Below are 144,179 nucleotides of genomic sequence, written 5' to 3'. Positions count from 1 at the left end.
GAGACTTCGATGCATGGACTGAGCACGAACGTTCTGGACAACTTTTCTCGTTTATTAAGAATCAAAACTTTCATTTACTTCATAAATACCAGTTGTAACTAATGTTAGTTACTTCCATTACAGACCTACATAAAAGAAAGTAAAATTGTATGCTCCAGACAATGATTTCTATCAAAATTTAAATTACGACGCATGCAAGTTATCGTTGTCAATCAATTATATAATAAAATTTCAACAGCAGTGAATATGAATACACTATCAGACACAAAATTATGCCATTTCTCTATAGCAACAAACACCCCATGCAAATAATAAATTGGGGATGAAAAGGAAATTTGGTGTATAAAATATTTTCATCATAACTTTTATTTATATAATTAGTATAATTAGAAAATGAGAGGGCAAAATGAAGAGATTGCGACATGGCATTGCGACATGGCATTGTGACAAGGCACAGATATGTCTTTGATACACGTTGTGAAATAACGTAAGCCAAGATTCAAAACAAGCTGCGAAACAATTTTGGTCATACACCTTTTTAAAACAGTCGCATCACGTTAAAGTGTTTGAACTGGATAACGTATCACCGTAAAATTATTTGACTGACGGTTTCGTCACTAAAAGAAATTCATATAAAGCAGGTGACAGCCCACAAGAAGTCTTGTTCTTGATTTCCAAGTCTATAGAAATGGTTGACCATTTCCAATCCGTCGCATTACTTGTCAAGTAGTCCAGCGTTCCTAAAGGGAGGAATCTACAAATTTTTGAACGATCTACACTGGCATAAAAATGACACTACAGCGAAATTAATTGCGTTATTGAACTAAACGTTCTTTCGCTGCCAGGCAGAGGAATTTTTATCTTTCTACCCAACGAGGCGACTGCTATTTTTTGGACACTTACTCAGAATGAGCAGCAACAGGTTAACCAAACATTTTTAAATATCTTTGGGACAAGAAGTCAACAATAGCCTGGATTCAAGAAGTTAGGAAAGATTTGGAAAGAAACAACATAAGTGAAAATGATGCAACAGAAAGAGAATTCCAAGAGGAAAGTGTTAAAAATGGAAGGATTCCAAGGCAGGAGGGAGAAGAAGACAGGGTCAAAATGGTCCGAGGAGAGAAAAAGTATACATAGTGAATAGATGAAAGAATACTAGAGGAAAAAGAACAAGAAAGAAGGAAGCATTGAAATTGGTGCGTGGTCCTTAGATGACCCAAACGAAGAAAGAAAGAAGAAGTAGTATTATGTTTCTACGTAATTACTTCTTCATAGGATGTTCAGCTCTAATGACAAGAGTTTCACACTGTAATGATCGTTTTGAAAATAAATGGAGTTATTGATCTCTGGAGCTGATAGTATATGTAGGAAATACATATACCTGTTTTAATTCGGTGTCTTTCGCATCATAGATCATCGTTATAGTAATTAAGGTTCTATATGTAATCATTGATACACGAACTGTCTATTCTCGAAACGGGAATTCTCTAATACACATTAATCTATTTCTGAACACATCTATTTTTAACTGTAAGTGTTGTGGGGGGGCGGGGGTGGGGGGGGGGGGAGGGAGGTCGAGGCAACCATCTTTTTGATATAATAGAATTTCCTGCCGCAGGTAATGAATTTTGTTTGACGTTGGTATTAGCAATAACACTAAATTTTCTTTTATAATACGAATGCAGTAAAATCTTTTTCTTTCCTTTTTTAAATTACCCTTCGGCTCCGGACCTACAGTTGCAACAAATGTCATGTTCCCAACGTTTTTTTAAGCGTTTATAAAACATTGATATCTTCGAACACTGTAAACCACTCCTACAAAATAGCGCGCGCGTGTGTGTGTGCTTGCGCGTGTGAATATGAATATCAGAAGGACTGATGCCGAATTCTTGTAACAGCTTTCGTTAAAATTAAGAGCATTACGCTAGTGATAACCTTCCTCACTCTTCGTCATGTACCTTTGAAACAACATACGCCAAATAGTTCATGCTTTACCACTTATGGCGTAGAGCAGGCAGTGATAAACTATAGCACACTTAAAAACAAAAAGGTCCAGCTGAGAATTCTCAATTTTTGAATTGTTGCCGGTTTTGAAGCCCGCGTCACAGTGCCTTAATTGAAAACAGCGCTCACTGAGTATAAACTTTCAGTTTCAGACACATCGGAAGCTTCGCTCTGAAAACTGTTCAGTTTCCAAAAAGCACTCCAGGTGATTGTTATAGTTCTGTTTACTTGTCTGCGTAGCAGTCAGCACTTACTACCAGCAACAACTTACATTAGAAACTATTGTATCTATCATGAAAAACTGACAAGTAAATGCTTGGGTTCCAAATCTCTTTTCAGTGACTGAAGGTATATTCTCAAATAGCGGAATTCGAGCCGTAGTACATATTTCTTAACTACGCAAAGACAAAATCCTAAAATTTGATTTTGATCAAACAAAATCAAAGAGACTTTGCGAACGGCTGGTAGTCCTGAAAAATGGTCGTTCCATATGTCACAGTTTGCTAGTGTGAAAGAGAATCATTCGCCTATGGAGGACTGGAAACTAAAACCATGAACTGAATGGTTCTGATGAATTGATGCTTAAAAATACTGTTTTCATACGTCACAATCGCCTATGGAGGACTGGAAACTAAAACCATGAACTGAATGGTTCTGATGAATTGATGCTTGAAAATACTGTTTCCATACGTCACAATTTGAGAGGAGCTTTTTCGACTATTGTAGCAATAAAAATAAATGCGAGAAACCGAATGACATTGGAGCATCAATCACAACACCAAACGTAATATTTTTTTTTCCTAAATCAGCTCGTCTAACCGTCCCACTGGCACAGTATTTCTTGATTTAATAAAAAATAGAGGAAACTGTCCAAATTTCGGCCACCGTTTTCTTTTTCACCTGTAGTTCATGTAAAATTAATTACAAATACAAAATTAATTATAAACCCAACACTAATATTTCATTTCTTTATGGTATTTAGAAACTAAACTTTTTTGGGAAGCATTTTTCAAAACATGCCGAAATTGGAAGTTTTTTTATATGTAGTCTAATTTTCTACTACCGGTAAAAAAGTTTAGAAAAATAAATAAGACTAACGTAATTGAAGAAATATCGATTTATTAATCCAACATAATTTCAAAACAATGCTACACAGTAAATTCTGAGCATTTTTAAAATTTAAAAATATAAAGCTACGTAAGTTCCTTTAATCTATTTACAAAAGTAGCCGACGTAAATGCGTGTCTGCTGTAGCACAATCGTTAGGTGTCCAATATTCTACATTTCTACATTATTCACATTAACCACAGCTCACACTTTTTTTTGTTACAACAACAAATTATTTTCAAATTCAGTCTCCTTCTGTTTTCTGAGAACCTCTCTCCGGTATTTCTGTTTCGTCTCTTCTTTGACTTCTTTAAGTTTTGGCTCAGTTGTGGTTAACGTACCTCGAGGTACACGGAAAGGTTTTTCTACCTGAAGCAGAGTCATTTTCTTTTCCCTTATGGCTCGTAGTGTTTTTACTAGGGGTAGCCTCGTGTTTTACTCTTCGGAACAAAATTTATTTTTACACATTTCGGAAAACTGACTAAGATTCGACAAGTAGTCGGAGTTTAGACAAATCCGTGTTTCCAACTTTGAGGTTATGTACGGGTTGCAAACATAATCAATGGGTTTGAATGTATTTTAGAAGCTTACTATACACTTAACATAAAGGGAAAATGTTCGTATGACGACTACTACTAACTTTTGATCTATAGTAAAATAGAGAACACAAACCTTCAAAATTTTGAAACTAGTGGAAACAACCATTTCCTTACTTAATTGAGATATAGTCATGCAATGAGTTTGGCCAGAGAGCAAGAAAATTGGAGTGCTGTTTCATGTTCCGTTCTCGAGAGTGTAGCACCTCTCACTGTCTCAAGCCACGCCAGTCAGATTTTAGAGCTTGTACTCTATACGGCGAGGAAAAACCTCTAAAACTTCCATCCCACCTGTTCGGCTAAGGGCTAAAGGAATCTCCTTTATACAATTTATGCAGTGAAGAAGGAGACGTGAGCCATCCACTATTTTCGTACACCAGATACAAGACATAACACAAATCTTTTATCCCAGAATTGGCATCCCAGAGGTGCCCTTTCCAAAATTGGCTTTAGTGTTGCTGTCAACCCAAAAGAGTGAACTAGTATTAAATGTGATGTTCAAGCACTTAAATGTGTGTAATCTATTTAGAAATACGTTGCACGTTATGTTTAGATATTTGTTTAATGCTGTAGTTTTCATTGTTTTCTTATTTATGGCATAGTTACCTTACGAGTAGTTTCTGCTGGTGTCATGTTGACTACTTATTCTTACTCTCACTTTATTGTAAAAATCGATTAAGGAAATGCATAGTAGGAGAGCCTTAAAGAATGATACTGCGCAAATGTGAAGAATGGTTGTACGGTGACGGCCAAACGGCAACGAATAAAAGAAAAATCCTCTGTGACGTCACCATGCAAACAAAATCATTTGCGTGGTTGTGACAGAGAAGCAGTGCAACTATGCCACGCTGACTTAAACTGTCTGGTGCTTTTTAGCCGTACTGAATTAATATTTGACGTTTTCCTCTACTACATAAACACGTGAGAATTTGTTTGAACGTTAACTGGATATTATTCCCCTTGCGAAATTTTAAATGTAGGAACGTCCACTTTAGACAGAAAAAAATGTATGGTACCAAACTTTGTTGGGGCTATTAGAGAATATCTGAACTCTTTGAAAGATCTCAGAAAAAAACTAAGCTTACTTCTTAAGCATGAAGCTGACAACAGCATAGTAGGGAACGACCAAACCTTAATTTGACATACTGTCTCATACGCTGATGTCCAAAATTAATGCAAAAAAGGAAATTTTGCAAGGTTGTGTTATTTTCCCACAAAACAGTAAAACAGATGATAGTGAAGTAGAAACAATGTACCGAGCGAGGTGGCGTAGTGGTTAGACATTGGACTCGCATTCGGGAGGACGATGGTTCAATCCCGCGTCCGGCCATCCTGATTTAGGTTTTCCGTGATTTCCCTAAATCGCTCCAGGCAAATGCCGGGATGGTTCCTTTCAAAGGGCACGGCCGACTTCCTTCCCCGTCCTTCCCTAATCCGATGAGATCGATGACCTCGCTGTCTGGTCTCCATCCCCGAAACAATCAACCTAGAAACAATGTAAAGAAAAGAGAATGTAAACAACTGCAACGTGCAGAACAGTAGATGAAAATGTCCCTCGTTTTCTCCAACAACAGATTTGCACACACATTCCGACAACTGGTTAATGTGATCGTCTGACCACCGCTGGCACCAATAGGCCTGACGACGACGGAGCATGCTGTGAATTACGTCATCAATGTCATGTTGAGGCAATAACGCCCATTCTTCCTGCGGAGTTGCTCGCAAGTCTTGGAGAGTGGTTGGTGGAGTTTGATGTGATGCAAGCAGTCTCCCTAGTGCATCCCACACATGCTCAGTTGGACTGAAATAGAGAGAGCGAGCGGCCACGCCATGCCTGCAGTATCTTCGGTTTCCAAGAAAACGCCAACCACTCGTTTTCTATGAGGTCGAGCACGATCGTCCATCAATAGGAAGTCTGGGCGCACAGCACTTCGCAACAACCGTACGTGAGGTCCCAAGGCCTCGTCACGGTACCCGACACCAGTTACCCCTTTCCGATTCACCCGTACAATTTCATGAAGAGGTGTTAGAGTGGTCAACATAATCCCTGCCCTCACCATTAGCGATCCTTCTCGATATCGGTCTCTTTCCACAATGTTCGGGTCTCAAAATAGTGTTCCACATACCTTCAGATGCGAATCCGTCGAGAATTACTCTACAGACCAAATCGGCTCTCATCTGTGAAAAGAACACTGGCCCACTTTTATACTATCCAGGTGGCATGTTACGACTCCACTCTAGACGCTCCCTTTTGTGATGACGCGTCAGAGATACACATACAACAGGTCTCCGAAAATAAAAGCCACTCTGTCGAAGACTTCTCTACACCGTCTGCCTCGATAAAACACATCCAGTGGATGATGCGAGATCGATGCAAATTGCTACGCAATGCTATAACGGTACCGTCCTGCTTTTACAGACGAATAACGGTCGTCCTTTCTAATGTCATACGTGGTCGTCCCTGTCCTGGTCTCCACGATACAGTTTCGGTTTGTACAAACTATCACCACATCCGAGAAACAACAGAACAATTGACGTTAAGCCATCAGGCCACATGAGTTCGTAACTGTCTTTGTTCCACTCTTCCCGTGGTCCTCCACCGCAGGGAGTGTGGTAGGCGTCTTCTCTGTGCCATACTACACCGTCTGTGACTGTGGACACGACGATTGTGGAATGCGACTACCGGACAAACTCTACTCCGTTGACAGACGGCGTTGGATTAGCCGAGCGGTCTCAGGCGCTGCAGTCATGCACTGTGCGGCTGGTCCCGGCGGAGGTTCGAGTCCTCCCTCGGGCATGGGTGTGTGTGTTTGTCCTTAGAATGATTTAGGTTAAGTAGTGTGTAAGCTTAGGGACTGATGACCTTAGCAGTTAAGTCCCATAAGATTTCACACACACACACATTGACAGACGCCCTGATGTCATCGTTGGTGTGGTTTTCCGTTGACCGAAATGCCGTATTCCATGCACGGCAAGATCGTAAGGGTATCTGTTGACAGTTTGAGTGATTATATTGTAAATTAAACACAGGAAGGGGAAAAAGCGGTTTGTTGCTTTAATTTTGGACACCAGTCTATGGGAGACGTCTGAAAAATGCTACGTCGTGTCTTTCCCCGACAACGGTAGGTTCTCCAGACAGAACGCAGTGACTGGATCTCCTGGTGCAGCGCACTTCTTCAGCCGCCAGCTTTTTAGACTCCGGAGACAGACCGCAGGTCATTTTCTGCACCATCTGTTCGAAACGAAACCTCCGAGAGCCTACCATACTGACGGGCACTTGCCGGGCTGTTAGGGCCGCCCGCGCGTATCAGGTATCTTACACGGCCTTGATATCACGTAATAGCTAAAGCTGAAACACTCCATGACCCGGTGCATTATACGCGTAATTAGCACGGGAAGATTTCAAATGGTTCAAATGGCTCTGAGCACTATGGGACTTAACATCTTAGGTCATCAGTCCCCTAGAACTTAGAACTACTTAAACCTAACTAACCTAAGGACATCACACACATCCATGCCCGAGGCAGGATTCGAACCTGCAACCGTAGCAGTCCCGCGGCTCCGGACTGCAGCGCCTAGAACCGCACGGCCACCTCGGCCGGCCGGGAAGATTTAATGAGTCCGAAAGTATGGTTACTGAGTCGTATAATTACTGCATTTCACTTTCTTACACTACGAAACACTAAATCCTCTGACGCTAATGATCTAGTTATCCTGAGTGAAGATGTTAAGCTAGCAGTTAGAGCTCACGTTATTTGGACAGTACTCTTTCAAATAAGTATAGGGGGAACTACGTATATAAACCTGAAATACTTCAATGGGCTATAATTTCCCTCCGAATGCTCGTGAAAACGAGAAAGCTGTTTTAGGGCCCCTTCACACCCGAGGCCGTTCATCTGGATGCAGTGATCCGCTTTTTGCCACCGGTCTTCGGCGCATAGAGCCGAAGTGCCACTCACTGCAGCCGAGAGTCGAACCGCCGTCTGCTGCAGCTGCCACGCGGTAACGAGATAGAATTGCTGCCTGTTGGCTTGTTGCTTCCAGAAGCTATAAGTAACAGAACGTTCGCTGTAGCGAAAGTTGTTGTTGTTGCTGCTGCAGTTGTTATAAAAAAACTTAACGTGCAGAAAATAAAGTATTGGTACCACCCAAAAATTAGAAGCTTTTCATTGCCTTCACAGGACACTTCGAGCAGATTCTGAGAAATTTTTTGGTTTTTAGCGTGTCATTAACTTCATTCGATGAACTACGTGCAGTCCTGAACCATTCTTTCGGTTGGTGGACACCAACATGAGGAAGCATATAACAGTGGAAGAGTGAGTGGCTGTTACTCTGAGGAGAGCGCAAAACAAGCTTCTTTGTTGCAAAAATATGGAACATTTTATTGGATCTGTATCAAGTTATTTGTTATAGATACAAATATGTCAGACAACGTAATAGAATTCAATACCATGTAACTTTTTTTCCGAATTGTACGACAGGTGAAGTATTTTACGCATTAAAGAAGCAAGAAATTTTGTCAGACGCTCAGTATTGACAAATTATCGGATTTATTTTCGATTTCTGGAGTGGGCTGAGAGGCACGTTGAGTGTAAGTGCTTTTCCATGACTCGGGTGGATGGAGGGTGAGGTAGGATTGTGGGGTGTGGTGTGGTACTTTTCAAACGCTTTTATGGAAAGCTGCTGGACAGGGTAAAAAGCAACAGGGCGAAAATCACATTGCTGTGCCCTGTGTGCTGCCTGATGCATAGTCATAGAAGTCTGTAGGTTATATTTAGCAACAACTTGCATTATTTCACAGTTTACCTGAAGCTTGCTGTGTTATGGAATAAATGTCAAGCCTTTTACCAAAGATAACAAAAAAGTTTACCCTCTTTCAGATGATGCTATCCTGTATTCTTCTTTACTTTGGTGTAAAATATTACACAATTTGTCTGTGTCTGATTTTGGACCTTGCTTCATAGTTCTTGTTTGTGGAGGGATCCATTCTCTCTCCCTAATACTAACTCACAATTCATTGCTATCCCCTTCAGCTTCGTCACATAAGTAAGAGTGTGTTCTGGAAAGAATCATGTCTGTGGCAGCATTAAAAAGAAAAGGAATTTGAATGCGTTCTGTTATGTAGAATAAGATAATCACGAATACCGTATATTTGTTTACTTACGTTTTGTATTGAATAACCGGTGATAAAAATGACAGGAGGTCAGAGTAAGTATATTTAATTTTGGCGGCAGCTGCAGAACCACTCTTTACTTATCTAGATCTTTTAGTATCCCTCACATATGATAATGCATAAAAATATAATTGTCATTAATATCTTTATGTAAAACTATTCTTCTTGCAGGTACTTAGAGTCTACGCGGAATACTGTGGCAGGTAGATCCGCAGACGGCTGGGCACACATGGGGAGACAGTAGTGGTGTGGGGTGTGGGTCGGCACTGTAGGGGAAATGCCGAGAGCTGGAGGGGAAGTGCCGTTCTGAACTGAAGCCTACATTCATATTTTTTTGTAAAAATTAAGCGGGCCTCTTTCACGTCCACACGAGCATGGCGGCCATTCAAAAAGATCTGTCACTTCTTGTTTGGTTAGTATACAAAAAGAATTGCGCCGAAAATGCAGCGAATATTTTCGCCTGGCTTGTTAACTAAAGGGTGGCCCACGAAATGTGTTACCAATTGCTTCTTTCACAATTTACGACGCACATTAGATATCCCGCTGGGATCTCTACAGCAGTACCAGCAGAGCTTGGAAAAACAAATGAGTTACGAAGTGACGTGTAATTCACGATACTGCCGCTAGTAGACTAGTAAGCACCAATGGCTGACAATGGAAGACCGACGACAGAGCAACGATCGGCAATTTTGTTACTTTTCCATGAAACGAAAAGCCTTGTTGTGACTCACAGGCGTTTTCGACAACAGTTTAACACACGATGGGTCCCTTGCAAGAAGACCATCCACAGGTTGTACGATAAATTTGTACAGGAAGCAACAGTATTGGAAGCGAAGCGACCTCGGCCTAAGCCTGTTTGTTCGCCGGAGCATATTGAACCGGTACGAGTTGCTGTACAGAGAAGTCCCGGGAAATCGTGTAGAAAGGTAGCAGTTCAACTGGGAATATCCAGACGCTCCGTTCAACGCATTCTTAAAAGTGACCTCCATATGTACCCATACAAGATGATCTGTGCACAGAAGCTCACTGAAGAACACAAGCAGCAGAGGCTACTGTTTGCTCAGTGGGCGGAGGATAGGGAAGAAACTCTCAACAACGTTTGGTTTTCAGACGAGGCGCATTTTCATTTAGACGGTGTGGTTAACAAACAAACTGTACGCTTTTGGGGCACTGAAAACCCACAAGTGCTTCATGAACTACAACATTATGCTCCCAGGATTACAGCGTGGGCAGCAATTTCCAGTCACGGACTTATTGGACCCTTTTTCTTTGAAGAAACTCTGGAAGCGAGCGTTATTTAGCATGCTTCGCAATAGCCTCATTCCACAGCTTCTTGCTACTGCCTTGCCCTTCAACACGCAGTGGTTCATGCAAGATGGAGCAAGGCCACATACTGCAAACACTGTGTTGGAGTTTTTACACGAGCATTTCGACATGTGGATCATTTCACTCAGGTTTTCAGGTCGCTTCAATGACGGAGAAAATTGGCCCTCCCAATAGTCCAGACCTCAATCCATGTGACTTTTTTCTTTGATTTAATGGAGCTCAGAAGACTTATTCTTCAAGCTTGCAATGAAATTACGGAAGACATGCGCCGTAGGGTAATCACGAACTTCAGTGTTCGTTTGAAGGAAGTTAGGAAATGAAATGGTGGAAATATAGAGCAAGTGCTGAATTAGAACAAATCTCCATGGACGGCTCTTCATCGTAGTATATGTTCCTTTCAGATTGTATTGACAATAAAGTTTATATTCAAAAACAAAATGGTAACGCATTTCGTGCGCCACCCTGTATTTGTAACATTCAGAGAAGTGTCGCAAATGGCACCTACATATTGCACTTGTTGCCATGTTAAAATTTGAATATTTTGCAAAAAAACACAGCGGAGTTTACACAGGCTGGCCTCATTAACATGTTGTGCAGACATAATTGAAAGAGAATTTTGAAACAGTTGTTTATTAAGTTTGTTAAGTGAGGAACTGAGGAAAAGTTAGCGCAATAGCTTATTAAAAAAACGCATTCTCAGTACAGAAACATATAGCATTCCTGTTTCACCAAATATCGATGACCCTTAAAAGTCACATTCTTTCATCGAAAAAATTCGGTAGCTGATGGAATAACATGGTCGATTATGAAGTTCTGGATAATAACCACACAGCAAAATACTCTCCTCTTTGTGTGCTATAGTTTTCCAAAATCTCTTCTATATCTAATCCGTTTATGAAATATAAGGAATGTTCTGGATATTTCACTCGCTTTTTCGCTGGCGCCTTGCGATCGAAAGTGAGTGTGCTACATCACACCAATTTTCTCGAGATTTATGACAGATAGAGACCTCCATCCAAGTCTAAAGAAAAATTCAATACGTTAGTTAAATTTCATACACAGCAAATTATTATGTAATATGCACCAAACGCAAAATCATAGCGACCCCTATTTTTCTTTGCGAACTTTTCCGAATTTTGCGCAGTGCATTACTTCCATGTAAATATCACAATAACTACGACCATTAACGAAATGATGGCCACATCATGATGAACCTGACTAATGTATTGTATAAATCTACAAGAAAAGCAAAAATGAAACTTTCCACCGCATAGTTTCTCTTAATTGTCTGAGAAAGACGGCAGGGCGTGCCCCTCGGTTCCGTCATCGCCGACCGGCTTGCCCAGCGCTTTCGACGAAAATCGGTCACTGTGCATCGCTCACCGTATCCTGCGTAGACTCTAGCATCTGGCTGAGTCAAGGATGTGTACTGCAACAGCACGCAGAGGGCGACAAGCGGCTAGCTGTATGCCGTGTCAAAGCTCATAAATCTCTGCGTAAGGCGAGTAGCAGGCGACTCACATGACGAGATACACTGCGGCTTACGAACCGAAGTCGTAGCTCTGAGTCTCATGTGTGAAAAGTGCAATGTAATGCGAATCGCTTCAGCTCTCTGCAGCTCGCTGCCCGGCCTCTCTTGTGAAAGGACCCTTTCTCAGTAGATCTGGGATAATCTGAAGCGTCGCCCTTTGTTGGCAAGTAGATTGTTGTTTCTGCTCGTGAGATTTTTTGTCCAGTATGATGTGACGCTTGCTCGGTTCATGTTAGTTCCTTCGTTGTCCGCAGCTCGTGGTCGTGCGGTAGCGTTCTCGGTTCCCACGCCCGAGTTCCCGGGTTCGATTCCCGGCGGGGTCAGGGATTTTCTCTGCCTCGTGATGATTGGGTGTTGTGTGCTGTCCTTAGGTTAGTTAGGTTTAAGTAGTTCTAAGTTCTAGGGGACTGATGACCATAGATGTTAAGTCCCATAGTGCTCACAAGGGAACCTCCCCATTGCACCCCCCTCAGATTTAGTTATAACTTGGCACAGTGGATAGGCCTTGAAGAACTGAACACAGATCAATCGAGAAAACAGGAAGAAGTTGTGTGGAACTATGAAAAAAATTAGTAAAATATAAAAACGTAGTAGTCCATGTTCAAGATAGGCAACATCAAGGAGACTGTGACCTTAGGATCGCCGTGGTCCCGTGGTTAGCGTGAGTAACTGCGGAACGAGAAGTCCCTGGTTCAAGTCTTCCCTTGACTGAAAATTTTACTTTCTTTATTTTCGCAAAGTTATGATCTGTCAGTTCGTTCATTGACGTCTCTGTTCACTGTAATAAGTTTAGTGTCTGTGTTTCTCGACCGCACCGCAAAACCGTGCGATTAGTACACGAAAGGACGTGCCTCTCCAATGGGAACCGAAAACATTTGATCGCAAGGTCATAGGTCAACCGATTCCTCCGCAGGAAAACACATCTGATATATTCTATACGACACTGATGACGGCATGTGCGTCACATGACAGGAATATGTTGTCGACCCACCTACCTTGTACACTTAGCTAATGGGTAAAAAGATTCTTCTACATTGCCCGATTTAGGTTTTCTTGTGGATGTGATAATCACTCCCAAAAAAGTGATGAAAACAAGAGTTTGTCACATAAACTGAAAATAAAAAATCAAACTTTTCACTCAAGGAAATACTTGAACCAAGGACCTCTCGTTCCGCAGTTACTCACGCTAACCACGGGACCACGGCGCTGCCTAAGCTTGCATTCTCCTTGACGTTGCCTATCTTGCACATGGACTACTCAGTTTGTATATTTTACTAATTTTTTCATAGTTCCACACAACTTCTTCCTGTTTTCTCGATTGATCTGTGTTCAGTTTTTCAAGGCCTATCCACTGTGCCAACTTATAACTAAATCTGAGGGGGGTGCGATGGGGAGGTTCCCTTGTCAGAGCCATTTGAACCATTTGAAGTTCCTTCGTTGCCTCGTTTGCAAGTGAAGACTGTCGGTGTGTAGTTCGGGCCGCGTGACAATAAAGAGCAAATTAGTGATTCGTTCGCAGTCTTTTTAGCTGGCAGAAACATGCAGTACACACTTCGGGAGCTGGTGTTTATAGTGAAAACGTACTGGAAGCCAGACCCATTCTCGAGAGAATTCAATGTGCGCGATATCCCACCAAAGGTAACAATTTTGTTGTGTGTAAGGAAGCTGTAGACAAGACAACTGCCCTACTAAACAGTGTCAGTGGTAAAATAAACCGAGTGCAGAGGTTATTATCAGTGTTCAAAGACATTTGGAGAAGTCTCTATGGAAATCGTTGTCGTGTGAGTCAGGAGACAGGCATCTTATATGGCACACGTCAGAGGGCTGCGAAGAAATCCGCATTGCGACCATACAGAGTGCATATGGTGCAAGCATTGCAAGAAACAGATCATGATAAAAGAATGAATTACTGTCGACGGTATCAGGGGTTTCTGATTCAACTTCTCCATGACTCTATGACTCATTTTACAGCTGTGGCCTGATTGCGTCTGGGTTCTCTGGTCCAAATGAAGCGACCATTGACAGGAAATCGTTATGTTCGGCTACGTGGAGACCATTTGAAGCCATTCATGGACCTTATGTTCCCAAACAACGATGGAATTTTTATGGGTGACAATGGAACATGTCACCAGGCTACAACTATTCGCGATTTGTCTGAAGAAGATTCTGGACACTTCGAGCGAAGGATTTGGCCATCCAGATTGCCCGACATGAATCCCATCGAACATTTATGGGACATAATCGAGTGGCCAGTTCGTGCACAAAATCCTGCACTGGCAACTCTTTCGCTATAATGGACGGCTATTGAAGCAGCTTGGTTCAGCATTTCTGCAGGAGACTTCTGACGAACTGTTGAGTCCATGACAAAAAGAGTTGCTGCGGTAAGCCGGCAAAAGGAGGTCCGACGCAGTATTAGGAGGTGTCCTATGACTTTTGTCACCTGCGTGTAGGTTACAGTAGTTACGCACAGGTGAAGAGGTTGGCGCAGGATAAGCTAGAGTGGAGAGCTGCACGACACCAGTCTTTGGACTGAACACCCGAACAGCAGCAACAACAGAAAACGGTGGCCAGACTATTACGCTACTGGCACCTTCCTGTGTACCAGGAAACTGCGACTCCATTTGAGTACAAATGCGGCACGCAAGACAAAGGTGTCATACTGCATCTTCGAACGACCAGCATGTAGGCTGATTACAAGTAAATAAAAGGCATAGGCGGTGGATAGCGATCTCCTGCGGTGTGTTCAGTGAGAGCAGCGGCAGGCTGGTCGTGCCTCGGTCCGCCCCCGCAGATGCGCGCCGATAGCGTCCCTAGCGGAACCGACCCGGGCCTTCCGGGCTGGGCGGCCAGCCGTCAAGGACGTTGCTCTCCTGTTGCTTCCCTTCCGGCCGCCTGCCAGCACGTGCTGCGCCTGCGCGCTCGTCTCCGGTGACGTCACAGGCAGGCACTCGCCCGGCGGAGTTCGCGCCGCTGGCAGCTAACGGCCGCGTGAAAAAAAAAAAAAAAAAAAAAAAATATTTTCATTTTTACTTCTATGTATTGCCATCTTGTGAATGTCACCTGCGGCCAACACCTTATTACGTAAATGGTTTATCAGACGAGTTTACCAAATTGAAGTATTCTTTGATATCCAACAAAGTGTTTTATTAACTTATCCGTCCTTTCAATCGCAACCCCCAATGCAACGCAATACCTGCGCATTACATACCCGTTCTACCATCTCATTTTCAGCATTTTTCTGTTGCACCACATTTCAAAAACTTCTCTCTTGTCTTTACTGTCCATGTTCCACCTAAGTACGACGCTACGCACCAAACATTTCTGTAAAAAAATGTCATCACAATATTTAAACTTATATTCGATGTCAATTAATCCTCCCTTTTGAGGTAAGATTTATCCATTAATGAAATTCTGCATTTTATATATCCTCTGGGCTTCTGCGGTCGTCAGATACTTTGCTACATAATAAGTAGCGAATCTGATCATTGATACCCTTTCACATTGAATTTTAATTCAACTCTTGAACCTCACTTTTATTTCCATCATCGCTTCGTTCCATGTGTAGACTGAACAGTAGGGGCGAAACACTACATTCCTGTCTTATACCCTTTTTAACATTAGCACTTCGTTGTTGGTCTTCCACTCTTATTGCTTCGTCTAGGCTCCTGTACATATTGTACATCACCCGTCTTTCCCTATAGCTTACTCCTATTTTTCTCGGGATTTCTAACATCTTTCACCAGTTTACTCTGTCGAACGCTTTTTCCAAGTCGACAAATGCTATGAAAGTGTACTGATTTTTCTTTAGCCTTGCTTCCTTCAAAAAACCACTACGACAGAACTGCATTGGGGGTGCCTTTACCTTTCCTAAAGCCAAACTGATCTCTATCTAAAAGACCCTCAGTTTTCTTTTCCATTCTTCTATATGTTTTTCTTGTCAGCAATTTGGATGCATTTGCTGTTAAGCCAAATGTGCGATAATTCTCGCACTTGTCAGCTCTTGCAGTCTCTGGAATTGTGTGGATGACGTTTTCCCGAAAGTCAGAGGGTATGTCGCCAGACTCATAAATTCTACACACCAGGGTGAATAGTTGTTTCGCTTCCACTTCCCCCAGTGATTTTAGAAATTCTAATGGAATTTTATCTAGTCCTTTTACCTTATTTGATCTTAAATCTCCAAATCTGTTTTCAATTCTGATTCTAATACTGGATTCCCTATCTCTTTATATCGACTACTGATTCTTCTTCTATCATGTCATCAGACAAGTCTTTCCCCTCATGGAAGCGTTCCATGTACTCTTACCATCTACAGTGCAATTCCCATAGTACTCTTCATGTTACCAACCTTGCTTTTAATTTCACCGAAGGTTGTTTCGGCTTTTCTGTATGTTGAGTCTGTCCCGACAAACACTTCTTTTTCGACTTCTTCACTTTTTTAATGCAGCCATTTCGCCTTAGCTTGCGTGCTCTTCCTATTTCTTTCACCCCTAAGTGACTTGTACTACTGTATTCCTGAATTTCCCTGGTCATGTTTGTGCTTCTTTCTTTTATCGATAAAGTGATTTCCCCTATTGGCTATGGCTTCTAAACAGTTACCTTCTTTGTACATGTGTTTTTCTTTCCGATTTCTGTGATTGCCCTTTTTAGACACGTCCATTTCTCTTCAACTGAATTGCCTATCGAGCTATAGATTATCGCCTTAGAGAACTTTAAGCGTATCTCTTCATTCTATCATACTTCCGTATCCCACGTGATTCTTCCTGACTACTCTCTTAAAGTTCAGTCTACTCTTCAGCACTACTAAATTGTGATATGAGTCTTTATCTGCTCCTGGGAACGCCTTAGTCTATCTGAAACCTTTTCGTAGGTTTCGGCCTTTTTCAACTATACCTGCTCCTCTTGTGAATCTTGAACAGAATATTCGCTATTACTAACTGATATTTATTGCAGAACTGAATTAGTCCTTCTTCTGTCCCACTGCTAGTACCAAGCCCATATAATCCTGTAACCCTTTCTTCTACAGCTTCTCCTACAACCGCATTCTATTCCCCCATGACGATGCTTAGGAACGCTTAAAAAGATGAATTGCAGCTACAAAAGCAAGTAATTAGAAATGGTGCAAGAATTAAAATGACTGCCCATAACGACTCTTGTGGGGAAATGTTACATCATTTTGACAAAGGTGAAGCTCTGATAGGAAACAATACACGTTACAGATGAGTCGACTTACATTTAAGCCGTAATGTTAATAAACAGAACTGTAGAAACCAGGGTCGTGAAAATTCACGGCAAGTCCTGAAACACGTTCGTGATATGCATTGGACGACAGCAGAGTTAGCAGTACTTTATTTTTCCAGGAGAAAACAGTCACTGGAATAGTGCAATTAGACATGCAGGAGAACTTTTTAATCCCACTAATTGACGAGCTTGACCAACGTTGCACACACTTCATGCAAGATGGCACATCGCTGCACTGTCTCACCGGCATCCTTGAATTCCTCAGTTTTCGTTAACCAGGTAAATGGACTGGTCGAGGTGCACCGATTGCATGGCCTCCACGTTCGCCGAACCTGACACCTCTTAATTATTTCCTGTGGTTATTCATCAAGGATATCGTATTTATATTACCCTCACTGGCTTCCCTAGCAGTTCTCAGGACAAGAATATATGCTGCAGCGAGTTTTGCAAGAAATCTTCAGAACGGATGGCAGCCACATCAGACCTGTTTAACTATACGGGGTAACATCCCGTACATTGCTACAAAATGACACCACGTAAATTTTCAAATTTGACAAAACCTTCTACGAATTCTGGATATTTCTATGCGTCAGAACGAAAAAACCATGAAAGCAAATGCCTAAGACGATATCTTATACAACTTTTTATCCCCCACAAATATGTTTAATCTTCCAATCCACAGAACAAGTACTTTATACAAACATTTCACTATCTGTATCTCCATTTTTTGTTTCTCTGTCCTCCTGTGACCCCTTCTTTGCACTCACGTTGACCTATACCGCTGGTTTCACATTGTACAGAGTTTAGAAGAAAAGAGTAGCTAAACTGTAAGAACTCATTCTCCACATACAGATCTAAGTCTGTAAACGCTCTGTTTTCATGCTAGAACAATTTTCTACAACTCTTCATATTACACTGAAGAGCCAAAAAAACTGGTACACCTGCCTAAAACCGTGTAGGGCCCCCGCGACCACGCAGAAGTCCCACAACACGACGTGGCCTGGACTCGACTAATGTCTAAATGAGTGCTGGAGGGAACTGAGATCATGAATCCTGCAGGGCCGTCCATAAATCCGTAAGAGTACGACGGGGTGGAGATCTCTTCTGAACAGCACGTCGCGAGGCATCCCAGATATGTTCAGTAATGTTCATGTCAGGGGAATTTTGTGGACAGCGGAAGTCTGGAGTGTTCATGGAGCCACTCTGTAGCAATTCTAGTCTTGTGGGGTGTTACATTGTCCTGCTGGAATTGCCCAAGTCCGTCGAAATGCACTATGGACTTGAATGGATGCAGGTGATCAGATAGGATGCTTACGCACGTGTCACCTGTCAGAGTTGTATCTAGAGGTATAAGTGTCCCATATCACTCCAATTGCATACACCGCACGCCATTACAGAGCTTCCGCGAGCTTGAACAGTCCCCTGTTGATATGCAGGGTTCATGGATTCATGAGGTTGTCTTCATACCCGTACACGTACATCCGCTCGATACAACTTGAAACGAGACTCGTCCGACCACGCAACATGTTTTCAGTCATCAACAATCCAATGTCAGTGTTGACAGGCCCAGGTAAGGCGTAAAGCTTTGTGTTGTACAGTCATCAAGGATAGGACTCCGAAAGCCCGTATCGATGATGTTTCGTTGAATGGTTCGCACACTGACACTTGTTGATGGCCCAGCATTGAAATCAGCAGCAATTTGCAGAACGATTGTACCCCTGTGACATTGAACGATTCTCTTCAGTCGTAGTTGGTCCCGTTATTCCAGGATCTTTTTCCGACCACCTTGATGTCAGACAATTGATATTTTACAGGATTCTTGATATTCACAGTGCACTCGTGAAATGGTCGTGCGGGAAAATCCCCACTTCATCGCTACCTCGGAAATACTGTGTCCCATCGCTCGCGCGCCGTCTATAACACCACGTTCAGACTCACTTAAATCTTGATCACATGCCATTGTAGCAGCTGTAACCGATCTAACAACTGTGCCAGACACTTGTCTTACATAGGCGTTGCCGACCGCAGCGCCGTATTCTGCCTGTATACATGCCTCTGTATTTTTATAAGCATGCTTATACCAGTCTCTTTGACGCTTCAGTCTACATTAATCATGGGAAACAACTAGGTACAGAAAGTACTGATGTAGCAGAAGAAACATTCTCACATGAGACATTCAGAACACGCTTTTGATCCTTAGGTTCACCGGCAGCGCTACTTGTCTAACTCTAATACTAGGATCGTCGTCAACAGTATAAATAATTGCCCTCTGCAGTTATTAAAAACCTGTTTTTTAACCCAGCCTCGGTTGTATAAATGTATGTAATGTAGTGTTGCTAAAAACGAGAGCCAGAAATACAACTAAAATGTATGTTATTTATTGGGTGACCGTTTCGGGCTACGGCCATTCTCAAACCAACCTATGTGCAACCTTTTTTTTCTTTATTGTTATTTCATCCCCCCGCGCCGCATATGAGTGGCTAGTGGGCTATCAGCAGTGCAGGCAGCCCACTCTTTGGCCAAAGTACAATAAAAAGGTAAATTAGATGTAAAAAACGGGAAAAGATTGCAGAGGTATACACATTGAATTTAATACTTTTTACATGTGAGAATGTTGATAATAAAAGGTAAAATGGAACGCAAGAAGTGCACATTTAAAACATGTTGCCAAAACGCTTCTATTGGAAAGAAACACTTTCCTGTCACTAGAAACTGGAAGGACCTGCCTTGGGCAAGGAAATTATTGAAGGGGAAAAGGTTGGGGTCAGTAAAGAGGTTAGAAATATGGTGATTTAAGGATGGAGGACTGGTTCATTGCAGTGATAGGATGTGATTGGCTGTTGTGACAGAAGAGGGGGTGGAGCAGAGAGGGAACTGGTAAATAGTGACACTAACAGTTGTTGGGGAAATGGGTGGAGGAGGCAGAAGGAGAAAAAAGGGTGTAAGGAAATGTGAGGAGAGGAGAGAGGATAGCCCTGATAAGGTGGATTGACTGTGCTGGACATACAGCTGGTAGGATAGGCAAATGTTGGGGCAGAGTTCATGATCTTGGAGGAGGAGATGGTTGAAGTTTTGGTGGGAAAGAACGTGGAGGGCGTGCAAGTGGAATGCTGGTGGGATGTATTGGTAAAGATGCAGCATAAGGTGAGGATTGGAAACTAGAGGGGAAATGATAAGACTATTACAGTCCAGTTTGCGGATGGTGTAGATTGTTTGAGAGTTTTTCAGTGTGGGTTAGGAGAAGCGGGAACTTGAAGAGCTGGTAAAGGATCCTTATGGGAGAAGATAAACGGATGCGGAAACCGAGTTGGATTACACAGTGTTTGAGGCTCGATGGGCATACAGAACTTGGTAGCGGCAGGAAAATAAAAGCAGTACACGACGGAAGTGGATGAGATATATGTGATGAACTGTTTAAAAGGGGCGGAAAGCACCTAGGAGGGGAGGGGGGAAGAGGGGAGCTCTACTCTGAGAGTCGCGCAGGAGGTTGAAGATAATTGTGTATCCGCACTGAAGAAGGTGGTTACATTGCCCATCTATACGAATTAGGATGGGCAATGGATCGACATTCTTCATTGCGAATGCACAAGTACGTTCGACCTCCTGCTTGACTCCCGAGTAGCGAGCATGCAGGAAATGTACATGGACTGTGGATAGGTGGCACTCAGTGGGAATGTGGTTTGCTGTGAGGCGTGCCAGTTGCGATAACGTTGTATCCTGGATGGTGCAATGGTTGTCACGTCTGCCTCGTAATCAGGAGATCCCAGTTTCGAATCCCAGTCTAGTACACATTTTCACTCGTCGCTGCTGGTTCTGCGTAATGACCCGCTACAGCTGACATCAGTAACCCTTCCTTTTTCTTTCCTTTCTTGTTCCCTCCACCTTTAATTTACATAAAAGTGATTAGAGTTCCAATTGTCTGTGTCAGGTGCAACGGCCACCAGTGTGCTTGTATGTTGTGTTGTTACTATGTGTCGTAGGATAAATAAGGAGCGTTGACAGCGTCAGATGCTGAGTGACCACTACACATGACGCTCATTGTAACCCCTTTACGTCCGCGCCTGCCAATTGAGAACATCTGGACTCACTGAAACATACTGTGTCATCCCGCTCCATAGGTCGGAGACTAAAGGGCGCCGGCCGCTGTGGCAGAGGCGCTTCAGTCCGGAACCGCGCTGCTGCTACGGTCGCAGGTTCGAATCCTGCCTCGGACATGGATGTGCGTGATGTCCTTAGGTTAGTTAGGTTTAAGTAGTTGTAAGTCTAGGGGACTGATAACCTCAGATGTTAGTGCTTAGAGCCATTTGAACCATTTTTAGACTAAGGGCAACCGGACGGGGGAATTACCACCCCCATGCCTAGGTTACCGTCAACACCACCAGTTGCGTTCGGACTGTTGATGAATGGCGTTGCACAGTCTTCAGCGATGAATCGGTGCTCTTCACTACCACAGGTGACCATTGTCAGCGAGTACAGCGGCAACCTGGCAGCGGTCCCATTCTTCCAATTATTTCAGTGGGGCACAGCAGCGTTATTCCTAGCGTCACCGGGTGTGACTTAAGATCACAGGTGGTTGTGTTTAAGGGAGCTCTGACGGCACAACGGACTTCCTGCGTCCTCATGTGTTACAAAAAATGGTTCAAATGGCTCTGAGCACTATGGGACTTAACATCTATGGTCATCAGTCCCCTAGAACTTAGAACTACTTAAACCTAACTAACCTAAGGACGTCACACAACACCCAGTCATAACGAGGTAGAGAAAATCCCTGACCCCGCCGAGAATCGAACCCGGGAACCCGGGCGCGGGAAGCGAGAACGCTACCGCACGACCACGAGCTGCCCTCATGTGATACCTGCCCTGCGAAAGTATCATGGTGACATTTTCCAACAGCACATTTTTCAACGGGCCACTGCTCGTCTGCACGTGTCACTTGACTCTATGAACCATCTGCTTGATGTTGAGGTAATCCCGTGGCCAGCGCGATCGTCAGATCTGTCTTGTGTGGGACAAGCTCGGATGTCAATCTGTAGTGTATAGTTCCGATGGGACACACACACACACACACACACACACACACACACACACACACACACACCAATGTCTGAGGGAGGACTCAAACCTCCACGGGGCTAAGCCGCGCGAACAATGGCAAGGTGCCCCAGACCACGCAGCTACCCAGGCCGGCTGTCAACTCTGTCCTAATGTGAATATTCGAGAGATCGAGTGCCAGTTGTGGGTCAGTTTGCCTCAGGAGATGAAATATCGGCTTTAAGACACACTTTCTAACTGGATAAGCGTGTCCAAGTCAAAGAGGGTGCAACGTCAAACAAATAAGTGAGCTCGTATTCAGAGTTCTTTGTAAATATGACTGAGCCGTGAGTGGCTCGTGTTCGTGCCATCTCTTATTTAACATCATGTTTTTGCCGTACTGCCACCTCGTTATGTTAGTTTCAGTTATTGGTGTCACTGAGTTGCCACCTTCCCTGCCCGTGAGCGGCAGCAGCAGCGCATATCGATATAAGCCCTGGCTTATTATCTTTGCTGACTGCTATTACTTCCTGGTTGTTGTGTGTTCGGAGTTGCTTCAGATCTGCCAGTCAGTTGGAACATGCCAGCAATTAGTTCGGACCAGTGTTTGAGTTGGCACGCCGCGCAAGTTCAGTCGGGGCGCGGCAGCAGTGAGGTCCGGACCGCCATGACTCGCCCGACGGTTGCCAACGCACATGATTGGAGTGGCGACGACTTTGGTTGGTCGTCGGTTGGTCGTCTTGCCGGACGACGTGTATTTGGCCAGTGATCACTTATGAGTTGGCTGTGCGTGCCGACTCGTGATACGTCCCTGTTATTGAACAGGCACTGCCGTTAGCATTGTCTAGTTCTTCGTGCAAGTGTTCGTGAAACTGTGTGTAGTTTGTGTGATTTTGACTGACAAGTTATTTTAAATGTTGTCGCCGTACTGGCTCTGAGGTGTCGGTCGGTTGGTGTGGATCAGCCATGAAGTCTCAGCACGGCGCAGTGGGCCGAGCCTGCTGGCGGTCTTACGCAGTGTCGGAGTGTGTGGGAGCTGTTCCGATTGCTACGAGGTTCGTGGCTCACCGACCCAGGACGTCAAAGTTGAGTGGTGATTTAATTACCGAAGCCAGTCTCCTCCCATTGTGTCGTTGGTTTTCATGGTTGGCTGTTAGGGGTATTCCCGTGAGCAACAGCGAGTGTTCGAGTTGGCAAAAGTTTGGTTATTTCAAGTCCAAGTGCGGAATTTTCTGTCTTATGGCCGTTAGCATTCCAGTTACCTGCCCTGGCCGCTGAAGCAAAATTCAGGTAGTGTTGTCGCTGTCCAACATGTGTGTGTGTAGTTTTGACAGCTTATGCATACTTGGTTGTGGGCGGCTACGCCTTTTACGTTTTGGCATTGGAGTTCCTTGTGTATTGATCAGGTGGAAAGCAAGTCGTCTTGTCGGTGGGTCCGCTGACTGTCTCTTGGTTGGGTTGCCGGCGGATCGAATATAGTTGGGCCGACTACCTGTCTCCCCTAAGCGAAGATTAATATTTCAAGTGCAGACCAACACCTGGAAACTTCTGAGCGCCGCTCGCTGTACTGCCTTTTCTTATTGGTGTTTGATTGTGTATTTTAATGTCTCCTAGCCGATGGTTTTAATTGTATGCTTTTAGTTGGGTTTTAAACAATGTGCCTTCAGCCGTTTTAAAAATTGAAAGCTCCTTACGTGCCAAGCCTTGCATTGTTTGGGCCTTAAGCCTCATTTAAAATATTTTTTTTTTTTGACAAAGCTTTCGGCTTTCTGCCTTTTGAAAATTCAATGTAGTTGTGTTTTTCAATCAAGCGCTTTCACCCGTCTTAAAAATATAATTCCTTACTTGCTAAGTCTTAGATTGTTTGGGCCTTCAGCCTCAATTAAAATTTGTTTCTGGATAAAGCTTTGGGCCTTCTGCCTTTTGAAAATTTATTGTAGTTGTGTTTTAAATCATGGGCCTTCAGCCGTTTTAAAAATTAAAGAGGTTGTAAGCCAGAAGATTGTGTCACATATTGAAATTTGCGCTGTAATGTTTGGTCAACTAAATAAAGTTACATGTGTTCGAGTGTAACTGACAGCCCCTCATTTTTGGCCCCTTTCCACAATTCCAATTACCTGTTGCGTCCTGTGGATTTAACCAGGCTTTTCAATGACTCGATTGTGTAATCATTGAAAAAACTTCACACACCATCTCAGTCGATAAAGTTTCATTTTGTTTCCACATTCCTTCCGGTTTTTTTAATACGTGTACAGATATTTGTACTCATATTTCATCTGTATCTGTAGCGGAAATCGTCTGTATCTTCATTTAAGTTCTCATTAACACAAACAAGAGACAGAGTGCGCTTCAAACTTTAAAATACTCCAAGTCAACTAAATGCAGAAATGAAATGCCAGCAGGTTTTTTACGAACATTTTCACACGTCACTACCTTTCATCCAGTCGCCGACGCCAAACGGTAGCTGCTGTATCTTTCTCCAACACTCCCACAGATTTTTCATACAAATAATGAGTCATGTATGTAGCAAGTTATATTCAAATTGCTCCTGGCGTTCCTGAGTTGTGTTTATATACGACCTCTTTTCATCCCTAATCTCTGTCAGAAGGTGCAAGGGGTGGCCGGCCGCGGTGGTCTCGCGGTTCTAGGCGCGCAGTCCGGAACCGTGCGACTGCTACGGTCGCAGGTTCGAATCCTGCCTCGGGCATGGATGTGTGTGATGTCCTTAGGTTAGTTAGGTTTAAGTAGTTCTGAGTTCTAGGGGACTGATGACCACAGCAGTTGAGTCCCATGGTGCTCAGAGCCATTTGAACCATTTTTTTGCCAGGGGTGTCTTAAGCTCGCACTAGTATTTTTTTTCCGGTAAGGAAATGATACGTGTGCCATGTGTGGTACAAATCACATCAGGTGTTATAGAAATTTGAGACATGTCACTATCTTTGTTCCACTCCACCCGTCACCGCTAGCGCTGGATAGCCCAGTGACTCCGAAAGCTATGGACTCGATTCTGATATTTGCTGTTTCTGAATATTTTCACGTATCAAAGCTCCTCGACGCCACTTATTACCACTAGGTTTCCTAGGGTACATTAACCCCACCCCCCGTATTTTTACGTAAATAATGAGACATCCATAGGTAAAATGCGGTTGAAATTACTCGAGAAGTTTCTCGGTTACGCTTCTGTGACTCCCTCTTTTCACCTCCGCGCCTATCTTTATAAGAGGTATGTGGTTCTGACCCCCCACGCAGTTTCTTCCCAGATAGACATGCCAACTTTCCCAAAATACTTCCAGTGGTTTTAGAGAAGATATGTACCATGCATGCATACATATAATGATTTTTACAAACACGAGCTAATAGAAAATACAGATTAACAAGACATATCAAACAGGGCATTTTCTACCTGAAAATTTACTAATAGCTTCTTATTGCTCTCATCATTAACTTCATTCTTCTTAAGTCTTCATTTGGTGACTGATTGGAGAACATCAGTATTCGTGTTTGCCCCTCTACATTTTAATGTTGGTCTTTAAGTATTTCCTCCCCAGTTATTGCCTCACAGAGATCAGAAGTTATCTCGTATTTCAATTTCCTGCCATTCCATATTCTCATACGCTTCCTTATTTTCTTTATTTTTTGGGATGTAAGTCTACACTACATCATTTGGTGAGAGATCCTAATCTACATCCATAGGAAGGTATTTGGCTCGGTTATGCAGTACTACAAATGAAGTTTCTAGATCAACACACCTGTGAGGCTTTACTTATGAACGAATGTAAAGTGTACTGGCAACTTGAGTTTCTTAATTTGTGCAAATGTAGCTGGCCAGTAATCTGATTTTGAACATAACTAATGACCAAATACCACGACGTATCATTTTCCGATCTTCTCCAACAGAGCGAAGCGAGCCAACAACTGCAAATCTCCCAATCCCGTGACGTCAGTGTGTTAAAGGAGATAGAGAGAGCAAGCGGTAAATCGAGAAGGCGGTGATTCTAATCTCAGTCCAGCCATCTTGCATTACATGTTTTCTCTGTATCACTACAGTAGATTGCTGGGCTGATTTCGGCAATAAGAAAGACAGTACGGTATTTTCCTGTTGTTCATAACTCTAACGGCTCTGCTATTAGCTTACAATTAACTGCCATAGAAAAGAGAACAAGAAAAGGGGAAGGAAACGTTCCTTGTCAGCCTTAGTCATTTGCTCACTGTATACCATATCTGTATTACTAAGTGACTAACGCAGGGCGCGGCGAACCCTTTCCAGTTGCCGGTTGCCTTTATAATGCCTTTCACGAACAATAATAATTTTATTTTCAATATTTTATACAAATATACGCGGAATTGGAAAATCTAAAATACTGTCATAATGTACTCAACAAAAGGTATAATCTTACGTGGAAAATTTAACACAGTAAGACAAGTATTACAGTGAGAAACTGTACTGTGTATGTCTTGAGGCACCTCATGGCGTGCAAACACCCGGACTATATTCATCGAATATTTGACAAAGTGAGCATTTAGTGACTCGCAAAAAAACTTCACACGTAGTTTCAAACGTTTACTAAATTTTCCTTACTTATATTCTTAATGTTAAATATCTACCACATTAACTCATTTATAAAATAATCAGACGGTTGAAGATATTTTATACATGGGAGTACGGTTCGTTAAAGAATCAGGGTTTACTGGTACGAAGCTATTGCAAAGGTAGTACGTATAAACGAAACTATTAGTGATAAATAAATTATATTTCAAAAAAAAATGCGTACAGTTAAAATACAACCACTACCGTCAACCAGCAGCAGTGACGAATTCCATTAGATATTCTCCCACCAGATGTTTGTACAAACATAAGCTTTCTCCTTAGAAACTGACTGTTGTCATGTTATTCTTTTAATACTAAGCTCTAGATTTCAATAGTATTCACCTATTTTATAAAAGAAAACGATGAGTGTGTATTTTAATCCAAAGAAGTCTTTTCTAAGTTATTCAAAAATCTTCTCTCATTCCCTTCCTACCTGCCATGGTTATAAAGTTTTAATTATCAACCAGAACAGTAAAAGAAATTCAACGGTGACAATCCACAGTCATACAGTATGTTTTGAAAGAATACACCGCCATTTGACTGTATATTTCTGTTTTTACCTGCTTTCGACTGACTTTTCCAGATATGATGTGCTTCTAGGATAATGTGCTGCATTCCTACTTTATATCACGTTAATAAAATGTATTCATCTGTGTATTTGCCATCCCACACTTCACACAACAAAACAGTTTTAATGGTCTAATAACAATGAATAACTTTGTATTCTATAAGGGCGTGAAACAATGTTAACCTGCGCAGTACACTGCAAAATACACTGATCCGCCAGAACACAACCACCTACCTTAAACACGGTATGTGCACCTTTGGGACCAATAACAGCGGCGACGCGTCGTGGCATGAAGCAATAAGTCTTGGTAGGTTCAAAATGGGTCAAATGGCTCTGACCACTATGGGACTTAACATCTGAGGTCATCAGTCCCCTAGAACTTATAACTACTTAAACCTAACTAACCTAAGGACATCACACACATCCATGCCCGAGGCAGGATTCGAATCTGCGAACGTAGCGGTCGCGCGGTTCCAGACTGAAGCGCCTAGAACCGCACGGCCACCACGGACGGCTCTTGGTAGGTCACTGGAGGGAGTTGGCACCACAAAAGCACTCACGAGACGCCTAATTCCAGTAAATTCCAGGGGGGGAGGGGGGTAATGAGCTTCGACCCCACGTTCAAACACATCCTAAATGTGTTCAATCGGGTTCAGATCTGGCGAGTTAGCGTGCCAGGACATCAATTGGAACTCGCCACTGTGTTCCTCGAACCACTCCACCACATTTCTGGCACTGCGACACGGGGCATTACCTTTATGGAAATGTCGCTGCCGCCGGGAAACATGATCGTCATGAAGGGGCGTACGTGGTCTGCAACCAGTGTAGGATACTTTTTGGCCGTCATGATGCCTTGCACGAGCTCCACTGGACCCATGGATGCCCGCGTAAATGTTCCCCAGAGCATAATGGAGCCGCCGCCAGCTTGTCTTCGTCCCGCAGTACAGGTGTCAAGGAGCTGGTACTCTGGAAAATGAAGGATTAGCGCCCTCCCATCGTTATGGTGAAGAATTTATTCGGATTCAGCAGACTATGCAAAGCTCTGCCACTGCGCCAAGGTCCAGTGCCGATGGTCACGTGTCCATTTCAGTATTGTTGTTGTGGTCTTCAGTCCTGAGACTGGTTTGATGCAGCTCTCCATGCTACTCTATCCTGTGCAAGCTTCTTCATCTCCCAGTACCTACTGCAACCTACATCCTTCTGAATCTGCTTAGTGTATTCATCTCTTGGTCTCCCTCTACGATTTTTACCCTCCACGCTGCCCTCCAATGCTAAATTTGTGATCCCTTGATGCCTCAAAACATGTCCTACCAACCGATCCCTTCTTCTAGTCAAGTTGTGCCACAAACTTCTCTTCTCCCCAATCCTATTCAATACCTCCTCATTAGTTACGTGATCTACCCACCTAATCTTCAACATTCTTCTGTAGCACCACATTTCGAAAGCTTCTATTCTCTTCTTGTCCAAACTATTTATTGTCCGTGTTTCACTTCCATACATGGCTACACTCCATACAAATACTTTCAGAAACGGCTTCCTGACACTTAAATCTATCGTCGATGTTAACAAATTTCTCTTCTTCAGAAACGCTTTCCTTGCCATTGCCAGTCTACATTTTATATCCTCTCTACTTCGACCATCATCAGTTATTTTACTCCCTAAATAGCAAAACTCCTTTACTACTTTAAGTGTCTCATTTCCTAATCTAATCCCCTCAGCATCACCCGATTTAATTTGACTACATTCCATTATCCTCGTTTTGCTTTTGTTGATGTTCATCTTATATCCTCCTTTCAAGACACTGTCCATTCCGTTCAACTGCTCTTCCAAGTCCTTTGCTGTCTCTGACAGAATTACAATGTCATCGGCGAACCTCAAAGTTTTTACTTCATCTCCTTGAATTTTAATACCTACTCCGAATTTTTCTTTTGTTTCCTTTACTGATTGCTCAATATACAGATTGAATAACATAGGGGAGAGGCTACAACCCTGTCTCACTCCCTTCCCAACCACTGCTTCCCTTTCATGCCCCTCGACTCCTATAACTGCCATCTGGTTTCTGTACAAATTGTAAATAGCCTTTCGCTCCCTGTATTTCACCCCTGCCACCTTCAGAATTTGAAAGAGAGTATTCCAGTTAACGTTGTCAAAAGCTTTCTCTAAGTCTACAAATGCTAGAAACGTAGGTTTGCCTTTTCTTAATCTTTCTTCTAAGATAAGTCGTAAGGTTAGTATTGCCTCACGTGTTCCAACATTTCTACGGAATCCAAGCTGATCTTCCCCGAGGTCCGCTTCTACCAGTTTTTCCATTCGTCTGTAAAGAATTCGCGTTAGTATTTTGCAGCTGTGACTTATTAAACTGATAGTTCGGTAATTTTCACATCTGTCAACACCTGCTTTCTTTGGTATTGGAATTATTATATTCTTCTTGAAGTCTGTGGGTATTTCGCCTGTCTCATACATCTTGCTCACCAGATGGTAGAGTTTTGTCATGACTGGCTCTCCCAAGGCCATCAGTAGTTCTAATGGAATGTTGTCTACTCCCAGGGCCTTGTTTCGACTCAGGTCTTTCAGTGCTCTGTCAAACTCTTCACGCAGTATCTTATCTCCCATTTCATCTTCATCTACATCCTCTTCCATTTCCATAATATTGTCCTCAAGTACATCGCCCTTGTATAAACCCTCTATATACTCCTTCCACCTTTCTGCCTTCCCTTCTTTGCTTAGAACTGGGCTGCCATCTGAGCTCTTGATATTCATACAAGTGGTTTTCTTCTCTCCAAAGGTCTCTTTAATTTTCCTGTAGGCAGTATCTATCTTACCCCTAGTGAGACAAGCCTCTACATCCTTACATTTGTCCTCTAGCCATCCCTGCTTAGCCATTTTGCACTTTCTGTCGATCTCATTTTTGAGACGTTTGTATTCCGTTTTGCCTGCTTCATTTACTGCATTTTTATATTTTCTCCTTTCATCAATTAAATTCAATATTTCTTCTGTTACCCAAGGATTTCTACTAGCCCTCGTCTTTTTACCTACTTGATCCTCTGCTGCCTTCACTACTTCATCCCTCAGAGCTACCCATTCTTCTTCTACTGTATTTCTTTCCCCCATTCCTCTCAATTGTTCCCTTATGCTCTCCCTGAAACTCTCTACAACCTCTGGTTCTTTCAGTTTATCCAGGTCCCATCTCCTTAAATGCCCACCTTTTTGCAGTTTCTTCAGTTTCAATCTGCAGTTCATAACCAATAGATTGTGGTCAGAATCCACATCTGCCCCTGGAAATGTCTTACAATTAAAAACCTGGTTCCTAAATCTCTGTCTTACCATTATATAATCTATCTGATACCTATTAGTATCTCCAGGATTCTTCCAGGTATACAACCTTCTTTCATGATTCTTGAACCAAGTGTTAGCTATGGTTAAGTTATGCTCTGTGCAAAATTCTACAAGGCGGCTTCCTCTTTCATTTCTTCCCCCCAATCCATATTCACCTACTATGTTTCCTTCTCTCCCTTTTCCTACTGACGAATTCCAGTCACCCATGACTATTAAATTTTCGTCTCCCTTCACTACCTGAATAATTTCTTTTATCTCGTCATACATTTCATCAATTTCTTCATCATCTGCAGAGCTAGTTGGCATATAAACTTGTACTACTGTAGTAGGCATGGGCTTTGTGTCTATCTTGGCCACAATAATGCGTTCACTATGCTGTTTGTAGTAGCTAACCCGCACTCCTATTTTTTTATTCATTATTAAACCTACTCCTGCATTACCCCTATTTGATTTTGTATTTATAACCCTGTAATCACCTGACCAAAAGTCTTGTTCCTCCTGCCACCGAACTTCACTAATTCCCACTATATCTAACTTTAACCTATCCATTTCCCTTTTTAAATTTTCTAACCTACCTGCCTGATTAAGGGATCTGACATTCCACGCTCCGATCCGTAGAATGCCAGTTTTCTTTCTCCTGATAACGACGTCCTCTAGAGTAGTCCCCGCCCGGAGATCTGAATGGGGGACTATTTTACCTCCGGAATATTTTACCCAAGAGGACGCCATCATCATTTAATCATACAGTAAAGCTGCATGTCCTTGGGAAAAATTACGACTGTAGTTTCCCCTTGCTTTCAGCCGTTCGCAGTACCAGCACAGCAAGGCCGTTTTGGTTAATGTTACAAGGCCAGATCAGTCAATCATCCAGACTATTGCCCCTGCAACTACTGAAAAGGCTGCTGCCCCTCTTCAGGAAACACATGTTTGTCTAGCCTCTCAACAGATACCCCTCCGTTGTGGTTGCACCTACGGTACGGCCATCTGTATCGCTGAGGCACGCAAGCCTCCCCACCAACGGCAAGGTCCATGGTTCATGGGGGAAGCATTTCAGTGTAGTTGCCGATATTGTGTGTTAACATTGGCACATGCATGGATCGTCTGCTGCAAGGTCGTTCCCGCTCAAGTGTGTCAGCAACGGTCGAGCGAGTCTTGGCTGTCCGGAGCTCACTGCAGCTCCATCCTGACTCAACTCGATGTCCGTTCGGAAATCGGAGACATGGCGACCAGGGCACACTGGCTCGGACCCAACCATGGCGAGGGAACAGTTGCCCATTGGCCACCCGACATCTCTGCACAAGGAAGGAAGCGACCCACGTCCAGGAAGATGACCAACTGGCGAGGCCCAGAAACGGTCAAAAGACCAAATACACGTCGTCCGATGAGACGACCGACCGAACGACAAACCAACGGTCGTTCCCGCTCCAGTCTTCTTCCGTCGGACAGTCCATGTGTGTAGCCAGCGGTCGGCGAGTACTGGCTGTCCGCACCTCACTGGCGCTCCGTCCCAACTCAACTCCTGACACACGACGACCCGGAAATACTAGCGGTCGCCCCAGTGCGCTTATCGATAAGCGCTGCTGCTCCCACTCACGGACAAGCATACTAGCAACTTCGTGACGCCAGTAAATCGAATAGAAAACGAGACGGCAGCACCGCAAAGACAAGCTGTCAAGAAATAAACGGCACGAACGCGAGCCGAGCATGGCTCAAAGCTCATTGTACTCCACAATGGCGTGAAAGCCGAATAAGGTTGTTCAGAGTAAATATACAGAAACATACAGTCAAATGGTGGTGTGTGGTTTCAAAAGCTTAGGAATTAATGTTTTGCTTATTAGCAGGTATATGTCTTCATCACACACTGAAACCCCTGCGTCACATTACCATACCACGCCGCCAGAGGACCCAAAACACAATGATGTAGCCTGTTGATAATGAGAAGGGGAACAACAGCGCAATAATCGATGCTGAGTTAATGGAAGTGCTCGGTAATGATGCACCATCATATGACACGGTGGCTAGCTGGTGCAGACCCTTCCGGTGTGGTCAAAACAAGTCTAAACGACAAAGAATCAAGTGGTCATCGCTGTGTGAAGAACCGGACGTAACAAGTAAAGTGGAGGCTTTGGTTCTGGAACTCCGGCGCATCACACTGGAGGCGATACTGGAGAAAGTAAAAGTCAATCATGGATCAGTTGTCTACACCATGCATGCTGTTTTGAACCTGACGAAGGTTGCCACCGACGATGTTGGGCTTGCCGGCCGAAGTGGCAGGGCGGTTGTAGGCGCTACAGGCTGGAACCGTGCGACCGCTACGGTCGCAGGTTCAAATCCAGCCTCGGGCATGGTTGTGTGTGATGTCCTTAGATTAGTTAGGTTTAAGTAGTTCTAAGTTCTAGGGGACTGATGACCTCAGAAGTTAAGTCCCATAGTGCTCAGAGCCATTTGAACCATTTTTTTTTTATGTTGGGCTTTCTCTCTCTTTTTTGATGGATTCACCACCAAAAAGAGGGCGAAAATCCAACCATCGTCAAGGCGAACCGTCGCAGGAAGCTGTCCATGGAGCTGTTCTTGCTACAAGACAATGGCCTAGCTCGTTCAGCACCAGTCTCACAAGCTGCTGCTTAGGACTACCAAACTTTGTATCAGCCCTTTGTATCCTCCTGACATGCAACCCAGTGACTACTTCTTCTTTCATCGGAAGAAGAAACCGTAGTGGCGTAGAGACGTCCAGAATGATGACGACGTGATAATCTTACCATGGTTTGGAGCCACGGTCACGTAAAACTTTTAAAATGAAATTTCCACCATCTGACTGTATAGATCCTTTATTCTACTGCGCAATCATGATTTCGGCCATTGGCCATTTTCAATATCACAACGTTGTACCTGATCAGACATCTATAAACGAATTCACCGTCGAAATACACTAATGGAAAAAATGGCAACACCAAAAAGTATTTAATATAGAGTAATGAAATTTCGGGAATACATTTGTCTAGGTAACATACTTAAGTGATTAATATTGCAAGATCGCAGGGTATTGTAAATGCGAGATAAGCAAATGTGACAACCCGGTGTAACTGGCAGAATGTTGAGTGGAAGCATGGAAACGTACATGCATTGTATCGTACAGGTGCGGGATGTCATTTCGTAGGATGGAGTTCCATGTCTGCTGCACGTGGTCGGTCAATATAGGGACGGTTAATGCTGTTCATGGATGACACTGGAGTTGTCGTCCGATGATCCCCCTTACGTGCCCGATTATAGACAGTCCTGGCGATCGAGCACGCCAAGGCAACATGTCGACACTCTGTAGAGCATGTTGGGTTGCAACAGCAGTGTGTAAGCGGGCGTTATCCTGTTGGAAAACAACCCTGGAATGCTGTTCTTTAAGGGCAGCACAGCATGTTCAATCATCAGATTGACGTGCAGATTTGAAGTCAGGGTGCGTGGCATAGCTACGAGAGTCTTCCTGCTGTCATACGAAATCGCACCCGAGACTGCGGTTAGATCCAGTGTGGTCTCCTCCTAACCAACACACGGCCGTCACTAGCACCGAGGCAGAACCAACTTTCATCAGAAAATACCACACACCTTCACTCTGCCCTGCAGTAAGCTCTCGCTTGACACCACTGAAGCCACAAATGGCGGTGTTTTGGGGTCAGTGGAATGCGCGCTACAGGGCGTCTGGCTCGGAAGTGCCCTTGAAGCAACCGAATTGTAACAATTCGTTGTGTCACTATGCTACCAACTGCTGTTCAGATTGCTGCTGTAGATGCTGTGTGATGATCCAGAGCCATATGCCGAACACGATAGTCTTCCCTCTCGGTGGTGCCACGTGGTCGTCCGGAGCCCGGTCTTCTTGCGACCGTGCTTTCTCATGATCAGCGCTGCCAGCAGTTATGTAAAGTAGCTACATTCCTGCTAAGTCTCTCTGCAGTATCGCAAAAGGAATATCCAGCTTCTCGTAGCCCTATTACATGATCTCGTTCAAACTCATTGAGGTGTTCAGAACGGCGTCTTTGTCGCCTTAAACGCATTCTTCACTGACATCAGCTCACCACGTCGAATCTCAAAGGTAACTAACGCTCACGACGACAGTTATAGCATGTATTTAAAGCAAACCTGCGTCCTCATAGTGGCGCTACTTCATAATGTACGTGTTACAGCATGAAAACGAAAGCACATTCACAAAGTGTGTCACACACAGTGAATTACTGTGCTACAAAATAGTCACGAAAACAGTCGTTGCATGTTCAGGCACAGTTATCTCAATTATCTTATCATGTCCAGCACTGTGGTACTAGAAAAAGATTGTACAGTAGAATAAAAGATCTGTGCAATCAAATAGCGGGACTTTCATTTAAAAAGGCGACGAGGTGATTTTCGAGGTTTACCGTTTCCTGAACAGCCGAAATGCAAACTTGTTCCAACAAGTTCTCCAACAAGCCATCGCTTGTTGGCAAAAATGGTTGAAATGGCTCTGAGCACTATGGGACTTAATATCTGAGGTCATCAGTCCTCTAGAACTTAGAACTACGTAAACCTAACTAATCCAAGGACATCACACACATCCATGCCTGAGGCAGGATTCGAACCTGCGACTGTAGCGGTCGCGCGTTTCCGGACTGAAGCGCCTACAACCGCTCGGCCACACTGGCCGGCTATATGATAAGGGTCCCATACTAATGAACATTACTCAAGAATCTGTCAAAAGTTTTGTAAGTCGTTTCTTTCGTAGATGAACTACATTTCCTTAAGATTCGTCCAGTACATCTCAACCTGCCATTTGTTTCTCCTTCAATTCTATGTTAGGTCGCTCCCGACGGTTACTCCTAGGTATTTCACGACTGTTACATTTTATCAGTAGCACAGTCGAAGAGAAACGAATCTCTTTGCCTATTTACGTGCAATATGTAACATTTATTTACATTCAGTGCCAACTACCACTACCTGCACCGGTTATCAATCCTCTGCAAGTCGTTCTGTAGTTTGTTACAGTCTTCTGGCGTTGCGATCTTCACAAAGACAATGCTCTGCAAAACGCCTCATAGAGCTTCCAATGTTATCCACTATATCAGTTATATATTGCAAACAGCAACGGGCTCTTGCAGTACTCCAGAAACTGCCTCTACATTTGCTGATTTCACCCTGTTAAGAATAACGTATTGAGTTCCGTCTCTTAAAAAGTCCTGAATCCAGTAACCTACCTGGACCGATACTCGGTAAGCTCTGGTATATCGTTTACTTAACGACACAGCGGAACTGTTTCGAACGCATTCACGAAGACAAGGAACATGGTATTAACCTGGCTGCTATTGTCTGCGACATTCTGGATTTCATGAACGAACAGAGCGAGCCATGCTTCTGTTTTCGGAATTCATGTTGGATTTTATAAAGGAGACTTTCGCTCTTCACAAACGTCGAATTGCACGAGTACAGAAAATGTTGCACATGTCTACAACAGACTGAGGTCAGTGATATAGGCCTATAATTATAGGCATCACTTCGACAACCCTTCTTGGAAACGGGAATGACCTGTGCTTTCCTTCCATTCGCTTGGTACACCACTTTGTTCAAGCGGCCGACGATACTCTACTGCTGGAAGGGGAGCAATTTCTTTCGGCGCCTTCCGCTACTGAGAGGTTTCAGTTGATTTTCTGTTCCACTATAACATATCTATATAGCTGCCGTCTGGCCGTTTGTATGATGATTTAAAGGAGGAACCGTACCAGAGTTTTCCCCGGTGAACCAATATTGGCATGCCGAATTCAGTATTTCCGCCTATCTCTGAACATCTCTCAGCTTCTGTTTCCGCGTCACTATGGTCGCCGAGCAACTGATTAGATGATTTCGAATTGCGTACTGGCTTTATGTAGGACGAGCACTTAAGATTTTTAATCAGATCCGATAGTAAAATTTTACTTTTACTGTTTTAACGATCATTTTGGCTTCGTTCCGTTTTTGTTTGTGAACTAGACTTCGCTTACGTCTATAATGAAGCCCTCTTTGCTTTAGTTGCGTATTTCCAGCGCTGTATTTGTTCCATGTTGAGGTTTACCATGCCTCGCAGTCTTCCTCAGTAGATACTAGTCTAAGGCGTGTTGCACAATGCATCTGAATTTCGTCCACTTATGTACCACAGTGGAAGAGCAGTTGAACGGAATTGACAGTGTCTTGAAAGGAGGACATAAGATGAACATCAACAAAAGTAAAACGAGGATAATGGAATGTAGTCGAATTAAGTCGGGTGATGCTGAGGGAATTAGATTAGGAAATGAGTCACTTAAAGTAGTAAAGGAGTTTTGCTATTTGGGGAGCAAAATAACTGATGAAGGTCGAAGTAGAGAGGATATAAAATGTAGACTGGCAATGGAAAGGAAAGCGTTTCTGAAGAGGAGAAATTTGTTAACATCGACGATAGATTTAAGTGTCAGGAAGCCGTTTCTGAAAGTATTTGTATGGAGTGTAGCCATGTATGGAAGTGAAACATGGACTATAAATAGTTTGGACAAGAAGAGAATAGATGCTTTCGAAATGTGGTGCTGCAGAAGAATGTTGAAGGTTAGGTGGGTAGATCACGTAACTAATGAGGAGATATTGAATAGGATTGGGGAGAAGAGAAGTTTGTGGCACAACTTGACTAGAAGAAGGGATCGGTTGGTAGGACATGTCCTGAGGCATCAAGGGATCACAAATTTAGCATTGGAGGGCAGCGTGGAGGGTAAAAATCGTAGAGGGAGACCAAGAGATGAATACACTAAGCAGATTCAGAAGGATGTAGGTTGCAGTAGGTACTGGGAGATGAAGGAGCTTGCACAGGATAGATTATCATGGAGAACTGCATCAAACCAGTCTCAGGACTGAGGACCACAACAACAACAACAACATGTACCACAGCTTCGTCCTCGGAGCGGTATATTTGATTTCTGGAAAATCATGGTTTGCCCCCAGCTCTACTGCCACTTTATTATACGACCAGTTTCGGTCAGGAATGGAAAATCTTCACGTATAATGTGACAGCATTAATTATGTGCTTAGTTGTTTATTAAAGTGACAGCACGCCTGCGTGCAAACCATGATTTTTCCAAAACTTTCTATCGCCTCCTCAAAATAATGCGAATATTTGATGTTGACTATTTTCAATTTGTTTCCCATTACACATGTTGAGCAAAAATACACTGCTGTCCAAATTTAAAGCAACAAACTGCTATTTCCCCGTTCTACATCGAAGTCACGATATAATCATACAAACTGTCAACAGATGTCGTTAAGATCGTTTTCCGCACGGAAGATGGCATTCCTATCAAAGGACAACCGCGCCGGCAGTGACGTGGGGAGTGTGTGCAGGATAGTCCCATATCCACAATCGCTGTGTACACTGTCACAAACGGTGCAGCATGAGACAGAGAAGACTCTCTGCTGTAGAGAGCCATAGGAAGAATGGAAGCAATGGAGTCGCAAACTGATGTGGCCCGATGTCTTAATGTGAATCATTCTGTTGTTTCTCGAATGAGGCGACAGTCTATAGAGACCGAAATTGTACCCCGGAGACCAGGACAGTACCGACCATGTGTGACGTCAGAAAGAGTGGACAGTTATTTGGCTGTAAGGACACGACTGTACCGCCTTGGTACTGTACTGCAGCTGGCATCTGGTCTCGCAGCATCCCCTGGATGTTTTGTATCAAAGCACAGAAGGTGTACAGAAGGCTTAAGCAGAGCTCCCATTATTGTTGGACACCTACTGTCTGTTTACCTCTGGCTTATCTTCACAGAAGGGAATGTCTGAAGAGGAGCGGTCAACAAGCTACCTGGACGGTCGAACGGTGGGCCAATGTTGAGTTCTGACGCCACCGTCAATCATATCCCATACTGTCTGTTTACCTCTGGCTTATCTTCACAGAAGGCAATGTCTGAAGAGGAGCGGTCAACAAGCTACCTGGACGGTCGAACGGTGGGCCAATGTTGAATTCTGACGCCACCGTCAATCATATCCCAGACTGTCCGTTTACCTCTGGCTTATCTTCACAGAAGGGAATGTCTGAAGAGGAGCGGTCAACAAGCTACCTGGACGGTCGAACGGTGGGCCAATGTTGAATTCTGACGCCACCGTCAATCATATCCCAGACGTGTTCAATCGGCTTCAGATCTGGCGAGATGTTGTGCCAGGACATCAATTGGAACTCCGCCACTGTGTTCCGCGAACCACTTCATCACACTCCTGCTCTTGTGACATGGCGCATTGTTTTGTTGAAAAATGCCATTGACTTCGGGAAACATAATCGCCATGAAGGGGTGTAAGTGGCCCGCGACCAGTGTACGGTACTCATTGGCCATCGTGGTGCGTTGCACGAGCTCTACTTGAGCCAAGGATGCCCCCGTGAATGTTCTCCAGAGCAGAATGTAGCCCTCGCCAAGTTGTCTCTGGTTCGCATTACAGTTGTCAAGGAGCTGTTCCCCTGGAAGACGACGGATTCGCACCCTCTCATCGACATGACGAAAAAGGTAATGGGGTTCATCAGACCATGCAAGGCTTTGCCAGTGCTCCAGAGTCCACTGCCAGTGATCACGTGCCCGTTTCAATCGTAGTGGTGTTAACATACATGGGTCGTCGGCTGCAGAGGCTCACCGTTAAGAGTGTTTGGTGCAATGTGTGTTCAGACACACTTGTACTCTGCCCAACATTTAAGTCTGATGTTAGTTCCGCCACCGCTCGCCGCCTGTCCTGTTTTACCATTCCGCCCAGCAACGACGTCCGGCATCTGTGATGAACTGTGGCCGTGGTTTTACCTTGGTTTCGCCAAGTTTTAAACACACTCGCCACGGCACTCCTCGAACATGCGACAAGTCGTGCAGTTTGCGAAACGCTTGAGCCGAGTCTTCGGGCCATCACGATCTGCCCTCGGTCAAACTCGGATAGATCGAGCGCCTTCCCCCTTCAACGCAAGGACAGCACGCTGACTGATGCGTGCGTGTGTCTGACTAGCAGTCATTGCTCGCCAGGTGACGCTGCTATCGCCTGGACAGGTTCACATCGACAGTAGGTCGGTGGTCATAATGTTCGTCTGATCAGTGTATGTTTACACTCTACTGTGGTACGTGCCAACAGCAGGAGCCTTCAGTCTCGCAGTGGGCGGCGGTCATAATGTTGCAACTCATCAGCCTATTTCACTGGGATAAAGCAAAACTCCATGTGCCTATGAATGTGCAAGCCTAATCGGAATGATAACGGTACCACTGCCCTCTTGTCCGGCACATTCGCCTGGCTCGGTTATCAAATCGATTTTAGTTAAATTTTGTACTCGGATACGTTTTCGCTAGAGGCCGCTGTTGTCGAGATACTCAACAAAAATGTACAAAAGTCACCTTCAAACGCTTCCCCACCCTCACATTCAGCCCCCAACTGTCAGATTTCTAGTACGTTCATGGCACTGTCTCGTAGCACTGTACAAATATATGCGACTGCACAAATTATTTTGCACATTAGATCTTTTTTTTTATCTTTGTTGACAGGCTTTTCTCGCCACCGGCTTCGTCGAGAACTTAAAGAGTGTAAAACCGACGTTTACGTACATTTTGCCTAACAGTTCCGTGAATTTTAACAACATAAAATAAACAATTACGCCATTGTATTCGTCAGGCCTTCTGACTACGAAACTGCTGTGGTTTCAGTTTGGATCGAATTGTCAAAGTAATTACTTTTAGCATAACGTTTAGAAAAGTCGTTTTTCATTCGTTACCTTCACGAAAGAGGTAGGCGACTATGCTGGTGGGGTAACAGCCCATTCAGTAGAGATCAGGAAAGGTCGAATGTTGGGATTAGTTGGTATAGTCTGAAATTTTTGTGCAGTGATAGGAGGGAGTGTCACAAACAACATACTGTAAATCCTGACTGCTGAGGGATTTGTGGGGGTTGGGGTCCATTTGAAGGGTACTTTTTTACGTTTTTCTTGAATACCTCGAAAACCGTGGCCTCCATCGAAAACGTATGCCAGTTATAAATTGAACTACATTAAATTTCCTACAAAACGCCCCCTCTCATTTTTTCTGTGGGAGCTATAATTTGCGCATAGCGAGCGAGAGAAAATGAAAATATCACGCTGCATAAAGTGACACCGGTAGGAGCAACTAAATCACCCTGTATACATCGGATGTCGTCTTTCCTCCTAACAAGGGTAGACGAAGTGGAAAACCCAGAGATTACGAAGACAGTAAGATAGTACATGAATACTGACAGACAAATACTGCTATTGGTTGCCCATAGTCCTGATGGACTACCCAAATTATTCGTGCGTGTAGCGTAGAAAGGCCGTTTCAAAAACTACGGTTATCAAAAAAGATGTCTGCGATGCGATTGGCAAGCAGATTGTACGTCACGGTCTTCAGCAACATCAGTTGGTGCTTTGTGGACTCGCATAGAAACTGCATCGAGGGAAATTAGCCAGAATAATACCAAGACCTTCTTTGATTCCATACCATAAAGTCTATTATTGCAGGACAAGGGAAATTGCTACTGTACTGAATTCTCAGATATTATCTCAGAGACCATAATCCTTTAATCGTAGTCTTTGTGTATATTGTGTGCCCAGTTTGTGCTACGTAAAAACAAACAAGGCAGGTTGCTGAGAGATTCATTACCGAACCGTCAGTTCAATAAATCATAATTACAAAATACTAACAAATTATCTACTGAAGCCTAAATGGGGAATACTAGGGGCGATCAAAAAGTTTCCGTTTGAAGACGCTGCTGCAGCGTATTGCAATGTAGCCCGACTCTGATGTGGGTCTTTAAGCACCGACACGTAGGCAAGCGATTAGTGTGGCATTCGTGTCTTTTCGACGTGCGTGCAGCAAAAGTGAAAACATGATCAATGGCTGTATTATTACCAAATGCTTCCAAACAGGACCAACGTGCTGTTAGTCTTTTCTTGGCTGCCGAAGGCCATCCGCCGGCCGCAGGGCCGAGCGGTTCTAGGCACTTCAGTCTGGAACCACGCCACCGCTACGGTCGCAGTTTCGAATCCTGCCTCGCGCATGGATGTGTGTGATGTCCTTAGGTTAGTTAGGTTGAAGTAGTTCTAAGTTCTAGGGGACTAGTGACCTCAGATTTTAAGTCCCATAGTGCTCAGAGCCATTTGAACCATTTGAAGGCCATCCATCGGACATCCAGTGGAAAATGAAGTCTGTGTATTAAGAGGAAAGGTTCGGGAAAACAAGGACAAGGAGTACTGCTGCTTCGTGATCTAATCTACATTACATTTATACTCCGTAAGCCACCCAACGGTATGTGCGAAGGGCACTTTACGTGCCACTGTCATTACCTCCCTTTCCTGTTCCAATCGCGTATGGTTCCCGGGAAGAACGACTGCCGGAAAGCCTCCGTGCGCGCTGTATCTCTCTAATTTTACATTCGTGATCTCCCCGGGAGGTATAAGTAGGGGGAATCAATATATTCGATACCTCATCCAGAAACGCGCCCTCTCGAAACCTGGCGAGCAAGCTACACCGCGATGCAGAGCGCCTCTCTTGCAGATTCTGCCACTTGAGTTTGCTAAACATCTCCGTAACGCTATCACGCTTACCAAATAACCCTGTGACGAAACGCGCCGCTCTTCTTTGGATCTTCTCTACCTCCTCCGTCAACCCGATCTGGTACGGATCCCACAGTGATGAGCAATACTCAAGTATAGGTCGAACGAGTGTTTTGTTGATGGACTACATTTTCTGGACTACATTTTCTAAGGACTTTCCCAATGAATCTCAACTTGGCACCCGCCTTACCAACAATTTCCACTTCAAATCGTTCCGTACGCATACTCCCAGATATTTTACAGAAATAACTGCTACCAGTGTTTGTTCCGCTGTCACATAATCATACAATAAATGATCCTTGTATTCGCAATACATTACATTTGTCTATGTTAAGGGTCAGTTGCCACTCCCTGCACCAAGTGCCTATCCGCTGCAGATCTTCCTGCATTTCGCTGCAATTTTCTAATGCTGCAACTTTGTGATAACGCACGTGAAATAGAACTTATGCCAGCTCAAGCGGGAAACACTCGTACACCCGCCTTATAACCCTGATCTCTGTCCTTGAAAAGGTCACAACAACAACTGTGGTATGTATTCATTTGTATACATGTTTCTACGTGATGCAGTTTTTCTTTACCTTTAGTGCATCAGTGTGCAAGAAGGTTAGTTAGTGTCATTTAAAGAAATATAAGTGAAACTAAATAATGCGACAGTCTGTATCTTCCCTAAACAATGAAACGTATTTCTATTGATATTTATGCTGACTGACATAGAAACGACCTTAAGGTAACAATGGTTTTAAGGCAACAATATTAACGTAGAAAACTTGAGTAGAAAGAGACGCATATGAAGGTTTCTGTGGCACGGCAGTGCAAAACAATTTTCTTAGTTTCTTGTCGCGTTTGTTTCGGAAGGCATACATTGTCCTCCCATACATTGGGGACGTCCATCTTGCTGCAGTGGTAGAAGAGTTTGTGGTTTCAGATACGTCACGGATAGGACTACGAAATGAAGCGGCGAGCGGTCTCGAGAAAATTTCGTTAGCAAGAGTAATATCCATTTTGCGGGTCGAGACACGACACTTGGAAGCCGCAGTGTACTGCCGAGCAATTCCTGAGTTGCTCGGCTGCTGGAAACTGTACTGCGGGCGTCAGAAGCGTCCGGGCACGACGGGGTCAGCGACCGGGGAGGCACACATTTGTCTCCGCCAGCGCGTCGCTGCGTTACCTTATGCACACGTATCGCTCCACCGTGGCGGACCTCAGCCAGGTCCTATGTAGTCTTAGGAAATGGGAAACAAGCGTTTGTTTTTCTCACATTCTGTCGACCGTTGTAGGCGTATACTACAAGAAGTCGTTGTAAGAGATGTGTTCAAAATGTAACGAATACTCTCTAAGTTGCATTAGTCTGATACCCATTGTTATTCAGTTTATGCATTGCGCAAGCTACACAGGAATCTGAGGAAGAATTTGGAAAGGAAATACACAGAAACGCCAAAGAAACTGGTATAGCCATGCGTATTCAAATACAGAGATATGTAAGCAGGCTGAATACTGTGCTGCGGTCGGTAACGGCTGCACAAGACAAGTGTCTGGAGCACTTGTTAGATCGCTACAATGGCAGGTTATCAAAATTTAAGTGAGTTTGAATGTGGTGTTATTGTTGGCGAACGAGCGATGGGACACATCATCTAAGAAGTAGATGAAGTGGGGATTTTACCGTACGATCATTTCGCGAGTGTACCTTGAACATCAGGAAACCGGTAAAACAGCAAATCTCCGAAACCACTGCTGCCGGAAAAGATCCTGGAAGAATGGGACCAACGACGACTGAAGAGAATTGTTCAACGTGATAGAAGTGCAACCCTTCCGCAAATTGTTGCAGATTTCAATGTTGGGCCATCAAAAAGTGCCAGCGTGCAAACCTTCAAGGAAACTTCATCGATATGGGCTTTCGGAGCCGAAGGCCCATTCTTGTAACCTTGATGTCTGCTCGACACAAAGCTTTACGCCTCGCCCGGGCCCGTCAACACCAACATTGGACTGTTGGAGATTGGAAACGCGTTGCCTGATCGGACGAGTCTCATTTCAAATTGTATAGAGCGTATGGACGTGTACGGGTATGGGGACAACCTCATGACTCAATGGACCCTGCATGTCAGCATGGGACTGTCCAAGCTGGTGGAGGCTCTGTAATGGTGTGAAGCATGTGCAGTTGGAGTGATGTGGGACCCCTGATTCGTCTAGATATGATTCTGACATGTGACACGTACGTGAGCATTCTGTCTGATCACCTGCATCGATTTATGTCCATTGTGCATTCCGACAGACTTGGGCAATTCCAGCAGGACAGTGCGTCACCCCACAAGTCCAGAACTGCTGTAGAGTTGCTCCAGGAACACTCTTCTGAGTTTAAACACTTCCGCTGGACACCAAGCTCCCCAGACATTACTGAGCATATCTGGGATTCCTTGCAACGTGCTGTTCAGAAGAGATCTCCAACCCCCTCGTACTCTTACGGATTTATGTACAGCCCCGCAGGATTCATAACCTCGGTTCCCTCCAGCACTACTTCGGACATTAGTCGAGTCCATGCCACGTCGTGTTGCAGCATTCTGCGTGCTCGCGGGGGCCCTTCATGATGTTAGACAGGTATACCAGTTTCTTTGGTTCTTCAGTGTAAAAGGACTTTGAGACGGCAAATGACTTGGAAGAGCAGTTGTACGGATTGAATAGTGTTAGGCAGAAGATGTGGGCACTGTCAAATGATCGTGAACAATACCAGCACACACACTTACTGGTTGTTGAATATTCCTTCCCTTGTCGGTAAATATAACACACGTTTGCGAGTCAGGAAAGTTTACAACTTGGTGTGCAGACCACTGGCAGAATTCCACGCGCTGGGAAAAATCATAAGCTGATTGTTTTTGTACCTTCTGATAATTTAATGGATGCATACCCGTCTCGTGTTGGACGTCCTACACATAGGCGTTGGAAATATTTAGTTTCCTGGCTACGCATAGTGGACCCGTGCTGGGGCTGTCACCTGTAGCACAGCTTCCTCAAACTGAACAATTCGTACACTGCGAGGTCCACCAGTTCCTCTCTGGTATTGTCTAAGGGATTCTGTTTCGCGAAGATGGTTATCAGAGTTTTGAAATGTGACATGATTTGATAATCTGCTTCCTGGACAACGTTCTGTATAAAGGCTTCTTCCTGCTCGATTGTTGCGTCGTGCCTCCCCATAAATAAGACGCATTTCAGCTAAATCGGTTACAGTGTAACGAACGATAATCTGTAAGAATCATCAGAAACTTTCATTTAAAGACAACATAACATGGAGACTAGTAATATGTTTGTTTATCCTGGGATGTAGACACCGCTATCAGTGATGAAAACTTACCCTTCTTAGCAGTAAGATGTAATTGTGTTGCAAATCAGATTCCTCTGTGTTAGACACGAAGCATTCAAAACAAATGTGAACGTTGGGCTAAGGGAACTGCAGCGTCAAATCATTCAAGAACCCCTGGCGGGGAACCGATGCGACATTTGTGTCACATTACAAAAGCGTCTCTTTCTATTTCCTCGAATAACTCAATAAATTTGCATAGATTATTTTGTAACACTCAGTGTATAGGCTGTTAAAAGTATTCCGTATTTCGAGAGGGGGTAGTATGGACCAAAACAAGGAAAAAAACCGGTAAAAATGGGCTTAAAATGCATATCTTAAGAGCTATCAGCATTTTTACGTTTTCTTTACTTTGAAACACGTCTCTTCTACTGCAAGCTATTTGCTATTACGAATGGTCTACAGGATGTAGTACACAAATGAGGACACTTCCCTGTGTTATTGCCGGCCGGGGTGGCCGAGCAGTTCTAGGCGCTACAGTCTGGAACCGCGCGACCGCTACGGTCGCAGATTCGAATCCTGCCTCGGGCATGGATGTGTGTGATGTCCTTAGATTCGTTAGGTTTAAGTAGGTCTAAGTTGTAGGGGACTGATGACCTCAGCAGTTAAGTCCCATAATGCTCAGAGCCATTTGAACCGTTTTAATTCATTACGCAACCTAGTACTATTTATTATGTTTATTTCTGGATTCATTTTGTAATATCCCTTTATATTCTACTAATTATCCCTGCACAATTCTATGAGAGAATTACGTTTCCTACTTGACCATCTATATACTCGCAGAATCGATGCGCAAAGTAGTACAGTACTATTACTATTCCATGAGCGCATAATTGCTCTTTGTGATATTCTCTCTGGTGTGTTGAGAGGACTTCTAGGATCTTCTCCATGCCGAATAGCCGCATTAAATAATTGCAATTTTGCTATCGGGGTTACTGGAAGAAAGAGATTGAAAATGTAGTGTATGCTACTCAAGAAAATATATACTGAGCATTTACATCAAAGGTGTGTAAGAAATTTCATTATATATGGATTCTCTAATTGTAAATTTGCACGGAGGTGTCGTTTCGTTGGTAATCAGAAGGGAACTTCCGATGAATTGGAAACGAACCTGCAATTATTAGATGCAAGAGCACCATTATTTCATCGGATAATTAAACTCTATCAAAGCAAACTTTCCACTTGATCTGAGGTTTCCCGACTGACTACGCAAAGCAAGAAAACCAAGACATTTTATTTACAGAGGATTGCAGATCGCTTCGAATCATCGAGACTGCAGATAAGGAGAGTCATCGTCCAATTCTAATTAAACAAGCAAAGCTTAATTATAACTTTCTTGGGCGACTATGATGAATGTGATATGGCTGCTTATGAATGAGATCATTAATAAAATACTAATAACTAACTTCCCTCCTCACCAGCAACCAGTATAAACACAATATTAATTAAAATTATACTTTATGAAATAATAATCGAACTTAATAGAAATTCATTTGTCAAGAAAAACTGTAAACCCTTTGGAGTATTGTTATTACGTCAGAGTGAAGTAGGTTAGCATCCACTCTGATATGATCCGACGTATTTTTGTATTTCTGGCGAACAACGTAATTTTCGGCTTTGTTGATGTGAAAATTCAGAAGACTGTATGATATACTAAAATGTGACAAAATATATTAACGTAACAACAAAAATTCTGCAACAACAATCTTCAAATTTATTTAGATCAGTTCAACCATGTGGACCTAAAATGTGAGAATGTCAACTTCAGGAACCAGACCCCTAGGCAAGAAGAACTGAAGCCAACTCCACACGAAAAGATATCTAAACTAGAAAATTTATAGTAATCTTTGCTCCTCTCAAATTTTTCATAGAAGACGTATGTGGACAACAACTGTAATTAGGAAAGGGGGAGGGGGATTACAAGCTGTAGACGGTAAGGACTGTACAGGAAGACAGAGATTGGAATACATCCAGTAAATAATGGAGGACGTAAGTTGCAAGTGCTCTTCTGAAACGAAGAAATGGCACATGTGAGGAATTAGTGGCCGGCTGCAGCAAACCAGTCAGAAAACTGATGACTCAAGAAGAGGGGGGGGGGGGAAATGGACAGAGAGTCGGGGTTGGAGGAGATGGACGGAGAGACTAGAAAGGAAAAGATGGACTGATAAAAGACTGCAATAAATACACTACTGGCATTAAAATTGCTACACCAAGAAGAAATGCAGATGATAAACGGGTATTCATTTGACAAATATATTATACTAGAACTGACATGCGATTACATTTTCACGCAATTTGGGTACATAGATCCGCAGAAATCAGTGCCCAGAACAACCACCGCTGGCCGTAATAACGGCCTTGATACGCCTGGGCATAGTCAAACAGAGCTTGGATGTCGTGTACAGGTACAGCTGCCCATGCAGCTTCAACACGGTACCACAGGTCATCAAGAGCAGTGACTGGCGTATTGTGACGAGTCAGTTGTTCGGCCACCATTGACCAGACGTTTTCAATTGGTGAGAGGTCTGCAGAATGTGCTGGCCAGGGCAGCAGACGAATATTCTCTGTATCCAGAAAGGCCAGTACAGGTACTGCAACATGCGGTCGTGAATTTTCCTGCTGAAATGTAGGGTTCCGCAGGGATCGAATGAAGGGTAGAGGCTCGGGTCGTAACACATCTGAGATATAACGGCCACTGTTTAAAGTGCCGTCAATGCGAACAAGAGGTGACCGAGACGTGTAACCAATGGCACGCCATACCATCACGCCGGGTGATACGCCAGTATGGCGATGACGAATACACGTTTCCAATGTGCGTTCACCGCGATGTCGCCAAACAGGGATGCGACCATCATGATGCTGTAAACAGAACCTGGATTCGTCCGAAAAATGACGTTTTGCCATTCGTGTACCCACGTTCGTCGTTGAGTACTCCATCGCAGGCGCTCCTGTCTGTGATGCAGCGTCAAGGGTAACGGCAGCCTTGGTCCCCGATCTGATAATCCATGCTGCTGTAAACGTCGTCGAACTGTTCGTGCAGATGGTTGTTGTCTAGCAAACGTCCCCATCTGTTGACTCAGGGATCGAGACGTGGCTGCACGATCCTTTACAGCCATGCGGATAAGATGCCTGTCATCTCGACTGCTAGTGATACGAGGCCGTTGGGATCTATCACGGCGTTCCGTATTACCCTCCTGAACCCACCGATTCGATATTCTGCTAAGTCATTGAATCACGACCAACGCGAGCAGCAATGTCGCGATACGATAAACTGCAGTCGCGATAGGCTACAATCCGACCTTTATCAAAGTCGGAAACGTGATGGTACGCATTTCTCCTCCTTACACGAAGCATCACAACAACGTTTCACCAGGCAACGCCCGTCAACTGTATGAGAAATCGGTTGGAAACTTTCCTCATGTCAGCACGTTGTAGGTGTCACCACCGCCGCCAGCCTTGTGTGAATGCTCTGAAAAGCTAATCATTTGCATATCGAAGCATCTTCTTCCTGTCGGTTAAATGTCGCGTCTGTAGCACGTCATCTTCGAGGTGTAGCAATTTTAATGGCCAGTAGTGTACATACCCAGTCAACCCCGGATACTTAGCTATTATGATCATCAAAATGTTCCCGCGAAAGGGTTGAAGTGACGCGAGTACAGACGGGATAGCTGATTCTTCGGAACTGTTGATGTGACTTGCGATCTGGAGGCCAAATACCTGCCGAGGAAATAAAAAAAACAAAAGAAGACTCGGCGGGCAGTCGGTGTTTGTGGTGCGGGTTGCGCGCCGGGGTCCGCGGCCTCGGGCGGCCGCCGCGCTTCTGGCAAGGCCGACGGAGTCACTGCACGGGCTGAGTCCAGCTCCGGCGGAGTCCAGCTGCAGGGCGGCCGCGCCGCTGGAATGCCCGCCGGCTGGCGGCCCGCAAGGTCACGGCCGCGGCCCGCTGCGCCGCTCCAGCTGCAGCTGCCGCCAGGACCCCGCGGTCTGCACGCAGTAAATGGCACCACGGCACGCGCACACCGCTCCGTCGCATAATTGTACTGCAAACCAGCCACCGACTCACCTCACAGCTGCTACACTGGACTCCAGTTCCTTCTGATATCCCCTGTCGGTGCTATAATTCTTTTCCTGGCACTTATCGCTTCTTTCACTTTTGGTAATGACTTGTGTTGAGTTCCGTAATTCACTTGCCTCTCCAAGTGCCTGTGGTGGCTGTAAACTGGACAGGTGAGTCTTTCCAGTATAATCTGCTCCCTGTCGGGAAATACAGGGTGATTCAAAAAGAATACCACAACTTTAGGAATTTAAAACTCTGCAACGACAAAAGGCAGAGCTAAGCACTATCTGTCGGCGAATTAAGGGAGCTATAAAGTTTCATTTAGTTGTACATTTGTTCGCTTGAGGCGCTGTTGACTAGGCGTCAGCGTCAGTTGATGCTAAGATGGCGACCGCTCAACAGAAAGCTTTTTGTGTTATTGAGTACGGCAGAAGTGAATCGACGACAGTTGTTCAGCGTGCATTTCGAACGAAGTATGGTGTTAAACCTCCTGATAGGTGGTGTATTAAACGTTGGTATAAACAGTTTACAGAGAATGGGTGTTTGTGCAAAGGGAAAAGTTCTGGACGGCCGAGAACGAGTGATGAAAATGTAGCACGCATCCAGCAAGCATTTGTTCGCAGCCCAGGAAAATCGACTCGCAGAGCTAGCAGAGAGCTGCAAATTCCACAATCAACTGTATGGAGCGCCACCACATTGGCACTTATCTGTCCGTAACTACCTGAACGTCAACTACCCGAGGCGATGGATCGGCCGCCAGGCAGCCCGTGACAGAGCACTTCATCACTGGCCTCCAAGAAGCCCTGATCTTACCCCCTGCGATTTTTTCTTATGGGGGTATGTTAAGGATATGGTGTTTCGGCCACCTTTCCCAGCCACCATTGATGATTTGAAACGAGAAATAACAGCAGCTATCCAAACTGTTACGCCTGATATGCTACAGAGAGTGTGGAACGAGTTGGAGTATCGGGTTGATATTGCTCGAGTGTCTGGAGGGGGCCATATTGAACATCTCTGAACTTGTTTTTGAGTGAAAAACAAACATTTTTAAATACTCTTTTTAATGATGTATAACAGAAGGTTATATTATGTTTCTTTCATTAAATACACATTTTTAAAGTTGTGGTATTCTTTTTGAATCACCCTGTATTGTGCGGAACTATACTTTCCAGGTCCTTTGGGCACGCAGGTACTGCTAATAATAATAATGGCTTGTGACGAGGGCCCCCCGCCGGGTAGACCGCTCGCCTGGTGCAAGTCTTTCGATTTGACGCCACTTCGGCGACTTGCGCGTCGATGGGGATGAAATGATGATGATCAGGACAACACAACACCCAGTCCCTGAGAGGAGAAAATTACCGACCCAGCCGGGAATCAAACCTGGGCCCGTAGGACAGACAGTCTGTCGCGCTGACCACTCAGCTACCGCGGGCGGCCTGAGCGGCCGTTAGAGTGTGAATGTCTCAAGTAGCTTGGAGACACGGCAGCGAACGGAAGCACGTCTCAGATAGCCAAGCACTGAGGTCAGGTCTTTGTAATTTGTAGAGTACTACGGAGCAGCAGCTTGTATACTACGAAATAAATTATTTTCACGTGTCAATCTGTGTTCCGTCTCATCACTGTGGAGAGGGAAAAAGGGGAGGGCAGTGAGTCCTCTCGTACTACACAGTCCGAACTTAAATGTACAACTGCAGGACCAGACTCCTGCAAGTGAACTGCAGTACAACTTGTGCGTGTGAGAAAAAATATAAGACATAGTGGCTGTTATTCGACCGTGACTCTTTGTTGACATTTGGTGTTGCCCTTGACAACTGGTTTAAAGCTTTTCACTGGAGGGTCCTGAGAAGCAACGCGAGAGTCCATGTCTTACGACAAATCCATTTTAGTCAGGAGATCTTTGTTATTATGTGGCTGCCTTTACTTCTTGGCTTCAGATGCCTCGAAGTGACTGTTCTTTAGCACCAGCCAGAGGACTTATGGAATGCCACGGACGAGAACCAAACTCGAATAAAAGTAAGTTTGATGTTCTCGTTTGTCCAATAGATTGGCACACAGAGCCCTCGATGTCTATTTCGAGGGAGACAAATTTCATCATAACATGCATCCAAAATACTTTGGAACCACATTAGATGGTATACTTGCTTTTAAGGGGCACTTGATACGAAAATCTGCTAAGCTCAAAAGCAGAAACAACATTCTCCATAAACTCTATGGCACTCGTTGTGGACTGTCGGCATGCAGTCTTCGGGTGTCAGCATTCAGCACTCACAAGGGGAGGCCGCCAATTGTGAAATTCAGATTCGATTCATACTGCGCATAATAAAAGCTCATGGCCAGAGGTGTAATGTGGCAAAGCACCAAGATGCACTTCTCAGCCGTTGTCGAGAAAATCGACAGTTAAACAAACCGTTCCCGTGAAATACTCTCTACGATCATCAAATTTCTACAGCGTCGTGGAGCAGCGGTACGCGCTTGGGTTCGTAATTCGAAGGTCGCCGGATCGAATCTCTCGCCATGCAACATTTTTTTTTAGTATTAGTTTATTGTAATTTATATATATATATATATATATATATATATATATATATATATATATATATATATATATATAAATTACAATTCATTAATAGTTTTTATATATATATATATATATATATATATATATATATATATATATATATATATATATTAATGAATTGCTTATGCATGTTGGTGAAGGCGGATCGCTCTCCAATTGTACCGCCTCCATTTTTCCGTTTGTTTAACAGGGTGTACCAAAGCTCTCCCGTCCACACTGATTTTCGACGATGTTATAAGTTGCGCTAGGGACCGCATCTACCTTCTTTTGAAGTTAGCAGGCAGCTATGCTGTTATGCGGCGGCTCGTTTCGGCCCATTCAACGTCTGTCCTTCAAGTGTAACGAGTGAGTAACGGAGTTTATATTTCATACCTGCCACAGCAAATTTGTGTTCGTGGGGTTTCTATTCTAATTCGAACGTTTGACTTACGCTATACGTATTCGTTTCGGAATATCGTTTCTACGTCTTCCGTTAACTATACGTGGTTAACATTATGAAGACAATTAATAACATTTGTGAAATACAACTTTGTTTGCGGAAAACATAATGATGTTCGAAGTCGCCAGTTTTTCCACGACAAACGACTTTCAACAACTTATTATATGCATAATTATTGCAAGTGATTGCCGGGAATTGCATATATATATATATATATATATATATATATATATATATATATATATATATATTTGAATTACAAAAAAATACTTTAAAAAAAGTTACATTGCGCGAGATTCGATCCGGCAACCTTCAGATTACGAACCCGAGCGCTTACCGCTGCGCCACGACACTGTAGGAAATTGATGATCGTAGAGAGTATTTCACAGCAACGGTTTATTTTAACTGTCGATTTTCTCGACAACGGCTGAGAAGTGCAGTGCATCTTGGTGCTTTGCCACATTACACCTCTGGCCATGAGCTTTTTTTATGCGCAGTATGAATTGAATCTGAATTTCACAATTGGCGGCCTCCCCTTGTCAGATTGGAATACTCAGCAGGGGAGTATTGTGCAAGGCCATGCGCATTGTTAGTGGGTCAGTGCGATTTACTCCCACATACTGATCATCTATCTTGAGCCAGGCGTAAGAGCACTCTGTTGCGGGAATACCAGAAGATTGCTGGTAACACTGACCTTCCAATATTGAACGACGTATTCTCTGTGGAGTGAAAAAGGCTAAAATCAAGACATCCGACTCTCATCAGCCAGAGCTCCCATGGAAACTGAATTCAAAACCATAGATGTATGGAAATCCTCCTGGCAACAAAATTGTCATCCGCAGTGCCTGAAACCGCGTTGGGCCCTGCCGCGCGGGGTAATCGCACCGCTTAGGGCGCCTTGCCACGGTTCGCACGGGTCCCCCCGTCGGAGGTTCGAGTTCTCCCTCTGGCATGGGTGTGTGTGAGTTGTCCTTGGCATAAGTTAGTTTAAGTTAGATTAAGTAGTGTGTAAACCTAGGGACCCTTGAGCTCAGAAGTATGGTCCCATAGGAACTTACCACGACTTTACAGCTTTGCGTTGGATCCAGAAGAAACCTCCTAGATTCGAAGAGCCTCGGCAATTTGGACTACCCTGAACTGCATGCGAACGAACCATGAAAGATTTCCAAAAACTATCTACAAGTGGGGCAAATCCTCATCAGTATCGCGTTACCGTGGTGCAGAACGGCAGACAGTTGCTCACATTGTATCAGAATGTCCCACAGATTCCTACGAGGGTCCTTTCGAAGATTTCCGGAGCTATGTGACAAGATACAAAAAGACCTTGATATCCGTATGTAACTGTTGTGATTTGTGTTATTTTCTGCTGGAGAGCTGTCTCTGTATTTTGACATGTAGTAGTTTTCCAATCTCTCTGTATTTTGAGTACTTATACTAGAATCATTTTGAACAGGTGCGCAGTGATAATCAGGGAACCACCAGGTTATGTTACTGTACCTTTGCCAGGTGATGTAAGCGCGTCTAAGTAATGCAGACCCTTGGCATATTTTGATGCATTTGATCTGCTGTTGTAATTACTGCTCTGATTCCTTTTGCAATGAATGAGCTATGAACCTTGCATATTGTTAATGTTGTTGCCCATAATGGCGATTTCGAGTACAAGGCCTTAAATTATTTTGGGGAATTATTGGGAAAGATTTTCTCATCTTGTGATTTTGAACTCTAACGAATTTCCTTGCTGTTGTATTTCTGATTTCTGATCACTGCGTTACTGGGCAGAGACTGTCGTGGCGATTATTCAGAGCAAAGTTTCGTATATATTGAGGAGACGAAAGTCATAGAATAGCGATATGGACACATACACGTGGCGGTAGGATCGCGAACACAGGGTATAAAGAGCAGTGCGTTGGCGAAGTTGTCATTTGTACTTAGGTGATTAATGTTAAAAGGTTTCCGACGTGATTATGGCCGCACGACGGGATCAACAGATTCTAATCGAAGAATTGTAGTTGAAGCTAAACGCATGGAACGTTCCATTGACGCACTGGGAAATTCCATTTTGGAAATCGTTAGGAAATTCAATATTCCAAGATCCATAGTGTCAAGTGTGTGCCGCGAACACCAGTTTTCAGGCATTACCTCTCATCATGGATAACGCAGAGGCCGACGGCCTTCACTTAACATGTTTGCGTTTAATAGTCAGATCTAACACACAAGCAACACTGCGCGAAATAACCACAGAAATCACTGTGGGACATGGGGGACGTACGACGAACGTATCCGTTAGGACAGTAGGCGCGAAATTTGGCGTTAATGGGCTATGGCAGCAGTAGACAGACATGAGTGCCTTTATCAACAGCAGGACATCGCCTGCAGCGCCTCTCCTGGGCTCGTGACTATTTCAATTGGACCCTAGAAGACCGGAAAGCAGTGGCCTGGTCACATGAGTCCCGATTTCAGTTGGTAAGAGCTGATAGCAGGATTTGAGTATGGCGCAGACCCCACGAAGCCACAGACCCAAGCTGTCAACAAGACACTGTGCAAGTTGGTGACGGCCGCTGGACCGAGCGGTTCTAGACACTTCAGTTCGGAACCGCGCTGCTGCTTCTGTCGCAGGTTCAAATCCTACCTCGGGTATGGATGTGTGTTATGTCCTTAGGTAAGTTAGGTTTAATCAGTTCTAAGTTCTAGGGGACTGATGACCTCAGATGTTAAGTCCCATAGTGCTTAGAGCCATTTGAACCATTTGAACGAAGTTGGTAATGGCTTCATAATGGTGTGAGCTGAGTTTACATAGAATGGACTCGGTCCTCTGGTCCAACTGAATCAATCATTGACTGGAAATGTTTATGTTCGACTTGTTGGAGGCCATTTTAACCCTTCATGGACTTCATGTTCCCATATTACGACGAAATTTTTATGGATGACAATGCGCCGTGTCATCTGGCCACAGTCGTTCGCGAATTATTTGAAAAATATTCAGGGCAGTTCCAGCGAGCGATTTGGCCAACCAGATAGCCTAACACGAATCGCAACGAACTTTTATGGGACATAATCGAGAAGTCAGTTCGTGCACAAAGTCCTGCAGCGGCAACACTTTCGCAATTGTGGGCGTTTATGAGGCATCATGGCATTTTATTTCTGCAGGGGAGTTCCAACGACTTGTTGAGTACATGCCACATCGAGTTACTGCACTACGTCGGGTAAAAGGACGCCCTACACGACATTAGACAGCATTCCACAACTTTTGTCAACTCAGTGACTACACTCTAAAACAAAAAAGGACGCACCACGCAGGAATTACCCGAACAGGAAAAAAATTGGAAGATTTGTTGTACATGTGCGATCAAACAATTGATAACATTTTCAGAAAAACTGGACTATTCATTTGAAAGACAAGAGCTTAACAAATTGAGCAAGTCAGAATCGCTTTGGTCCACGATTGTACCTTATGCAAGCAGTTATTCTGCTTGAAATTGATTGACAGAATTGATGGCTGTTCTTCTGAGGGATATCGTGCCAATTTTCATCCTTTTGGTGCGTCAGCTCGTCAAAATACGGAGCTGGTTGGAGAGCCCTGCCGGTAATGCTCTAAACATCCACAGTTGGAGGGAGATCGAGTAATCTTGTTGGCCATGGGAGCATTTGGCAAGCCCGTAGTCAATCAGTAGAAACTGTTGTCGTGTGTGGGCGGGCATCACCTTGTTTAAATGTAAGGCCAGGATAGTTTACCAAGAAGGGCAACAAAAAGGCGTAGAGTAGAATATCATCATCGTGCCACTGCGGTGTAAGGATCCTACCGATTACAACCAAAGAGGTCCAACTATGAAATGAAATGGCACCTCACACCAACACTCCTGGGTGTCTGGCTGTATGGCGGGTGACAGTCAGGCTGGTATCCCACCACTGTCCGGGGCATCTCCAGACTTGTCTTTGGTGGTCATCGGGGCTCATTTCGAAGTGGGACTCCTCATTGAAGACAATTCTATCCCAGTCAATGAGATTCCATACCGGTGACGTTTCTAGAGACGCTCCAGACTGTGGTGGTGTACCAACTTGGCTGCGACACACGGCGATTGTTTCTATTGCTTGCACTACCCTATCTTGTCGAGCAAGGTCGCCGGATCTATCCCCAATTGAGAATGTTTGGAGGATTATGGGCAAGGCCCTCCAACCAGCTAGGGATTTGGGCGATCTAAGGCGTTAATTGGACTGAATCTGGCATGATGTCCTACAGGAGTTCACCCAACAACTCCAAAAATCAGTGCTAGCAGAAGTGCCGGAGAGGGACCAAACCATTTGTGACGATCTCGATTTGTGAAGCTCTTTCTCTCGAACAAATCATTCAGTTGTTCTGAAACTGTAGTCATTTGTTTCTCTGAACATGTAGATCACAGTCACTGATTTCCGTTCGATTCGGATAACTGCTTCGAGGATTTCAACGTCTAGCGTTATTTGGTTATAATATAAAATTTCTGCTATGTTCTTAAACGAAAATTTTAATTTATCATCGATCCCTCATATCTCATTACCTCCTATTACGTCACAGAAGTGGACTGGCCTGTCCAGAGTCCCGACCTGAAACCAACAGAACACTTTTGGGATGAGTGAGAACCTCAATTTCGCTCGAGAGCCACAGTGCAACATCAATATCTTTTCTGGTCTCAGCTCTCGATATAGAATAAGCTGCCAATCCTACTCATATCTTCAGACATATCACTGAAATTGTCACCAGAAAAGTTCTAGCTGTTACAAAGAAGAAGAGTCCACTAATAAGCGACCAGTTACTTTTCATTAGGTAATGTACCGTCAGAAAAGACCTACTTACACTTAAGTGTATATTGCATGTTAACAACTTTTCTCTTTTCCAGAAATGCTCTTCTTTCAGTTGATCCCCCAATAGCGAAACTAATCTGCCACTTTTAGCCTCTTGCTTCCTAATCGAATTCCGTCACCATCTCCTGATTTAATTCGCCTTCATTCCGTTACCAATATTTAACTATTATCTAGACTCGCTATTTAGATTGACATTAGTAACTTCGTGGGTTAGTTTTTCGAACACAAAACGAAAACCATCTCATACTTATGTACTTCTTTGTTTCTCTAAACTGTTGTTAAATAACCAATAAAAGGAAGGTTTCTATTTATGAAAAATCATTCTTTATTAGAAAACATGATCTTACCAAAAACTAAGGCTCTTACATTAACATTGGCGTCTAAAACAGAATTTTTGGAATTAACGTGAAAAATAAAGAAACTCTAAAATAAAGAAACTCTTCTTCAACAACGTTCGGTAACGTTTTGAGGTAAAATAATGATCAATTAAGTAAACTATAAAGAAAGAAAGCCGGCCGCGGTGGTCTAGCGGTTCAGGCGCTCAGTCCGGAACCGCGCGACTGCTACGGTCGCAGGTTCGAATCCTGCCTCGCGCACGAATGTGTGTGATGTCCTTAGGTTAGTTAGGTTTAAGTAGTTCTAAGTTCTAGGGGACTGATGACCACAGATGTTAAGTCCCATAGTGCTCAGAGCCATTTGAACCATTTTGAAAGAAAGAAATAAACAGTGACCTTCAAATATTTTATTTTGTTCATCACCGCCAAGACATAAACTGTTAGCGATGAAATGCTTTTTTGCACATATGTTTTTGACTTTTAGGGCATGTTCTGGTAGTTTTTGTCCTTAAGGCGTGGTCACACCTGTATGTGTCATCGTGATGCTTGTAACGTTTTTGGCTGACTTGGAGTGTTAATTCTAATTTGTCTGCTCTGCTATTATTTTCAAAATTTTGCAAAGTATTTTTGCCCGTTGCAGTCTACAAGCCCCTATAAAAATATCTGGAATTCGTTTTGCTCTCTTTGATATTTGCTTTGATCAGTGACATGTCGAGTTGTTTTATAAAATCTCGTTGTACCATCTTACTGCTCTTATTATAAGGATTTTTTGCATAACAATAACCGGACTGTCTTACTGTTTCTTGGTTTTCTTCCCAAAAATTTCCTTCTTCTGCCTCTTTATCGTCCTCTGTTTCACTGTCAGCTTCATGATCAAACATTCGTGTTTCATTGCGATTAAAGTTGGCTGCATTTTGAATGGAATCTGGTGTATCCAATGGGTGCTTTCCTCGCTGCACGTATACTACAATGTGATGGTACCTTCACCCTGCTTCCTACCAGCCAGGCAGGCCCAGTACTCAACCGGCATTCCATATTTAGGTTTTTTCCAAAAACGTGTATGCCAAACATGGAGTTGGTAAATTTTTGCTAAAGTAGCTATCCCCCGAAATGCGATGCCACTTCACTGTCACAGCTACTAGACTGCCTGGAACCAATTTGCTTTTCGCTCATCGTTGATCGTCGAAGTTGTGTCCAGCTGAACAAATAACTCTTCCCCAGTAACCGGTTGCAATTCTCCATATCTAACGCGGATCACAATTTTACTTGGTTCCAAACCTGCTACAAATACATTCACTAGATCTCCGCAACTTCTGGTAGCCCAGATAGACTTTCCAGAATATTTTAATATCCCGCGAACATTGCAACTGCGTGCGTGAAAAGGCTATATGCAATCTTCACGATTTTCAAAGAATAAAACGACATAAAATGTCATCTGTAAGAGCTTATTCCCAGTCTGGACTACTGAAAGGTTAGTTATCCGTCACACGTCTCTTCTTTCTTCCTAAAACAATTAAAATGACAAATCAGAAAAACGCTTTTATAACTTCATGGGGTACATTTAGAACTCAACTGCTACGTACCTACGGAAATAATGGTCGTTGTTCGCACGCTCCTGCAAAATCTAAAAGTTCAGCCGGTACTAAGACTATTTAGAAGCGGTGTGTCAACGCTGGAATAGGAAGGAAATATCAAACAAAAGAGAGACGGTTGGGGTAGCAAATTACCCTGAGAAAGTAGTTAAGAGTTAAATTTTGTTGTTTTTTATCTTATAACCTCTTTGCAAGATACAATCCATTCTCGTCAACTGCTCTTCCAACTCCCTAACCGTCTATGAGAGAATTACAATTTCGTCAGCAAACCTCAAAGGTTTCATTTCTTCTTCCTGAACTTTAATTTCATTTCCAATTTCCTCCTTGATTTCCTTTACAGTTTATCCGCTGAGCAGATTCATTAACGTCTGGCATAGGCTACAGCCCTGTCACACTCCCTTCTCAACTACTGCTTCCCTTTCATGAACTTCGACTCTTAAAATTACAGTCTGGGTGCTACACATGTTGTGAATAACTTTTTCGCTCCCTGTATTTTATTCCTGCTACCTAATGAATTTCAAAGAGTGTAGTCCTGTCAACACTGTCAAAGCTAGATTGCTAGAAAAATATATTTGCTCCAACCCATCTTCTGAGATGAGTCATACGGACACTAGGGATAGCTATGTCATCAGAAAATCTTATTGTTGATTGTCTTCCCTCCTGAATTTTAATCCCATCGCTGAAGCTTTTACTTCTATTATTGCTTCTCCGATCTACGCACTGAACAATAATAGAAAAGCGTCCTTGTCTTACACCCTATTTAATGCAAGCACTTCGCTCTTGCTCTTCCATTCCAATTGTTGCTTCTTCGTTCTTAGGCATATTGTATATTACCTGTCTTTCCGTACAGCTTACTCATTTCCCTGAGAATTTCAAACATCTTGCACAACGTTTTTTCTGGATCGACAATAACCATGAACATGGCTTCATTTTGATTGTCTCTTGCTTCCATTATCAAGCGCAACTTCAGAACTACGTCAATGGTGCCTTTCTTAACGCAAAAGTAGTCACATCTGACAATATAAGTGAATTAATCACAGCTGTCGACGGTACAATTTCGTAAACATAGTGAACTGTTTAGCACTTCCCCTCAGCCGTTCTTAAAGTAACAATTGCTCCCGATTTTTTTCTTTTTTTTCACTTTGTCTTACATTTCAGCTACTAGAGTGTCACCACAAAACGCACGTATGATTTGCAGAGTAGGGCTACAGAGCGATTCATTGACGTAGATTATTATTCACCGATCGTGTTAATATACTTCAGAGCTGTTTTCAAAGAGATGACTTGGTAAAGCATATTAGCTACGGGCTTGATCGTGAGGCAGGTGTAGCGCCTGTTTTCAGTAAGATAAATGTATAAGACACATGGTTACATAGCTTCTTTCTCATAGGGTACACTTCAATGCTTCGTAGTGTGACATCTCATTACTACATACATACTGACTGCTCTGCCAGTGCCATCATGTCCTTTATTTTTGCGATTTTTAACGGCAGCTTTCCTTGGTATGCACATGGAGCAGAGAGAGTTCAAATGGTTCAAATAGCTCTGAGCACTATGGGACTTAACATATGAGGTCATCAGTCCCCTAGAACTTAGAACTACTTAAACCGAACTAACCTAAGGACATCACACACATCCATGCCCGAGGCAGTATTCGAACCTGCGACCCTAGCAGTCGCGCGGTTCCAGACTGAAGCGCCTAGAACCGCTCGTCCACCGCAACCGGCGAGCAGTGAGAGAAATATGCTGACACTGCTACAGCAGTCTGTACTTGCAGAAGATAGGCATGCTTGCAGATTAGTTCTGCCAAATCACTCTTGTGAATGTAACAAAATATTCGATAAATAGACACTATAAATACATCGTCGGTATCACTTTTAAAGCTTTTTAGGAAGTGAGGTGTCGATGACTCACAAAGTCTCTTATCACAGCAGTGTACACACTGATTACATGGAACTCCAATGATGACGTCTTTTTCAATGTTTTCTCATATTCCTGTGGCAGAAAAGTCCTCTCTGTTCTGCGTGTATTATATCAAAATACCTATCACAGTGCTTAAAACTATTACCTGGTCCAGAAAACGGGTGGGTAATGGTTTCAAGTCTCCCAACGCTAACGTATGTAAATAGAAACTTAACTAGTATCATATTTTTATTTTTGACACAACAGTTGTCTGAGAATATGTATAGATGTCTAATATCTTCACTCAGTATTTTCTCAAAGTAGTGATTCAGGAAGCTGAGTGCCTCATTTGCAGTTTTTTTCCAGTCGATTCATCGTAGTATAAAAGTGTGCTGCCTTATTCTTGGCTCCATAGACACAGAAGTTACATACCCAAAGTTAGGACTGTAAAATGCATTGATACCTTGGCTAGTGACATGTTCTGCTGGTAGTCAATACACACTGTTTTAACAGAAGCCTCCTCCCGTGCCTCTGCAGATTTATCTCTCAGTTCACCGTAGAAATATTCAGCTTTTCAAAGACGCAAATCTTTCTCAGCTGCAAGTTTCTTCTTTTCTTCCTCAGATGCAGTAGTCTTCATTTGATTTGCTACTGTGTCACAGGTTCTACAGGTGTCCATTCGTGGGCTCCCAAAGGCATAATTAAAGTCCTGTTGAAAGTACCTGTAGCAGAAATCATATGGGACAATAGGTGTACAGCTTTTACCCTGTACCTTCAAAACATGCTGAACTCTATCTGTTCAAAGATCAGCTTAGTCTCCTGCCTGACGTAGCAGAGCAACGTATTTCATTTTGACAGAGAATCACAAAGAATATTACGCTTTCTGGACTCGCTGAGATTCATGCAAGCGAACTTCAGAATCTTGCTGGAACGATGCATCAAAACAATATGAATCTCACTTGAGCTCCATATCCCGATGATGCTAAGTTTCAGCTCATACTGAATAAAGGGGTCTTTCAATATGAATATCAGTATTTGATGGAGAAAACGAAACCACATTCTCCAACAAACATAAAACACTGCCATATAACAAGCAGAGTACGGGCACGCAGTGTGAGTTTGGCAGGAGTTTAACATTAGTTGAGCGGAATACACAAGCCTTTGCATGGACACAGATGTAAGCTGACTTGCAGATATTTTCGAATGATTCTGGAACGCATGCTTGTAAACATACTCTCTGGATCCTCCATTCTACTACACCATGCTGGCGCTCTTGTGGGACTCCGTGCTCATACTCATGTGTATCAAAATTAAACTCTTGATGTACCTTATGCCTTTCTAGGAAAAGTTAAGATTATATTTAAGTGGTTAATTAGTTATAAGTAATTGAGTTAAGAAAATTGGTCTCACGAATATGCAGCCAAATTTTGATCGATGAGTTCTTACACGGTTTTCTTTCAAGTAATTCAGATTTTTTTTGAATTCTTGAGTCTACATAAGATTGACTAACATGTACGAGTTGGCATTCTGCGCTGTTATTTGACATAGTCTGGAATTGACACAAGTATTAATGACATCCTTAGGAGTTCGTAAAGGTAGACAGTTTCACTATTATACTGCATACTGTTCTGAGGAGCTAATGTGATGAAACGTAAGCTCCGGACATGGTTGTGATACTACTGCCGCAGGAGCAAAAGTCCAGTAGCAGAGGTTTCCTTCTTTTTATCATTCGCTTACACTGTAAAGAATCAGACGAGAAACTGGTTTATACACAGTATTAAAAAGAATTCACAGTTTGTGTAGGCGACGCACGAACTGTCACGACGTATTATAAGTAATCATGCCATTAATGACTCCTGGTCCGTAGTAAAATTCGTGAAATACACCAGTACAAGACTTAATATTGCTAAAGTAATGTATGTAATTTATTACGCCAAGTCATGCAGGAGAATGTTTCATGAACGCCTAGCACGAATATCACACATAAATTATCGTCTTCGCTTTCCTGTAAAAGAAATGTACAGTGGCTTAGGAAATTTATTACCCAAAGCTCGGACAAGTGTTACGACCGTTAACTCTAACAGAGAATAAATAGCTTTTAATACTTGTGTCTTAAATAGCCATTCCTGTTGCTGTAGTTAAATATCCGACTGATGCCATGAAGACTGACTCGAAGATCTAATCTAATGTCTTACAATGTTTACGTAATTTCCATTTCAATTCAATTCTTAGTGAACTTCATGATACAGAGTAGTAAACGGCATTATCGTGCACCGACGTGAGCTTAAATACCTAAGCCGAGCGATGTGGCGTAGTGGTTTGCACACTACAGTCCCAGTCGGGAGGAGGTCGGTTCAAATTCGTGACCAAACATCGAGATTTAAGTTTTCTGTGATATCCCTAAATCGCTCCAGGCGAATGCCGGGGTGGTTCCTACTAAGGATTACGGGCGATTTCCAACCCCTTCCTTGAATAATTCTGAGCTTGATCTCAATCTCTAATGACTGTGTCGACGGGACGTTAAACCCTGATCTTCCTTCTTCAATAAGCAAATTCAGTGACGTTGTACACGGAATAATTAAACAAACTGTAGTATAATTTCTATACCAAACTTTCAAATACACCATATTATTCCACACCGTTTTGCTATAAAACTCTGTTTTTCAACATAGTCTCCGTTCAGTGCGAAGGCCTTATGCCGCCTTATAGGGAGGGCGCGTACGCGGGCATGGTATTTCTCTACTGGTCGATGTCGAAGCCAACGTCTTACTGCATCAATAACTTCCCATCATCCCCGTACTCACAGAGGAGTGCATCCTTCGTTGGGCCAAACAGAGAGAAGGCGGTAAGTGGCGAGGAATCCAGCAGTCGCAAAACTGGTGGAAGAGCGTGTCAGCACTATCAACAGACAAGTCCAGTCGTGCAGCGAGTTGTTTGACTGTGAGCCGTCGAGCACTTCGAATGAGAGTGTTCGTATTTTCCACGAGTCACAGCTGTGTGCGGTCGGCGGACACGCGGGAGATCGGACAATCCTGTTGCGATGATGACAGACACCTCACCGAACGTCTCACCATGCTTTTGTTCACTGCTGTGTCTCCGTAGACATCCTTCCAAACGCCTATGGATATCTGCAAAGGCTCTGAATTTCGCGAAAAGAAACTCAATGATAGCTCTCTGCTTGGAACGCACCTCCGTCACAGATGCTAATTTGAAGGCTACGAAAGCGCCGCCAACTGCTGGAACTTATGAAATTATTGGGGCTGAAGCGGGAACATTCCAGAAAAAAAATCGCATTTTTTCAACCGAAATTTCCGAGAAAAAATATGATGCATTACATACTGAACGCCCCTTGTATGTTACATAACGTATCTTTATTGCCGATCAGCTCGATATAAAACATCCTTTAATTCAATTCAGTACATTAAGACGATTATTACTACTATTAAAGAAAACCGGTCATGCATTTTTATATCTTTCGATTGACTTCGTATGACCTCGATATTTTTCTGCCTCGAGATAATCGTTTGTACTCTACGTAACTACTACACTACTGGCCATTAAAATTGCTACACAACGAAGATGACGTGCTACAGACGCGACATTTAACCGACAGGAAGAAGATGCTGTGATATGCAAATGATTAGCTTTTCACAGCATTCACACAAGGTTGGCGCCAGTGGCGACACCTACAACGTGCTGACATGAGGAAAGTTCCCAACCGATTTCTCATACACAAACAGCAGTTGACCGGCGTTGCCTGGTGAAACGTTGTTGTGATGCCTCGTGTAAGGATGAGAAATGCGTACCATCACGTTTCCGACTTTGATAAAGGTCGGATTGTAGCCTAGTGCGATTGCGGTTTATCGAATCGCGATATTGCTCCTCGCGTAGGTCAAGATCCAATGACTTAGCAGAATATGGAATCGGTGGGTTCAGGAGGGTAATACGGAACGCCGTGCTAGATCCCAACGGCCTCGTATCACTAGCAGTCGAGATGACAGGCATCTTATCCGCATGGCTGTAACGGATCGTGCAGCCACGTCTTGATCCCTGAGTCAACAGATGGGGACGTTTGCAAGAAAACAACCATCTGCACGAACAGTTCGACGACGTTTGCAGCAGCATGGACTATCAGCTCGGAGACCATGGCTGCGGTTACCCTTGACACTGCATCGCAGACAGTAGCGCCTGCGATGGTGTACTCGACGACGAACCTGGGTGCACGAATGGCCAAACGTCATTTTTTCGGATGAATCCAGGTTATGTTTACAGCATCATGATGGTCGCATCCCTGTTTGGCGATATCGCGGTGAACGCACATTGGAAGCGTGTATTCGTCATCGCCATACTGGCGTATCACCTGGCGTGATGGTATGGGGTGCCATTGGTTACACGTCTCGGTCACCACTTGTTCGCGTTGACGGCACTTTGAACAGTGCACGTTACATTTGAGATGTGTTACGACCCGTGGCTCTACCCTTCATTCGATTTCTGCGAAACCCTACATTTCAGCAGGATAATGTACAACCGCATGTGTCAGGTCATGTACGGGCCTTTCTCGATACAGAAATGTTCGACTGCTGCCCTGGCCAGCACATTCTCCAGATCTCTCACCAACTGAAAACGTCTGGTCAATGGTGGCCGAGCAACACCTATACGCCAGTCACTACTCTTGATGAACTGTGGTATCGTGATGAAGCTGCATGGGCAGCTGTACCTGTACACACCATCCAAGCTCTGTTTGACTCAATGTCCAGGCGTATCAAGGCAGTTATTACGGCCAAAGGTGGTTGTTCTGGGTATTGATTTCTGCGGATCTATTACCCACATTGCGTGAAAATGTAATAACATGTCAGTTCTAGTATAATATATCATCTACATTTCTTCTTGGTGTAGCAATTTTAATGGCCAGTAGTGTAGATACGTAAGTCACTGTATGAAGGTAAATGACAGAAAAGAGTCCCCATTCTGAACGAATATTGAACCCTGGACCTTCAGACTTTTCGTTTGTTACTGATCCACCGAGCAACATTATAGTTGCCTCATGTGGTCTTCAGTCCGAAGACTGGCTTGCTGCAGTTCTCCACGCTAGCCGATTCTGCGCAAGCCGCTTCGTCCCTAAATAGCTACTGCAACATTCATTCAAAATATATCCTACAATTTATCGCGCCCCCTCCCCCCTTTCCCCCATGCACACTTCCTGACAATCGTTTCATGCCTCACGATGCGTCCTATAAACCGATGCCGTCTTTTAGTCAATCTGCGACACAAATTTCTTTCTTCCCCAAGTTGATTCAGTACCTCCTTATCGGTTACTCGATCTACCCACCTACCCTTTGCGTTCTTCTATAGTACCATACTTAAAAAGCTTCCATTCTCTTTTTCACAGCTGCTTACTGCATACAAAATGTTTTACTTAGCTGGAGATTATTGCTTTTCCTGTACGTTAAGTGTGTCGAAGGTCTCTGAAATGACATTTTTCGAACTTTACCCAAGTATTTTGAGCTATTCCGCTTCCAGTGGAGCCCATTTTTAAAACTGCGTACGTGTCCGGAGAGCCCTTTGTAATCTGGATGTCAAGGAATATGGAGCCGCCACCGTAAAAGTAGGCGGGGGGAGGGGGGGGAGGGTATTGTGTTGTCAGCAGAGGCTGTAACAGCAGAATGGGTCAGTCAGTACAGCTGAGTGACTTCGAAAGTGTAATATATCTATCAGGGACATTTCAACCTTTCTAAAACTATCCTAGTCGCCAGTTGGTGATGTGATTATGAAGTGAAAACGCGAAGGAACAGCCACATCTAAACCAAGGTCAGGAAGACCTCATGTACTGACGGACAGGCCGGTCGAGCATTGCGGACGGTGACTAAAAAAAAAATCGCATGAAATCAACTGAAGGAATCACTCGTCAATTCCAAAGTGTTACCAGCAGTCCAGCTAGCACAATGATTGAGTAGGAAGGTAAAAAGAATGAGGTACACTATGTGATCAAAAGTATCCGGACTCCTGGTTGAAAATGACATACAGGTTCGTGGCGCCCTCCATCGCTAATGCTGGAATTCAATGTGGTGTTTATAAAGGCACATTTGCATGCCGTGCGTGAGTTTCCTCGGAAACGCGAAATCTTAATTAAATAATTAATCTCTGACAAATAAATAAAGCCTATGGCACAGAACTGCAGCGCTATGTCGCTGATAAAACAAAAACACAATTACGATACTCTTATGTTTCATTAAGAAGAGAGAGGTCTTGGACAAGTGGTGCGGGAAGCACGTATATTTTATTGACTGGCACACCGCCATATTTGATGTTGTATAAGAACACTGCGAGTTGCAATCTTACTAGGCACTCGTTTCTGTAAAGAATTTATATTTATGAAAGTAAGTAGAATTATTTAACTGTAGGCTTATTCGTTGAATATATCTGATTTAACTAACTGTGTAAACTTTTTATGTTTAGTAGACAGTCACCTCTGTACGACGTATTGACATGGCTGGCAAATTATTCTAATATTGAGATTTAGATATGAGTCCGCACCTACCGCAGCAGTCTTTGGAAACGATTTAAATACGAAGTCCGATTATTTGAGTCTTATTTCACGGTCAACTACGAATAACATTCATTTACGAAAAAGCCATTGTCAAGCGTCTGATACCGAATAATAAAACGTCCACGTTCCAGATAAGCAAATATTAATTTCATCCAATCACTATCATACATAATTAATAATGTAATATTTTATTTTATTTTATTTATTTTATATTGGCGACTGCGTGTCGGACTTTTTATTTTGTCATTTGTTACATTGTTCTCTTTGTTTCATGTGAAAAATCAACTTTCTGGACCTGGACTTGACTATATGAGAAATAACAAAAATCTGAATATATTTGCCAATTATAAAATTTTGCGGGAAGACGCAATGAAGCTTCCAGCAAAATAAGGTAAGACGCAGCATCTTTGCATTGGCAGGCTTGACCAGACGCATAATTCAGTGTATTAGCTCTTCAGTAGATTCTGTAGTATTTCTTTCGCGCGTAGCAGTTTTCAGTGATAAATTTCATTCTCAGTACTTTTCCTTAAACAATAACTTCTGCAACAATACCAATACACGAGTGTACAATATGGCCGACTTCTGTACGATACGTTGTAACATGGACAGCAGCCATTAACAATAATCCCATATTCAGTTTACATTTCTAAATTAACAAACAGCCATTGTTGCTACGAGCGATTCATGCTCAACTGCATTTTATTTTAAAACCAGTGTCAAACATTATTTTCTTGAAACATATATCACGTGTGGCATGGTCATAACTAGAAAACAATACGCAAAGATGGAACAGCAAAGACATACTATTCAGACACAATCCGACTCGGACGAGAGACAAGTGTTAGAAAATGACTTTACGACAGCAACCGGTAGTGACGATTCATCAAATATTGACGCAAGTGTTGACGGAAATTTTGACAATAGGCCGTCCACCACAAAAATTTCAAAGTCTCAGTCAGAGCCCATGTTAATACATGACGTCACGTCTAATGACGCGGCGGGGGCAGAGACTTTGCAAACAGTAAACATTGCCAACATGTTACAAATGATAATGAAACAAAACGCAGAAAATATGGCAACCTTAAGGATGCAGAACGCGGAAAACATGGCAACCTTAAGGATGCAGAACGCGGAAAACATGGCAACCTTAAAGTCACAGTTAAAGACACAAAATGACGAAATTAAATCTGATCTCATAGCAATCAAGACAGGTAATGACACTTTATGTATACGTGTAGAACTTATAGACGCCACACTGACCAAACAGATGACTGAACGCAGTACGAAATTTTCCAAGCTTAATACGAGACAAGAAAAGACTACAAATGACGTAGCACTTTTACAGACACAAGTAAAAAACCTTAATGTCACGTGTGAAGCTCTTACTGAACAAATTCAAACATATCCTTCAGTACACGACAACCTTGAAAAACGAATTACTGACGTGCAGTATAAATTTGACGATGTTGAACAACACCTGACTGACATCTTACAATCTGATGCCACAGCTCATTTTCAAAATATTAATAAAGAATTTCATGATTGGGTAGAGAACAAAGACAAACATTTTGATAGATGCATTCGTGAAAATTTACCAACAATTGTGCACGACTCCGTAGCGGAATACATCACTAATAACAAACAGCTGATTAGTGACGCAGTACAGTCTGTCACTGCACCAATGACACAATTCACCGATCAACCACAGTCTGAATGTAACGAAAATATCAGTCAAAATGTACAGTTCAGAAACCAATATACATACGAGTCTGACGCACACATACCGCACACAACATACACACAAGAACAAAACACACCACGACAACAACACATACCACAACGTGCAAACACAAACACAAGCTATTATCATGGTAAACCACAGCAACATTATCGTAATTACTCGCCAGCTGAACATTACAGTAATTACAGTGGAACAAATCCATATCATAATGCAAAGGAAGAAGAAAGCTTAATAAAACACAGGCAATTTCAGGCTTTTATCCCAGAAAGACGAACCATTCATCCGGTGATTTTTCTTAAATCTTTTAGTAACGCATTTCCACGCACTTGGAGTGACCGGAAAAAGATTTCATATATTGTCGGTTACATCCAAGGCGATGCAGCTGTCTGGGCTTACAGTCAAGCTGACGTATGTACCACGTACAGTGAGTTTGAGCGTGCCTTTCTGAACAAATTCTGGTCGCAATCCGTCCAGGAGCGACTCAGAAGACAAATTTTAGAACCTGAAACTTTTAACTGTAAAAATGGTAACTTACGCAGATATTTTGAAAAATACTTGAACATGGGACATTTTTTGGACGAACCAGTCGCAACACGTGATATACTCCGTGCGTTGAAGGTCAAATTGCCTTTCAACATTAAAGAAAAACTCTTACATATTCCGGATGACGATCCAGATTATTTTTTAACAGCTTTAGATTCGGTTGACATGTTACTAGAAGATCAGCGCTTCGCGCGGCAAAACAGCAGCCACAATGTTTATACTAGTGGTATGCAAAACATGCAGGCTTGCCAACTCAATTCTGGCGCGCCCACAGTTGGATACGCGGTACAGCAAAAACAGCAAACTCACATGCCGTCTCAATACGGAAATCAAAATCAACACGCGTATTCCAATACAAGCAACAGTTACAACAGTAATAACACTCCATGCGGCAATCCATACAAAAGGCACCGCGGTAATAACAACAACGGTAACAACGGATACAAATGTAACAACAAAAACACAAACAGAAATAGAAATAATAATAACTACGAGCCAGGGCAGCATCAAGGCTGGACTCGTAGCGATCAATACTTTCATTCAAACACTGCTATACCACAGCAGCTACCAGGACAAAATTGGAGCATACCTTTCTACCGACAGGTAAGCCATAATGCGCAACTGCAACAACAACCGCAAAAGTTTGGAGATCATAACAGGCAATACCCGAATGTGAATATAATAGAAGTGACACCTGATGCACAACCTCAATCTGTGTCAGTACCTAATACAAATGCTAATCAAACAAACTAGAAACAGTCACTTCTATGCCCCGGGTCGTGGCTGAAGAATTCTTGGGGAGCGACTTCAATGTTAATCAGTTATTTGACACCACAATTGAACAACAAAATAATGATATGCCTAATAATTCTAAACAAAAACTACCTGTTTTATTTATAAGATACAACCACAATGACAATATATCAGATGAACTTTTGCAAGACAGTACACAATGTCGTTCAAACACAAATGAAATTGTTTTAGCGTCTACTACTGGTGTAGTAGGTGGGATTCCAACTACTATTATCTTAGATACAGGTGCAGCTGTGAGCGTTTTGTCTTTTAATTTCTATAAAAAGATGTGTGAATTGGAGCCTGTGCCTGAGTTTCCTGCCCAAAACTGTAAAATAACTACTGCTCTAGGTAATAAGTCATGTAGGGTTACGAAGCAAGTTTTTGTAAACATTAAAATAGGGAATGGAACCGTACAATGGCCATTCCTGGTTGTACAAAACCTTGTGATAAATTGCATATTAGGAATAGATATTATGAGCGAGAAGGACTGCATTATAGACTTCTCCAAAGGTAAATGCATTTTAAATGATAAAGGCAGTGTAATTATTATTGATTTGGACAGGAGAACTCTAAAGCATGACAAACACTGTACAGGGTACAAGGTTCAGTTAGTACTTGACAATGACATTCAAGACATGCAAACACACTCATCTGACACAGAGCTAATGGACTTGAAAACATTGCTTGATCATAAGATAAATGAAGCTACAGCTCTCAGTGTACATGAACGTATAAAACTACAGGAAGTGTTATCCAAATATTTACAAGTTTTTACCAAACGATTAGGTGTTATCAACACGTATGTGTACAAGATTGAAGTTAAGCCTCACAAGATCTTCTACCACAAGACATATAACGTACCGTTATCTCAACGACCTGCTGTGTGGCAAGAATCAAAACAAATGTTAGACTGGAAGGTCATTGAACCATCCACCTCACCTTACTGTAGTCCTCTACTTGTTATCAAAAAGTCAAATGGTAGCATTAGGCTAGTGTTAGACGCACGAGCAATTAATGAAATAATTTTACCGATTCACACAAAACCCGAAAATTTAGAAGAGCAATTACAGAAATTTCTAGATGCAAAATATTTTTCCACAATAGATCTCGCTAATTCATTTTGGCAAGTAGGTATCACTCCTGATTCTCGGAAATATACTGCATTTATGTTCGGGGGGCGAACCTATCAGTTTTGTGTTCTACCCTTCGGATTGAATGTCAGTTCTGGGGTATTCATTACAGCCCTGGATACCGTGCTTGGCGATGATTTAGTTGAGACAGTCACACACTATGTAGATGATATACTGATAGCTACACAGTCTTGGAATGAACACGTTGACACACTTCAAAGAATTTTAGAAAAATTTGCACAAGCTGGAGTCACAGCCAATCTTAGGAAATCAAAATTTGGTTGCAGTGAGATAAAATATTTAGGACATATCATTAATTCACAGGGCATACGTCCTGATCCCAGTAAATTAGATGCCATCAGAAACTTTCCTAGCCCTCAAACTAAAAAGCAGTTAAAATCATTCCTTGGGCTATGTTCATTTTTCAGACGTTTTTTACCACAACCACTTTTGAACAGTAAACATCTGCTAAATCTACTCAGAAAGAATCAAGTTTGGATCTGGTCGGAACAGTGCCAGAATGACCTTAATACAATTAAACATGCTTTAGTGAATGCAAACATACTGAGCCATCCAGATTTCAATTTAGATTTTTGTATGACTTGTGACGCTTCACGTACTGGCTTGGGCTGTTGCTTATTTCAAGTTGTAAAGAATAAAGAAAAGGAACAGATAAGAATTATTGGGTTTGCAAGTCGTACTCTAACTGAATGTGAGCGTACATACTCCACTACTGAGTTAGAAACACTTTCCATAGTCTGGGCATTCAAGAAATTCAATTATTATTTATTTGGAAAACATACAGTAATTTATACCGATAACCAGGCCCTCACATTTTTGTTAACTTGTAAACTTGTACATCCTAGACTATCACGATGGGCAGTTACACTTCAGAACTACTCTTTTGAAATTAAGTACATAAAAGGTAAGGACAACACCATTGCCGACGCTTTGTCTAGACTTCCACAAGGTATGAATGAAACCAACAGTGACTTAGAAAATATAAATGACTACAGGATTCTCTTAATGCAAGACAAGCAGTATCACCAATATTATATTGATATGTGCAGAAACATGGCTAAATTACAAAAATCTGATCCTCACTGGTATAAGATAATAACATTACTGGTAGAAAAACACAAGCATCCTTTGACTAGGTATTACAAGTTACACAATGATGTGTTATTTTATCGCCGACATCCAAATGCTACTAACTGGTGTGTATGCATTCCCAAAGAGTCTGAACGTAATCTGATTTGGCACACACACTTAGTTTGGGGTCATTATGGGACAAAAAAGTGTTTGGCAAAGCTCAGCACATACTGTTATTTTAGCAATATGAGAAGAAAAATTTACAGGGAACTGAAAACATGTATCATATGTCAAAACTCAAAACCTCAGAATTTATCCACAAAAACAGATTTACATTCTATTTTACCGAGTAAACCCCTGGAAATTCTATGTACTGACATCAGTGGACCGCATCCAGCAAGCTCTGGAGGTGTCAAATATATCTTAGCTTTTTACGATATATTTTCTAAACATGTAAAACTTTATGCTTTAAAATCCGCCACTGCAAATGCTATAATACGAAGATTCTCAAGTGATTACCTGACGCACGTGGGAAAACCTAAAGCAATTCTGTCAGATAATGCAGCATACTACTCTGGGTACAAATGGAGAAATTTCTTGAAGGACAATAACATTAAAAGTATATTTATTTCAAAGTTTAGTCCACAATGTAACGCGACTGAGAGACTTTTCCGAGAACTAAACCGATTCATGAGGACCTATATTTCATCAAAACATACTAATTGGGTGTCCTACCTAAGTCTTTTCGAAGACGTACACAATAACTGAAATATTTACAATACAAATTACACACCTAACGAGATCATGTTCAGTTGCAAACAGAACGATCAAAGGATAGAACCATTACCTAAGTTGTCAGACAAGGAAATCACACCTGAACAGAAAATAAAAGAAGTATTGACTACACTGGCACATCACGCACAGATACGAAACAAACATCACACAAACATAATAAAAAGAAAACAAAAATTCAAGGTAGGAATGCTTGTACTACTTCGTACTCATCATAAATCTGTAGCACTCAAACGACGCAATGCTAAGTGGCGTCTGCTATATGAAGGACCTTATATAATTGTTAACATACCGCATCCTGGTGCGTATCTGTTACAACATCCTAGAACTAACAAAATTATTGGGCTATACGCACACCGAGATCTTAGAGCATTTCTTGCTAAATAATGTCAAAATCATACCCATGAAAACATTGCTAAGCAACTCGCAAAACTCTGTTTGCTACAACACAGATAATAAGTAGTATAGAAATTTTCATTTCAGCGGTTCCGGTGACGCAGTTGAAGACAGAAGAACTTTCCTTTCAACGCCGCGGCACCACCGAGAAGACTGAATATTAAAGTAAAATTTATGATTACGTAGCAGTGAATGATATATTAATTTTTCACGGAACATTTGTGACTGTAGGTACCACTGACTTGGTATGACACCTGACGAACCGACAGACGTCATCTGTGAAGCGTTCTTTTACTTCGAGAAATAGATTAGACGCACATCTCTCAGCAAGAAAAGCATCTACCAGTAGCCAAGGCCACACAGACACTATACACACACGCACAAAACGCGAGGAATCGAACAGTTTTCCGTCTCTTATTATTTTGAATATTTATTGAGTAGTGAAAACGCCTGGTCTTGCCTACTGATGTAATGAATGTTGTGTCTAACCTATCTTAATTTCAGATGACATCACAAAAGAACATCGATAAAATCCCAGCAAAACCGTTAAAGAGGACGTAAATATCTGCAATTCATGTAATCAAATGTGACACAATGTAATAATTTATAGCTATGTAATGATGATGTAAACATGTTTATGTGTAACTGTATTATGTTCATGCTAAGAAAATATGTGACGTGTATATGTATGATTACTTATGTTTTTTTAAAAAAATGATGTATAGTGTAACTGTTACTATGCGAAAATTTGAACCATAACGAGTGCCAAAATGTGAAAAACTTAAAAAAAAAAAAATTGCATAGTGAACGACTGTTCACGGACATTAACGAACATTACTAAGTCTGCAACTACGCAGAAACCTATGTGTAAGAAACTGTTAATGCCATTCATCATGCATCGTACCTTTGTAAACGCGATGAACGATTTCTTTGATTAGTAATTACGAATATTTAGGTGAGCTATATTCAGCAAAAAACTGAAAATGTGAAGTGCGTAATTGGTGCATCGTCCAGTGACATTACTACAGTATCTAACTTCAAGATGTTAACTGGATTAAATGGTCACAACGTGCCTGTCCAGAAAACAACACGACGAGTGGAAGAATTTTGGTTGGAACTTCAGGGAACGGAATGTTCTCGAAATGTGACGGACACACTTACCTGGACTGTCCAAGGATCGACGCCAGCTATGTGCCGTCCGAGGTTCTGCAACCAAGTTTCCACGGAATATCGAAAACGAACTGCACATGGACCAGTTACTCGACGGGTCACGTCTGATCTGTAATAAACAATGCTTTTTGTCACAACGAACTGCATCACAACGACTATAATGAAAATAGGAAATGGACATGCTTATGTATCAATCACGTTGTTATACAGCGATGTTACTGTGATTAAAAAAAAAAAATCTTTACCACGACGACACTAACCTGTGAAAAATTATTGTGCAGCAGATGAATATAAACTGTAATAACGACACGATGTGTATAGGTCAACGCACCTGAAACATAAAAGACATTTTTCTTTGAAGCATTTCATTGCAATACTATGTAACTAAGAACATTCAACAATCTAAAGTTGTATTGTATTATAACAAATATTGTAATTTTAAAACTAAGTTACCTGTCATAGAATGTAGTCTTCATATGTAATCTTGGTGGAATACTTTCTTTGTGCAACGACTAAGAAATACGTGCACACACGAACAATATGAACTGCAATACTGTGCCGCGTGATCTAAATTTACGATATAACGGCAGTGCCGGAGTCACACAGACGCTTCTGCGCATGCGCGCACTCTATTTTGCCAACATAAGAACTTTTACGGCGCACGCGCGTCATTCAAATTTTGTATATAATATACAGTATAATGTAAGTCATGTAAATAGTTGTAGATAACTTAGATTTTCTTGTGCCTTTAGGTGAATTGCTCGCCTGCAGGTGTGTCCTTTCGCCTCGCAATTCAGGGGGCAATATAAAGGCACATTTGCATGCCGTGCGTGAGTTTCCTCGGAAACGCGAAATCTTAATTAAATAATTAATCTCTGACAAATAAATAAAGCCTATGGCACAGAACTGCAGCGCTATGTCGCTGATAAAACAAAAACACAATTACGATACTCTTATGTTTCATTAAGAAGAGAGAGGTCTTGGACAAGTGGTGCGGGAAGCACGTATATTTTATTGACTGGCACACCGCCATATTTGATGTTGTATAAGAACACTGCGAGTTGCAATCTTACTAGGCACTCGTTTCTGTAAAGAATTTATATTTATGAAAGTAAGTAGAATTATTTAACTGTAGGCTTATTCGTTGAATATATCTGATTTAACTAACTGTGTAAACTTTTTATGTTTAGTAGACAGTCACCTCTGTACGACATATTGACATGGCTGGCAAATTATTCTAATATTGAGATTTAGATATGAGTCCGCACCTACCGCAGCAGTCTTTGGAAACGATTTAAATACGAAGTCCGATTATTTGAGTCTTATTTCACGGTCAACTACGAATAACATTCATTTACGAAAAAGCCATTGTCAAGCGTCTGATACCGAATAATAAAACGTCCACGTTCCAGATAAGCAAATATTAATTTCATCCAATCACTATCATACATAATTAATAATGTAATATTTTATTTTATTTTATTTATTTTATATGTTGGCCCACCCTTAGCCTTGATCATAGCTTCCACTCTCGCAGGCATACGTTCAACGAGTTGCTGGAAGGTTTCTTGGGAAATGGCAGCCCATTCTTCACGGAGTGCTGCACTGAGGAGAGGTATCGATGTCGGTCGGTGAGACCTGGCACGAAGGCGGCGTTCCAAAACATTCCAAAGTTGTTGTATAGGATTCAGGTCACGACTCTGTGCAGGCATGTTATTGTCGTGTAACCACTCCGCCACAGGTGCTCGATCGTGTTGAAAGACGCAGTCGCCATCCCCAAATTGCTCTTCAACATTGGGAAGCAAGAAGGTGCTAAAACATCAATGTAGGCCTGAGCTGTGATAGTGTCACGCAAAACAACAAAGGGTGGAAGCCCCTCCATGAAAAACACGACCATACCACAACACCACCACCTCCGTATTGTGTTGTTGGCACTACACACGCTGGAAGATGGCGTTCACCGGGTTTTCGCCATACTCAGCCATCGGATCACCACATTGTGTACCGTGATTCGTTACTCGACACAAAGTTCCCCACTGCTCAATCGTCCAATTTTATGCTCCTTACACCAAGCGAGGCGTCGTTTAGCATTTACCGGCCTGGCGTGCGGCTTATGAGCAGCAGCTCGGCCATTAAATCAAAATTTTCTCACCTCCCAGTGGATCCTGATGCAGTTTAGAATTCCTGTGTGATTGTCTGGATAGATGTCTGCCTATTACACATTTACACATTACGACCCTCTTCAACTGTCGGCGGTCTCTGTCAGTCAAAGACGAGGTCGGCCTGTACGCTTTTGTGTTGTTCGTGTTCCATCACGTTTCCACTTCACTATCACTTCGGAAACAGTGGACCTAGGGATGTTTAGGAGTGTGGAAATCTCGGGTACAGACATACGACACAAGTGACACCCTATCACCTCACAACGTTCGAAGTCCGTGAGTTCCGCGGAGGACCCCATTTTGCTCTCTCACGGTGTCTAATGACTACTGACGTCGCTGATACGGAGTACCTGGCAGTAGGTGGCAGCACAATGCACCTAATATGAAAAACGTATGGTTTAGGGGTGTCCGAATACGTTTGATCACATATACAATTGAGGAGCAGCTCGCCATATGGCACATATTTCCCTATGGAATGTTAAGCGACACTGTAGGTGGCGTAAAGAGCGACACCACTCGGCAGTGAAAGACTATAAACCCTGTTTTGGCGTGATCAATCATATTATACCCTGCGTCAATCTGATGTAAGGTTTTGAGTTCGGTAACCGCCTGGAGGTTTGTTACCTGCAGGAATACGTAGTTCAAACGAATTTCGGACTTGCAGGCGGTTGTTGATTAAGTCAATGCACGATATTTCGACTGGGCAACTGCCAGTCGTCTCAGGTGAATCATCGAAGACTGGCGAAGACTTTCTCTGTTCCGTTGCGAGTATTCCGCGCATGCGTCAGAATTCAAGTTGACATTCTGACCACATTTCCCGGCAGCAGCGCCCTCGCTGGTGGAACCTCCGATCTCAGTTGTCCCCTGTGTTACCGCTCGCCGTGGCCGTTGGCGCACTCTGTCGTCTTCGATTAGAACAAATCGTGGAGATGATGGGGTTCCATACACTGATAGCCGCAATCACGATTTATCAGATTTTCCGCCATGCGTATTTCCACGTATTTTTTAATAATGGAGTCCGAAAAAGATGTTACTGTGGCCAGAATCACAGTTCTATCGTACTCCATTGAATGTCCGGTGGAAATACAATGTTCGGCAATAGCGGACTTCCTTGGCTGCTAAAGGCGAGTGCAACGTTGATGCTCTGGGCAGCGTCCTTTCATAGTACTTGTGGTCTGTCCCATGTAATCCGTACCGTACGACAAGGTATTTTGTAAACTCCTGCCTTCCACAGTAACAAGTCGTCCTCCATCCATCCCATAAGGTCTTCAGCTTTAGATAGTGGACGGAAATTCACTTTTACTTGAAATTTACTGAGCATTCTTTCTGTTTTAAACGAAACGTTTCCCACAAAAGGAAGCAAATACAAAGATTTTTCCGGCGTGTTCTCCTATTTATCCACTTCCTGGTTCTTGATGGTGTCCTCTTAACCTGGTGGGTGGAATATTCACTTTTTCTAAACACTGTCTTTACGTGGGCGAGCTCTTTAGGTAAATCTGAGATCTAGATTTGAGGCAGTGTGAGCTCAGCGTAGGAATGTTTCAAGAACCCTCATAGTTTGCGACGGGTGATGACAGCTTGGCGCTTACCAATACAAATCAGAATGAGTGGGCTTATTATAAACTGAATGCCCCAAAGAACCATCATTCCGTCGTCAAACTAAGACATCCAAGAAAGGCGGACAACCTTCTCTACTTCCATGAGACGAATGTTGTTTTGAATGGAGTTGAGGTGGTGAAGGAACTGCGCCAGTCTATCTTCTCCACAAAGCCACACAATGAAAATATCGTCCAGATACCTCCAAAATGAAGTTGGTTTAAGAGCAGCCGATTCAAGCACTTTCTCCTCAAATCCTCCATAAAAAGATTGGCCAGCAAGGGAAATGATGCTCTAAGCCCCCCCCCCCCTTTTTTTTTTAACTCCGACTTTTGCTGTTGCACATGGATTAAGATATTGCCCGATATTTGTTTCAGTATTCAGTTCGCTTGGAAAATTTCAAAATTCAAATCAGGATATGTAGTATCAGCAGTGTATACTGCCTACGTAAAGGAACATTTCGGATATGATGATTTTATCGGCATGACAATGCATCCTCTCACACAGAAACATCGATGACACGTTTTGTGGACAGTCCTCGAAATGGGCCGATCTGCCCAGTGTCCCGGGACAGCTTCGGGATGAGTCAGAACGCCGACTTTGCTCCAGACCCTAGCATCCAACATCCCCACCTTCTCTGGTTTCGATTCTTGAGGAATAATGGGCTACCATTGCTCCATACACATTTAGATATCTAATAATGTAATCTAAGAGTCCCCAGCGAAGCTCTACCATCATAAAGGCGAAGGATGGACATACCCCATGGTGATGTCCACTAATAGCTATCCGGAAACTTCCGCTCAGATAGTGCATGTAGGGTGACTCTACAAAGATAAGATGAAAAACATAACATTACATTATGTTTCGACATGTTTAGCGTACAACTCACACATAGTTTTCGTATTGGTGGTGATTCACTATCTTCCAAACATTTTCTCGGCACCAAAAACTGTTCAACACTACGAAGATTACATGCAAAGCATGTCGGCATCGGTAATAACATCTCAGGGTGAATCGTTCTGCAGCAGTTGTGAATCTTTCGGACAGATCAAAGCATTCAGACAGTTAGGACCTCAGATTGAAAATGCTCTTGCTGAATGAGCTATCTAGTAACGACTCACAACCCGTTTTCACGTCTATAGCTCCATCAGTATCGTGGCCAACGTTTCAAGCTTCACACACGTTGCTCGAATAACACTCCTGGAACACATGGTACCGCAGAGAAGTGGCTTAGCCACTGGCTAGGGGTTATTTACAGAATGAAACTTTCATTCGTGGCGGAATGTAAGCTATTTTAAAACTTTTTGGCAGATTATAACTGTGTGCACAATAGGGTATGAACCCATATCTTTTCCTTTCGCGGATAGTTTGCAGCTCGTGGTCTAGTGGTTAGCGTTGCTGCGTGTGGATCATGGGGTCCCGTGTGCGATTCCCGGACTCTTGGGGATTTTCTCCACCCGGTTACTGGCTGTCTGTATTGTCCTCATCATCTCATCATCATTCGGAGGTGTCGAGACTGGAGCGGTTCCCCTGGAAGACAATGGATTCGCACCTTGCCATTGGCATGATGAAGCAGGTATCCGGATTCATCAGACCGTGCAACGCTCTGCCACTAGGTCAACATCCAGTGCCGATGATCACGTGCCCATTATAATCGTAGTTGCCGATGTGGTTTTAACATTATCACATGCATGGATCGTCGGTTAAGGCGGCCCGTCGTTAGGAGCGTTCAGTGCACTGTGTGTTCAGACACACTTGTCCTTTGTCCAGTATTAAAGTCTGATGTTAGTTCCGACACAGTTTTCCGCCTCTCCTGTTTTACACGTCTGCCCAAAGTACGATGCTCGACGTCTATAATGAGGTTCAAAATTGTTCAAATGGCTCTGAGCACTATGGGACTTAACGTCTGAGGTGATCAGTCCCCTAGAACTTAGAACTACTTAAACCTAAGTAACCTAAGGACGTCACACACATCCATGCCCGAGGCAGGATTCGAACCTGCGACCGTAGCTGTCGCGCGGTTCCAGACTGAAGCGCCTAGAACTGCTCGGCCACTCCGTCCGGCCTATAATGAGGGGAGGCCGCCCAACCACACGACATCTCGATGTGGTTTCACCTTGGTTTCGTCGCGTGTAGAAGACACTCACCACAGAACTCGTCGTCACTAGACAATTCGTGCAGTCTCCGAAATGCTAGTGCCGAGCCTCTGGGCCGTCACAGTCTGACCTCCATCAAATTGAGATAGATCGCGCGCCTTCCACATTCAACACACAGAGCGCACGCTTACTAATACTACATGCACTGTGCATGTGTCTGACCGGCAGTCATTCCTCGCTAGGTGACGCTGCTATCGCCTGTACGGGTTTGTATTGACAGTAGGTAAGTGGTCGTAACTTTCTGGCTGATTAGAGTAAGTAGTGCTCTACTGAACCCCTAGACATTCCCTGAAATGATGTGCTTTAACGGGTGAAGGAGAACCAGGCCTGCGGTTATTTATCTTTACTAAACCATCTGTTTTTGTAATCTTTCTTTAACTTTACCTGATCTTTTAATAGAGGCACATGTAAAGCACAGTTTAACAAGCGATCTGGCTATTTCAAATGGTTCAAATGGCTCTAACCACTATGGGAATGAACATCTGTGGTCGTAAGTCCCCTAGAACTTAGAACTACTTAAACCTAACTAACCTAAGGACATCAGACACATCCATGCCCGAGGCAGGATTCGAACCTGCAACCGTAGCAGCAGCGTGGTTCCAGACTGAAGCCTGACTACATGCATTCCATCCATACCAGGATTTCGCAATCTGTGTTGCATGGAACAATGGTGTTCCGCGGAAAGTGATCAGTGGCTCCATGAAAAGTGTTAGTATTCTGTCGGTTTTTTTCCAACATTTTGACGATACTAATTATATTTTAAAATTTTATCACTTCTGTGTTATTAGCTACGATTTAAAATTAAAGTTTTTCTCATTTTTAAAAAAGATTATTAATCTTCAAACTGAAGAAGGTGTTGTATGAAAGTACTGTGATTCTCAAAGTGTTCTCTCAGTGCTAAGGTTTGGGAACGCCTGATCTACACTGATTATTCACGTAATCTGAATATATACATCCAAATTAAAATACGCAAACAGATAACACAATCCTGATTCAAGGAACTGTTATAGTAGTCGTATTGGTGAACTTACGTAATCATGAATCAACTATAGTAAAGAATTCAGCCAAAAGTATAGCTTATTGAAGGTGGCAATTAAGAAGTGGTTATATCGCTGGCCCAAGCTCACCAGCTCGCGATCTAGTGCGTGATTACAATACTGACTTAAAGAGCAAATATCAGTATATTCAAGTAAAACATCATGTGACGTCGCCTATGGACGTATCTCAGATTTGTCGCATGTTATACTACAGAGGTTTCACGGGTAATCGTAAGACTTGCAAATCATGTATACATAAAGGCAACATCAAATGGTTCAAATGGCTCTGAGCACTATGGGACTTAACATCTCAGGTCATCAGTCCCAAAGAACTTAGAACTACTTAAACCTAACTAACCTAAGGACATCACACACATCCATGCCCGAGGCAGGATTCGAACCTGCGACCGTAGCGGTCGCGCTGTTCCAGACTGAAGCGAAGGCAACATCTAACAAGAGCATTTCCAAACTATTTTCGATTATTTCTCTGTTATGTATAGCCTGTCAAACAAGCGTTGCTGCACGTTTTTGTCCGAACTGTTCCCACGGTCACTTCGTGCTGGATGTCTCTAATGCATTCTCAGAAGGCTCACGGGTATTTTCGCCTCACCACGGAAACCTGCCTGTCGGACCACTACTCCTTGCCCGTTACCTTGGAAGTTTAGCTTGTTCTCCACGTTACTCATGAAAAGTCGATTAGTTGTCTTGCATGGTCTACCTGTGAACCCTAATTATATTAATTTCGTTTCCGGGCAATAGAATTATTTCCTATTTTGGTTGTCAATGTTTTCTTCTCGATATCGTTGTTCCTTCAGTTATTCTTCGAATATTTCAAAACATTACTCCAAAGTTATTCCGAACCTATCCTTACTCATTTCTTCATAGTACCACAACTGATTTTTGAAGTGCAAACGAGCAGACTTTTTTCCCTTCAGTAATATGTTTTTTAGCCCAACTGATGCGGCTAACCGTAATTTCCTTTCTTACACAGGCCACTTCACCTCGGAGTACAGCCTTCACCCATCGTTCAGTTACTTTCTCTGTATATTCTAATCTTTGTTTTCTCCTACAGCCATCCCTCTCCACGACTCACTCTAGTACCATGGCGTGCAGTTTTAACACACAAACTATCAGCCCGCCAGTTCTTCGAGTTAATGTTATTGTTTGACGCTGTCAGTACCGGGAGATATGGGATATTTTGATTTAAAGCAAGTGTGGATAAAAATTCTATGTCAAGATCGCAAATTTTCTTTGCTGATTGCCGGTTCTAGCTCATTACCGAGCCATCTTCAGATCTAAAATTACAAAAAATAGCGTATAGAAAGTGAACAATAAAAATTACATTCAATACTTGAAATTCCGTTGTGCAACACATACCAATCTGACATGTTGTTCAATGTGAGACACTCATTACACGTTGTATTTTTTAGGGCTAAGTCACACTAGTTAATTAAAATCCTACAACCATAACATAAAAATAATAAAACGTGACAATAAAAAATGCAAAAACATATGGTGAGCAATATGAAGCACCTTTAATAAAATGAAAATCTTGGTTACTTAAATTGACACTGCTAATCACTGATCAAATGTCGTTACGGTGTCCATTTTGCCACACATATGTACAAACGATCGACGATGATAGTTTCATCGTCCATAAGTGGACGATGAAACAAGATAGCATTTCTAACCTTCATATCAGGGACAGGCAATTGTATCTGTGACAGCTGTCAGCCAACTGGCTGAGGTGTAGCGTCATGGCTATACGAAAACTCTGCCTGCCAGACAGATATGACTCTAATAAGACAAATGATGCTAATCTAATGATTTTTTATAAATTTACATTATATAAATCTGTGCATTTGTAGTAAATAAACAATGAATATTTCCTGTTCGTTAAATAATAAAAAAGCAGGAAGTAGTAAATGTCAGAGAATTACGATTGGAGACAGAACATTATTTTAAATACAAAAATATAACAATCGTACTAACTACAAAAACATACATTCGTAATATTGAATGTTAGGAAGAAATAATACAGTAACCCGAGGTCTAGGTTCCAAAAGCAACCAGCTCAGTCAGTGCCATTTGGCACCTAAACCTTGTGTTAAGATGTTGTAATGAAAATCAAGCACTGATTGTAATTTTTACTGTTCACTTTTTATACACAATTTTTTGTATTTTTAAATCAGAAGATGGCTTGGTAATGTACCGAAACGGTAATCAGTACAGAAAATTTTGCGAGCTTAACATAGGATTTTTATCAACGCATGGTCGTCTGGTTAATGTATATTCATTTCCTCACCCACTCTTCAGAGAACCTCCTCAATTCTTATCTTCCACAAGGCAACATCTCTATCTCTTCCATGCTTTTCTTTTCCGATCTGCCCACATTCAGTGATTCATTTCTACAAAATGTTGTATTACAGATGAATATCGGCGGAAGCTTCTTTCTCAAACTGAGGCCAATGTTTGCTACTAGTAGACTCTCTTGGTCACGAATGCTCTCTTTGCCTGCCCTAGTCTGTTTTTTATATCCTTCTGGACCCATCAGTCATGCATTACTTTGTTTCCAAACTAGCAGGATTCCTTAACTTCGTCCGCTGCATGGTCCTCATTTCTGATGTTAGGTTACTGATAATCTCATATATGTTGCTCCTTCAATCCTTCGTGTTTCTTTGATTTACTATCAACCCGTATACAGCGCTTAGTTGACTGTTCATCCCATTCAACAAGTCGTATAGTTCTTCCTGAATTTCACAGATGACAGCAATATCGTTAGCCAATATTATTCATATGTTTTCAATCTGAATTTTAATTCCACTTCTGTACCTTTCTTTGATACTCAGGCTGAACAGTATGGGAGAAAGACTGCATTCTTGGCTTACACCCTCTTTAATCCGAAAACCTCTTTCTCTGTCCTACATTGTTATCTTTTTAATGACACTCTTGAAATCGACCAAATGGAATGTACAGAAGGAACTAGGACTGTCTTGAAGTATGAGGCTTTGTAGGACGGCAACCTGTTTTCGTGTATGCATAGAAACTTCTTGTAGTGTGTAAACAATTTAGGAATAAAGGAGACCACACACAGATGCACAGTCGTCAACAGGACACACAAAAGAGAAAGAAAACTCGCTAGCTTTCAGAATAAATCGTTTGTCGAGCTAGAGAGCAAATACACACAGGGGCGCACGAGCGCGCACGCACGCGCACACGCACACACCTATGCCCCTACATTACGCCGTATGGACGCACAAATCCGTCATCGTGTGTGTGTGTGTGTGTGTGTGTGTGTGTGTGTGTGTGTGTGTGTGTGTGTGCGAACATGTGTGAGACTCATTCTTGTCTATCTTTCTACAACAGTTGCGCAATACTGTGTTTCAGGAATTTGATGTTGATCTATGGCCTGCGAGGTAGGAAAGTACCATCTCACACATGCAGAGTTCAGAAGAGTGCAGCAGTACGGACAGTGATGTAATCAGACAATGTCTCAATGTCGCTTCCACTGCACTCCCTGTACAGGAAATGTTATTGCTAACAGAAATTGGTGTATGGGTTCGGGGATAACTATATGTCAGCAAAAAATGAAAATCTTAGATTTTCGTTAATCAGATTTATTTTTACTCTAAGGCTGACTTCATAATTGTAATACGTACAGGACGTTAAGATATTGATATTGGGTGTTCACAACTGTGAAGCGAAATTCCTTAATATTCTAAGGTTCTTTAATAGTAAGATCGGGATTAGCCGAGCGGTCTAGGGCGCTGCAGTCATGGACTGTGCGGCTGGTCCCGGCGGAGGTTCGAGTCCTCCCTCGGGCATTGGCGTGTGTGTTTGTCCTTACGATAATTTAGGTTAATAGTGTGTAAGCTTAGGGAATGATAACCTTAGCAGTTAAGTCCCGTAAGATTTCACACACATTTGATTTTGAATAGTAAGATGGTTGATGACCACATTTGAGTATCGATAAAATACAAACAAATTAAATACAATTGGGGCCAGAGATATCAATTACGCTAAAATGCATAATGAAAATACCGAAAAATGAATAGAAATCGGTAAACAGCAATCAGAAAGAAATACACAATCAGAAGAATTGCATAACTTAAGAGTATAAAGCACTCTACAGTGAACTATCAGTTCATTTCGTTAAATCTGATATCTCTCATTTCTGCTTCAATTAAACCCGACAATCTTGAATATGTTTAGCTACAGGTTATGGTTGAATGTACAAAAAAATAGGATAGATGGAGACGACCGCACTTTTGAGTGTCAACTGAATATCACTTGCTGGCGTAGTGCATGCGCACGTGTTTACCTTTCGTCAGCGGCGGCAGTGGCGGCTGTTGGCGTGAGCTGTGAACCTGATAATCTATTCTAAATCTCTCTAGATTCTTAAACCCCAGTCTGATACATTTCTTACGTTGTTGGTGAAGCCGAGACTCCTAATTGTTCCTTAGCTAATTGGCATGGTACACTCTAATGGCTGGCATGGTGCGTACGCCGTTGCCCTCAAATCACTTGAAAGTGTTAACCGTCAGCGCTCGGTGCAATTCTCCATACTAAGAGACTTTGCAGTTTAACTCCTTATGAGTTAACCCAAGCCTGTGAACAAGTGTTCAGATAATGACTCTCGGAATCGCCTCAGTGCAGCGCGAGTCGCTTTGCTCAAACACTCGGCGATTTGATGCAAGAGAAAAAGCGAATTCTTCTCTCTACACTTGCCTACATCAAAGCTGCTGGCCATGCGTTTTCTTTCATGCCAATCAGAGCGTTCGTAGTTGTTATAACGCCACCCACTAGAATTTTTGTAGCCTATCACCGGTGTCGTTTCTTTCGCAGCGCAGAGTTAAACTTCTGCTGCGTAATACTGAGATAAACAGCTCTTTCTTTCATGCAATTTTTAATACAGGTGGCTACAGCAAGTCACCAACGTTTTGAGTTGGGTATCTCCAGACATTTATCTTCCATCTCCAGCAGTGTTCCTGTAAAAAGGCTTGTTTAAAAGCAGGTCCAAGGGCGGCTTTTGCCACTGGCGGTCTGCGCAGTGGTTCTGGCGTCTCTCTGTGTCCACTTGATGTCCCACTGTCTGGATTTCGGGCTAACATTGAGATGGCCATTGCCGTCATGAAATTCTCCTTCCCTCAGAACTGTGTCTCGTAGCTCGAATCTGGAAAATTACTTGAGTGCAAATACTAGCGTGAGTGTTAGTGGTTTATATTCAGGAAATGCTGGTTTGTTAATTCGCTCTGTCTATCAATAATTCGTATATTTTCACATAACTATGTCGTGAGTCATATAGATTTAACCAGAATTGTTTCAGGAATTCAAAGTAAGGTGTGTTATTTGTCTGACAGCTAGAAAGTTTTCTTTCTCTTTTGTATCTCCCTGTCGACTACTCATTGCTTCTGCTGTTTGGTGAGTGGTCTCCTGTAACCGTAAATTATTTGCATGTTATTGAGTAAGTTTCTACATGTCCATACCAAAGATACTGAGCCCCTACTATTAGGAATTCCTATAGTTGTTGAACATTTTGTTTTGAGAAATGTCAGAGTGGAATGGAAATGTGTAGGCTTGTGGGTTAGTTTAACATTATGTTGTAACTGCTACACGGGTTGGATAAAAAATAGTGGCAACACTGTTATAATTCATACCGGACTGTACTGACAGTCGTTCTTTGTATCACATGCCCTCAATGTAATCGCCCCACATCTTGATCATCTTCCCCCACACACATGAAGGGCATCGTATGCCGTCATCTCATCCATCTCCTCTCACATGGACTGTTCTTTGATATGGACGACATGCCGTGGAGATATTCCTCCATTATGGCGAACCGGTCGTAATCGCATGGACTCACACCAGGTGAATGTGGTGATGTTCCAAATGGTTCAAAGGGCTCTGAGCACTATGGGACTCAACTGCTGAGGTCATTAGTCCCCTAGAACTTAGAACTAGTTAAACCTAACTAACCTAAGGACATCACAAACATCCATGCCCGAGGCAGGATTCGAACCTGCGACCGTAGCGGTCTTGCGGTTCCAGACTGCAGCGCCTTTAACCGCACGGCCACTTCGGCCGGCTGGTGATGTTCCATTATCTTCCACATCCACATATCGCCTTCACCATGTGGAGTCGTGCATTGGCATGAAGGATGATGTGATGCAGTCCCAGAAGGTCTGTCACTCTCTTCTGGTGGAGGAACGAAGGTGATGTCACAAGAAGTAGCAGTAGTAGGTTGCAGTGACCGCCTACTCCTGCAGTATAACGTAATGCACGATTAATCCAAAGACATCGTAAGCCACAATAACCAGCATTGCACTAGCTGGTTCACGGTGCGCGTTCTGTGGGCTTGGAGAACCAGTAAGTTTCCATTCACAGGACCGATTTCAAATGACAGCTCGAAACACTTTCACCCAGCCTGCTGACATACGATATGGTAATGCCGTATTACCACACGCCTCACACGGTCCCTGAAAACACGATTGTGCACTCAGACCACACCCCACTTCATTGTTGATCCACACACGTTTTTCATGTTTCTTAAGAATACTGTTATGGTCCTTGAACTGGGTTGCCGTACTTTCAGAGAGTACACGGTGCAAATGACTCAAATAACCGCCTCACTCACTGCATTATGTTAACTGACCTAATCCTATCAACCGGCATGCAATTGGATGCATATACTTCATGTTAGGGAAGTATCACCATTACTTTTTATCCAGTCCTAGTATCATTAGAGACAGAGCACTACCTCTGTTAGACAAAGCTGCGTCAGTGAGCTAGATTAAGAACTATCCCATAATTTAACTCAAATAGTTTAGGGAACCGTAAGTCAGTATATATGGACGAAGTATGAACCTCACTCCCCCGGAATACTACTCCAATGTGTTAAGCAATGTGCCAAATCGCTCACTCTAGAAGGTTCGAAGAAAAGTGACAACTTTTTTGTGATTTATCTGTTCATGATTGGATTTCACTGTTCATGGTTGTCACCACTGAATCATTCATGAAAAGAAATATTCCAGCGCACGTCGATGACCCGCCCGTTTCTAAGGCTAAATTCTCTTGCTGCACGCTGCACGTCAAAGCTCTCTGCCTGACTGGGCCAAGTATCCTTCACAGTGTAGGTGGCGTGTGGACTGTAAGTCTTTCAGGAATGTTGAGGAGGCGAAAGTGTTTGCGCTCTGCCCGCAAAAGGCAGGAGTGCAAGTCCTGATTCGGCATGCAGTTGTAATTTGCAACATATGTGGGCTATAGCGATACCTACGCAGTAAATGGTCGTAACTTTTTATTAAAATGGAGATCCAAGTCTATGAGCAACTGAAGACAAAACAAAGAACTTCGAACGTTTCTAGAATATATGTTATCGTACAATGTCTGCGTTAACAATGTCGACTCCCAGCCCGGCACAAATTTTCATATTTTCACCGATAGAAAGTGCAGATGAAGTCAATATCGATTCGCAGTTTTCGAATCAAATTTCGTTATAGTTTTAGAATAGGATTAGGGGTAACGTGACGTAGGATTCCACAAGTAAGAAGCTGGATTCATGCTACATAGTTTAGAAGTTCTTCAACATTAGATCTGATACACCATACCTCCTCAAGAACCACAACACCAGCAGAACAACTGATTCTATTCTCATAAAATGTTAATCCCATTTCTTGAATGTGGTCGTAATTAGGAGCGAGGAACGCTGTCCTTAGAGCGACAGGATAGTAACGCAGGTGGTTCCAGTTCGAATACATTAAAATAAAAGTCGACATAACTAATACAAAAATCTTTATTTAGAATTTTATGTTAGGTTTGTCTTTACTAAAGATCATACACGCTTTTGTCTTAACCATAAAGGATCGATTACTTCAGAACATATATCATTGTATTCTTTAAGTTCTAAACCAGACACAAGAACGCCGCAATAAAACTGGTTAACACACTTAAATAGAGTATGCCGTGCTTCCCACAATTTTTCTTAATCAATCCAGTTAGCTACTACATCAGTTTCAACAGCATTTTTCGGTTTTTAATACGTAATAAGCATATAAGGATTTTTTCCAATACACAGTTTAAGACAAAAAAAAACATTATCATCATAAAGGAACTATCAAAGTGGGACGCAAATCGGCAGATGGGATGTGCATGTACAGACAAACAAATCATTCCATTCCAATTTCAGAAAATTTGGATGATTTATTCAAGAGAAAGAGCTTCACCATCTGAGTAAGTCAATAACGCGCTGGTCTACCTCTGATCCTTATGCAAGCAGTTATTCGGCTTAGCACTGAATGACTAGGCTTTTAGATTTTCTCCTGAGGGATATCATGCCAAATTCTGTCCAATTGGCGCTGTAGATAGTCAAAATTCCGATCTGATTGGTGGGCCCTGACCATAATGTTCCAAACGTTCTCAATTCGCGAGGGATTGGGTGACCTTGCTGGCCAAGGTCGAGTTTGGTAATCACGAACACAAGCAATAGAAACTCTCAGCGTTTGCGGGTGGGCATTATGTTGTTGAAATGTAAGCCCACGATGTCTTGCTATGAAGGGCAAAACAATGAGGCATAGAATATCGTCGACGTACCGCTGTGATGTAAGGGTGCAGAAGATGACAACCAAAGGGGCCCTTCTATGAAAAGAAATGGCATACTAGACCATCACTTCTGATTTTTGGGCCATATGGCGGGCGACAGTTAGGTTGGCATCTCACCACTGTCTGGGGTGTCTGTAGACACGCCTTCACTGGTCGTCGGAACTCAGGTAGAAGTGGGACTCCTCAGTGAAGACATTTGTACTCCAGTCAATGAGTTTCCAGGTCGAAGACGTGTCTGTAGACACCCATAACAGCGCTGGGATACCAACCTGACGGTCGCCTGCTATACGGCCCCCGGGGCGATTGTCTTGGGTGCCCTTTCTTTTCATAGCAGGACGTCAATAGTTTCTGCTGCTTGTCTTCGTTCTTGCCAAACCCTGCTGTGGCCAGCAAGGTCCCCGGATCTCTCACCGACTGAGAACGTTTAGAGTTTTACGGGCAGGGTCTTCCAACCCGTTTGGGATTTAGGTGATCTAACGCAACAATTGGACACAGTTTGCACCATTGTCCTTAGGAGGACATCCAACAACTCTGTCACTCAATGTTAAGCCGAATAACTGCTTGCATAAGGGCCAGAGGATGATCAACGCGTTGTTGACTTTCTCAATTTGTGAAGCACTTTCTCTTGAATGAATCATCCATTTTTTTCGAAATCGTTTATTTATACATGTACATCACATTTACCGATTTCCATCCTACTAGGATAATCCCTTCGTGGAGTGGCTTTCCATTTTTGTTTCTTCCTTCTTCGTAGGATGAGTATACCATGCTATAGGGGTCGAATCGAATCCTTCCAATGAAAACTGTCCTAACTCGTTAATGCTGCTTTGGACTTCTCTATTGTAGCTTGTTTCTTAGAAAAGCGTTTGCTAGTATCTTTATCATTTGTTCTTCTCTCTCTATATAGGTGAATACGATTAGCTTGCACCTTCACCTTATTAGTAAACATTTTGCTATACATATTCTTGGAAACTCGCATTTTCTCATCAAGTTCATAACGAGACTTGAAAAAGAGTAAAGTGAATATGTGTAGTCCTCCTAACAGCTATGATGCTGAAACACCAAATAAAAAGTGCTAGCAAATAACGTAATACCAATAGTGGATGCTGCATCATCCTCTTTCTGTGAATCCAAATCCTCCACCTTTATAACAGGATAGTGTTTAATATGACAGTTTATACAGATTACATTCAAACGGCTGACTAGACCTTCGTCTGCAATATACATCACGTTGGAAAGAAATACGCAAGTCAGTAATGATTAATGGCAGGCCTAAGGGCCCACTTTGTTTTTAACATTAACAGTAAATAATCTACCCTATCCTACGCCTTTCAAAATTCGTGCATATTGTTTCCATCGCCTCCAGTCAAACTCTTCGAATAATATAACAAAATGGATCAGGCTATTGCAGCCGACAATTCCAATTCGCGGCATTTCGGCATACATCCATGTTGTTTGCGCAATATTAATTTCGCTATGTGTGTGGACTTATCCACTTTGGTGCCGCCATGTAAACACATTTTCTGTTTCCATCCTTGAAACATCTGAAAGGTCGCATTGTACCAGCTAAAAAGTTATTTCGTCCAACATGAATAACACACATCGCACCTGGTTAAATGTATTACTCTCTGCAAACATTGCCGATACGATTCAGAAATTTTTTAAATGGTACCGACCCGATTCCAGTGATTGAAAACGAAAGCATCCGTAGAATAAGTTTCTGCAGTCCTCTTAGCGCACCTAGGTAAACGAACAATAAACGACAGTGAACTTACTAATATCGTCTGGAAAATGAACAATAATAACAGTCGAAAGAGCGAATTGTACCACTTCAGAAGTTGTGGATAAACATTGAGAGTGGAACCAGGAACTTAATGTTGCCATCGTATGTTCAAATGTGTGTGGTTTTCTAAGGGACCAAACTACTGAGGTCATCGATCCTTAGACTTACATACTATTTAAACTAACGTAAATTATACTAAGAACAAGACACACCCATGCCCGAGGGAGGGCTCGAACCTCCGGCGGGAGGAGCCGCGCAGTCCGTGACATGGCGTCTCTAACCGCGCGGCCACTCCACACGGTCTTTGTATTCGTAGATCCAGACAAAATATGCGACAGTTTGCTATGGCAGGGAGTAGATACATGTATGAGAAAGAAGCTAACGCTAGAGAGGTATTTTATCACCGCTAGCAGCTTAGGAGTAAAATTGGAAGTGGGGCATGTCGACATTTGGGTTAAGGCAAGAAGCATGTGAAATTATTACATCTAGACTCACAGAGTGTAACATGCATGTGGTAATGCATGACCCAGGCAAGGTGATGTCTCCCTCATCGACATGTCAGTGGTGTGTCCGAGTGCCCAACCAGGAGCCAAGTGTGATACTATCTGCTGCGAAAAACAGTTGATTTTGTAGCAGATTCATTTAAAGACTGTCAGAACCATCTGGCAGTACCACCAGGATACAGGGCTACCAGTCGAGGAGACAACATGGAGATGCCAGCTGCAGCCACAGGTTCGAGTCCCTGGTGGTTTACCTGCTTCCTGCAGTAAGTCTGCGCTCCGGACTTCATGCCACAGTGCAGCGGGCCTGCTGGTCAACTCTAGTACTCCAGCCAGGAGGCACCAGGTCGCACCCCAGGTACAGCAACCACTGTCTGACAATGTAGTGGGCGCGCCCCTTGTCATTCACTTTGGCCACTTGGGTGTAGACGCTCTTCGAAGAGCAGCTACCACTGCATGACTCCAATCCGCGCCACTAACGTCAGTACTGTGGCTCATGCAGCAGAGCCAAGGGCCGAGCACCAAGTGAAGACATCAGCAAAGCAAGGCGCCAGTATGTGTTACAGCATGTGTGTGGCCATTCATCGAAGGGGGTGCACATCTACAAATTCCAGTGCCAATGTGCTGTGGCTGACGCAACATATGAACAGGCCAGGTGCCGAGTGAGGACATCAGCAAAGCAAGGAGCTAGCACGTGATGAACACTCGCCGCCCAGGACAAACGTACTGGGTTCTACTACTTAAGAAGTCTTCGAGCCACTCACAAGCTTTTCCGTCTCAACGAAATTTATTATTTTCGAACTTGGAACAAATTCAAGAATTCTTCAGAAAACCGTTGTTAAGGACATTTCATTGTAATTTTGCGGGTCCATTCTTTAACCCTTCTTATACAGGGTGCCTCTACTACGGTTGGTGAGGCGCACTTTCTCTGGTGTTTCGATAGACGTTTGCAGTTTCGTTTTTGTAATTTGTAGTCGAAGTCAGCCCAGAAAATTAATAATGCTCATCACATCTTTCATGTACCACCCAGTGCCGACGGAAAGCGTCGGTTTGTTTCCCAGTTGATTCAGCGGTCTCACATTAGTTCAATAACTGCTGCTGCGCTAGTGGATTTTCTTCGTGTTTCATTGTCCCTGTTAATACATATCGATAAAAAAAATATCGTACTAGACTTATCTGGGATCGCTCAATCGAATGCGAACGTAAAAATCGGCTTTAAAAATCATTTTGTTCGTAACGGGAAACAAATACACGTTTCCTGTCGACACTGGGGGCCGCATGAAAGATTTGATGAACAGTATTTGTCTGGGCTCACTCCAGCTGCACACTGCAAAAACGGAACTGCAAATACCTGCCAAAACACCAGAGAAAATGCGCCTGATGACTCTCAAGAGAGATACCACGTAAGCAGCTAGTCGCTTGAGATTTTGCGCTGGCTGAGAGATTCGTCATAAATCGAAGCTGAGAAAGGGGCCACAGTAGAAGAGTACTCAGTATGCTGTACCGGACGAATTAAGACTCGTCTGTACAGTGGCTGGTTCTCAGCGATATTTCTGGAGGGATCCGAGATAACACAACAACTCGTAAAATATTAGATCACTTTACTACAACTTGAACAAGATGATGTACTTAACTTTGATGGAATCTATGTCCAGAGGAATGTCACGAGTATTTCTTACTGTCACCCAACATTAATGTAACGCTTGATGCAAAACAAGGCACAAGTCTCTTCTCACAGTGTACAGCCGACCATAAACTTTTATGTGGGCTTCTGTCTAACACAACTGTCGCACTGCTGACTCGGTAGAGATACGATGCTGTAGTCTTCGGAGAAGATTTCTGACCGGGCTGAGCGGACCGTACTCAGACATAAGCGAGCTGATGCGGTGACGTGTGGAAACTCATATGGGGGAGTCTACACCAAAGCCTCTCCTTCGTCGTTGCTTCTGACTCTATGTTCATGTAGTGTCGGCAGACTTGCCAACACTACGCACACTAATTGAAAGAGGCGGCCAAGATGCACGCGCTAACTCACGAAGGATGGAGTGAGGTCTGAAACAGGAGACTTAATGAATGCTATAAAGAAAAGTACGTAGCTCCTTTGTTACTTATCTTTTAATCCATCCTTTGTATACATCGTTCTTGATGAGACATCTGGAGATTGTGGCGATACAAGTGAGATTCTTTAGATACAAGCTATATAAGGCTAATGGCGCCTTGCTAGGTCGTAGACATGAACTTAGCTGAAGGCTATTCTAACGGTCTCTCGGCAAATGAGAGCAAAGGCTTCGTCCGTATAGTCGCTAGCAACGTCGTCGTACAACTGGGACGAGTTCTAGTCCGTCTCTCGAGACCTGCCGTGTGGTGGTGCTCGGTCTGCGATCACACAGTGGCGACACGCGGGTCCGACATGTACTAATGGACCGCGGCCGATTTAAGCTACCACCTAGCAAGTGTGGTGTCTAGCGGTGAGACCACAGTTCACATGTGGTTCCGTCCCGAGGTACCAACCTTATCTTGGCACCTCGCTCTTCGGACGACTCCACACTGTGTAAAACCGGACCTGGCGACTTATTTGTTTCCATCTCTCTAAGTTACTTCTTGACGCCAGGGATGCCTATTACCACGTCCTCCACACGGGAGTCTGTGCCACGGTCAAACGATGGTGTGTGTGTGTGTGTGTGTGTGTGTGTGTGTGTGTGTGTGTGTGTGCGTGCGTAAGTGCGTGTACGTTACTGCAGCGTGAATCTATGTGATTACTGTGCGATTCACAATTAAGTGCCTGGCAGAGAGTTCATCGAACAACCTTCGAGCTATTTCTTTATCGTGTCATTATCGGGCACCACGTCGGAAAAATGAACACTTAAGTCTTTCCATGAGAGCTCTGATTTCTGTTGTTTTTAGTACGATGATCATTTCTCCCTGTGTATGAGCGCGCCAACGAAATGTTTTCACACTCTGAAGAGAAAGCTGGTGATTGAAATTTCACGAAACGAAAAACGCCTTTGTTTTAATGACTGCTACCCAAATTCGCGGATCATATCCGTGGCGCTGAGAATATCCCCTATTTCCTGACAATACAAAACGAGTTGCCCTTATTTGAACTTTTTGATGTCCTCCGTCAATACTACACTCCTGGAAATGGAAAAAAAAAACACATTGACACCGGTGTGTCAGACCCACCATACTTGCTCCGGACACTGCGAGAGGGCTGTACAAGCAATGATCACACGCACGGCACAGCGGACACACCAGGAACCGCGGTGTTGGCCGTCGAATGGCGCTAGCTGCGCAGCATTTGTGCACCGCCGCCGTCAGTGTCAGCCAGTTTGCCGTGGCATACGGAGCTCCATCGCAGTCTTTAACACTGGTAGCATGCCGCGACAGCGTGGACGTGAACCGTATGTGCAGTTGACGGACTTTGAGCGAGGGCGTATAGTGGGCATGCGGGAGGCCGGGTGGACGTACCGCCGAATTGCTCAACACGTGGGGCGTGAGGTCTCCACAGTACATCGATGTTGTCGCCAGTGGTCGGCGGAAGGTGCACGTGCCCGTCGACCTGGGACCGGACCGCAGCGACGCACGGATGCACGCCAAGACCGTAGGATCCTACGCAGTGCCGTAGGGGACCGCACCGCCACTTCCCAGCAAATTAGGGACACTGTTGCTCCTGGGGTATCGGCGAGGACCATTCGCAACCGTCTCCATGAAGCTGCGCTACGGTCCCGCACACCGTTAGGCCGTCTTCCGCTCACGCCCCAACATCGTGCAGCCCGCCTCCAGTGGTGTCGCGACAGGCGTGAATGGAGGGACGAATGGGGACATGTCGTCTTCAGCGATGAGAGTCGCTTCTGCCTTGGTGCCAATGATGGTCGTATGCGTGTTTGGCGCCGTGCAGGTGAGCGCCACAATCAGGACTGCATACGACCGAGGCACACAGGGCTAACACCCGGCATCATGGTGTGGGGAGCGATCTCCTACACTGGCCGTACACCACTGGTGATCGTCGAGGGGACACTGAATAGTGCACGGTACATCCAAACCGTCATCGAACCCATCGTTCTACCATTGCTAGACCGGCAAGGGAACTTGCTGTTCCAACAGGACAATGCACGTCCGCATGTATCCCGTGCCACCCAACGTGCTGTAGAAGGTGTAAGTCAACTACCCTGGCCAGCAAGATCTCCGGATCTGTCCCCCATTGAGCATGTTTGGGACTGGATGAAGCGTCGTCTCACGCGGTCTGCACGTCCGGCACGAACGCTGGTCCAACTGAGGCGCCAGGTGGAAATGGCATGGCAAGCCGTTCCACAGGACTACATCCAGCATCTCTACGATCGTCTCCATGGGAGAATAGCAGCCTGCATTGCTGCGAAAGGTGGATATACACTGTACTAGTGCCGACATTGTGCATGCTCTGTTGCCTGTGTCTATGTGCCTGTGGTTCTGTCAGTGTGATCATGTGATGTATCTGACTCCAGGAATGTGTCAATATAGTTTCCCCTTCCTGGGACAATGAATTCACGGTGTTCTTATTTCAATTTCCAGGAGTGTATTTGGTGCGAATCCCACAAAGCGCAGCAGTACTCCAGAAGTGTAGCGTACACAGTATCTTTAGTAGACATGTTGCATTTTCTAAGTGTTCTCCCAATAAGTCGCAGTCTCTGGTTTGATTTCCGCACAACATTGTCTATGTTATCATTCCAGTTTAAGTTATTCATAACTATAATGACGAAAAAAGAAACCGTAAGTGAAACATAATGTAAATAGATACACACACACACACACACACACACACACACACACACAAAACCTTTCACATAAATTATTAATCTCAGGCATAGCCATAACAGTTTAGAAATCGTAGTTTCTGCGTAAATGTTTTGCCTACATTAAGTTGCATATAGTTGCAGGTGACAAACTGTAACGAAAAACAGACACTGTAATAACGTAATACAGATGGAAAACCACACCATGTGGTAAGAAGGTATGAATACACAATTTTATGTGCTCTTCAAAAACCTGTAATTACGATTTAAAAACTAATATTTATATGTATTTAAACAGTAAAGAACATTCCTTATGTTTAACAGCCGTAATAATACAAAACCCACTGATGATGCTGCAACTGCAGTGAAACATGTGTGAGACACAAAACAAAATTGTGTTTTGCTAAAGGCGGACCCCACTCAAAAAATATGTTACTGTTAAAGCAAACACAGATAATAGAGCTTCATCATCAAGATGATTGTATTTCCTAAGTATTTAGTTGAATTTATTTAGATTTGTGTGTCTCATCGTGTAAACGAAATTTGCCGGATTCCTTATTACTCGGGTGGATGATTTCACACTTTTCATTACTTAGATTCAACTGCCTCTTTTCGCACCATACAGATATTTTGGCTATATCACTTTGCAATTCATTTTGATCATTTGATGAATTTAAAAGACGCTAAATGACAGCATCGCGTGTAAACAATCTAAGAGAGCTGCTCGGATTGTCTCCTAAGTCGGTTATGTAGATCAGGAACAGCGGAGGACCTATAACACTTCTTTCAGGAACGCTAGATATTACTTCTGTTTTACTCGATGACTTTCCGTCAGTTATTACGAACTGTGACCTTTCTGACAGTACATTACGAATCTAGTCACACAACTGAGACGGTACTCCATAGGCACGTAATGTGATTACAAGTCGCTTATGAAGAACTGTGTCTCAAGCGTTCTGAAAGTCTAAAAGTATGGAATAGATTTGACATCCCCTGTCGATAGCACTCATTACGTGAGAATTAAGAACTATTTGTGTTCCCCAAGAACGATTGTACTGAAACCGTGTTGAGTATGCGACAATGCATGGTTTTCTTTGAGGTAATTCATAACGTTCGAATAGAGTTTGTGTTCCAAAATCCTACTGCTAATCGAAGTTAATGGTAAGGGTCTATAATTGAGCGGATTACCCCTATTTCCTTTCTCGAATATTGGTGTGACCTGTGCAACTTTATAATCTTCAGGCATGGATTTTTCGTCGAGCAAGCGGTTTATTTGATTGCTAAGTGTGGAGCTATAGTAGAGGCATAATCTGAAACGAATCTGACTGGTATACGATCTGAACCCGAGGCCTTACCTTTATTACGTGTTTTAAGCTGTTTCACTACACCGAAGATATCTACTTATAAGTTACTCATGTTGATAGTTGGTCTTGATACGAATCTTTAGTCAAAGAATTTCGGACAACTATATTTAGTAACTCTACTTTAAAGGCGCTGTCAACAATAACAAGACCGTTTTTATCCCTCTGTGAAGGTATTGACAGAGTCTTGCCACTGGTGTATTTTACATATGACCAGAAAATCTCTTTGGGTTTTCAGCCAGATTTCGAAACAGAGTTTCGTTATGAAAACTATTAAAAGCAATTCGCATTGAAGTTCACTCTAAATTTCGAGCTCCTGTAAAACTTCGACTATCTTGGAGATTTTGAGATGTTTTAAATTTGGCATGCTTCATTCGTTGGTTCTGCAACAGTGTTCTGATCTGTTATGTGTACCATGCGGGGATCAGTACCATCCATTATTAATTTATTTGGTACATATCTCTCAATGGTAGTCGATACTACTCCTTTGAATCCAAAACCACATCTTGTCTACGCCTGCGTGGTCTGACTGAAAGGAGTGGAGAATGAGTTGTTAAAAGCGAAATTTAAAACTTCAATTTTCCTTTTGTGTCTCCTATTGCCAGTGAGCCAGATCGCTGGTCGATCATCAGCGATCGGCTTATCTCTGGCGCGTCCCCGGGCATGAGCATCTTTGCGTTTTCGGCTGGGGCGCGCGGGACGGCGAGAGGCAGTCGGTTTGGGGCGACTGGTGAGACTGGCGGAGTTGTGGCTCGGGCTTAAGCACATGTGTGATGTCTGTTACGCTGGGGCTGTTTGCTATCGTGAAACTCCTGCGGCGGTGACTGGCTGCCTGGAAGGCATTTCGTATAAACTGTGCCAAGCCTCGCAGTGAGAGGGGAGTTCGGAGTTGGTGTTAGCCCAGATCTTTGTACAAATTGAGGTGCCTGTGTGAGAAGTACGGCGTGGGCCTGTTGGTTGCTTCGTCCTTCTGGCAGCCACCGCAAGCGGATGTTCAGCCGGAATGTCCAAAGTTTGTGGTGAGCATAGTGTGAACAAGTTCTCGTAGGATGTGCTCCCGGTCTGACTCTTAGCCTGTGTTATTTGTGGGTGCCGACCCCTTGTCTGTTACTGCTCCCGGGTGTCCTGTAAGATTTCACAGCAAAACTGTGTTTTTGTGGCATTCTGCGTTTCTGGCTCAGCCTCCGCCTAGAAAAGGGAAAGATTTGGAATTCCTTAATGCTGTAAATTGAAAACTAAAAAAAAAAAATTTATTCCTGTTTAATGCCAGACAGATTCAAATTTAGTTTACCTGGTTATTGGCTTAACTCGCGCTTCACACACTAAATCAGCTGATATTGAAATTGTTTTTTTTTATTCCTGTTTAATGTATGAGACAGGCGAAATACTCTCAGACTTCAAGAAGAATATAATAATTCCAATACCAAAGAAAGCAGGTGTTGACATGTGAAAATTACCGAACTATCAGTTTAATAAGTCACTGCTGCAATATACTAACGCGAATTCTTTACAGACGAATGGAAAAACTGGTAGAAGCCGACCTCGGCGAAGATCAGTTTGGATTTCGAAGAAATGTTGGAACACGTGAGGCAATACTGACCCTACGAGTTATATTAGAAAATAGATTAAGGAATGGCCAACCTACATTTCTAGCATCTGTAGACTTATTCTAGCATTTGTAGACTTAGAGAAAGCTTTTGACAATGTTGACTGGAATACTCTCTTTCAAATTCTAAAGGTGGCAGGGGTAAAATAGAGGGAGCGAAAGGCTATTTACAATTTGTACAGAAACCAGATGGCAGTTATAAGAGTCGAGGGGCATGAAAGGGAAGCAGCGGTTGGGAAGGGAGAGAGACAGGGTTGTAGTCTCTCCCCGATGTTATTCAATCTGTATATTGAGCAAGCAGTAAAGGAAACAAAAGAAAAATTCGGAGTATGTATTAAAATTCATGGAGAAGAAGTAAAAACTTTGAGGTTCGCCGATGACATTGTAATTCTGTCAGAGACAGCAAACGACTTGGAAGAACAGTTGAACGGAATGGACAGTGTCTTGAAAGGAGGATATAAGATGAACATCAACAAAAGCAAAACGAGGATAATGGAATGTAGTCGAATTAAGTCTGGTGATGCTGAGGGAATTAGATTAGGAAATGAGACAATTAAAGTAGTAAAGGAGTTTTGCTATTTGGGGAGCAAAATAACTGATGATGGTCGAAGTAAAGAGGAAAGCGTTTCTGAATAAGAGAAATTTGTTAACATCGAGTATAGATTTAAGTGTCAGGAAGTCGTTTCTGAAAGTATTTGTATGGAGTGTAGCCATGTATGGAAGTGAAACATGGACGATAAATAGTTTGAACAAGAAGAGAATAGATGCTTTCGAAATGTGGTGCTACAGAAGAATGCTGAAGATTAGATGGGTAGATCACATAACTAATGAGGAGGTATTGAATAGAATTGGGGAGAAGAGGATTTTGTGGCACAACTTGACAAGAAGAAGGAACCGATCGGTAGGACATGTTCTGAGGCATCAAGGGATCACAAATTTAGCACTGGAGGGCAGCGTGGAGGGTAAAAATCGTAGATGGAGACCAAGAGATGAATACACTAAGCAGATTCAGAAGGATGTAGGCTGCAGTAGGTACTGGGAGATGAAGAAGCTTGCACAGGATAGAGTAGCATGGAGAGCTGCATCAAACCAGTCTTAGGACTGAAGACCATAACAACAACATTGCCAGTTCATACACGAACAAGTAATCACAGACAGCATGTGGAAACTGAAGATGATAAAGAGAAAAAGCTTGTTGCTGTTGATAAAAGTGAGTAAGTTTCAGCGTGAAAGTTGGCTGAGGGCTGGTGGCGTGCGGAGTGAGTGACCCTGGCAGGTGTCCAGTGTCGGTGTTCGCATTCGGTAGGTCGCCCGGCCTAGGTGTGGGGCTGACAAAAGCCGGCAGGCAGCACAGGCAGAGGCAGAGGCAGAGGCGAGGCGCGGCGAAGGTCGGCGACCCTGCGCTGGCCGCCTGCCGTGGGAACCGCGAGCGCCATCCAGCACCAGCCAGCAGCCAGCGGCCTCCGGGCTCCGGGCTCTGGGCGCTGGGCTGCGCGCTGCCCGTCCGCCGTCAGCCGCGCGGCACGCCCTAACTCGACAACCGACCGGGCGCACCAATCGTCACCCCAAAAAGTACCCAAGACTGGTTTAGTAAAAAATTACAGGAAAGATACGTTCGTGATTTAATGCTTCAGCTATTCCACGTGGTTTCCCTCCACTTTAGTAAAAGTTCGCACGACAGTTGAAACTGTCAGAAAAGTCCTAGGATCGTTTATGTCGCCAAAATGCTGACCATTTGTGTGAATTTCTGCAATTCGTCGTGTTCGTGTTAACGTCCCGTGATGATTTTTAGCCCACAAAAGGAATCGTCCCCGTTTTGCATTCAATCGAGTCGCGGCAGGCGTCCTCGAGTCGTCGTTTTTGTTCGGGAGCCAAGGTGAGAGCATATGGACTATCAGACCAATTGTGTGATTGGATTGAAGAGTTCCTAGATAACATAACGCAGCATGTCATTCTCAATGAAGAGAAGTCTTCCAAAGTAAGAGTGATTTCAGGTGTGCCGCAGGGGAGTGTCATAGGACCGTTGCTATTCACAATATACATAAATGACCTTGTGGATGACATCCGAAGTTCACTGAGGCTTTTTGCAGATGATGCTGTGATGTATCGAGAGGTTGTAACAATGGAAAATTGTACTGAAATGCAGGATGGTCTGCAGCGAATTGACGCATGGTGCAGGGAATGGCAATTCAATCTCAATGTAGACAATTGTAAAGTGCTGCGAATATATAGAAAGATAGATCCCTTATCATTTAGCTACAAAATAGCAGGTCAGCAACTGGAAGCAGTTAATTCCAAAAATTATCTGGGAGTACGCATTAGGAGTGATTTAAAATGGAATGATCATATGAAGTTGATCGTCGGTAAAGCGGATGCCAGACTGAGATTCATTGGAAGAATCCTAAGGAAATGCAATCCGAAAACAAAGGAAGTAGGTTACAGTACACTTGTTTGCCCAATGCTTGAATACTACTCAGCAGTGTGGGATCCGTGCCAGATAGGGTTGACAGAAGAGATAGAGAAGATCCAACAGAGAGCAGCGCCCTTCGTTACAGGATAATTTAGTAATCGCGAAAGCGTTACGGAGATGATAGATAAACTCCAGTGGAAGACTCTGCAGGAGAGACGCTCAGTAGCTCGGTACGGGCTTTTGTTAAAGTTTCGAGAACATAACTTCACCGAAGAGTCAAGCAGTATATTGCTCCCTCCTACGTATATCTCGCGAAGAGACCATGAGGATAAAATCAGAGAGATTAGAGCCCACACAGAAGCTTACCGACAATCCTTCTTTCCACGAACAATACGAGACTGGAATAGAAAGGAGAACCGATAGAGGTACTCAGGGTACCCTCTGCCACACACCGTCAGGTGGCTTGCCGAGTATGGATGTAGATGTAGATATACGGGACAGACTCTGCACACACTTTTCTCTTCTTCAAAACATTCTGGAGAAATGAAATGATAATTTCGAATTTATACTAATTCGAAAACTTAATAAACCACGGAATAATGTAGAGAGAGAGGTAAAAATTGACACACATGCTTGGAATGACATGGGGTTTTATTAGAACAAAAAAAAAGTTCAAAAAATGTACGACAGATGCCGCTGGACAGCAAAACGTCAGTGACTGCGCCTGACAATCGTGTATAAAAGGAGCTGTAATGAGAGAGAAAATCAGAAACACCTGCTGGAACATTCGACGTCAGTGCCTCACCATTAACTCCGGACATGCTTTACAGTGCTGTTCACAACATTATTCCTCGACTACAGCTATTGTTCAGGAATGATGGTGGACGTATTGAGCATTTCCTGTAAAGAACATCATATTTGCTTTGTCTTACTTTGTTATGCTAATTATTGCTATTCTGATCAGATGGTGCGCCATCTGTCGGACATTTTTTAACTTTTGTATTTTTTTATTTCTAATAAAACCCCATGTCATTCCAAGCATGTGTGTCAATTTGTACCACTCTCTCTACATTATTCCGTGGTTTATTAAGTTTTCAAATTTATACTGACTTTTTGATCACCCGGTACATCAACGGGGACAGTTGAAAATGTGTGTCCCAACCAGGACTCGAACCCGGAATCTCCTGCTTATATGGCAGGTGCTCTATCCATCTGAGCGACCGAGGGCACAGAGGATAGTGCGACTGCAGGGGTTTATCGCTTGCACGCTCCCCGTGAGACCCACGTTCCCAACTTAATATCCACACACTACATTCGTAGTGCCCCTGCCCGTTACACTCATTACTCGCGGCAGACAATCTTACAGAGCCACGTAAAAGTTTAGGCAATGCGTGTGCAACCAGCACAGGAGAAGGAGGTCAATGGCCGGTTAGCCTTAATTATATGAAGATAGTATTTGTTCTTTCAGACATATATTCTGGAGAAAGTCTTGAACGCTTGATGGAGAAATACTATTCCACTCCCATTTGTGGAACAACGACACTGATTCACTACGGCCGCACGTCCACTGCTTAATCCTTTGAGCCCCTGTGGTTTCTGCCTAAAACCACTATTTTAATAATTTTTTCTTGTTTTTAGTTATTTATTTATTTTTGAAGTGCCGGTGCTTTATACATGAAACCACCGACTCTAGTGCAAGACGGAGACTTCTAGTGGCACACTGAGGTACTTCTACGAATGTAGTGCATTGTGGCAGTCATAGCATGCAAAGGAGCAGTCAGCGCGGAGACTGCTGTGTGATTGTAGGTGATTCGGACGTGCGGTTTTTTTATAGTAGCAATATTGAGGAGATCATTGACTGCGTAAACAAGTGTGTCTAAGTTACTGTAATGTAAATTTGAATTTGTACTACAGCTTTTATAACTATTACAGAAATGAAACCATTAGGACAGTATTTAGCTGTAATACAAAATTTATTAAATTGTTGGACTCATTTTGCTTGTTGTTTAGGACTGCAATTTGTTTTAGGCGTGTGAGTGGGATTTTGTGTAGGAAAAATGTGAATTTGCTTTCATGTATGTCGAATGAAATGATTGGTGGCTTAAAACTGAACTGTATGTCCCAGAGGCTCCAAAGTGAAACAACCTTCTTAAAGCAACTGATTGTTTGCAGTTTGCCAATTTCATGTTATATTCATTGCCTTCCATGATAATAAGGATTAATTTCGTGAAAAATTTTACATTTATATTTCAAAGAGCATCCTCCTCCTTAAAACAATTGAATGTTTACTTTTACTTCTCGTCAATTTGTTCTTGTATTCGCTGCTTACTATGATAATAAACGTTAATTATGCGAAAAATTTAAAAATTACGTTTTTTCGTAGTGTTGGGACTCAAAAGGTTAACACTGCCCGCTCACAACTCACTGGTCGAATGCACATCTATTGTTTACAACTGTTAGTTCAGTCTCTCAGCGGAGGTTCGAGTCCTCCCTCCGGCATGGGTGTGTGTGTTTGTCCTTAGGATAATTTAGGTTAAGTAGTGTGTAAGCTTAAGGACTGATGACCTTAGCAGTTAAGTCCCATAAGATTTCACACACATTTGAACATTTTTTTAGTCTCTCGCCGTACTTACTGCACTGACGTCGCTTATACGCCAGGAATAAAATCAGTACCGGAACTTCTTGGACAAGGATGAATTTATGCTACAGACAATGAAGTAAAATAGGAAATAACGTTATTTCCCAGACACTAACATCATATGCCATTATTCCTCTATATGTACGAGGTGCATTCAAGTTCTAAGGCCTCCGATTTTTTTTCTCCGGACTAGAAAGAGATAGAAACATGCGCATTGTTTTAAAATGAGGCCGCGTTCATTGTCAATACGTCCCAGAGATGGCAGCACCGTACGGCAGATGGAAATTTACCGCCAACGGCGAGAATGAGAACTGTTTTAAATACTTAAAATGGCGACGTTTCCCTTACTTGAACAGCGTGCAATCATTCGTTTTCAGAATTTGCGTGGTGTGAAACCAACTGAAATTCATCGACAGTTGAAGAAGACATGTGGTGATGGAGTTATGGATGTGTCGAAAGTGCGTTCGTGGGTGCGACAGTTTAATGAAGGCAGAACATCGTGTGACAACAAACCGAAACAACCTCGGGCTCGCACAAGCCGGTCTGACGACATGATCGAGAAAGTGGAGAGGATTGTTTTGGTGGATCGCCGAATGACTGTTGAACAGATCGCCTCCAGAGTTGGCATTTCCGTGGGTTCTGTGCACACAGTCCTGCATGACGACCTGAAAATGCGAAATGTGTTATCCAGGTGGGTGCCACGAATGCTGACGGACGACCACATGGCTGCCCGTGTGGCATGTTGCCAAGCAATGTTGACGCGCAACGACAGCATGAATGGGACTTTCTTTTCGTCGGTTGTGACAATGGATGAGACGTGGATGCCATTTCTCAATCCAGAAACAAAGCGCCAGTCAGCTCAATGGAAGCACACAGATTCACCGCCACCAAAAAAATTTCGGGTAACCGCCAGTGCTGAAAAAATGATGGTGTCCATGTTCTGGGACAGCGAGGGCGTAATCCTTACCCATTGCGTTCCAAAGGGCACTACGGTAACAGGTGCATCCTACGAAAATGTTTTGAACGACAAATTCCTTCCTGCACTGCAACAAAAACGTCCGGGAAGGGCTGCGCATGTGCTGTTTCACCAAGACAACGCACCCGCACATCGAGCTAACGTTACGCAACAGTTTCTTCGTGATAACAACTTTGAAGTGATTCCTCATGCTCCCTACTCACCTGACCTGGCTCCTAGTGACTTTTGGCTTTTTCCAGCAATGAAAGACACTCTCCGTGGCCGCACATTCACCAGCCGTGCTGCTATTGCCTCAGCGATTTTCCAGTGGTCAAAACAGACTCCTAAAGAAGCCTTCGGCGCTGCCATGGAATCATGGCGTCAGCGTTGTGAAAAATGTGTACGTCTGCAGGGCGATTACGTCGAGAAGTAACGCTAGTTTCATCGATTTCGGGTGAGTAGTTAATTAGAAAAGAAATCGGAGGCCTTAGAACTTGAATGCACCTCGTATATCGAATATCGTTAATGACTGGGTTTTTATATAAGTGACGAAATAGCTTAGGGAGTTCTTATAAACTTTACGTGAATGAAGTGAAGACAAATAAGCAACAAGCGAAGTCTTATGTCAAGATATAGTATTTATTACAAAAACTTTCAGCCACGAGACTTACTTTTCCGTGTATCAACGATCTTGTAACTTTTTGCTTACTTTTTAACACAAACCGCCATGGCACTTCCTTTGTATTTGTTTTCACAACATAAAGTTCCATGACACTTCGAATTACATAAAACTTCAGTGCACGAGGTCCACACTTACTGCTTTTAGACTTACTTCTGCAATGATATCTGTGATAACACTGAGATCCTGGTGTACTGTTAGCTAAAGCTGCTTCTCTGAGATTTACGACCCTCCCTCTTACCGACTACACTTCTTCTTTCAACTACATTTCTTTTTCAATACAGGGTTGACTTCTGATCTGGCATATTTATGTCTTAAAATACCTGAAATATATCTAAAGCGTTATGGCGTAAAGTCGGCGCCGGCATGCCAGTCGGGAACGATAGAGAAAAGAAGGCTGTGAGAAGAGGTCAGCCAATCGCACCCTGATCGACCTTCCTCCAGGAAGACAATGCGACAGCAGCGCCGCCTACGTGAAGACGACATAAGTGCCGCGCCCGACTAGTGGCAGCCCATTTCGGCAGCAGCTTCAGCGTGAGCGACTTCGTTAGGCGACGCATCGTAGCCTCTCCATTAGCAATCTATACGTAGCTCAGTTAGAGATCAGCAGTCACTACAGTTCAGTTGACAGACTTTTGTTAGAAACGGTCGCCAGGACTAGAAGTGTTACTTATGTTTGTCTATTCTGAAGAAGATTGACTATTTTGTATGTCGCCCTTTGCTTGCGACACATCTGTGTAATTGCGCTTGTGCATGATCATGTATAAAAGGTTACAAGAATTCTCAGACCAAAGTTAAGCATTTGTACTTGGCTCGTTGTAACAAAACTCATTAATACGAGTTGTTTGATTGTCTAGCGAACCGAGTATGTAGGAATCCTAGACACAGCATAAAGCAACAATATAACAATAAGTAGATTTATATAGGAACTATGAATAATTAAATAGAGTATAGCCTAGGTATACTTGTACAGAGTTTTTGTGTAATACGTTGTACTGTCAATTGAAAGGGTTATGATATGTATATATAGACTGAAGCTATGAACGAAAATTGTGTACAAAAAATGGAAAGTGCCAAGAACTAAGATTTTCAATATTCAAATAAATGTGTCCAAAATACTGGATGATTATATTAATTTTATGAAAAAATATGTGTATATCAAAATATCTCTACAAAACATGAAAACAGTTTTGTTATGAATATGTATAAAGGGAACAAAACTAATATGGAAAAAGAAGTAAATGCCATCCTTTCGTTTTCTGGAAAACGCTGTAAGTGCCTTATAAGTCTGTGTAAAGGATGTAAGTCAAGGGTTCATGTTAAAAGAAGATGGTAAGTCCATTGTAGCTTTGAGAATGTTTAATAACTTTACATATAATTTTACCCTTTCAATGCTAGTCTAATATAAAAAAAGCTGTAAAATAATATTTTGGATGGTTATTTGAAACAAAGTTGTTTGTCTTCAGTTTACTCCGCTTCTTCTTTCATTGGTAAGTATAACCTACCTGAAAACCAAAAACTGAATCAGATGCCTAAATTTATTTTGGGTGTCTCGGGTATATACATAATATTTTGAGTTTTTATTCACTTCACAATAGCTGTTTTTGTTCACTGCTTATGTTTTTACACTTGTACTTACAGGAGCAGCTTGCTGGTGGTCGTTTTGCAGGTATCTCTTTCCCACGACAATGTACGACTGGCCCTTTTCTCTTGCTTCACGTCTCTTACGAACAGTCATCTTCTTCCTAAAAGGCTTTACCATTTTCTAGTTGGTACACTAAACACACAACCGAAGAACACTCTAAAACACACTCGTGAAACGACCGAAATCACTGCCGTGTCAACGTACTGGCAACAACTAAAGCAACTGTGTAGCTGAGGCACATACATCATGGCGGTGGATCTTACATCCCTTCCCATCTCAGCCCCGCTGGCGCTTGCACAATGCTTCTATCTTCGAATTGCTCTTGAAACTAGTAGGAATTTTTCCGGCACTTGGTTCAAATGGTTCAAATGGGTCTGAGCACTGTGGGACTTAACATCTGAGGTCATCAGTCCCATAGAACTTAGAACTACTTAAACCTAACTAACCTAAGGACATCGCACACATCCATGCCCGAGGCAGGATTCGAACCTGCGACCGTAGCGGTCGCTTGGTTCCGGACAGAAGCGTTTCTGGCACTTGCAACCCTTCTCGTTTCATTACGCTTGTCTCATACAACCTTTTTTCACTATAAAAGTCGTTTTTTTTATTTTTGGCACTTACATCCTTTTCCCTTTTTTGTATTCAATTTGTACGAAGTCTGCGATTCGAAACCAGGTCTCTGCTCCCTAGGTAGCTGTGCTAACCACTGGCGCAACTGCACGGACTACATTAGCATGCCAGCCTCCTCAGTCCAAATCACCAATCGCGCCTCACTCCATTTGGTATTGCCCCTAAACTCTAACAGCATTGCAGAGGCTCTCCAACTGTATTGGAATAGCATCTCAGTATGGAACGATATGGGGGATCCTGACAGAAACCCAGGCATAGGCGCTTTAATCAAATGAGTATCCAGACTGAAGCGACGAATGAAAATTTGTACCAAGGACAAGAGTCGTATCTGCTCATTAGGCAGATGAGCTAACCATTACTCCACTCTGGCACAGTGGCTTTGCACAACTGCACAGACTACCCTAGCACGCCTCCCTCATCAAGCCAAATTTCTTTTCACCACTCAGCCCACTTGGTATTCCTTCTGAACTTCAACAGCATTACAGGGTCTCACCTACTATTTCGGAACAGCACTTCACCAGGAATTTTGGATTGTGGAGGGAGGCATGCTAGGGTAGCCCACACAGTTGTGCAAAGCCACTGTGCCACGGTGGCGCGCTGGTTAGCACATCTGCCTAGTGAGCAGCCTTGGTACAAATTTTCATTCGTCACTTCAGTATGGATGTATGCATCATAGATGTTTGAGACTTGAAAAGGTCTCTGGACCTTTATAGTGTCATTTCATGAAAGTGTAATGGTAAAAAACTACTTTCAGACTTACTTCACACATACATTTAGACTAACCAGTGCTATAATTTTATATTCTTTGGGTACACTGTACATTTTACAAAGAAATTGTAGTGAGACTTGTACTTATAGAGATTATGCATGCCATTCTCAACTTCTATGATGACAATCAGTAGATTTTGAGAAGGCCTTCGAGCATGGCCAACATCTGGTGAACATGTACAGTTCTTCCTTTGTTAATTGATGGAAATTTGCTTCATGACAGTCTCATAATTTTAGCTGCTTTGTTCTGGAAACACGCTCTGGAGTTTTTCATGCATTGTCGTCTCTTTGTTTTATAATTTAGCCGCGTTTCTGTTTCCTGAAACCACTCCATGCATTCCCGTCGAAAGAACACGTTCACTACACGTTAGTTACGAAACTGCCCAGACACGGTTGTTTCAAACATCCTTGCTCGGGTAGCTAGGACATTGTTGTTAACGTCCTTGAATTCCACTCATTGCCCGCTCAAGTGAGCAATGCCGTCAATAACCTGCCTTGGACGACATTTCCCGTATTTACTTCTTTGCCCGCAACATATACCCTGCACTGTGCCAACATCTACAAGTTTCCGATATGCATGACAAATGTCCGTTGTTAGTAGTGGCCGTTAAGACCGGTGCACTCGCAACGATCTGTTTATGAGAATGTCTGCGCACATCACAACTGTGCAGATAAGTCGTACCATATGGACCAGAAATTTGAGCTGGTAGTAGATGTGGGCAAACCTTTAGTTCCTTTGCTCAAACTTGCGCAAATCTCATACACGCACACCAATCATAGCTTGCGTTCAGGAAATCGCTGATAATCTGGTGCTCGAAACGCGTTCGAGTAAACTGTTTGTTCAGACCAGTGTTTCTTCCCCTTGACTACACTCTGCCTTCTAAAATTGCCGATATACTTCAGTGCTCTGGAGAATTCAATTCTGAAATCATCGAAATAGCAGCTTTTCGCCCACTGCTTCGCCCGTGTGCGCAAATGACACATATATTTCCAACACATATGTATTTCACATATATTGGATATATTTCACACGTATTTCATCTGCAACCCAGTCCAATTTAGCCCCAAAGTTTCATTTGAATTCTAAGAAAACTTTAGTTCAGCTAGTAACTGATTGTCGTTTCGAGAAAAAGGATGTTTTCCACCATGCGACTTTAGAGTGAGCATTAAAAATATGTGGTATTGAGGCGTGTGTATTCTGTTCTATTTTTTGACTACTTACTGGCTGGATAATGACGTAGAGATTTTGAATTTAAGATGTCATAGGACTTTTAACTGTGAAGTCATAAACTGAAGGTAATGAAGTGCCTTTACGCCTGGCTGCCGAACAGACACCATGAAACATATCTGAAATAAACTTCCTAGGAAACTTAATAGAAAATGTTCTTAGTTATACTTTCTTCTTAGTGGGAAACTTTACATCTTCTTTCTGATGCTATGGTCGTCTCAAATATAGCCACCGTAGAAGGTGCTAATCGTTGACTGTGTCGCCTAATGAAAGGAATTTCTGCTTCGACGCGTTGACATGAAGTGTTTGTTAAATAAATGGAAAGGAACTGCGTTTCACTTCACTTTTATGTTAACTCAAAATAAAAACTTATGCAGAAAACTGTTACAGCAGGAAAAGCGATAAAAATGTTCACGTCCTCTGCTCATGAAGACACACTACAGACTACTCTCTTCCTGTCGACTTAATAAAAAAGGAAAAAATGACAGTCACATCTAACAGCAACTCTGCTTAGTGCATTAGTTCCTTTTTTATCTTACGCATATATCTTTGGATACATTTAGCAAGTGCCGTTACACCTGCCCCCTATTGCACACAGTAAAGATATTCCTTCTCTTATTAATTTGTGTAAATTTATACATTTCATGTTTTTTTATCCTGAGAGGCAATGTGCAGTCATCTGTTTTCATGCCATTCAGCAGTTGGCATATTTGTCTATTATTCTTTAATATACTCTTTGACTAATGTGTATCAGCTATGTGGGAAACTCGTTTTTATAAAAAATTTGTGTGTCATATTTTCCAAAATTTTCTTACACTACATTAAAATTATCAATAAATCATTTACTTTACACAAATAAGGAAAATATTACAAATTTTGTTGCACATAATGTTATCCTTTTTCACATTCAATTAAATATTTCTCTTTGTTTACACGTATTACAATTGCGTTTCTATCCTTTAGTTTGCAACAGAAATTTACGTCCTCTCTGTCCTGTGTTTTTCGATTGTCTTTGAATCGTTGGCGTGAGCTGGCTCCATTGTTTAAAGTTCTCGCGGCTATTGTTTTCCACACCACGCAGACCATTATTCGCGCACGTGATGGAATGTAAACAGTTAGCAGTGTCCATTCAGGGTAACTAGTTACATCTGCCTACGGATACCGTAAGCTACGATGGTCTCCGATGCATCGCGAGGCCGAAGGACCCTGCTGGACCAGCCCCGTCGACATTTTCGCGAGTATTCGCCTTTCCATTAGCACACGCATGTCACTGTTCTTATTCAGCATGGCACTGCAGATTCGTTAAACTTTCTGCATTGCAGATGACGAATCACTTGGAGATTCGGAACTTGAATCGTCGCACAGCACTGAAGAGTCACTTGGTGATTGCGAACTTGAATCGCAGCACAGCACAATTTTTTAACCACATGGTGACAACTCCACATCTTTGAGATGCGTTGCACAACTCACGTAGCGCTCTTTCACACTTACTTGCGCTTTCTAACACGTCTGATGTCGGATGAAATTGGTTTGCACAGGTTTACAAAATTTACATGAACATATTTTTCACACATGTTTGCACATTGTGATACATCTGATACAGTGTAAGATTTGTTTTCACAGGTTCACAAATATACGTGAACATATTCACTAAGATATGACAGAAAAGTCATACAGGCACAGTTATAAGAGAACCTTACCTATATTCTAATTTGAGGTTTCTCGTAAGTAATTTTAAATGAATCCTTTATTTTTATTTTCTCCTTTTTATTCATTTCAGTGTGTAACGAATGTACGTCTCAAAATCTTTACATCTCCAGTAACAATCTGAAAACTGATATTATCCTCAACACGATCAAGAGCAAACTCACCTCTACACGAGGAAAGGGAAAGCATAGGAGTTTCATCAAGCAGCATTTGTTTAAGATAAACATCATGGATCTTCTTGTACTTGTATTTATTTTAACAAACAATTTACACTACTTACTACAAGGACAAGTGAAATACTGGGCACAGCGTAGTGTTTCTTATATCCCATCTATGTGTGTGTGTGTGTGTGTGTGTGTGTGTGTGTGTGTGTATGTTCAGGTTCACTGGTAATTCGGTGTTTGAATATAGTGTTCAAATATGTCTACGACACTAGTTTTGTCTTACTATTTGTACAACATGAACATAAGTGTTGATTTACCCTAAAACGTGGCTTGTATAACCCTGCATGTATTTGATTGGACATACACTAGCATTCAAAAGTTTATGTAATCGCTTAGCACGCAGACTAAGTTAATGTAAGATCCACTATACTTCTTATTGATTGAATGATTGATTTTAACAGGGAAGCTAAAATAGCTTAGGACTGACCCGCCACTGCCTGCACCGAAACTAGGTTTATTATGCCGTATCGCTCCGGGGTATATCCAGTAAAGCCAACCAGTGCCCTTAAATAGTGCAAGGAGTCCCTCTATCAGTTTTTTGTTAGACACAATTTCTTCAGGTCTTGTTGTCCCGCAGATTCTGTGTCTTTTACTCTCCAATGTCATGCATTCGAAGACTAGGTGTGATGCAGTTTCTTCACCCTCATCACAGATCCTACATTTAGGGTTCTCTTCCGTTATACATACTTCTTATTACTCTTCAGCTGGAAGAGCTACAGTCATGTCTAGCCGTTTCAATGTACTAAATATAAATGTATCTACTTATCCCTAAATTCACACAGTCACAATTACACGTAACTTATAAACTAATATGAGGGAGGGGGCTATTACTTGGTACCTTCCACTCCTATTTAGTCCTTCCGCCAACGGCACGTGCCACTTTGCATCATTTCTTACAAAATTATTACTATAGTGCGTAACTGCCCATATGTCAGTCAGCATGTTCGTTCACACATTCACACACATAAAGTACAGCTCGTTCATTTAATATTTTTGCTAATAACATTTCGTCCTCGTACTCTCAGAGTAATTTGCCTACTACACTGTGTTTGTGTAAATAAATTTTATTTGCCGTAAAGAACCTTAACTTCCGTTGAGGCTTGTAGTCGCAAACTCCCAAAGTTTTCGCCATTTTGATCAACTGTGCCTAATTTCATTTTCTTCTTAAGTTTCTTTTTCTATACAGTATATTTGTTTTTCGTATTCACTTAAATGCAGAGGTAGTTTTCATAGAACAGTGTACAGTATTGTACACTCCTGGAAATGGAAAAAAGAACATATTGACACCGGTGTGTCAGACCCACCACACTTGCTCCGGACACTGCGAGAGGGCTGTACAAGCAATGATCACACGCACGGCACAGCGGACACACCAGGAACCGCGGTGTTGGCCGTCGAATGGCGCTAGCTGCGCAGCATTTGTGCACCGCCGCCGTCAGTGTCAGCCAGTTTGCCGTGGCATACGGAGCTCCATCGCAGTCTTTAACACTGGTAGCATGCCGCGACAGCGTGGACGTGAACCGTATGTGCAGTTGACGGACTTTGAGCGAGGGCGTATAGTGGGCATGCGGGAGGCCGGGTGGACGTACCGCCGAATTGCTCAACACGTGGGGCGTGAGGTCTCCACAGTACATCGATGTTGTCGCCAGTGGTCGGCGGAAGGTGCACGTGCCCGTCGACCTGGGACCGGACCGCAGCGACGCACGGATGCACGCCAAGACCGTAGGATCCTACGCAGTGCCGTAGGGGACCGCACCGCCACTTCCCAGCAAATTAGGGACACTGTTGCTCCTGGGGTATCGGCGAGGACCATTCGCAACCGTCTCCATGAAGCTGGGCTACGGTCCCGCACACCGTTAGGCCGTCTTCCGCTCACGCCCCAACATCGTGCAGCCCGCCTCCAGTGGTGTCGCGACAGGCGTGAATGGAGGGACGAATGGAGACGTGTCGTCTTCAGCGATGAGAGTCGCTTCTGCCTTGGTGCCAATGATGGTCGTATGCGTGTTTGGCGCCGTGCAGGTGAGCGCCACAATCAGGACTGCATACGACCGAGGCACACAGGGCCAACACCCGGCATCATGGTGTGGGGAGCGATCTCCTACACTGGCCGTACACCACTGGTGATCGTCGAGGGGACACTGAATAGTGCACGGTACATCCAAACCGTCATCGAACCCATCGTTCTACCATTCCTAGACCGGCAAGGGAACTTGCTGTTCCAACAGGACAATGCACGTCCGCATGTATCCCGTGCCACCCAACGTGCTCTAGAAGGTGTAAGTCAACTACCCTGGCCAGCAAGATCTCCGGATCTGTCCCCCATTGAGCATGTTTGGGACTGGATGAAGCGTCGTCTCACGCGGTCTGCACGTCCAGCACGAACGCTGGTCCAACTGAGGCGCCAGGTGGAAATGGCATGGCAAGCCGTTCCACAGGACTACATCCAGCATCTCTACGATCGTCTCCATGGGAGAATAGCAGCCTGCATTGCTGCGAAAGGTGGATATACACTGTACTAGTGCCGACATTGTGCATGCTCTGTTGCCTGTGTCTATGTGCCTGTGGTTCTGTCAGTGTGATCATGTGATGTATCTGACCCCAGGAATGTGTCAATAAAGTTTCCCCTTCCTGGGACAATGAATTCACGGTGTTCTTATTTCAATTTCCAGGAGTGTATAATCGTCATAGCTTGATCAGCTGTAATTTATGTAAATGGCGTAGTTCTTTCACATTGTAAAGAGCTGCAGATAGTGTAATATAAATCGCACTTAATTCGTAGCATACTCACTAACATTTTTTTACTTATTACTTTAGTATAATTGTAACCTTTCTATAAATAGCTCTTTCCTAACGCGTGACTATAGCTCTGTCCATGTAAATAAATTCTTATATACATAGATTCTTTCTCTGACATGTCTTCTTGTACATAGTTTTACGTCTACGTATGGCCGTAAAGGGAAACGAAACTCTAATATTCATAGGGGACTGAAATTCAGTGGTAGCGGAAGGAGTAGGAGAAAAGGTTGCGGGAGAATATGGGCTTGAGACAAGGAATGAGAGAGAAGAAAGACTAATAGAGTTCGCCGGCCGCTGTGGCCGAGCGGTTCTAGGCGTTTCAGTCCGGAACCGCGCTGCTGCTACGGTCGCGGGTTCGAATCCTGCCTCGGGCATGGAAGTGTGTGATGTGCTTAGGTTAGTTAGGTTTAAGTAGTTCTAAGTTCTAAGGGACTGATGACCTCAGATGTTCGGTCCCATAGTGCTTAGAGCCATTTGAACTAATAGAGTTCTGTAAGAAATTTCAGCTAGTAAAAGCGAATGTTCTGTTCAATGATCACAGAAGGAGGAGTTATACTTAGATAAGACCGGTTGATACGGGAAGATTTCGGTTAGATTACATCAGGGTCAGACAGAGGTTCCGAAATCGGATAATGGATTGTAAGGCGTACGCAGGAGCAGATATAGACTTAGATCACAACATAGTAGTGATGAAGAGTAGGCTGAAGTTTTAGTCGAGAAGAACCAATACGCAAAGAAGTAGGATACGGAAGTACTAAGGAATGACGAGATACGCTTGAAGTTCTCTAAGGGTATGGATACAGCACAAAGGAATAGCTCGGTAGGCAGTACAGTTGAAGAGGAATGGACATCCCTAGAAAGGGCAATAACCAAAGTTGGAAAGAAAAAACATGGGTACAAAGAAGGTAACTGCGAAGATATCATGGGTAACAGAAGAAACACTTCAGTTGATCGATGAAAGAAGGAAGTACAAAAAAGGTTCAGGAAAATTCAGGAATACAGAAATATCAGTTGCTGAGAAATGAAATAAATAGGAAGTGCAGGAAAAATGAGAAGGTATCGAAAAAGAAATGATTGTCGGAAGGACTGACTCAGCATATAGGAAAGTGAAAATAACATTTGGTGAAATTAAAAGCAAGGGAAGAAAATTAAGAGTGCAACGGGACTTCCAATGTTAAATGCAAAGCAGAGAGCGGATAGTTGGAAAGAGTACACAGAAGGCCTCTATGAGGGGGAAGATTTGTCTGATTTGATAGGAGAAGAAATAGGAGTCGATTTAGAAGAGATAGGGGATCCAGTATTAGAATGAGAATTGAAGAGAGCTTTGGAGGACTTAAGAGCAAGTAAGGCAGAAACGATAGTCAACATTCCAGAATTTCTAAAGTCATTGGGAAAATGGCAACAAAATGACTGTTCACGTTGCTGTGTAGAATGTATGAGTCTGGCGACATACCATCCACCATTCGGAAAAATATCATCCACACAACTGCGAAGACTGCAAGAGTTGGCAAGTGCGAGAATTATCGCACAGTCAGCTTAAAAACTCACACATCCAAGTTGCTGACAATAATAATACACAGAAGAATTGAAAAGAAAGTTGAAGATACGTTCATAGGATTTATGGACCTGGCAAAAGCGTTCGAGAATGCAAAATGGTGCGATGTGTTCGAAATTCTGTGAAAAAAGGGGTAAGCTATAGGGAGGGACCGATAATATACAATATGTACAAGAACCAAGAGGGAATAATAAGAGCGGACGATCAAAAAAGAAGTGCTTGGATCAAAAAGGTTGTGAGACAGGGAGGGAGTCCTTCGCTCCTACTGTTCAATCTATACATCGAAGAAGCAATGAGGATATGAAAGAAAGGTTCAGGGATGGAATTAAAATTTAAGGTGAAAAGATATCATCGATACGATTTGCTGATGACATTGCTATCCTGAGTGAAAGCGAAGAAGAATCAAACGATCTGCTGAAAGGGATGAACAGTCGAATGAATATTGAATACGAATTGAGAGTAAACCGAAGAAAGACTGAAGTAATGAGAAGTAGCAGAAATTAGAACAGCGAGAAACTTAACATCAGGATTGATGATCACGAAGTAGATGAAGTTAAGGAATTCTACTACCTAGGCAGCAAAATAACGAACGACGGACGGAGCAAGGAGAACATCAAAAGCAGACTAGCACTGGCAAAAGAGCATTCCTGGCCAACAGAAGCCTACTAGTATCAAACATAAGTCTTAATTTGAGGGCAAAATTTTCGTTTGGAGCACAGCATTGTATGGTAGTTAAACGAATGTTGAAAATTAGTGGACAGGTAAGGTAAGGAATGAGAAGGTTCTGTACAGAATCGGAGAGGAAAGGAATATGTGGAAAACATTGATAAAGAGAGGGGACAGGATGATAGGACATCTGTTAAGACATCACGAATGACTTCGGGTGACACTAGAGGGAGCTGTACTCGTTAAACTGTAGAGGAAGACAGAGATTGGAGTACATCCAGTAAATAATTGAGGATGTAGGTTTCAAGGGCTTGTGTGAAATGAAGAGGTTGAGAGGTTGGCACAGGTGGTGAATTAGTGACGGGCTGCATCAAACGAGCTATAAGACTAATCACAAAAAAAAGACGTATGAGTGAAGCTGGTTTTGGAGTTTGTCACATGATGATGTGGCAAAATGGTCTTGCCGTTAGATAAAATATTTCATATTAGGAAAATCTGTGTAAAGAATACAAAGTGTGTGTAATAATACTCTTGGCTAGCGATACGGGTCATCAAGTGTACCTTTGTTCCTATATCTAGTTGTATACGTAACATGTCAAAGCTGCTACTTAATTTGGTCGAATTTCCTGGGAATTGGTATTACACTTGTATCAGCGTTTACTGAATACAGTTTATTCATAGTATTTCCTTTGCACACTGATACCAATTCACACGTCAGAAAACAGGAAAGAAACGGGACGACGGAAAGCGGAAGACCGCCTACTGACGGGACTCAAACCCACGCCAGAGACGACCAACCGGGCTGAGAGAACGACGGATCCGACGCAACAAGATCAAGTCAACGGCAACCTATGCGACAACGAACCTTCGGCACGACGCTGTCAACGGGACAATTAAGAGACAATCCACATCAAGACGAAAGAGAAAAACTAATACCAAAGCGAAGTCGTCGACGAGTAGTCAGTATTACAGTGGAGATAGTAACGAATGCTACCACGAAGTACACGACTGACTGAGCGGTCGAGGTGCGGTGGTATTTATGCTGGCAGCGAGGGACACTATTGGCCGGTGTATTCACGTAGCGAGCGGGTGGAGTACGTACTAGGCGAGTGCTGCACTATGGCAACACTGCCCTCAATAGGCCATCGAATCCTTTTGTTCCAGAGGGCATTCGACTTCTGCGCAGCCTGATACCAGGCCTCTCCCACTGAAACTGGTGCATACAGGCGGATATGCCCTGGACACTGCTGTGTGAGGTGAAACGAAGGCACAGGTGAAGGAGGAGTTTAATCAACTGTAAGCTGTGGGGGGGGGGGCGGGGGGGGGGGGCGGGGGGGGCTGTCAGCAGTTTCCATCGGAGCATCATCTGTGTTTGGACCGACATAAATCGTCCCCCATGGGTGGACACAACCATTGCTGGCGTCCAAGCCTGAGCACTCCTGTAAGAGAATGCCCACACTGCTGTGCATGGGATGTAATTCCCAAATGGGTGTGAGCGAGGCTGCAATGGTGATGTGTCAGCAGATGACGCAAGATCCAAGGCTGGCAACCATTGGAGTTGCACAGGGCTATGATTTTCAATACGTGTGGTGCTCCAAAACTAAGGACCACCATAGTGACAGAGGATTCGATAGCCTTCTTATCGTGCTCCTTAAAATTCCAGACCAGGCGGTCAGCTTCACCATTGGAAGAAGGTTGGAACGGAGGGCCACAGCTGTGTTTGATGCCATTGGCAGCATAGAAATCGTTGAAGGCTGAAGCCGTGAACCGTCAGAGAAGTATGTGTGAGGCAACCCTTTGATGGTCATAACTTCAGCCAGGGCTAAGGATATGCTGGATGCCATGTGTATGACATACGGGTACTTCGAATAAGCATCCACAATGAACAGGCCTTGAAATATCAAGAAGGATGTGGTCCCAATGGATGTGAGAAGTTGGACAAGGGATAAAGGATTGAGGGGACGCTGTTCGGTGCTAGGCGCACACTGCACAATTAAAGACCATCTTTTCGATGTCGCCGTTGATCCCAGACCAGTAGATATGGTGGTGTGCCAGTGTCTTCATGCAGGAATGCTCCAATGACGCCAGTGGAGCAAACTCAATACCTGACGATGCAGTTCCGCCAGAATAACTACTCGATGTGCATCTTTTCAAGTATCCCAGAGGATGACACCATGAACAACCGAAAGGCGGTGAGAAGGCTGTTTCCAAGGGCAGGGCTCTGTCATTAACCAATGATTGAGATAGTGGGGCCAGCCATGGATTAACAGCAAAGGACCTGTTACAGGGTGGGGTTCCAGCGGATTGCAGCAGCAACTTACATGGCCGGAAGGGGAAAACCGTTCAACGTATGACAGCCCAGCATTAGAATGCTGTGCTGTCTGCCCTTACCAGATAGTGTAATTGCAGGCATTGAGGAACAACGCTGGAGGCTTTGCTCTGTTCTTACTGAGAGATTGGAATGCAGCCCGAATACCACCACCAACGACTTGTGATCTGTAATTAGAGGGAACTGTGTTCCAAAAAGATAGACATGAATCTTGACTGTGAGCACTATTGCCAAGGCCTCTTTTTCGATCTTTGAATAAATGCACTGCGTCGGGGTCAATGTCTTTGACGCATATGCTATAGGCTGTTTCTGACTATTCCTGTGTCCCAAGACTGCTCTGATCCTGTGTTCCAAGCTCTAATGCTGTAAGTGGGAACATCGGCTGCTGCGACCAATGGGCGATCAGTAGAAAAGAGTGTCAGGTAGGATTCTGATGTCAGCATGGTTCTCAATTTGACAAAAGCCTGGTCGCAAACATAGTCAAGGTATAAGGGACTCTGTTTGTAAGCAACTCATTGAGAGGTTAAGCAATGTGGGCCACCTGGGAGCAAGAATTTAGTGTAATAGTTGAGCTTGCCCAAAATCACTTGTAATCCAGTTACGTTCCCTGGGGGAGATAAGGAAGTAATGAGGGGAACATTCAAATTTGAAGGCCGGATTCTCTCTTTAGAGAGCCAATGCCCAAAGTATTGCACTATTAGCGGAATAAATCTGCGCTTCTTTAAACGACGACGCAGGTCCGCGTCCTGCAGAGTCGTGAACAAGGTGTGGAGGGTTGCCAAATGCTTCTGGTGGGAGGATCCTCTGAAATAAGGTCATTCAAGTAACTGGTGCAGGCCGGAATATGCTGTATCAACTGCTACAGAAGTCGCTCGAATCTGGCACGAGATAAGAAAAGCTAGAGTTTCTTGTACCTGTACAACCCAAACGGCTTGTTAAGGACGGAATGTTCTGAGGTGCCTCATCTAAGGGCAGCTGGAAGTACGCATTGGTGAGGTCTATCTTGGAAAAATCCCCCCCTCCAGACAATTGATGTGGAGACCCTCTTGCCAGGAAATAAGACAGGTTTCTATCTGCGACTGAACATTTATGGTCGCCTTGAAATCCCCACTCAAGCCCATGCACGTTTTGACACGTTTGACAACTCCAGCTGCCTGCAGACGATCGAGTGCCTGCTTCACGACAGCCCGCAAGGCCTCCGGAATCGGTCTGGCGAGGTGAAAAACGAAGAGCGATCTTCACCTGAAAGTCTGCAGCCCACCACAAATCCGCTTGAAAAAGAGACGAACACTCCGTGCAGAGGTCGTCCAGTTCCTGGAAAGGGACTCCTGTGGAAACCATCGTGACTCCACCCGAGATAGAAAATCCAAATGCCGTGAAGACGTCGAGGCTAAAAATGTTAGTAGCCGACGGATGGTCAACGACAAAGAACGTCAGAAGCCGTATTTGTAAGTTGCTGCAGTCGAGAACTGCCCGGCAAGAGGAATTGCGCGATGGCGGTGTCAAGTCAGTAAACCCAGTCAGACATAAGACGTCTGATTAACCAAAGAGACCGTGGCCCCAGTGTCCATCTGGAAATGGATGTCCTGGTGAGACATCCGAAGCATGGGAAACAGTTTCTGCGTGAAGGGGTCGCTCTGGGGGACTACTGTCTGCGGCACATGTACCGTCTCGGCGCCCGGTGGGGCCGGGTCGTGCGACTACGACATACTTTGTGCAGCTGCCTCTTCTTGTCACAGCATGTAGAGGATCCCCACCGATCTGGACAGTCTGCTCGGGAATGAGAGGAAAATCATCGCAGGCGCGAAGGGAGCCCCTGTAGCCGAGGGGCGACTGGAGGCTCAGAAGTCATAAAGACATCTGACGTTGCAGCAATCTAGCGGTCGTCCTAGGTTTACGATACTGAGACGGTGCACCTGGTGGCGTGTGAACTGGCGCCACTTGCAGCAATGCCATGAATGGATCGTTAGCCGCCTGTGCAATTACGAACGAATGGGAGATGCGCAAGATTTCCTCTAACGACGGGTTATCCAGGTTCAACGCCGCCGTGTGAATCTCCAGGTCAAGCACCACATCACCAATCAAGGAATCGGTGTAGGAAGCCTTATAGCCTTGATTGGCGCAAGTAAAATCGTATTTTCGGCTGAGTCTTTGTAAGTCAATGACCCACGAGCGGTCTGACTGTCCCTGTTGTTTATGTTGTTGATGAAATTCGAGAGTGGAGGCCACCACATAGTATCCCTGGGAATACTAATTAGTCAGAGCGCATGTCTCCTGAAAGGAGAGGGCGTCGATGGCGCCAATTTTCGGAGGAGAGAAAACGTGTCCCTAGACAGAGAGATCGTTGCAACGAATCGTACGTGACTTGAAACGCCGTGAACTGTTGTTGCAGGCGGTGCAAATGTATGCCACCGTCCTTTGTAGCGTCCTTGACAAGAGGGAACGACGGATGACAGAATGTTTTGATAGTACAGGAAGACGCCGGTCCCTGGGGCGCAGCGGTCTCCTGCACACGAAGTTTGTCCGCCAAGAGGTGAAGCGACTTGCTACAAGTCCGTCTCTATCTGCGCCTGGTGCACCAGCTGCAATGCAAGGAAACAACTTCATCTTTCCTCGTCGCCAGTTCCTATATCCGCGAGTGGCCGGATACCAGTGCACACGTCAGAAAACAAGGGAGAAACAGTGACGACGGAAGGCGGGAAGACCGTCTGCAGACGGGACTCAAACGCACGCTGGAGTCGAGAAACCGGGCTGAGCGAATGGCGGATCGGACGCAACAAGAAGAGGTCAATGGCGACCTATGCAACAAAGAAGTGCAACGAACCTTCGACACAACGCTGTCAACACGTCACAATCTAAACTGAGACCAAAGAGGAAAACCAATACCATAGCGAAGTCGTCGACGAGTAATCACTAGCACAATGGAGATAGTAATGAAAGCTATCAGACGTAGACCACTGACTGAGCGGTCTTTTTTTCCCTTTATTGTTATTTTGACACCTTATACAAAGGGAGGCCGGCAGCGGCAATACTACGCCGCTCTTCGGCCACAGATAATACATTTATTACAAGTGGAGACATCGAAAAACGAAACAACACAGTCGACAGACAACAGTAGACACACAAATTTAAAAATACATGAAGTCGTTCACAAGTGTAGCACTCGGGCACTAACACAGACGACAGAAACGTCACACGTGAACGAAGGAGCACAAATGACGAAACACTGAATCATTAACACGATGGCACACACAAAACACTGGCGACGATCTCCAGCGCGCGAATGTTCACTATACGTGTACGAGTCCGGGGACCTGCCAAAATGGGAGAAAAGGGGGGGAGGAGGGAGAGGGGAGCATGTAGATGCCAGTGGCAGAGGAGATGGGATGGGGAGGAAAGAAGGTAGAGGGTAGGGGAAGCCCATGGGGAGGAGGGAGGGAGGGAAGGAGGAGGGAGAGAAGGGAGAGAGGGTGCCCTCGGGAAAAAACACAGGGTGCGATAGAGAAAGATCAAAGTTGGTAGGAGGGGTAGATGGAGGGGATGAGGGTATCATCAGGGAGGGGGAGTTGGTGGAAGTCACCTTGGGCGAGGGTATGGAGAGTGGAGAGATGGAGAGCAGGTGGGATGTGGGAATGCAGGCATGGCAGCGGACGGGGGTGGGAGAGGATGGGAGAGACAAGCGGGTGAGGGGGATCAAGTTTACCGGAGGTGTAGAGGATCCGTATCCGTTCGAGGAAGAGGAGGTGCGGGAACGGAAGAAGGTCATATAGGATCCGTGTGGGGGAGGGAGACGGATGCAATAGGTGAGGCGGAGCACGTGGCGTTCTATGATTTGAAAGGATTTGTAAAAGGTAGGATGGGCGGAGATCCAGGCGGGATAAGCATAGCAGAGGATAGGGCGGATAAGGGATTTATAGGTGTGGAGGATGGTGGAGGGGTCCAGACCCCATGTGCGGCCAGAAAGAAGCTTGAGGAGACGGAGTCGGGAGCGTGCCTTGACTTGGATTGCCCGGAGATGGGCGGTCCAGGAGAGGCGACAGTCTAGGGTGGCGCCAAGGTACTTAAGGTTGAGGGTGAGGGCGATAGGACCGCCATAAATGGTGAGATAGAAGTCGAGGAGACGGAAGGGAGGGGTGGTTTTGCCTACAGTGATCGCCTGGGTCTTGGAAGGATTGACCTTGAGCAACCACTGGTTACACCAAGCAGCGAACCGGTCAAGATGGGATTCGAGATGGTGTTGGGAGCGTTGCAGGGTGGGGGGGGGGGGGGAGGGCAAGGAAGGCGGTGTCATCGGCATACTGGAGAAGGTGAATGGGGTGTGAAGGCGGCGGCATGTCCGCCGTATACAAAAGGTATAGGGGAGAGGACAGAACCTTGGGGCACACCGGCGGAGGGGTAGAAGGTGTCTGAGCGGTCGTGGTGCAGAGGTATTTATGTCGGCCGCGAGGGACACTATTGGCCGGTGTATTCACGTGGCGAGACGGTGGAATGGTTGCCAAGTTAGCGGAATTTCCGCTAAATTTGACGGATTTTACACACTGTCAGCGGGTGAAATTTTGCATTTAGCGATCAACGGATTTTTTAACGGATTTGTAGATTGACGTCTACAACAATATTTTTTTCCGTTTAATTTAATCTTTCCATTGCACAATTTTAAATTATATTCAGCGTGAAAAATCCTGAATTGGCAATAATATGGCTCCAGCTAACTCTTAATAATCAGATTTCGATACAGTGTTTAGCATTGCAGTTACAAGTTACTGTGGACCGAAGTCGGTACAGTACATAGTGTTCAGTTGTTAATGTTTATGGTGCAGTTAATCGCGTTGTAATCAGTGATTTTAATCAGTGATTTTGTTTACTTTTTTATTAGTTGTCTCGTCAAAATGTAGAAGCAAAAGGACAAAAAATACATCCAAAAGCTTAGAAAAGATTGGCTTAGCAACAAACAATTGAAAGTCTGGCTTCTTGAGATCCCCGCCGATCCTTCTAGCGTGTGATGTCGACTTTTCCAGTGAAGTTTAAATTCGCGTCTGTCGTATTTATTGAATCATTCAAAAAGCAAAAAGAATGTTAAAGGTGCGGCACCCTTTTCTTCACAGGGCAGTTGAAACTAGATGCACATGTAGTTGGGAATTCCAATGCAGTTTCTGCTGCAGAAGCTGCGTTATGTTTATTTGTGGCTAACCATTGCGCAATAAGATCTGTGGATCACCTCTGCAACCTTTCAGAAAGGTGTTTTATAGGTGCTGACATGTCTCTCAGATGCGTTTGCATACAAGCAAGTGTAGTGGTGTGATTAAAAACATTCTTTACCCACATTTAAAGGCCGGTCTGTTAAAGGACATAGGAAACGGATATTTCAGTGTACTTTTGGATGAATCTACAGACATTAGAGCCAGTAAATTGTTAGCTGCGTGAGTGATATATTTTTCTGAGGCCCAAGGTCGCATTGTTTCCACACTCTTGGGAACGGTAGAGTTGGAGGAAGGCAACTTAGTGGCAGTAACCAATGGATTGAAATCTTTGCTTAATGTGGACGGCTTGAGCATTCATTTGATGCGCGGGTTGGGTACTGACACTGCAACAGTTATGGTAGGCATCAATAATTGCGTGTATCAGAATTTGAAAAGAGGAGTTCCCCATCTTGTCTTAATTCCTTGTTTGCTATTCCGTGCAGATAGCGGTATATTCTGCCGCAGCTGAAACTTTGCCCCGGAATTTGGAATTTTTGTTGTCAGAAACGTGATCTCGGTTTTCCAAGTCTTCATCTCGTCAAATTACTTGTAAAAAAATTATTCAGTGCAATAAATGACGGAATCCATTGAAAATATTTCAGAAGTGCAATACACGTTGGATGTGTTTTAGAGGCTGTTTCTCATGCTTTGTCTCTGTGGATTGAAATAAATACTCACTTTGAGATAGCAGTGCTTCATGAGAAGTGCTATACTACCCAAGTCCTCCATAATACGCACAATGATGACGTAAACCAAATTTATCTTACTTTTCTGAAACCTTATTTGGAAGAACGCCAGCTGGTAAATAAGGAATTTCAGTCAGATTCTGCAGACCAACCACGGCTCGTAAACGATGTTGTTTTACTAATCAGTGGGCTCGTAAGGAGAATTGTTGTACCAGGGTACAGAGGCGATCTTTTAACAGCAGATGCTCGCAAATATAAGTCGCCAAGAATATACTTAGTTCATGAAGTCGAAGTCTTACTGCAGGATATGAATATTTCCAACAAAATTTCATCTGAGGTTGAGAATGCCGTATGGAAAAGATGTGAACATTTTCTCGTTTCCTTTGCTTCTGAGCTGCAACGCCGCTTGCCCGAAAATGTAAAAGTGTTGCGAAAAGTATCCTTAATTGCTCCAAGAGAATGCTTGAGTGATAAAAGAACCAATAGTATCGCTAGCTAAGAAAATGGGCTTGTCAGATAGTACTGTAACAAAAATTTATTTTCAGTGGTCAAAGCTCACTACTGTCCAATGGAAACAAATCAACAATACTGAGGCGTTCTGGAATGAAATTAAATCATTCAGTGATGCCAGCGGCTTAAATTCAATCCAAAGACTCTCAGATCCGGCTATTATGCTTTTGGTTTTACCATGGTCCAATGCAGAGGTGGAAAGGGCCTTTAGCCAACTAAATTTGATAAAAACGTCTCTCCGGAACAGACTAAATACTACACTCCTGGAAATTGAAATAAGAACACCGTGAATTCATTGTCCCAGGAAGGGGAAACTTTATTGACACATTCCTGGGGTCAGATACATCACATGATCACACTGACAGAACCACAGGCACATAGGCACAGGCAACAGAGCATGCACAATGTCGGCACTAGTACAGTGTATATCCACCTTTCGCAGCAATGCAGGCTGCTATTCTCCCATGGAGACGATCGTAGAGATGCTGGATGTAGTCCTGTGGAACGGCTTGCCATGCCATTTCCACCTGGCGCCTCAGTTGGACCAGCGTTCGTGCTGGACGTGCAGACCGCGTGAGACGACGCTTCATCCAGTCCCAAACATGCTCAATGGGGGACAGATCCGAAGATCTTGCTGGCCAGGGTAGTTGACTTACACCTTCTAGAGCACGTTGGGTGGCACGGGATACATGCGGACGTGCATTGTCCTGTTGGAACAGCAAGTTCCCTTGCCGGTCTAGGAATGGTAGAACGATGGGTTCGATGACGGTTTGGATGTACCGTGCACTATTCAGTGTCCCCTCGACGATCACCAGTGGTGTACGGCCAGTGTAGGAGATCGCTCCCCACACCATGATGCCGGGTGTTGGCCCTGTGTGCCTCGGTCGTATGCAGTCCTGATTGTGGCGCTCACCTGCACGGCGCCAAACACGCATACGACCATCATTGGCACCAAGGCAGAAGCGACTCTCATCGCTGAAGACGACACGTCTCCATTCGTCCCTCCATTCACGCCTGTCGCGACACCACTGGAGGCGGGCTGCACGATGTTGGGGCGTGAGCGGAAGACGGCCTAACGGTGTGCGGGACCGTAGCCCAGCTTCATGGAGACGGTTGCGAATGGTCCTCGCCGATACCCCAGGAGCAACAGTGTCCCTAATTTGCTGGGAAGTGGCGGTGCGGTCCCCTACGGCACTGCGTAGGATCCTACGGTCTTGGCGTGCATCCGTGCGTCGCTGCGGTCCGGTCCCAGGTCGACGGGCACGTGCACCTTCCGCCGACCACTGGCGACAACATCGATGTACTGTGGAGACCTCACGCCCCACGTGTTGAGCAATTCGGCGGTACGTCCACCCGGCCTCCCGCATGCCCACTATACGCCCTCGCTCAAAGTCCGTCAACTGCACATACGGTTCACGTCCACGCTGTCGCGGCATGCTACCAGTGTTAAAGACTGCGATGGAGCTCCGTATGCCACGGCAAACTGGCTGACACTGACGGCGGCGGTGCACAAATGCTGCGCAGCTAGCGCCATTCGACGGCCAACACCGCGGTTCCTGGTGTGTCCGCTGTGCCGTGCGTGTGATCATTGCTTGTACAGCCCTCTCGCAGTGTCCGGAGCAAGTATGGTGGGTCTGACACACCGGTGTCAATGTGTTCTTTTTTCCATTTCCAGGAGTGTATTATGGTGAACGCCATAATTACAATAAGAGCTAGTCTTAGTCGTGCTGGTAAGTGCTGTCACGATTACGAGCTGCCGGAGAATGTTCTCCAAAACATCGGCACTACGAGAGCATATGTCCCAGGGATATCTTCACTCGGTCCCAGTACTTCAATAGACAACCTACTGCAGGATGAGAAGGAAAATGAAATACTGTGGCTTCAACTACATTAATGTTGTGAGTGGAATCTGAACTTAGTAAACTTCCTTTTAGTAGTAGTAATAATTATAGTATGCTATGACGATGACAAAAAATTTCTTTGTAAGTTATCAGTGCTTTGAAATTTCGTTTTTAAGAGGGTAAATAGCAACAATAAGCATTTAGCGGATTTTAGCGGAATTTTAACTTCAGTTTAGCGGAATAATTTTTTCTGTGTTGGCAACGTTGAACGGTGACGTACTCAGTAGGCTAGTGCAACGCTGCGGCGACACTGCCATTTATTGGCCATCGACTTCCGTTTGTTCCGGCGAACATTCGACTTCAGCGCGGCCCGATACCAGAATTTTCACTACTTAATGTTTGAAGGACGCGCTGTGTGTTTTACATTCAATCATTGTTAAGTGGCGCGGCCGGCCGGAGTGGCCGAGCGGTTCTAGGCGCTACAGTCTGGAACCGCGCGACCGCTACGGTCGCAGGTTCTAATCCTGCCTCGGGCATGGATGTGTGTGATGTCCTTAGGTTGGTTAGGTTTAAGTAGTTCTAAGTTCTAGGGGACTGATGACCACAGATGTTAAGTCCCTTAGTGCTCAGAGCCATTTGAACCATTTTTTGTATTTAACGAACACACTGAATATTGTCATTTCGCTCTGAATGGAATTTTAACATTTTCATAACATATTTCAAAGAATATTCTTACTTACCTTACATTACACCTAGTCCAACATTCATTATGAGATCACCAATTTGCTTCAAACGTAATATGGATATTTTTCGTGTACTTAAGAGAAAATGTATAGTGTGTCACATCGTAGAAGTGTTTTCATTATTTACTATCAGGTAGAATCTCCAAATTTCCTTAAAGATTATAGATTGTTAAATTTTTTGTAAGAGCTGTAGGTGTTGAAGATTTGTGTATAAGCTTTTGACATCTTTATGAGGGTATAACCTACGTATTCTCCTGTTTTTGGGTTGCTCAACAAATAGCTTACCGAGTGCGGTATTCTGTGTATAATGTATAGTTGTGTGTACAGCTACTGCCATTTTTCGTTAAGCCTTTTGTGCTTGGTAGTCTGAGGATATGTGCAATAGCACCTCCTACCCAACGTGAATAGTAATTGTGCGGCCCATTTCTTTTATATTACTGTTTTCTCCTAGCCTGTGCCTTTGCTTGCAACGTTATTGAGGCTTGTCTAACCTTTTCTTCTAACGGTATGTCTTTCTCAGAAAATCTAGGTAAGTGTTTAACCCAGTCTTCTATTTTATACTTCTAGTACATTATTTCGATTGATGTAAAACCTGTTGATGAGTGTGAAAATTATTTACTGTTTGCTGAAAAGGCCTCACATATTCTGTCTACTTTGTGTGTCTGTGTGGTGTATATGTACTGATAAACCTGTTAAACTCACGAAGTTCTCGGGATGAAATTTGGATACATAAATATGTTTTATGTCTTATGACTTCTTTCCATTTCGCAATTGTGTAATTAGTTGCATGATCAGTCAGATTGGCTCCTGGTTTACCCACTCCCACAAATTATTCTCACGGCTCGCTTAATTACAGGCGCTGTCCTTAGTGTTTAGTGGCATACATCTGCAGATATTTAGAAAAAATATCATACAAGGCCATTATATACTTCACTCCTTTTGTCGTCGGAAAACGTCCTGCGGCATCAATTGATACGAGGCCAAGAGACTTTACCGGTATACTAAGGTGTAATTCATTGAATCGTCATCGGTTTAAGTGCTTGGTCTTTTGACAGATTACACGTTTCATGATGACTTTTTGAACCCTGCGTCCAATGTTAGGGAAACAGCAGTATGGCATTATCATCTGAGCACAATTTGCTACAATGTAGTGACTCCACGAGTTATGGTATACCTGATAACACTGTCTAAATATGCTTCGGGTAAACAAAGACGCGTCGGTCGGTGTGGCCGAGCGGTTCTAGGCGCTTCAGTCTGGAACCGCGCGACCGCTACGGTCGCAGGTTCGAATCCTGCCTCGGGCATGGATGTTTGTGATGTCCTTAGGTTAGTTAGGTTTAAGTAGTTCTAAGTTCTAGGGGACTGATGACCTCACGTGTTAAGTCCCATAGCGCTCAGAGCCACTTGAAATAAAGACGCCTGTTACCAGACTCCGGCGTTCGACGATAAAACAAAACTCAATCATGTAATTTTATAACGTGTTCTCAAGTGTGCTTCGTCAGTGCATATCAGTTGTTGCCTTACATTGTTCCATCGGCTATCTTCCTCTTGAAGCTTATATTTTCACACGTTTTCACGTATAGAGCCTATATGTACCATCATACGTAAGCAGAATCCTAAAGTCGGGTATTTGCTCTTTCATTATCTTGTTAAACTTAGACAACATTGCCTGAAAACAAATCCATTCCTAAAAGATAGTTGTCTATTAGTTTTTCTGCTGTTTTGTCAAAAGCAGACATTTTAAGCCCGTAGCTGTGTACAGAATATAGGTTGACTCTTACACAGAAGATTACAGCAACCATCTACCTTTTACAATGCTATTTATTTATTTAAACAGCGCCGTACCAGTTTCGAAACGGCAGGTTTATCTTCAGACGGCTAGTTCGCGTTTTACATTAGGTTTTTCCTTTTCGTTCCCCGCCTGACGAAATTTCCTTGGGGTGGTGGTGCCGATGAAGAATCTGCGCCATTTTGTTCCAGTGCAGGTTGCTCATCATCTTGCGGCAGCGAAAGCTATAATGCACTTTTTTTGTACGTATATGCACATAAGGAAAGGCACCACTCACACACTAAGAAGTTTCATCACATAGAGGTATGTATACATTATATACATAAAGTGCATTATACAGTTTCCACTCGTGCAAGATGATGAGCAGCCTGCACTGGAACCTAATGGCGCGGATTTTTTATCGGCACCACCACCAGTAAACTGGCTCTGAACACTATGAGACTTAACTTCTGAGGTCATCAGTCCCCTAGAACTTAGAACTAATTAAACCTAACTAACCTAATGACATCACAAACATCCATGCCCGAGGCAGGATTCGAACCCGCGACCGTAGCGGTCGCGAGGCTCCAGACTGTAGCGCCTAGAACCGCTCGGCCACTCCGGCCGGCACCAGCACCAGTAGGAATGGTGCTGTTTAAATAAATACACTACTGGCCATTAAAATTGCTACACCAAGAAGAAATGTAGATGGTAAACGGGTATTCATTGGACAAATATATTATACTAGAACTGACATGTGACTACATTTTCACGCAATTTGGGTGCGTAGATCCTGAGAAATCAGTACCCAGAACAACCACCTCTGGCCATAATAACGGCCTTGATACGCCTGGGCATTGAGTCAAACAGAGCTTGGATGGCGTGTACAGGTACAGCTGCCCATGCAGCTTCAACACGATACCACAATTCATCAAGACTAGTGACTGGCGTATTGTGACGAGCCACTTGCACGGCCACCATTGACCAGACGTTTTCAATTGGTGAGAGATCTGGAGAATGTGTTGGCCAGGGCAGCAGTCGAACATTTTCTGTATCCGGAAAGGCCTGTACAGGACCTGCAACATGCGGCCGTGCGCTATCCTGCTGAAATGAAGGATTTCGCAGGGATCGAATGAAGGATAGAGCCACGGGTCGTAACAGATCTGAAATGTAACGTCCACTGCTCAAAGTGCCGTCCAATGTGAGTTCACCGCGATGTCGCCAAACACGGATGCGACCATCATGATGCTGTAAACAGAACCTGGATTCATCCGAAAAAATGACGTTTTGCCATTCGTACACCCAGGTTCATCGTTGAGTACACTATCGCAGGCGCTCCTGTCTGTGATGCAGCGTCAAGAGTAATCGCAGTCATGGTCTCCGAGCTGATAGTCCATGCCGCTGCAAACGTCGTCGAACTGTTCGTGCAGATGGTTGTTCTCTTGCAAACGTCCCCATCTGTTGACTCAGGGATCGGGACGTGGCTGCACGATCCGTTACAGCCATGCGAATAAGATGCCTGTCATCTCGACTGCTAGTGATACGAGGCCATTGGGATCCAGCACGGCGTTCCGTATTACCCTCCAGAATCCACCGATTCCATATTCTGCTAACAGTCATTGGATCTTGACCTACGCGAGCAACAATGTCGCGATACGATAAACCGCAATCGCGACAGGCTACAATCCGACCTTTATCAAAGTCGGAAACGTGATGGTAAGCGTTTCTCCTCCTTACACGGGGCATCATAACAACGTTTAACCAGGCAAAATCTTAAACATATAGCCTCTGCACCAGGTTATGACTAAAATGTAACAAACTATGCATAGATTTATATAAGTTCGAACACACTACCCCGACTTACACTATTAGAACATATCGGCTCTTTTCACAAAGAATGCTGTATAACGCACCCATCGTTATTAATGAAAGCTGACATAGGACATAAAACAGCGAAACTGTAGTATGTAAACGCCATAATGCAATAATCTGTACATAGATGGTCGAGTAGGTGTTTTTATCACTTGATGTAGATATACTTCTTATTGCTGACACGCACTGAATGAAGAATACTATCAAGATTAATTTTTTTTATCTTATTACTAAAAATAATGCGTGAGTGAACGAACAACGCCACTTCATCGCCATGTAATAGAAAGTGACCAACATAGCTCAAATTATGTTTTACGTGTAAAAAATATGGTAATTGCATGAACGGTCGTGCAACGCCCTTTCATCGCCCTTATACTCTATTGATCGACAGAGATCAACTTCGCTAAGCGCTACAAAAGCGAATTATCGCCTCTCATATTGAAGGCTATTGTTAAATAGATATGATAAAAAGTGCTTGACCCGGAAAGACACATAGGAAAATTTTATGGACACTTGACATGGGAAAACGGCATGTTCTTCACAGGGAAGAATTAAAAAGAAATGAAAGATAGCTACTAATATGCCCATGTGCATGCCATAAATGGACAAGGATGAAGTCGTCTCTGGATTTCAACTACAAATAAATTTAAAGGGAATTAAATCCCAAAAGGTCGAGACGGACCAGTTAAACTTTATCTTGTCGCCTGAGACTCCATTTCACCGCTCGTGGGCTAGTAATCACTTATATGAGTATGACTATAGTCTATGGGATAGATGCGGGCATCTTAATTATTTAAAAACCATGTGTGCCACATTATGTAAGCAGCGTATGTGGAAAGATCACCTGATGGGAATTATATACCAAAATGTCACATGCGCAAATGCACGCATGCTAACCACTACCTTAAGGGATGTCTAAAATAAAGTACATCATACACCGACCATCTGTGTCACACCGCCACCGAAATACTGCTCGGCTCCTGCCAACCAGCCATTATCTGGTCATGAAATTCTAAAAATACAAGGGGAGATGAACACATGCAGGGAAAAGACGACCACCAAGACAAACAAATGCAAAGAAAGTGCGACAAAAGTGGAGGGAGGGTGACGACCTCAGAGATGAAGCTAAATGCCCTACCTTATTAGATGGTATGATAAAAAAAATCCTCACGAATAAAACGTAAAACTAAATCTGCTTTTGAGGCATGTCGCACAACACCGAAGGTAGGGTGCTGGGAAGATTAAAAGTCCGCCGCAGAGCGGCTAAAAGTGGGCAGTCCAGCAAGATGTCGACGACAGTCATATGTGAGCCACAGTGACACCGAGGTGGGTCCTGCGACGGAGGAGGTAGCCATGTGTTAGCCACGTATGGCCAATGCGGAGCCAGCAGAGAACCACAGAGTCCCTTCGACAGGCACGCTCGGAGGTCTTTCACACATTTGTAGTCTCCTTAAGGGCAACCTGTCGGCAAGTTCATTTCCTCGGATTCCGACGTGGCATGAGGTCCACACAAATACCACGGAACGACTGGACCGTTCCAGGGCATAGGTGGATGGTCGCTACCAAAGTATGGCGGGGTTAGCACTGGTCGATAACTTGTAGGCTGCTCAAGGAGTCAGTACAGGGAAGAAACGACTCTCCGGGGCATGAGCGGATGCGCTCAAGAGCACGAGAAACGGCCGCAAGCTCTGCAATGAAAACACTGCAGCCATCTGGCAAGGAATGCTGTTCAATATGTCTTCCATGAATATACGCGAAGCCAACGTGACCATCAGCCATCGCGCCGCAATTGTAAGCCTTGACGTGGGTGACATGCGGGAGATGAACCGCCGTTGATGGGAAAAGGTGGCGGTAATTTCGATGCTCAGAAGAACTATGAATGTGTTGAACGTAACTGGCGAGCAGTTGTGCACGCCTAACCTTAAATGGAGGGACTCCGGCCTCCACCAGAATGATGGTCACCGAACTCGTCCTAAAAGTCCTGTTACCAGTCGAAACCACAGTGGTGCACTGGATCGAGCAACGCAACGCTGAGGGTGACGCCGAACCATAAACCAGACTCTCATAGCCAAGTCGGGATTCAACAAGAGCTCTCTAGAGCTGCAGCAGCGTAGAGCAATCTGCACCGCAGTTGGTGTTGCTCAGGAGGCGGACGGCATTCGCTTCAGCTGATGAAGATGAGGAAGCCATGTCAATCGGGCGTCAAAAAAAAACAGTCCTAAGAATCGATATGCCTTCACTCCAGTGAGTGGATCGTTATTAAGGTAAAGTTCTGGTTCCGGATGAACAGTACGATGCCGACAGAAGTGCATGACACACGACTTCGCGGCTGAAAACTGGAAGCCATCGGCTAGAGCCCATGACTGCGCCTTGTGGATGGGTCCCTGTAGGCGCCGCTGGGCAACTCCAGTGCTGGAGGAGCAGTACGAAATGTAGAAGTCTGCATGCAAAGAAGGTGAGACCGACAAGCCCGACAACTGCTGCTAGACCGTTTAATGGCCACTAAAAATAGAGATAAACTCAATATACAGCCCTGCGGGACCACATTCTCCTGGATATGGGGTGAATTATGGGAAGCACCAACTTGGGCACGGGAAGTACGGAGCGATAGGAATTTTAGATAAAAATCGGGAGCGGGCCCCAGAGACCCTACTCATATAATGTGCAAGGATATGATGTCACCAGGTCGTGTCGTAAGCTTTTCGTAAATCGAAAAAGACGCCAACCAGGTGTTGGCGTCTATAAGAGGCTGTTCGGATGGCAGACTCGAGGGAAACTAGATTATCAATGGTAGAACGACCTGGCGGAAACCGCCCTGGCATGGAGCCAGTAGGCCACTTGCCTCCAGGATCCTACACAACTGCCGACTTACCATACATCCTAACAGCTTACAAAGAACGTTGGTGAGGCTGATGGGCCGATAGCTATCCACATCAAGCGGGTTTTTACCGGGTTTGAGCACTGTAATGATGGTTTTCTCCCGCCATTGCGATGGAAGGACGCCATCGTAACAGATCCGGTTGAAGATGATGAGGAGATATCGCTTATAGTCGGAAAGAGATGTTTGATCGTCTGACTGTGGATCCGATCTGGCCCAGGAGCTGTGTCGGGGCAATGTGCAAGGACGCTGAGGAGCTCCCAATCTGTAAATGGAGCATTACAGGGTTCATTGAGACGTTCAGTGAACGAAAGGGCTTTCCTTTCCAACCGCTGTTTGAGGGTGCGAAATGCTGGGGATAGTTCTCTGACGCAGAGGCTCGAGCATAGTGCTCAGCAAAGTGCTCGGCAATTGCGTTTGCGTCAGTAGATAACACGCCATTTATGTTAATGCCAGTAACATCTGTCGGGGTCTGGTACCCATAAACACGTCTGATCTTCGTCCAGACTTGGGAAGGTGACATATGGTACCCAAAGGTCGAGACGTACCTCTCCCAACACTCCTGTATCCGTCTTTTTATAAGCTGGTGAACACTGGCTCAGAGCTGTTTAAAAGCTATTAGGTGCTCGAGGGAAGGGTGCCACTTATGTCGCTGTAGAGCTCGCCAACGCTCTTTAATGGCCTCAGCTATTTTCGGCGACCATCAAGGTACTGACTTTGGCCGGGGGCACCCTAAAGAACAAGGGATCGTGTTTTCCGCCGCAGATACGATCGTTATAGTTACCTGCTCAACTACCACATCGATGGTACCATGTGGGGGAGATTGAACGATGACAACAGATGTGAAAGCTTCCCAGTCTGCATGGGAAAGTTTCACCTGTCACCGTTGAATCTCCCCCACATGGTACCATCGATGTGGTAGTTGTCCTTCTTGGTATACGTCCAGGGGAATGGCGCTGGGGGAGTGACAGGAAGATGGGAAAGTGGTCACTACCACACAATTCCCCATGGGCTCTCCGGTGGACAGATGGGAAAAGTACTGAGCTGCAGAGCGATAAATCAATGGCCAAGTAAGTGCCGTGAGCCACACTGAAATGTGTGGGGGCCCCAGTATTTGAGGCAGATGTCGAGTTGAGACAGTAAAGTTTTTACATCTCTGCCTTGGCTAGTAAGCCCAGTGCCACCCCACAAGGGGTTGTAAGCATTAAAGTCTCCCAAAAGTGGGAAAGGCTTAGTGAGTTGATGAATCAGGGCAGCCAACGCTTTCAGTTGTACTGAACCATCTGGAGGAAGATATACATTGCAGACAGTTATTTCATGCGTCGTCCTTATCCTGACAGCCACAGCTACAAGAGGGGTTTGAAGGCGCACAGGTTCACTGCATACTTTCAGGACATAGACACAAACTCCTCCTGACAGTATTATAGTCGCTACGGTTCTTGTAATATCCCATAGAGCCGCGAAGGACAGGGGTCCACATTGCCGGGAACCAGGCTTCCTGGAGGGCAATGTGGAAAGCAGGTGTAAAGCTTAACAGCTCGGAAAAGACTCCTACGACTGTTGCATTGTTTCTATCCAAATTATTTTGAGAAGAGACATTTTCTATTTAGGATTGTGATTAATCTCATCGACTGTTAGCCATGAGACATCATTTGATCTAATATTCCGTCCATTCATTGCAGTTCAGTTGTATGTTGTTTCCGATTGTGACTGTCATCCTGCTGCTATGCATTGTCATTTTCATTATGTAATACATTAGATTCTGATTGAGTATTTTCGAGATCACTACCGCTAGTATTAATTTTCTTGTTGACATTTGATTCCATTTTACTGACAAAATGTACACACGGTAACTGAATTGCTTATTTATTTATCGTATCCAAGACATCACCATTTTACAAGAAAATTTATATTACAATGCAAGAGAAGCAGTTATAATACAATAATACATGGTTATAAGGTAAATTAACTACAATAATATAGAAAAGTATGTAACATATAATGATAAGCGCTAAGGATGCGAAACAGAGCGATTTTCATATCCCACGTGAAGCCCAATACACTGCAGCTTGAATAGCCTTGTCATTTGCTTCAAATAGGTCTTGAGTCGAACGCGGGTTGTTTAGTTTCCTGCAGACCAGTAGGTGTTGTGGGTCTTGCTGTTCTCCACACTCGCAGGGCTCGTCTGCACTGATGTAGCCCCATTTTTCCAAGTTTGCTCTGCATCTTGATACGCCTGTTCGTAGTCTATTCAGGGCTTTCCAGGTCGTATATGGGAGTTCAGAGTCAGCTGTGGGTTCTTCCCTGGGGCTATTCCCTGGTCTTCCTGGGTCCACATTGTACCACAGCTCTTCTCGTCGTGCTCTAGGCGATAAAAGAGTTGCTTCAGTTGTTCGTAGAAAACTCTTCCTTGATTTAAGTCGGCGAGGTTGAAGATTGTATCCGAACATTGGATGCCTGGGATCTGTCTCCTGTTTATGTATCTCTATTTCTGCGGCAGTCCTCCTCCTGATGTCTGGCGGGGCTATGCCCATGAGGTGGTATAGCTGCTTTGTGGGAGTTGGGCGGAGGCATCCTGTCACGATGCGTCCAGTCTCATTCAAAGCTATATTTACTTGTTCAGCGTGGGTGGAATTTTGCCAAACGGGTGCCGAGTACTCCGCAGTGGAGAAACATAAAGCTAAAGCTGACGTGCGGAGAACTGTAGGTTGCGCTCCCCATCTGCTATTTGTTAGCTTGCGGATGATGTTCCTGGCACTCACTTTCATCTTTGTGGCCAAACAGTGTTCCTTGTAGGTGATAGCGCGGTCGAGTTTAATCCCAAGATATTTTGGTGTATCGCAGCGAGATAGATGTTGTCCCTTCCAGCTTATGTTGAGTTTCCTCCTTGCTTCCTTATTACGTAGGTGAAAAGCACAGACCTGGGTTTTTGCTGGGTTTGGCTTGAGGTGGTTATTATCATAATAGTCACCCAGCTTTTCAATCGCTAAAGTTAATTTACTTTCTACCTCTTCAAAGGTTTTTCCCTGGGTGGTAACGACTGTATCGTCTGCATAGATGAAGGAGCGAGCGTCCATGCTGATCGGTTGGTCATTGGTATAAATATTATACAGCAATGGGGCGAGGACGCTACCTTGAGGTAGGCCGTTTTTCTGGGTCCGCCATCGGCTCTTCTTCGACTGCAGCGTGACAAAATACCGTCTATTCTGCAACAGGCACTGAATGAATTGCGCCAGTCGGTAGTCTTTTGTGGTGTTATATATTTTTGATATTAATTTACTGTGCTTTATGGTGTCGTAAGCTGCTGTAAGGTCGATAAAGGCTGCACCTGTAATTTGTTTCCGCTCGTATCCATCTTCTATGTACTGTGTAAGGTTGAGGATTTGTCCACAGCATGACCTTCCTGGGCGGAATCTTGCTTGCTCTTTAATTATATTCTTGTCTACATGTTCTGAGATGTGGTTAAGGATCATTCTTTCTAAGACTTTATAGAGCTGACAAAGCAGGGCGATAGGCCGAAAATTTTTAGGGTCTGTGGAGTTTTTTCCAGGTTTTGGTATAGCTACTATATTTGCCTTCCGCCAAGTCTTGGGGATTTTCATTTCAAGAACACATTTGTTCATCATATCTAGTAACCACCGTCTGGTAACAGGTCCAAACATTTTTATTTGTTCTGGGCGTAGATCATCTAGGCCAGCGGCTTTATTAATTTTCATTATGGAGATGGAATCTTCTAATTCTTTCAGAGTAAAGGGGGTGCCTAGGTGGTCTTTTTCTTGAGTGCCTCTCTGTAGTTTCTTTCTTGGGTGCTTCCTGTTGGTTTTACCATTAAGTAGAAGTTGATTTGCTATTTGATTTGGTGTGACCTTATACAAATTTTGTGTATTAGATGAGGGGTCATTATTGATGTTTTTAAGAAGTTGCCAGGCCTTTCGGCTATTCTGTTTCATGTCTAGGTTTGTGATTATATTACACCATTTCATTGTTCTTGAGGCTGATATGGCCTGGAGGAGTTCTTCTCCCGCCATAGTTGTTTCCTCTGAAAATGGGTTTTCCTCGAAGAGCTGTTGGTAATGTTCCAGAAGAACCTTTGAGTTTCCGTCAAGTCCAGGGATATAAATAGTTCTGCAGCCTCGTGGGATATTTCTTCGGGAGACAGTTTTAACTAATTCAATGAAAGTGTCATATTTTTCCGGGCTAGCATCAAGGTTCTGCACCTCTTTGTCAAGTTCTTCAGAGAATTTGTCCCATAGGGCACGTTTAAAATTAAAACGTCTTTGGAAATGGGTGGTTGCTGGTTTAACAACTGCTTCAACCAGACATAATATAGCTCGGTGCTGTGTATGTGGGAGGGGTTCTCCCACATCCTTCCTGGTTTGACGTGCTACGTTTTCGCTGACAAAGATGTTATCTGGATTGTATCCACGGTTCCACCTGCTGCTGTTGAAGGAATATGGAAGTTTGGGGTCGTGTATTAATTTAAGGCCGGTTGAGTCTGCCCAGGTTTCTAGGTCGTCCCCACTTTTGTCTGTGTGCCTGTACCCCCAGGCTGATCCATGACAGTTGAAGTCGCCCATTACTATTTTCGTTGATTGTGAGTTGAAGTTGGTTGGCTCACTGAATCTGAACTCCCTGCTCGGTGGCTTATATATAGACGTCACAGTGCAGGACTGTAACTCTACAGTCAAGATTTCGATGTCTTCTTGAGATGTCAGTTCTGCAGATATAATACCTAAGCCCATTTTGGCGAAGATTGCGCTGCCATATTGCTCGTGTGGTCTTTCAATTACTAATTTCATTCCGTGGATCTTTGGTCTTCTATTTGTGGGGCCAATGTGGGTCTCTTGGATTAGTAAGAGATCACAGTTGTGAGTTTTACATGCTACAGCAAGTAGCACTTCTTTCTCGTGAGAAAGCCCTTGAATGTTTATGGACATTATATTTAGCGCTGGCTTTGATAAAAGCCTATTTGTGGTGTCTTGGTGTTGAAAGGATTGGCCGTTAGGCACAGGCCTAACGTTGCCCAGGGTACGCCCGATCGTTGTCATGATCTTCGGGGAGGCTCCTTTCGTGGACCCCACTGAATTGCTGAAACATAACAAACTGAATAGTTGTGGAAAATTTCACTCGTGACTCACGTCCGCGACAAGATAGCTTCTTATTATTATCAATGTTACGCATATGCAAATCGTTTACTATTGCGCAGAAAAATCAACTCACCATAAATATTGTTGCTTGAAAAAACGTTTTAACTAGGTTAAGGATCAGGATATTGTGGCGAAATTGCTTTTGTGTGCTATGGTCAATGAAATATTCTTCATTCTACCTTTGGTTGACGTAGTCCTGTTCACCTTACGCGATGTTCAATTCTTGTCTCTGGAGAAAATTTTCTTCAGTTTCCATGATTTTATTCCGTTTTTACTGGTAACATTCTCCTTTTCTCATTGTATCATCATTGTCGAATATGTGGAACAAAGACAGGATACAATTAATATTTCAACAATCCATGTTACAATTACATAACTTTTTACAGGGTTATTACAAATGATTGAAGCGATTTCACAGCTCTACAATAACTTTATTATTTGAGATATTTCCACAATGCTTTGCACACACGTACAAAAACTCAAAAAGTTTTTTTAGGCATTCACAAATGTTCGATATGTGCCCCTTTAGTGATTCGGCAGACATCAAGCCGATAATCAAGTTCCTCCCACACTCGGCGCAGCATGTCCCCATCAATGAGTTCGAAAGCATCGTTGATGCGAGCTCGCAGTTCTGGCACGTTTCTTGGTAGAGGATGTTTAAACACTGAATCTTTAACATAACCCCACAGAAAGAAATCGCATGGGGTTAAGTCGGGAGAGCGTGGAGGCCATGACACGAATTGCTGATCGTGATCTCCACCACGACCGATCCATCGGTTTTCCAATTTCCTATTTAAGAAATGCCGAACATCATGATGGAAGTGCGGTGGAGCACCATCCTGTTGAAAGATGAAGTCGGCGCTGTCGGTCTCCAGTTCTGGCATGAGCCAATTTTCCGCGGGCTACGCGTGAAACTTGCCCGCACGCGTTCAACCGTTTCTTCGCTCACTGCAGGCCGACCCGTTGATTTCCCCTTACAGAGGCATCCAGAAGCTTTAAACTGCGCATACCATCGCCGAATGGAGTTAGCAGTTGGTGGATCTTTGTTGAACTTCGTCCTGAAGTGTCGTTGCACTGTTATGACTGACTGATGTGAGTGCATTTCAAGCACGACATACGCTTTCTCGGCTCCTGTCGCCATTTTGTCTCACTGCGCTCTCGAGCGCTCTGACGGCAGAAACCTGAAGTGCGGCTTCAGCCGAACAAAACTTTATGAGTTTTTCTACGTATCTGTAGTGTGTCGTGACCATATGTCAATGAATGGAGCTACAGTGAATTTATGAAATCGCTTCAATCATTTGTAATAGCCCTGTATTTACGATCCGGAGATGGCGAGATCTGGTTTCTGTTCGGTAAGCAGTGCATTCTGATCTATTTTTTACTACTTGCTGGCTGGATAATGCATTAGAGACTTTGAAATGGAAATGTTTTATGACTTTCAACCGTGAAATCACAACTGGAAGTTAATGAAATGCTTTTATGGCTGGCTGCCGAACGGACACCATTGTACATATCTAAAATAAACTTTCTACGAAATTTAATAGTAAATGTTCTTAGCTGTACTTTCTTCGCAGTGGGAAACTTTGCCATTCTTTCTGTTACCATGATCGTCTCGAATAAAGCCACCGCAGAGTTACTAATTGTTGATTGTGTCGCCTAATGGAAGAACTGTTTCGATGCGGTGAGAGGAACTATTTGTCAAATCAATTGATAGCTACTGAGTTTCACTTCACTTTTATATCAACCCAAAATACAATCTTATTCAGAAAACTGTTACAACAGACAGACCAATAAAAATGTTCGCGTTCTCTCTTCATGAAGACACGCCACAGACTCTCTTTTTGCCGACTTAAAAAAAATTACAGTCATCTCTCTAATCCAAAAGCATCACCGCTGCAGCGCATCGCTTCCTTTTGGAATTATTTAGCTAATGCCATTAAACGTGTGATGTGATCTTTGGTGCCGAAACACGCTGGCAAAATTGTTGGCTCGCTCCAGGGCTCACTCACGATGTGGCTGATGCATTGAGCAACGCAGATAAGAGACATATGGCGCTACGTAAAGTGTTTGAAGTCAACTAAAGGCTAGACACAAATACTAACAGGTCGTTTCCTGACGTCCCTATATGCCCCGTTTAATTGTCATCCCCACGTCTAGTAGTTGTAGGGATATTTAACTCCCACAGTATTTTTATACAAATAATGATTGAAGCAGCTCCTGGGTTTCCTGATTTATTCCTTCACATGGCCCCTTTTCACCCCAAACGCTCAGCAACAGGGGGTAGTAGAGCTGTCACTTTTACAGTATTTTTTCACAA

The sequence above is a fragment of the Schistocerca nitens genome, chromosome 4 (assembly GCF_023898315.1).
Source record: "Schistocerca nitens isolate TAMUIC-IGC-003100 chromosome 4, iqSchNite1.1, whole genome shotgun sequence".
Lineage (NCBI taxonomy): Eukaryota > Metazoa > Arthropoda > Insecta > Orthoptera > Acrididae > Schistocerca > Schistocerca nitens.
The sequence above is the reverse complement of the archived record's forward strand: the minus strand, read 5'-3'. Positions refer to the sequence as shown.